General features: G+C 34.3%; 14 protein-coding genes, 1 non-coding gene and 2 pseudogenes across 18 annotated transcripts; 6 read left to right on the forward strand and 11 right to left on the reverse strand.

Moving 5' to 3' along the window:
- Nucleotides 1-1,805: 1,805 nt before the first annotated feature.
- On the reverse strand, nt 1,806-7,296 carry LOC145605283 (uncharacterized). 3 transcript variants are annotated; one of them, XR_014105027.1, is made up of 9 exons: nt 7,175-7,296; nt 6,926-7,065; nt 6,710-6,816; nt 6,080-6,145; nt 5,516-5,598; nt 4,534-4,580; nt 3,394-3,472; nt 3,142-3,311; nt 1,806-2,251 (listed from the first exon to the last, which is right to left on the reverse strand). XR_014105027.1 is itself a non-coding variant. In XM_081661329.1 (8 exons), exons 1-8 carry the CDS (start codon nt 7,235-7,237, stop codon nt 3,222-3,224), a joined length of 675 nt encoding a protein of 224 aa, XP_081517455.1. In that variant the 5' UTR covers nt 7,238-7,296; the 3' UTR covers nt 2,971-3,221. The 3 variants fall into 3 exon arrangements, 1 of the variants encoding a protein (XP_081517455.1); XR_014105026.1 differs by having other exon boundaries at nt 3,131-3,311; XM_081661329.1 differs by lacking the exon at nt 1,806-2,251 and having other exon boundaries at nt 2,971-3,311.
- Nucleotides 7,297-8,210: 914 nt separating this feature from the next.
- On the forward strand, nt 8,211-9,113 carry LOC145603903 (DNA damage-repair/toleration protein DRT102 pseudogene; annotated as a pseudogene).
- Nucleotides 9,114-22,771: 13,658 nt separating this feature from the next.
- Nucleotides 22,772-24,876, reverse strand: LOC145603904 (DNA sliding clamp PCNA-like). The gene is made up of 4 exons (XM_081659874.1): nt 24,453-24,876; nt 23,332-23,484; nt 23,145-23,215; nt 22,772-23,050 (listed from the first exon to the last, which is right to left on the reverse strand). Exons 1-4 carry the CDS (start codon nt 24,874-24,876, stop codon nt 22,772-22,774), a joined length of 927 nt encoding a protein of 308 aa, XP_081516000.1.
- Nucleotides 24,877-27,495: 2,619 nt separating this feature from the next.
- On the reverse strand, nt 27,496-29,860 carry LOC145603906 (uncharacterized). Its single transcript, XM_081659875.1, has 4 exons — nt 29,300-29,860; nt 28,059-28,217; nt 27,886-27,956; nt 27,496-27,774 (listed from the first exon to the last, which is right to left on the reverse strand). The coding sequence occupies exons 1-4, from the start codon at nt 29,817-29,819 to the stop codon at nt 27,496-27,498; spliced, it is 1,029 nt and encodes a 342-aa protein (XP_081516001.1). The 5' UTR covers nt 29,820-29,860.
- A 963-nt stretch (nt 29,861-30,823) lies between these two features.
- LOC145605846 (DNA damage-repair/toleration protein DRT102-like) lies at nt 30,824-32,031 on the forward strand. Its single transcript, XM_081661911.1, has one exon. The coding sequence runs from the start codon at nt 30,952-30,954 to the stop codon at nt 31,858-31,860; it is 909 nt and encodes a 302-aa protein (XP_081518037.1). The 5' UTR covers nt 30,824-30,951; the 3' UTR covers nt 31,861-32,031.
- A 116-nt stretch (nt 32,032-32,147) lies between these two features.
- LOC145605845 (zeta-carotene desaturase, chloroplastic/chromoplastic-like) lies at nt 32,148-39,746 on the reverse strand. Its single transcript, XM_081661910.1, has 14 exons — nt 39,412-39,746; nt 38,082-38,206; nt 37,503-37,637; nt 36,582-36,654; nt 35,851-35,924; nt 35,580-35,684; nt 35,115-35,359; nt 34,929-35,016; nt 34,317-34,359; nt 34,071-34,227; nt 33,549-33,677; nt 33,366-33,438; nt 32,658-32,822; nt 32,148-32,494 (listed from the first exon to the last, which is right to left on the reverse strand). Exons 1-14 carry the CDS (start codon nt 39,545-39,547, stop codon nt 32,333-32,335), a joined length of 1,710 nt encoding a protein of 569 aa, XP_081518036.1. The 5' UTR covers nt 39,548-39,746; the 3' UTR covers nt 32,148-32,332.
- A 10,070-nt stretch (nt 39,747-49,816) lies between these two features.
- Nucleotides 49,817-51,958, reverse strand: LOC145603907 (uncharacterized). Its single transcript, XM_081659876.1, has 3 exons — nt 51,599-51,958; nt 51,202-51,466; nt 49,817-49,992 (listed from the first exon to the last, which is right to left on the reverse strand). Exons 1-3 carry the CDS (start codon nt 51,956-51,958, stop codon nt 49,817-49,819), a joined length of 801 nt encoding a protein of 266 aa, XP_081516002.1.
- A 3,144-nt stretch (nt 51,959-55,102) lies between these two features.
- LOC145605165 (uncharacterized) lies at nt 55,103-61,158 on the forward strand. 2 transcript variants are annotated; one of them, XM_081661194.1, is made up of 4 exons: nt 55,103-55,352; nt 55,462-57,204; nt 57,731-59,827; nt 60,565-61,158. In XM_081661194.1, exon 2 carries the CDS (start codon nt 55,539-55,541, stop codon nt 56,436-56,438), a length of 900 nt encoding a protein of 299 aa, XP_081517320.1. In that variant the 5' UTR covers nt 55,103-55,352; nt 55,462-55,538; the 3' UTR covers nt 56,439-57,204; nt 57,731-59,827; nt 60,565-61,158. The 2 variants fall into 2 exon arrangements, with proteins under 2 accessions (XP_081517320.1, XP_081517321.1); XM_081661195.1 differs by having other exon boundaries at nt 57,731-57,897; nt 59,716-61,158.
- A 17,068-nt stretch (nt 61,159-78,226) lies between these two features.
- Nucleotides 78,227-85,297, reverse strand: LOC145604690 (zinc finger CCCH domain-containing protein 43-like). The gene is made up of 8 exons (XM_081660605.1): nt 84,961-85,297; nt 84,004-84,377; nt 83,846-83,920; nt 81,378-81,494; nt 80,926-81,237; nt 79,194-79,460; nt 78,843-79,082; nt 78,227-78,660 (listed from the first exon to the last, which is right to left on the reverse strand). The coding sequence occupies exons 2-8, from the start codon at nt 84,325-84,327 to the stop codon at nt 78,436-78,438; spliced, it is 1,560 nt and encodes a 519-aa protein (XP_081516731.1). The 5' UTR covers nt 84,328-84,377; nt 84,961-85,297; the 3' UTR covers nt 78,227-78,435.
- An 8,702-nt stretch (nt 85,298-93,999) lies between these two features.
- Nucleotides 94,000-96,646, reverse strand: LOC145603506 (putative amidase At4g34880). Its single transcript, XM_081659422.1, has 5 exons — nt 95,912-96,646; nt 95,284-95,498; nt 94,941-95,186; nt 94,630-94,822; nt 94,000-94,539 (listed from the first exon to the last, which is right to left on the reverse strand). Exons 1-5 carry the CDS (start codon nt 96,425-96,427, stop codon nt 94,189-94,191), a joined length of 1,521 nt encoding a protein of 506 aa, XP_081515548.1. The 5' UTR covers nt 96,428-96,646; the 3' UTR covers nt 94,000-94,188.
- Nucleotides 96,647-96,981: 335 nt separating this feature from the next.
- Nucleotides 96,982-99,338, reverse strand: LOC145603505 (putative amidase At4g34880). The gene is made up of 5 exons (XM_081659421.1): nt 98,727-99,338; nt 98,306-98,520; nt 97,946-98,191; nt 97,639-97,831; nt 96,982-97,524 (listed from the first exon to the last, which is right to left on the reverse strand). The coding sequence occupies exons 1-5, from the start codon at nt 99,246-99,248 to the stop codon at nt 97,174-97,176; spliced, it is 1,527 nt and encodes a 508-aa protein (XP_081515547.1). The 5' UTR covers nt 99,249-99,338; the 3' UTR covers nt 96,982-97,173.
- A 506-nt stretch (nt 99,339-99,844) lies between these two features.
- Nucleotides 99,845-106,597, reverse strand: LOC145603908 (putative amidase At4g34880). The gene is made up of 9 exons (XM_081659878.1): nt 106,366-106,597; nt 105,864-105,988; nt 105,443-105,701; nt 104,820-104,897; nt 101,374-101,843; nt 100,983-101,197; nt 100,645-100,890; nt 100,326-100,530; nt 99,845-100,195 (listed from the first exon to the last, which is right to left on the reverse strand). Exons 1-9 carry the CDS (start codon nt 106,595-106,597, stop codon nt 99,845-99,847), a joined length of 2,181 nt encoding a protein of 726 aa, XP_081516004.1.
- A 2,782-nt stretch (nt 106,598-109,379) lies between these two features.
- On the reverse strand, nt 109,380-111,725 carry LOC145603909 (GDSL esterase/lipase At1g29670-like). The gene is made up of 5 exons (XM_081659879.1): nt 111,452-111,725; nt 110,943-111,067; nt 110,257-110,493; nt 109,908-110,142; nt 109,380-109,594 (listed from the first exon to the last, which is right to left on the reverse strand). The coding sequence occupies exons 1-5, from the start codon at nt 111,723-111,725 to the stop codon at nt 109,380-109,382; spliced, it is 1,086 nt and encodes a 361-aa protein (XP_081516005.1).
- A 1,304-nt stretch (nt 111,726-113,029) lies between these two features.
- LOC145606128 (PRA1 family protein F3 pseudogene) lies at nt 113,030-114,014 on the forward strand (annotated as a pseudogene).
- Nucleotides 114,015-114,889: 875 nt separating this feature from the next.
- Nucleotides 114,890-114,970, forward strand: TRNAL-AAG (transfer RNA leucine (anticodon AAG)). Its single transcript has one exon. It is a non-coding gene; the product is annotated as a tRNA-Leu (tRNA).
- Nucleotides 114,971-116,471: 1,501 nt separating this feature from the next.
- LOC145605637 (putative prefoldin subunit 4) lies at nt 116,472-119,296 on the reverse strand. The gene is made up of 3 exons (XM_081661710.1): nt 119,180-119,296; nt 118,961-119,071; nt 116,472-116,811 (listed from the first exon to the last, which is right to left on the reverse strand). Exons 1-3 carry the CDS (start codon nt 119,186-119,188, stop codon nt 116,551-116,553), a joined length of 381 nt encoding a protein of 126 aa, XP_081517836.1. The 5' UTR covers nt 119,189-119,296; the 3' UTR covers nt 116,472-116,550.
- A 1,528-nt stretch (nt 119,297-120,824) lies between these two features.
- LOC145603910 (protein FAR1-RELATED SEQUENCE 8-like) lies at nt 120,825-123,796 on the forward strand. The gene is made up of 3 exons (XM_081659880.1): nt 120,825-121,897; nt 122,028-123,555; nt 123,644-123,796. Exons 1-3 carry the CDS (start codon nt 120,825-120,827, stop codon nt 123,794-123,796), a joined length of 2,754 nt encoding a protein of 917 aa, XP_081516006.1.
- Nucleotides 123,797-143,447: the final 19,651 nt, after the last annotated feature.

Genomic DNA, 143,447 nt, shown 5'->3' on the forward strand with positions numbered 1-143,447 from the left:
TAGCTAACTAGTTCCCCATTTAACACCACGTGAATTGATAATGTCAGTATGTCACTCGTACATAACAAATCTAACAACTTGGGTTTAGTTAGAAACTAATGGTTAGACTATGTTCGTTTCACCAAATCTAATGTACGTTATTTGCAAAATTCAAGTAGACAATAGAAAAATTGAATTATATTCAAATAAATCCAAAAAAATGTTCATATAAAAACAGGGGAAAATGGACCCACCGAATATAGAAAACACAAGAGCCACAAAATGATTAGTAGTTGAATGCTCCATAACAGAGGTGCAGCCGCGCATGGATGATGCAACCTTTTTCCTGCCTTGGATTCTCAAGCAACAACCATCAATTTTTATTCCCACCCAAAAATAAAAAATAAAAAATAAAAAATAAAAAAATAAAAATATATTAAAAAAATTCTATTTTTATACTCTCATATTCAAAGACTTTCTTTAATTTGTCCTTTTATTCTATTTAATTTTTATTAATTAAATATTGGGAGGGTGAGCTTGTAGTCTTTTTCAAATAGACAGTTGGATGAGGAAAAAGATCCAAATAGTAAAAGCTACAAACAGCCTTTTTTTTTTGTTTGCATAATAATCCGGATTTTATGGGACCATAAAGCAACTAATTATCTCACTAATGCTTGGTTGTTAGCCTATTATTACTAGGCTACTAAACAAGTTATAATGTTGCTTTCATGATAAATTTTCTACTCATTACTTGGACTTGGAAATTTTTGTTAGGAATGTCTAATCGGGTGATTTGGTGGGTATTGTTTCACATCGGATTCAATCATGGCCGTGATAGACATATGTTAAGTAGGTAATGGGACGAGTATGAGGATTAAAAAAAAAAAAAAAAAGTATTTCTTGGCCAAGGCCGTCCTAAAGATTATCCACTTGTTATTTTTGATCGTCAGGATCAAATCTTTACTCTCACATAAAATACCTTTGGTCCCATCACTTTTGTCTCTTATCAACTTCATTCAACTAAAGTTTATAATAACTCTTCCTCTTTTAGGAGGATCGTTTCTCCCTCGAAAGAAAGGGTTTTTCTTTTTCTTTAGGAGGATTTTCTCTTTCGATTGAAAGAAAAGGTTGGGCTTTTTTGTTTGATGGATTGCCGTAGAGTTGTTTCATGGGTATAGATTTGTGCGGAGTCGAAAAAGAGATTATTCTTTTGATTACAACCAGAATCAAGCGAAATAAACTCCCTCGTCGAAGAATGCTGTAAATCACAGCGATGTAGAAAAGGGTATAAAGAATGTACAATCTGCAATCGTAGCTTTGCTAAAAGGGTTTTTTATCTGATTCAATTGTCACATAAGTTTTTGATATAAATCTCTTTGTAGATGGCATATGACCTCTTATTTATGAATCAATCTTTGTTCCAAAAAATAAAAAAAAATAAAAAATAACAGAAATAAAATGTATAAGAGCTATCTTTTAGAAACAAAGGGAGTATAATTAAGAGCTATCTTTTAGAAACAAAGGAAGTATGATTGTGAGATTGTACTCGATTTTTATCCACCTGCCTAGAGATTTTTGTGATGTATTTGAGAGGATTAAAGTTGTGTGCTTGGATAATTTCAAACATCTTCTCTAAGCTAGTAAGCTGTGTGAATGGCATATTAATATTTTCTTTTTTTTTTTTCTCTTTTTACTTACCAAGTAGCACAGGGATTGCTTAGGCACAGTTTCACATCTCTTGCCACGCCATGCACAGTGACTCAGAAAGGTATTACAGTTGCTAACATAAAGCACATGACAGTCGAACACAAACAATACACTGCATCTGAACTTTCCAGCTTCCAGTAAAATTAATTTACATTATGATTCTATACATCAAACCAGTAGATCCATGGACAATATATGTGGTATAAATTTCTAACTGCCTACACATTTGGTACATCATCTGCAGCAACTGTATGAAACAAAAGGCACAAACCCACAAGTTTCCAACCATAACTTGGCCATCGCCTTATACACAAACTAGAGCCAGGATAGACAAATAATACAGAGCACTGACTTCAGACGGCGCCTTTTATACAGGTTTTACTACATGTGAAGCAAAACAAATGCAGCATCATTGATGCTTGTTCTATGGAAAAGTATATACTTAAGGAAGCTTCACACAGTGATAAATTTTCAAACAGTTTACTGGGGGAAGAGTTGCAAGCACAGCTTCATAGTTAATGTCGCCGTATGCAGTAGAAACATATCTGATAGTTGAGAATAGTCCCTGCAGTGGTGTTCGGTAAAGAGCTGATTAGGGTAAGTAGAGCAGATTTTAAATGTCAATCCACTATTTAAAAGTGCTCGGTAAAGTGTAAATTGGAATATAAGATTGAGATGAATCTACTCGTTTGAAACATGCTAATAAGAGGAGCATATGTAGGACAGACGATTAGACATGCTTTAAAATTAAACTATCCCTAATTGGACCTAAATGGTGTAACTGTATATGAGCTACTATTAATTTCAAATAAGCACTCAACAAATAGGATAAGTATAGGATAAAAAGGCTAGCTCAATTCTTGTGTATTGCTCTATCCATTTAGAATAAGAAATTAAGCAGCAAAAGGTTGTGTTGATCAAAACGCTCATCAAGTATGTCATAGAATTGTGAACTAGTACAGTACACTCAATTCATATATCACAATAGTGGCAATCTATAACAGTACGCTCATTAATGTTGTATTTTGAATTGAGTGATATTGACACAACATTAATATATCACAATAGTGGCAATCTATAACAAACTTAGCCAAGTCACAAGACTCACAACACACCAAGGTGCTTTGGCTACAGTGGATCCTGTTCGAACAAGCATTGACATATGTAATTCTGCCGTCTTTTTACAGTGGTTTGCCGCTACCCAAAAAGACCCTTCCCCAAAAACTTGCATACAATACACAATCTAACAACATGAATTCTCCATATGAATCCCTATGACCAAGCTTTTTTTTTTTTTTTTTTTTTTGTCACATCCTGTTTCAAATTTTGATGGTTTTGTAACATCCAGTAATGCACAGTAATTGTTATATCGTATAAAAATAGAGCAAAGCGCTATGTGAATGAATAATTAATCAAGCAGATTACCTAGAGTCTACAGACTCACCACATAAGTACCTGATAGGATATCTCCCAATTTGTAAGTTTATTACTACTTCATATTGCTTAAATATGGCTATCACTTGAGAATTATTTGCTCAATCCAAAGGTCTTCTGAAACCAGGAGTGAATATCTGCCCAACTGCTTCAAGTGCAGAAACATTCCATCTTTCCACATGTCTGGCAATCTGTTCAGTTAAAAGAAATATTTAAGTTATCCGAATACGTTGCTCCTGAGATGACGTAGTAAAAAAAGATCTATATACTCACTTTATATTCATCATTTAAATCATAGGTTGTACTTCCTTCAATGGCAATCAGAGGCCTCCATGGAAGCTTTAAGTAGGTCCTTCAGAAATACAAAGTGAAAGTTTTACGATAAGACTTTTTTTGTATTGATCACTATTATTAAAACAGTTAACATAACTTCCACAATAATAATAAGGAAACATAAACCCAATGGAAAATATAAGTACTCAAAACACAAAAACGTAAAATACATGAAACAACTATATGCTTCTGCAGAATTGATGCTAAAATCGTCATCAGATTATATTCATCCACCTATAGTATAAGATACATTAAATATACAAAAGCTTTAGACAAAAGAACAATCAGTTGACAGGCTACCTAGCGATTTTCATGGCTGATCAATTCACATAATTATTGCCAATCCACAAAAAATGAACAGCATATCTTTGAACAAAGTGACCAACAATAAGCTACATGAAGATCACTACTACCCTAATGCCTCTAACGAGTCTCCTGACCTTGGCAGGTACGGGAGATGAAATACAAGCACTTGCCCCTACAACAGAGAAGTAGTTTTCAATTAACCCAAATTAATGTAATGTCTGTCAGCTTCTATAAACTAAACAAGAAGTAAACAGCCTAATTAATAAGATATCTTCAAAGTTGAACTAATAGGTGAGCCTGTCCAGACTGAGAGATGAGAAAATGGGACTACGAACATGGATTACAACTTTACATGTATGATTTAGCACTCCACTAAAATCAATATTCAGATACTGCACTAACTCTTGATCTACCACAGCCTAAGTAAATTCCATAGATTGCCAAGCAACAGTCCATTAATCTATTTATGTTTGGAAACCTCTTATAGGACCATAAATGCATAGACCGAAGAACGAACTAGAGTAAATTACATAATGAACATACCAACAATTCTGATATCATTTACAGGACAAGCAAATATTGTTATGAGAGGAGAATGGCAAAAGAATAAGTCCCCAAGGAAATGTAGCATCTTGCATTGTTACATTGGTGGCATGTAATACATAGAAGAGTAATAAAAGCAGCAGGACAAGAAAGTGATCGGTAACTGTGACGCTAAGTCACAGACTCACAGTAACTAGGAAAATCATAAGCTTAAAAAAATGAACTAAGCACCTTAAGCTCCAATTTGCCAATACAAAATCTCTATCAGCATCAATGCCCTGTGTAGAAAGAGCTACCAGAATCATTATCAACTCAGCAATGGAGGATAGGATTATACTTGTAACATACATGTCACTATGTCAGTCAAAAACAGATGAATGAAACTCAAATAAAAGGAAAGAAATCAGGTCAATGCAATGATTTTCAATGTTACAATCACAAGGCTAATAGTTAAATATTGGGTACCGCTGAAACCCCAAGTTGGTGTAACAAATTTCCCAACAGGGCATATGAATCACATAAAAGGTGTTAGTAGTACTCACATTGAAGAAAGGAAATTAAAAAGGGAAAAATTAAACAATCTGATACCAAGGAGCAGAATCCTTTTACACCCTTCCCAATCCTAAAGCCCCCAAACCCATAGCCTCTATGTGGAGATTGAAATCAGCTACTGGTTGACTTTGCACATTATTAGAACAAGGCCTTCACGAGTTTTAATTCATGAGTGAAGATGGTTCAGATATTCCATCACAGGAACGAAATGACATGTGGTATAACATTAAACAAGTAGTGACTTATTGCTTTTATTAACTGGTGGCTACCAAACTATCTTATGAGCTGCAAAGCATCGGGGTATTTATATGTTTTTAAGTGTATTTATGAAATATATAATCCCTTGAAGAAAACCAACTGTATGAGATTCATTGTTGAAGGTGAGAGTAGCGTGACAAAGGAAATCAGTCAAAAGAATGAGCACTTGAAAATGAACCCAGCACCCTTTTAATTGGCATTTGACATGAGGCAGAAAGGCTTTAATGGAATGTCAATAGAAAAAAGTCTGTCTACAATTTGTAAAGATGGAGTGCCAGATTGGGGAAGGTCTTTTTTATTTACATGTAAAGACCAGTTTGCAAGAAGAGGTGCAACCAAAAAAGAGAAAACTACCAATGCCACAAAATTTACAACTTTAAAGAACAAAAAAGGAATTAAATACCTTCTCGATACTTTTGAGCACAATAGAGGGTTGCTCAAAAAAAGGTACGAGCAATTGCAAGTTCCGTGAATACAAATCTCTGCCTGCTTAACCGAAAACAAATAACCAGTTTATTCTAGTAACTTGAGGGTGCAATAGGCTCACATTAAAACATACATTAATCCCCTGACCCAGGAAAATAGAGGAAGAAAAGGAAATGTGTAAACAATCAACACCCAATTTACAATGCAAGCAATATACAATCTGATATGTTAATATAAGTTCATTCATCTATTCCATTTCCAAGTCTAGTTAACACAGCTGAACAAGGGTCTGAGAGATATAGGATATGTCTAAACCCCCTAACCTGTCCAACCCCCCAAGATAGAAACCTGCTAGAGGCATTAAGAATGAATCGAATTGAGACCCTTTCATCAAAACCTCCAACTACACATTTGGTTTATACAAGAAGGAAAATAAGTTATAAATAATTCATAGCAAAAGTCAAACACAACTGCAAGAAAAACATCAAGCATTCATTCATCTGTTAGCAGAGGCTGTAAAGACGTAAAGTCCATTATTTACCACTGAATTTAATGGTTGGATCCTCAAAAAGACAATCCTCGATATAAATTGAAGAGGTAAAAATCCCTGCATCCACCAAACAATATTATCAGCTCTCAAATAGTCAAGTGTGCTTGTCGGTGTGTGTCTTAAGAAATCATATCATAATTATCAATCAAAAGTCCAAGAACAACACCAAGCAATTGCAGGCAGCTGCATTCAAAAGGAGAATGAAATTATTAGCACACGAGTCATCAATATGAACAGATACAACAAGTTTCACTCATAAGCATATGAATGATCACACATACGACGATTACAGGAGATTCAAGGATAACTACGGGCCTCATCCTGAGCACGAACGATATCAAGATACGTACAATCTGCTCAACAATTATTGCACAATAATTTCTTCCTTGTAAACCAGCAGAATATTAACCATGCTTTCAAGAGTCAAATAACAATATAACATCATCCATAAGTCCATAACTACTAGCAAAACTTCTGTACCCCACATTCTGTTTACAAGAAACAGTTGACTTTATGTGTTCAATATAATTCAGCCAATACAAATAAAGAGTTTCAATGAATCAAAATCACAGAGAATGAGAGAAAGCACTATAAATGCACAAAAAGCAAGGGAAAATTCACCTGTAACAAAATATGCATTATCATAATCTGACTTGAGAATACCCATAACATCATCCACCCCAGAAATTAATAAATCCTCTTCCCCTTTAGCTACCACCACATCGGTTCTACAAACATAAAATGCTCAATTAACTTATCATTAGAAGAAGAAAAAAAATGCAAAACCCTTGATTCGCAAAGTCTATGAAATTATAAAAAAGGGGAAATTTGGGCAACCTGTTATTATTGAAGGAAGAGAAAAGCCTGAGAAATTCAGTGACTCCATTAACGGCAAATTTAAGGAACTGGGGTGTTTGTTTCTTTGAATTGCGGTCAGTTGATGGGTTTGAATTGCAGAAAATTCTGGTATTGGTGATCTGCAAAAATGGAAAATGAAAGAGCAATTGAAAATAAAAGGGAAAGATTAGAAATTTTAATTTGATAACAGAGGGTTTGATTTTGGATGAAAATATGAAATGAATTTACTTTGGACAGTCTGGAGGAGTAGGATGTTGGAATAACGCCGGTGGAGCAACAAATTCCCGCCATGTAATTTTATTGATTGGGTTAAATGGCTTCCCAACTTTCGATTATTTGTTTTGGCTAGATTTGGTCATTTATGTCCAATTACTTCTGGCTACACCCTCTACAAAACGAGGTTGGTTTTTTTTTTTTTTGAATGGTGACGTTTTTTTTTTTTTTTTTTTTGGGTGCACACGAGGGCTAGGCCCCGAGTTGAATGGTGACTTATAATTTTGATTAGTCGAACATGTTATAGATTAGATTATTTATTACGTCTTAACACACCTCTCATTAGAGATATCAAAGATATACTCCGTAGTTGGTAATTTTGGTATCAATGTTATTATCATATCTTGTTATCTTTAATTTAGTCACAGAGTCTTATATGTGGCTGGCCACACCGTGTGGCAGGGGTTACCTTATTAGTGTAATAGGGGTTACTTGATCAGTGTTAAAGGGGTTACTTTATCAGTGCTATAGGGTTACTCAGTTAGTGTTATAGGGGTTACTCAATTAGTATTACAGGGGTTACTTGGTCATTTTTATATGGGTTACTTTGTTATTTTATAAGTGGTCACACGGTGTGGCTAGCCACACACAAGACGGGCTGTAATTTAGTACATTATGTTGTGATATATCGTTATAAAATTGTTGATATTAGCTGTTGTAATCTTCAATATCATCTTTCATTATAGGCTAAGTGAATTGATCTTTGTATATTCTTGTGTTTGTTTATCGTATACATAATACATAAGCCTTATATTCTTATTACAATTAGTTTCATCAATCTCCATCTTTTAGTTACCTTGTATTATCACATACTTCTTGTGTGGATTATTTTCACTTACTTATGTAGATTAGTTAGAGTTTGAATCCTATCATATCACAAATTCCCCCTACCTTGTATTATAAAAGGAGGGTCACCATTTTCAATTTTCCATTGACCATCACTCTAGTCAACTTTAACTTTTAGAGACGAAAGGAGTATAACTAATTAACCATGACCGATCACCCCACCACCACCCAACCTCTCAAGTTCATTACGGGCTCTGACTCATACGGTTGCGCCCTCAAAGACGCTCTCGTCTCCCACCTCCGATCCCTCAACATCGAAGTCGAGGACCTCGGAGTGGGCCCATACTACACCATGGGTAAAAACATAGGCCAGCGAGTGGCCGCGGGAGGTGACACCACTCGCGGCCTTGTCGCTTGTGGAACAGGCGTAGGCGTCCAAATATTCGCCAACAAAGTCCCTGGAGTTTACGCCGCCACTTGTCTCACTACCGACGAGGCCAAGAACACCCGGTCCATCAACAATGCCAACGTCCTCGCCGTATCCGGCATGTCAACTCCACCCGAAACCGGCATCGAAATTCTTAACACCTTCATCAACACCCCCTTTAAGTCTCCCTGCCCTGCCTCCAACAACAAGGAATGGGACCCTGAAGTGGAAGACTTCCTTACCAAGTCTCTCCCAGAGATGGCTAACATCGGAAAATCGGAACCCGAGTTTGAAAGGGAGTGCGCCATTTGCAGCCTAGCAAAGAACAGAGAGTTTGTTCCTGTGGAGAAAATTTCTGGAGGGAAAATGAAGATAGTAAGGGAAAGTCCAACATCGGCTATTATTCGATTCGAGGCCGGGAGTGTAGCGCCTGCTCATCATCATAGCTTTGGGCATGACTTGTATGTTATAAAAGGGTGGAAAATAGTGTGGAATTTGAGTAAAAATGAGAAGTATGATCTGAGTGATGGAGATTATTTGTATACACCTGCTGGAGATGTTCATAGAGTTAAGTATTTGGAAGATACCGAGTTTTTTCTTAAGTGGGATGGTCCTTGGGATATTGTTTTGGATGAAGATCTTGAATCTGCTAAGGCTGCTATTGCTAATCAAGATTTCTGAAGGCAAAATTGAAGAAAATATTGACATTGCATTCCCATCTTCTGATTCTAATTTATATCATCTTATGGTTTTTGTTGATAAATAAAAATGTATGGTTGATGAAATTATTGTTAAGTGTCTATATTCTCGGTGTTTTTATGTGGCTGTCTTAACATTGTGTAAGTGATGGTGATTGTGCTACATACAATATAGTCTCTGTGTCTCTGAATGATTCAAATATCGATCCATGAACTTCGATCAATCAATTTAATTTCTGAAAATTCTTGAACATTATCTGTACATGTAAAATCTATGACATAAAATGATGTAACTATATCTACTGTAAGTACAATATGTATACTAGTATGCTAAGACATACCTAGCTAGCAGCAAATGTGCTAGATTCATCTGTAACAAGTAGAACTTATTTCCTGTTCAGGATTATAAACGTATATACCAAACAATTACAGGTTCTGAACTCGAAATATCACATTAGCCTGAAATCAAAGCTGAAAGGAGAGAAGCAAAAGCGTCATAGTCTGAAGTACTGATGTTGAATTTGACATAATCTGCTTTGCTGATAAATGCCAAGTCTCCTAGCTCCCGGAGGTTGAATCGCAGCATGATGTGTTTGGGTGGGTCAGTAACAAGGCATAGAAGAAGCCCTTTTGCTATGAATAATGCCTTCTTTAAAGACTCATGATGATGCATTTGGAACCAAGCACAATGCATCGTATCTGGTAACATTCCCCTAATTCCATTAGTCTGCAATCAAAAACCCCCAACAAATAAGTACTGAAATTCTTTTCTTGGCTTATGTAGTATAATTGGAATCGACTATTAGCTGCTTTAGTGTACCTCTTCGTACAACTTCCAAGTTGTCTCTCCAATATTGGCGATCATAGTCTTGTCCGATACATTCATTAAGACTGGTACATGTGAATAAAAGAAAGAAAGAAACAAGTTAAGAGATATATTTGGCATATACTTAACTACTGAGTACATACCGAAGTAGTGATGACAAAAGATAGAAGATAAGAAGCGAGCCCGGACCTAGTCTAGCAGTTGACACATATTCTTCAATCATCTCCCTGAAGTGATCACTTAGTATGACAGCCTCACAGGCGAAAGTAATGTTGGGAAATTTCTCGAAGCTACCATCCATTTCTAGTAATTCCACTGCAAACTCTCTAGGAGAAGCATTTCCTGAAATTAATCATCAAAAGTTTAACACTCCTAAATTTCCTTCTGTCATGAAATCATGCTACAGATGTTACATCTCGAATTTGCAGATAGAAAACCAAACATTATTTATAACAAGTACTTAAAAGTTAACATTTGTTTTGATACAGAACATGAGCAAATGTCACAAAAACCTTTTCATAATACACATTTGGAATTGAACAAAAATTTGTAGGGAATTAGGGAAACACCATTTCATAATACACATTTGGCAAATAAATGCCAATCTACCCCGATTAAAACTCATTAGAAGCACTTTAAAACCTTAAACTTGATGTTTGTTATTCAATCCCCAAAATATTAACAGGTAATTGCAAGATTAGTTTGGGAAATTTATCATACAAATAAGGTGAAATTTTCTGACTCAATACCATAAATGATTCATAAAACATTCCAATGTTGTCCAAATTGAAAACCCTAATACCAAACCTAAATTATTCCCAAATTAAAACCCTAAGTTCAAATTGAAAAGTGAAAATTATAACTGCTAATTATTGTATTAAATTAAACTTTTCAGAATTACCTTCACAGTAAAATAGTAAACAATGTAGTTTCCAGGTAATTTAAGAACCCTTTGTTTCTCATAATAATCAGACTTTAAATCAATGAACAATAACATTAATTTCATACATTTCCCACCAAAAAACATACATTAAAATGTTACAGAAATTATAATAAAAACAGGACAATCAAATTAACAAGAAATACTTACCAAACATGAAATTGAGTTGAGAAGAGCCAAGAAGATGAGAAACGGTGACAACATCATTATCAGAAGCATCAACAAGATTATCGAGAACATAATTCAAGTTAATCATCTTGTTGATCATAGCATTTTTGAACTCAAAGTTGATCAAACCAGAGGACATCAACCAAAGTTGTCCTGCAACCTCAATTTCCGTGTTCCGAACCGTGATCTCCAACCCAATCTCTTTAACTTCGATCAACCCCACACCAGTTGGATTAAAACTGGCATCGGTTAGAGATTTCAATGCCTGCTTCAGTTTAATTGCTGGGTTTACTTCGAAACGAAAACTCGAAAGTGGCGTTTCTTGGAAAGTGTCAATTTGATCATCTTCTGTAGGTTCTTGAATTGGGTTTTTGACAATTACATTCATGGCGGGAAGAGTGAAGACGGAGGAAAGAGATGAACAGAATTTCAAAGGTTTCTGATTTTTGTAATTACTGTAACTCTAGTTAAACTTTCTGGTTATGGTGATCTGCAAAAATGGGAAATTAAAGAGCAGAAATTGTTTTGATTATAAAAAATAATAAAGGGTTTGAATTAGGATGAAATGAAATTACTTTGGATAGTGTTGAGTATGTAGGATGTTGCAACAGATTCCCGCCATGTATTTGTACAGATTGTGTTTAAATGACTTCCCAACTTTTGATTACTACTAGAGGTCTAGAGTTGTGTTTCGACCTTTGACCCATTTTTTACTTTTCGTTGACTTTAGGGGTTCAAGCCAAATCCGCGGAGGACTTTAGAGTCAATAAAGCCTAATATTGAAAATTGCGATTTTAAAAACTAAAAAAAGGCCAACATGACCGCTTCCCAAGCATATTTGTCGACGTTGTCCAAATCTTTGATAAATTGGATGTATGAAGGCGAGCAATGTTGCCCTGATCCTTGCGGAACAATGAGACAAGATACAATCTATAGGCAAATAGCCTTGATTCTCGTCTCATCTTATCTGTTAGAATCGATGCAAATGGTTTTCAAGGTGTATAGTTTGAGGCAATTGGGTATTTAAAATTGTATCATAGCAATTCGTGTGTATATGAAGGCTATTAGCTTAATTGGTAAAGCAACCAATTTTAAAGCATATTTGACAAGAAGATATTTTGCATTTTTTATTAAAAAAAAAAAATAACAAAGGAAGACATTATCAGAGTATAGTTTGTTTCGTGATAAAACAATGTCTCAAGCAAAAAAGCAATAGAATGTTTTATGAAATATGTAAAACTATAAAGGATGGGTGAAAAAGAGAGTTAGGGTGAAGAAAAGGAATCAAATTTAAAATAGACTAATTAAAATTATGCAAAACAGTAAAAGATGATCGATTTAGTAGTCGAAGGAGAGGGAAAGCAATATGTTAAGCAAGTAGATGAGAGTGATGCAGGAGGCTGAGAACAATTTTAAGAGTATTTTATAATTTAACATATTTTAAGAATTGCACAAAAACAATCAGATACGATGAGTAGTCTGTCTCTCTGATAATAATGATTCAATATATCGACCATGAACTTCAATCAATTTAAATTCCGTAAATTCTTGAACATTATCTGTACATGTAAAATCATTTACATAAAATGATGTAGCTGCATCAAATGTACGTACAATATGTATACCAGTATGCTATGGACAGACCTAGCAGCAAATGTGCTACATTCATCTGTAACATTATATTTTGTAACAAGCACAAGCCATTTTCTGTTCAGGATTATAAACGTATATTCTAAACAATTTCAGGTTCTGAACTCAAAATATCACATTAGGGAACCGAAGCTATAACGCTAGATGTTAAAGTGTAATAGTCTGAATCAGTGGCGTTGAAAGCAATATATCCTGGTTTGCTGATAAATGCCAAGTCTCCTAGCTCTCGCAGGTTGAATCGCAGCATGATATGTTCAGGTGGGTCAGTAACAAGGCATAGAAGAAGCCCTGTTGCTATGAACAACGCCTTCTTTAAAGACTCAAGGTGATGCATTTGGAACCAAGCACAATGATGAGTATGTGGTGGCATTCCCCTAATTCCATTAACCTGCAATCAAAAGCCCCCAACAAAATAAGTACTGAAATTCCTTTCTTGGCTTATGTAGATATAATTGAGATCGACTATCAGCTGTTTGAGTGTACCTCTTCGTAGATGTTCCAAAGTGACGTTCCTATACAGACTGTCAAAATCTTTTCTGATATTTCCATTGAAACTGGTACATGCGAATAAAAGAAAGAAAGAAACAAGTGAAGAGATCCGGCATATACTTAAATACTGAGTACTGAAGTAGTGATGACAAAAGATAGAAGATGAGAAGCTAGATCGGACCTCTTTTAGTACTTGACTCATATACTTGAATCATCTCCCTGAAGTGCTCACGTAGTATGACAGCCTCACAGGCGAATGTAATGTTGGGAAATTTCTCGAAGCTAGCATCCATTTCGAGTAATTCCACAGCAAACTCTCTAGGAGAAGCATTTCCTGAAATAATCATCAAAAGTTTTAACACACTTAATTTCCTTCTGTTATGAAATCAGGCTGCAAATGTGAAATATCAAACTTGCAGATAGAATACAAGATTGCTATTTATAACAAGTACTTAACATTCGATTTCTCTGATGCAGAACATGAACAAATGTCAGGAAAACCTGTACGGCAAATGATTAACCAAACTCCGTTGAGCTAATGAAATACTCCGTATCAATATTCGCGTAATTCTGATTTTTTTTCATATTTCAATCACAAGTTTGATGTCAAACAACCTTGTATTACTTGGAGTCCATCACAAACTTCAATCGAAATTTAAGGAAAAATTGTAGGGAACACCTTTCATAACACACATTTGCAAATAAATGCCTTATACAAACTAGTTTTTTGGTCGCATTACCTTAGAAAAAAGGATTTTGTAAACATTTCTGTTTGTAGGCATCTCCAACAATTTACTCCAAATTAACTATTTTAAGTACTTTAAGAACCTTAAATTTATTCTTGTTTGTTAATTAATCCCCAAAAATACCCTAATTTGAAATTGGTGCGTAATTGCAAGATTAGTTTGGGGAAATTTTCTTACAACTAAGGTGAAATTTTCTAACTCGAAACCATAAATGATTCATAAAACACTACAATGTTGTTCATGTACACCCAAATTGAGAACCCTAATATCAAAGCTGTATAAATTATCCCCAAATCAAAATCCTAAGTTCAAATTGACATGAAAAGTGAAATGTTTTGTATTAATTACATGTAATTAGGTTTTAAACTAGGAAAATTAGATCTGCAAATAATTATTAAATTCTTCATTACCGAGAAAAGAAAAGAAAATTAAATATGTCAGAACAACATGTAGTGTGATTTTCACTGATAACTTCTACTCTTCACGATAAATTGTACAACCTTTTGTTTCTCATAATAATCAGACTTTAATTTAAAAAACAATAACATTAATTTCATACATTTCCCACCAAAATATATGCATTTAAATGTTACAGAAATTATATAAAAAAAATAAATAAATAAAATACAGGACAATCAAATCTACAAGAAATACTTACCAAACTTGAAATTGAGTTGAGAAGAGCCAAGAACATGAAAAAGGGTGACAGTATCATTATCAGAAGCATCAACAAGATTCTCGAGGATACACTTCAAGTTAATCATCTTGTTGATCATAGCATTTTTTAACTCAAAGTTGATCAAACCAGAGGACTTCAACCAAAGTTGTCCTGCAACCTCCATTTCCGTGTTCCGAACCGTGATCTCCAAACCAATCTCTTTAACTTCGATCAACCCCAACCCATTTGGATTAAAACTGGCATCGGTTAGAGATTCCAGTGCTTGCTTCAGTATAGTTGCTGGGTTCACTTCGAAACGAAAACTCGAAGTTGGCGGTTCTTGGAAAGTGTCAATTTGATCATCTTTTGTAGTTTCTTGAATTGGGGTTTCGGGTTCTTTAGAAGATTGAATTGGGTTTTCGACATTGGCTGTTTCGAGATCTTCAATGATGGCGGAGAGTGAATGCAGAGGACTTGAAGATCTTCGAGAGATTAAATGATCTTTTTTTTCTAAATTCATGGCGGGAAGAGTGAAGACAGAGGATAGAGATCAACAGAATTTCAAAGGTTTCTGATTTTAGTTGTTACTGTTACTTTAGTTAAATTTTCTGGTATATTGATGATTCTGCAACAATGGGAAATTAAAGATTTGAATTTTTTTTTTTTGAAAATTAGAAATTAGAAATGTTTTTTTGTATTTAATCAAGGGTTTGAATTCTAATGAATAGAAATTTGTAGATAGTCTTGAGTAGTATGATGTTTAGATAACATATTCCCGCCATGTACTTCTTAGATTGTGTTTAAATGACTTTCCAATTTTTTTTTTGAAAGTTGACTTTCCAACTTTTAATTACAACTAGAGTTGTGTTTTGACCTTTGACCCATTTTTAATTTTCGTTGACTTTAGGAGTTCAAGCCCAATTGACATTACACTTTAGAGTCAATGAAGCTCAATATGGGAATAATACCATAGAATAGATGGAGCCGAGCTAGAAAGACGAGTATTCAATAAGATTTCAAAAGAAAAAAGCAAGCAGTAGAAAATAATTTCGATGCCTAATCACCATCTTAAGTTTTTAATTAAGCAATTTGAGACAATAAAATAATCAAGGACATCGAATAAAAAGAAAATCAACATGACACTTTACATTTTCCTTAGGCTTTACAATTCTTAATTCTTTAGCATTCTAAGCTTACCAAGTTAGCAACCTAGATTAGTTTAACAATAGAGATAGCATTAGTACGATATTGATCATCAAATCTTGAAAGAATTTTGTCTGATTCGGGATAATTCAAAACTGATTTGTAATATGATAATATGGGTTGTTTTCGAGAGAATCTCATGTGGCAACACTCATTTTAATGATGTTTCGTGCACCTTATATTATAGGTCGTGTTGTTTGAGCTACTAGTCAAAGTTTGTGTTGTTGAGTGCAACTTGTTAATAGTTCATGCTATTGAGTCCAATTTAGCCTAATTATAATTGTATGACAATCATGTTCATTATAAATATACTAAATGTTCATTTATTTTTATAATTGACTTGTTTATTTTTTAATACTAAACTAAGGGCCTGTTCTCTTCAACTTATTTTCAGTTCAGTTCAGTTTAGCTCCAATAAGTTCAATTCACTTCAGTTTTAGTTCAGTTCAGTTCTTATTTTAATTTTCTTCTCTTCATAAAATATTCAGTTCAGTTCAGCTCCAATAATTTCAGTCCAGTTTAGTCAATCAGAACAGACCCTAAGTTTAACCCCGTGCAATGTACAGATGTCGAATAATTATTATAAGGAGTAATAATTATACAAAAAATAAATAAATAATTTGACAAAGTATAAAAACGCGTGAAATATATTAAAACACCGCAAACATATGATAAAAAAAAATATTTATATATGTAATAGTTATGTAGTGCAAGTTGATATTTTAGGAAGTTTACTTTAAAATTATATATATAAAAAAAAAAAGTCACAATCTAGATGTAAAACAATAATTTATTTTTAGAAAGTAATATTGGAGGGAATTTTTGTATAATATATTTTCAAGTGTCACCTTAGATTTGCTATTAGTAATATGTAATTGATGCTCATTTTTTAATGCGTTCAATAAATATTCAATTTTCATTTTTTTTTGGAAAAATTGACATGAATAATCACAACTTTGCTCGATTTACCCAAAATAATCTCAACTTTCAATTATTTTTTAATAAATCGAACTTTAATATGAATTTGATTTTAATTGTCCAATTGGTTATCAAATTAGTTATAACAAATCGCCTGACACGTGTCAGGACGTGATAGGTCAAAAAAATTACATAAAAAATATAATTAATTAAAAAAAAAACTCCAATCCACCAGCCTAGCCACCACCGCCCTAGCGCCTAATCCCCACCTCGGCTGCCGGCGCCTAGCCGACATAATCATCCGGCGGCCATTTCCCCCAGCCTCCTCCGGCGGAGACTACCTCACCATCCCTATCCCGACCCCTTCCCACGAACAAACAAACCCCCCCCCCCAAATTCCCCCACCAAACGTACCACCTTCGCTCCTCCCATTTTGTCACCCCGATCCACGCATAAACGCCCTACCTCCCCGAAACGCCTCCTCCAAACGACCCTATTCCCCAATTCGCCGGCCTCCAAAATCTCAACAGTTGAACCAGAAGCGGAAGAGAAGATGGGTAAGGTGGGTTCCGTCGGCAGGAAAGGAGGAAATGAGCCGGTAGGATGGGCGCCGGACAGTCAGGGTGTGGGCCAGGTAGCCACCGGAAACAGTCGGACGTGCCGCTGACTTGTGCGCGCTTCTCTTTTTCTTTTTTTTATTTAAAGAAATACCTTCACTAAGAATTAATACTCCCTCCATGTTTTTTTAAGTGTTACAGTTTGACTGGCACATAGCTTTAGGTAATTTAATTAACTTAAATAAAATAAGAGATAAGTAGAGTAGTTGAAGTATTAAAAAATTGTAAAAGAAAGATAGTAGGGTTAATAGTTTATTGAAAAGTAATGAATGTGAGAGGAAAGATATACTTCGTTATAGAAAAAGTTATAGTGGGTTTGGGTAGGGACCATGAGAGGAGAGAGATATAATATTCTAATGTACCTTTTTGCCATAAAAGGAAGTGTAACACTTATTTAAACATGGCCGGATTTGGTAAGTGTATCGCTTATTAAAACACGAAGGGAGTAACAAAAAAACATAAATAAAAACTAATATTTTTAAAGTTAATTAATTATAAAATTAAATCAATAATACAAATATAAATTATAATTAAATTTAATTTTGACCAATTAAGTGATGATTAGTGTATAAAAAAAAAATTTACCCGTTCTATAGGTTAGTGGTCATCTAGGAGGCTAGGACCATTGAAAGCAAATTCATATTAAAGTTCGGATTATTAAAAAATAATCAAAAGTTGGGATTATTTTGGGCAAATCGAGCAAAGTTGGGATTATTTTGGGCAAATCGAGCAAAGTTGGGATTATTCCTGTGAATTATTATTCCTTTTTTTGCCGAAATGTTCTAGAGTGTTTTCCAGCTATACTAGCTACAAGGGTGCAATAGAAGCTATTTGTCATATACTTAAGAGACTTTGAGTAATATGATAGGAAAATTTGATGATTTTGCAAATGAGGGGTGGTTAAATTAAATTGTCTCAAATAAAAATATTATAGGGGGTAATACTTACAATAAACTATTGTCAATTTGGTAATTACTTTCTCTCAAAAAAATATTATAGGGGGTAATACATACTTACAATGAACTATTGTCAATTTGGTAATTACTTTCTCTCAAAAAAAAAAAAAAAAAAAAAAAAAAGATTAATTACTTTAATCGACATGTAGAATATTTCACCAATAATACTACTGATGAACTCAAAAAGAATTGAGACATCAATAAGACAATGACAATTACAAAATAGTACAGTAGTACCTTTAATGTATACTTCTTCAGTTACACAATTTATATATGTGTGATATATTTTCCGTATTGATCTTATTAGGTGAATAATATATTTAGGATATTTATGTTAAGATATTATTTAGAGAATATATCTTTAGGGTTTATGATTATGGTAGTATATCTTTTAGGAATATTGTTTCCTATCTTATGTTCGTAGGTTTTGTATAAATACTCTACCTATTGATGAATAATAATGAAGCTAAGCTATTTTCTCATAATTAATTTGTCACTTTCATTACATTGTGTATGTGATGGTGTTTGTGTAATACGATGTAGCCTCCAATAATGATTCGAAATAAATATGGATACATGAACTTCAATCAACTTCAATTTTAAGCTTTTCTGAGTATTGAACATTATCTGTACAAGTAAAATCAATGAAATGATATAATTGTATCTGTACATATAATATGCTAAGTCAGACCTAGAAGCAAATATGCCACATTCATCAATCTGTAACATTATATTCTGTAACAAGAAGCCATTTTCTGCTTAGGATTATGAACTCGTAATATCACCCATAGCTTGGCTTGGCTTGGGGAGCAAAAAATCTACAACACTTTCTAGAGCAGCGCCATAGTCTGAATCAGTGGCGTTGAAAGCAATATATCCTGGTTTGCTGATAAATGCCAAGTCTCCTAGCTCTCGCAGGTTGAATCGCAGCATGATCTGCTCGGATGGCTCAGTAACAAGGCATAGAAGAAGCCCTTTTGCTATGAATGATGCCTTCTTTAAAGACTCGTGATGATGCATTTGGAACCAAGCACAATGCGTCGTGTTTGGAAACATTCCCCTTACTCCATTAACCTGCAATCAGCAACCCACAACAAATAAGTACTGAAATTCTGTTTTTTTTTTATACTCGTATATAGTTGGAATCAACTATTAGCTATTTGAGTGTACCTTTTCGTACAACTCCCACTTTACACCTTGTACTTGAATGCTCAAACTCTTGTCCAATACAGTCAGTATAACTGATACATATGAATACAAGAAAGAAAGAAAGAAACAAGCTAAATTAAGACATACATACATACATACTGAAGTAGTGATGACAAAAGATACAAGATGAGAAACTAGCTCGGACCTACTCTTTGTTCTTTGGATTTCTCATATGCTTCAATTATCTCCCTGAAGTGTTCACTTAGTATGACACCCTCACACGCGAAAGTAATGTTGGGAAATTTTTCGAAGCTACCATCCATTTCGAGTAAATGCACAGCAAACTCTCTCGGAGAAGCATTTCCTGAGATAAATCATCAAAAGTTTAACACACTTAATTTACTTATGTCATGAAATCAGGCTGCAAATGTGAAATATCAACTACCAATATCAACTTACAATGCTTCTCACAGCATCATTTTGGTTTGTTCATATTCCAATCAAGTGTTCGAATTTAGGCAACCTTGTATAACTATGAGTAATCACAACTTCAATGGAAATTTAAGGAAAAATTCTAGGAAACACCTTACATAATACACATTTGCAAATAAAGGTCTGTACAAACTAGTTTTTTTTTGGTTGCATTACCTTTGTAAAATGAATTTCGTCAAGATTTCTGTTTGTAGGCGCGTCCAACAATTTACTCCCAATAAAAACTCATTTTAAGTACTTTAAGAACCTTGCTTAAACTTGTTATTGTTTATGTGTTAATTACGTATAATTTTGGTTTAAACTAGGCAAATTAAATATGTCAGAACAACCTTCACAACAAATAACGTAATTTCCACAATATATTTTCACAATCAATTTAAGAGCCCTTTATTTCTCATAATAATCAGACTTTAAATCAATGAAAAATAACAATAATTTCATACATTTCCCACTAAATAACATACATTAAAATGTTACAGAAATTATAATAAAAACAGGACAATCAAATTAACAAGAAATACTTACCAAACATGAAATTGAGTTGAGAAGAGCCAAGAAAATGAAAAAGGGTGACAGTATCATTATCAGAAGCATCAACAAGATTCTCGAGGATACACTTCAAGTTAATCATCTTGTTGATCATAGCATTTTTTAACTCAAAGTTGATCAAACCAGAGGACTTCAACCAAAGTTGTCCTGCAACCTCCATTTCCGTGTTCCGAACCGTGATCTCCAAACCAATCTCTTTAACTTCGATCAACCCCAACCCATTTGGATTAAAACTGGCATCGGTTAGAGATTCCAGTGCTTGCTTCAGTATAGTTGCTGGGTTCACTTCGAAACGAAAACTCGAAGTTGGCGGTTCTTGGAAAGTGTCAATTTGATCATCTTTTGTAGTTTCTTGAATTGGGGTTTCGGGTTCTTTAGAAGATTGAATTGGGTTTTCGACATTGGCTGTTTCGAGATCTTCAATGATGGCGGAGAGTGAATGCAGAGGACTTGAAGATCTTCGAGAGATTAAATGATCTTTTTTTTCTAAATTCATGGCGGGAAGAGTGAAGACAGAGGATAGAGATCAACAGAATTTCAAAGGTTTCTGATTTTAGTTGTTACTGTTACTTTAGTTAAATTTTCTGGTATATTGATGATTCTGCAACAATGGGAAATTAAAGATTTGAATTTTTTTTTGAAAATTAGAAATTTATTGTTTTGTAGGTAATTAAGGGTTTGAACTTTGAATTAGGATGAATAGAAATTTGTGGATTAGTCTTGAGTACTGTAGTATGATGTTGAAATAACTATTTCCCGCCATATATTTCTACAGGTTGTGTTTAAATGACTTTGCAACTTTTGATTACAACTAGAGTTGTGTTTTGACATTTGACCCATTTTTAATTTCCGTTGACTTTAGGGGTTCAAGCCCAATTCACGTTAGACTTTAGAGTTAATGTAGCTCAATATGAAAATTTTGAAATAACATTAGTATGATACTGATCATCAAATTTTGAAAGAAATTCAAAACTAGTTTGTATTTTGTAATATAAAATAATGTGTATTCGTATTACATATAAAATGAACATGTGATATATAAAATTGAATTTTCATGCTCATTTTTATAATTGAATATTTGTATGACAATCATGTTCATTTTTAAATGTTCATTTTTTTATTACTAAATGTTCTATTTTTTTTTTTTTTTTTACATGTTCAATCTTTATTACTAAAAAAGGTTCATGTAGCCAATTAAGGCTTTGATTGATTGATTGATTGATTATATAATAATAATATTATTATTATTATTATTATTATTATTTTTAATATTATTATTATTATTATTATTATTATTATTATTCAATGCTCATTGTATAGGGCGTTGACGCATTGTCTATCTATTCTAGCTACCCTGGTGCAACATAGGCTAATTGTCATATAATTGTACGAGTAACTTGTTAGGCTTGAGCAATATTGTAGGACAAATTGATTATTTTTTGTTTGAATTTTACACTCATTTATAATTTGAAATACCAGCAATATCCTCACTTGTTATTTTTGGATTGTAGAATATCATTTATTCTAGTCCAAATTTTTTTTTTTTGGTTAAGACTAGTGATCAAAACTTAAATTTCTACATAAAATGGTTTTTTCACCTCATTATTTCCTTAATTCTATCTACCTACCTGGCTACCTACACTTTGTTTTCCAGAAATATCTCCTTCCTTTCTTCATCCTCTTCCTTTCCAGAATACATGTACATAGTTATAACAGAACAACGAACACATCTTTCAGAAAAGTGACCAGCACATCTTTTTTATGTGTCTAATGATCACTAAGATGGTAAGATGGGGGCGAATATTAAACTTTTGATCACTTCAACTTCGATTTTTTTTATGCAGATGATTCGAAATACCAATTCATAGACTTCAATAAATTAAATCAATGACATAAAACAACTAAAAACTGTATCTGATGTACAATATGCTAGTATATAAAATAGTCTCTGCCTCTCTGATAATGACTTAGAATTATCAGCCCATGAACTTCAATCAATTAATTTGTTTGAATTCTTGAACATTATACGTACATGTAAAATCAATGACATAAAATGATGTAACTGTATCTACTGTAAGTACAATATGTATGCCACCAGTATGCTAAGACAGACCTAGCAGCGAACGTGCTACATTCATCTGTAAGTACAATATGTATGTAAGCAGTATGCTAAGACAGACCTAGCTGCAAATGAGCTGCATTTATCTGTAACATTATATTCTGTAACAAGCAGAAGCTATTTTCTGTTCAGACAATTTCATCAGGTCTGAACTCGAAATATCAAAATAAGGGAGGAAACGAAGCAAAAAGGCTAGATGTTAAAGTGTGATAGTCTGAAGCATTGGCGTTGAAAGCAATATATCCTGCTTTGCTGATAAATGTCAAGTCTCCTAGCTCTCGGAGGTTGAATCGCAGCATGATATGTTCAGGTGGGTCAGTAACAAGGCATAGAACAAGCCCTGTTGCTACAAACGTTGCCTTCTTTAAAGACTCATGATGATGCATTCGGAACCAACCACAATGCATCATATTTGGTGGCATTCCCCTAATTCCATTAGCCTGCAATCGAAAACACCCAACAAATAAGTTCTGAAATTCATTTCTTGGCTTATGTAGATATAATTGGAATCGACTATTAGCTGTTTGAGTGTACCTCTTCGTACAACTCAAAACTTGACTCTCCAATACAGACTATCAAACTCACGTCCGATATATTCATTAAAACTGTTGCATGTGAATAAAAGAAAGAAACAAGTTAAGAAATCCTGCATATACTTAACTACTGAGTACATACTGAAGTAGTGATGACAAAAGATAGAAGATGAGAAGCTAGATCGGACCTACACCAGTAGTTGACACATATGCTTGAATTATCTCCCTGAAGCTATCACTTGCTATGACAGCCTCACAGGTGTAAGTAATGATGGGAAATTTTTCGAAGCTACCATCCATTTCGAGTAATTCCACAGCAAACTCTCTAGGAGAAGCATTTCCTGATATAAATCATCAAAAGTTTGACACACTTAATTTCCTTATGTCATGAAATCAGGCTGCAAATGTCAGATATCGAACTTGCTGATAGAAAACCAAATATTTATATATAGCAAGTACTTAAAAGTTAACATTTGATTTCTGATACAGAACATGAACAAATGTCACAAAAACCTGCACGGCAAATTATTATTGATTAACGACGGACAATCTCCAATACTCCATTGAGCTAATGAACTAAATATCAATTCCCGGTTACAACAATTTCACTGCATAATTCTGGTTTCTTCATATTTCAATCAAATTATTTGACATCAGGCAACCTTGTGTAAAATTGAATCAGTCACAAACTTCAATTGGAATTTTTGGAAATGTCGGAAAAAACCTTTCATAATATACATTTTGCAAATAAATGACAATCTACCCCAATTACAACTCATTTTAAGCACTTTAAAAGCTTAAACTTAATATTGTTAATTAATCCCTAAATGTTTTACAGGTAATTGCAAGATTAGTTTGGGAAATTTTTCATACAATCAGGTGAAATTTTCTAAATATAAATACAACCAAATTGAGAACCCTGATATCAGAGCCTGATAGAATTATTATCCCCAAATTAAAACCCTAACTTCAAATTAAAGAACTAGAAAGTTTTGCAGTAAATAACGTGTAACTAGGTTTAAACTAGACAAATTAAAACCACAAGTAATTATATTCTTCATTACAGAGAAATGAAAAGAAAATTAAATGTGTCAGAACAACCTTCATAACAAGAAATGTAAATTTTCCACTGATAATGTCATATATTTTCACAATCAATTTAAGAAACCCTTCTTTCTCAAAATAATCAGACTTTAAATCATTGAACAATAACATTAATTTCATACATTTCCCACCAAAAAACATGCATTAAATGTTACAGAAATTACAATAAAAAAACAGGGCAATCAAATTTACAAGAAATACTTACCAAACATGAAATTGAGTTGAGAAGAGCCATGATTATGGAAAACTGTGACAGTATCATCATCAGATGCATCAACAAGATTCTCGAGAATACACTTCAAGTTAATCATCTTATTGATCATAACATTTTTGAGCTCAAAGTTGATCAAACCAGAGGACTTCAACCAAAGAAGTCCTACAACCTCGATTTCCGTGTTCCGAACCGTGATATCCAAACCACTTCTTTTAACTTCGATCAACCCCAAACCATTTGGATTAAAACTGGCATCGGTTAGAGATTCCAACGCCCGTTTCAGTTTACTTGCTGGGTTTAGTTGGAAGCGAAAACTCGAGATCATTTGATCATTTTCTTCGGGTTCTTGAATTGGGGTTTCGGGTTCTTTAGAAGATTGAATTGGGTTTTGGAGATCAAATTTTTCTGTATTCATGGCGGGAAGAGTGAAGACAGATGAAAGAGATTAACAGAATTTCAAAGGTATTGATTTCAGTTGTTAATGTCACTCTAGTTGAATTTTCTGGTTTTTGTGATCTGCAAAAATGGGAAATTAAAGAGCAGAATTTTTTTTGAGAATAAGAAATAATTTGTGTTTTATAAAGGAATTGAATTAGGATGAAATGAAATTATAGCAACAAATTCCCGCCATGTATTTTTACAGACTCTGTTTAGATGACTTCCCAACTTTTGTTACTGTATTATTATTAGAGTAGTGTTACTTCTACAGATGTCAAAACTACACTTGACTCAACCTGATTCGAAACCAATTTGGAAAATAATCAATTCAAATTTCAACTCGTGTGGATGTAATATTTTAGTATGACTCAACTTTCAAAATTGACTCAAACTGACCCGACCTTATCAAACCCGATTTACATATCCAAATTGACAACTCTAGCTACTAGGGGTGAGCAAACCGGGTACCCGGTCAAAATTTTAGGACCCGGACTTGGAATTGGTTGGAACCGGGTCCTAAAATTCGGAACCGGAATTGGAATTGGTTTAACCGGGTCCTAAATTTTAGGAATTGGAATTGGAACCACCGGGTACCGGTTCCGGTTCCGGGTACCCACTTATGTATGTAATTGCCAAAATATAATACAAATTATAATTCTTATTTTAGTTAGTATCATTATTATTGTTTACTACTTATATTTACATATGCATTAAGCTATTTGTATTCATGTTAGGTATTAATAATACTTTTTTTTATTGTACAAATTAAATACATTTAACATATTTTTATTATTTAAAATTTATTTAGTTTAGGATATATTGGGTAACCGGGTACCCAACCGGTTCCGGGTCCAAAAAGATGAGAATTGGAATTGGTTATAACCGGGTCCTTAATTTATTACCCGGAATTGGAACCACCGGGTCCAATCTCGGTTTCGGACCCGCCGGTTCTTAACCGGTTCTCGTTCCAATTCCGGGTACCCGGAATTTTTGCTCACCCCTACTAGCTACATCCATTATAATTTTGGTTGACTTTAGGGGTTCAAATTCAATCCACTTTGGATTTTAGAATCAATGAAGCCCAATATTAGAATTGTGCAGCCCAAACTAGAGCGGGCCAAATATTTGGTTGAGGTAAGCCATTGCTGGCTAATGTCGCGCCCAGCAAATGAACATCTATTAGAAAAAATGAACATTTAATAGAAAACAAATGAACATTTGTTTCTAAACATTGTATTAAATAAAAATGAACATTTATAATATAAGAGTAAAATAAAGAGACTATGAAATTGAAAAAATACATTTAATATTATATAACTGAACATTTTAGTTGTAAATAACAATAAACGTATAATGTTATTGTTTATTCATCAACATTTTTTTTAAGTTTCAAGTTAAATACATTGATTTGTTCAATTTTCTTGAATGGATATTATGCAATAGAGCTATATGATTTAATACCGATTAAATAAATCAATAATATATTTTTTTAATAATGAACAAAATACTAATGTCTAACATTATTAATGCTAATGTTTATTGAACATCCTTTGTTATAAAACGAACATTTTATACAACTGATGAACAAGCACAAAAGTTGTACTTTGTATTAATTAAAAAGTAAAATGAACTTTTATTTTTATAAGAATGAACATCATACGGCATGAAAATGAACATTTATTTATATAAGAATGAACATCACACGGCATGAAAATGAATATTTATTTTATAAGAATGAATATCATAGTGCATGAAAATGAACATTTGATTATTGAAAAATACAAAATTATTGTAAAATAAGTTCAGTTAGAAAATGTTCATTTTTATTACACTAAATGTTCAATTTGGCGGTGATCTCAACTAGTGTTGGCTGAGTTCAACCTCAGCCATTAACTGTCCGTCTGTCGCTAGAGAGTGGAGAATAACTGCAATGCCTAACCACCAATCAAAAATTTTATATTACCTCCACTAATTGTTATTAACATCGTACTTTACATTTTTTTTAGCTTAGGCTTTATTATAGTTCTTAGTTTCTTCAGCATTCTAGGCTTGGCAACCTAGCTAGTTTAATTTAGCGGTAGCCATAGCATTAGTATTATAATGAACATCAATTTTTTAAAATTACTTTGTCCGACTTGAGATAATTCAAAAATGGCTTGTAATATAAATTGATGTAGTACATATAAAATAGAACATGTAATAACAAAAATGAATTAATAAAATTTAATTTCATGTACATAGTTGTAAGTCTTGTAACCGATTGACTGATTCGCAAGAATGAACAACACATCTTTCAGAAAAGTGACCAACAATAAGGTATTCATGATGGTGCTTGTGTTATCACATTATAGTGTCTAATGATCACTCAACTTCTTTTTTTTTATGCAGATGATTGAAATACCGATTCATAGACTTCAGTAAATAAAATTAATGCCATAAAATGACTAAAAAGTATAAACTATATCTGTACCTAGAATATGCTAGTATGCTATTGCTAAGTCAGACCTAATATGAATATGCTACATTCTTCTGTAACAAGAAGCTATGTTCTGCTTAGGATTACATGTATATACGAATGCCAAGCAATTTCAGCTTCTCAACTCGAAATATTTAGTGAGGCCGCAGCAGAAGCTAAAAGGTGAAGTCCAGGTGCATCATTGCCGTCAAAAATGATACATTCAGCTCTGCTGATGAATACCAAATCTCCTAGCTCTCGGAGGTTGAATCGCAGCATGATCTGCTCGGATGGGTCAGTAACAAGGCACAGAAGAAGCCCTGTTGCTATGAACGATGCCTTCTTTAAAGACTCAGGATGATGTAATCGTAACCAAGCCTCATGCACCATATTTGGTGGCATTCCCCTAATTCCATTTACCTGCAATCAGAATCCAACCCCCTAACAAATAAGTACTATAATTCTTTTCTTGGCTTCTGCAGACATAATTGGAATCAACGAACTTTTAGCTGTTTGACTGTTTGAGTGTACCTTTTCATACATCCGCCACTCTCTTTCTCCTACATAGAAGGTCAAAACCTTGTCCGATATCTCCAGTGAACCTGGTACATGTGAATAAAAAGAAACAAGTTAAGAGATACAGCTTGTACTTAACTACCGAAGTAGTGATGACAAAAGATAGAAGATGAGAAGCTAGCTCGGACCTATTCTAGGTTCTTTGACTTCCTGATATGCTTGAATTATCTCCCTGAAGTGATCACTTAGTATAACAGCCTCACAGGCGAAAGTAATGTTGGGAAATTTCTCGAAGCTACCATCCATTTCGAGTAAATCCACAGCAAACAGTCTAGGAGAGGCATTTCCTGGAATAAATCATCAAAAATGAGTTATACATATCTGAATTGAACTTGCTGATAGAAAAACTAAACATTTGATTACTGACTTAGGGAACGAAAAGCATGAACAAATGTCACGAAATCTGTACAACAAAGGATTAAACCAAACTCCGATGAGCTAATGAACTATCAATCTCAATTACCCCTTTCAGTATCCGCCTACAATAATGTTTTCGCAACACAAATCTGGTTTCTTCATACTGCTTATCATGTAGTATTAAAAGTTCAACTTCAGGCAACCTTGTATAAATTTAAAACTGTCACAAACTTCAATCGAAAATTTAAAGAAAATTTGTATGGAAATATCTTTCATTATAAATTTTGCAAATAAATGCCTTATATGAACTTTTTTTTTTTTTTTTGGGTTGCATTACCTTATAAAATGGATTTCTTCAACATTTTTTTTGTGGGCCCATGTCCAACGCTTTCAAACCTGATCTAATTACACCCAATTTACCCCAATTAAAACACAATGTAAGAACCCTAAATTCAATGTTTGTTAATTTATCCCCAAATTATACTCTGATTTGAATAATGCAAAATTAGTTATGCAGAAAATTTTCATACAAATTAGGTGAACTTTTTTTAATTGAAATCACAAATGATTCATAAATATTCCAATTTTGTTAACTTAGCCCCAAAATAAGAACCCTTAGATCAAGCTTGAATAATTATTCCCAAATTAAAACCCTAATTTCAAATTAAAGAGTAAGTGACTTTTTGCAGTAAATTACATGTAATAATTAGGGTTTAAACTAGGCATATTAAAACAGCAAATAATTATATTCTTCATTTAAACTAAAAGATCGTTTTTTTTTAAAGGTTAACTAAAGAATCGTTGATAAACATTCAGTTTCTGATACAGAAATTCAATAACGTAATTTCCACTGATAATCTATTTTCACAAACCCTTTTTTCTCCTAATAATCAGACTTCAAATCAATGAACAAAAACATTAATTTCATACAACACCCACCAATAAACTTGCATTAAAATCTTACAGAAATATAAATAAAAACAGGACATCCCAATTAACAAGAAATACATACCAAACATGAAATTGATATGAGAACTGCCATGAAGATAAAGAAGGGTGACAACATCATTATCAGAAGCATCAACAAGATTATCAAGAACACAATTCAAGTCAATCATCTTGTTGATCATAGCCTTTTTGAATTCAAAGTTGATCAAACCAGAGGACTTCAACCAAAGATGTCCTGTAACCCCGGTTTTCGTGTTTTGAACCGTGATCTCCAAACCATTCTCTTTAACTTCAATCAATCCCAAACCCTTTGGATTAAAATTGGCATCGGTTAGAGATTCTAATGCCTGCTTCAGTTTACTTGCTGGCCGAACACCGAAGCGAAAACTCGTAATTGGTGTTTCTTGATGAGATTGAGTTGGATCATCATGTATTGCAGGTTCTTGAATTGGGGTTGTGGGTTCTTTAGATGATTGAATTGGGTTTTCGACGTTGGCGGTTTCGAGATCATTGAGAGATTTAACGAGGGTGGAGAGGGAAAGGTTTTCGATTGGGGTTTGGTTGTTTTGTAGAGTTACAGTCATGGCGGGAAGAGTGAAGAGAGAGGAAAGAGATAAACAGATTTTCAAAGGTTTCTGATTTCTGTAATTACTGTCACTGTAGTTTTAGTTTTACAGAGTTTTTTAGGCTTTTTATAAGAGGTTCTTTAGCATAGAACAGCTGCAAGTGATTCGTAAATTAGAGTATGGATTTATAAGGGACACACATGATAGTTGAGTTGTAAAATTGAGGTATTAATCTTCATTAAATGATATGGATTATAAATTTATTGTAGAATAATTGTTTTATAGGGTAATGTTACGATTATGAATAAGTATTTAATAGCTTTCCTTATTTGGTCTGTATTAATTTAGGCTTGCATGATAAAATTACACACAAATAAGTGTAATTAATGTTATATTTCGTATTTAAGCCAAAGAGGAAGAAAAATAGCAAAACCACCCCATTTTCCTTGTTTGAAGAACATAGCATGAGATGAATTGGGCAAAAATATGTTCAAGCCTTTAAAAAAACTTAAGACAGAATGATAAGATAGAATGAAAATTAGGACAATTATGGTTAGTTAGGGTTTCACTTATTAAGAAGGCTTTCAAATTTAAATGACATCTAAAATTAGATAAGCATTCGATTACATTTTTTATCTTTGACAAATCATACAAAGATATAGCTCATCATCCTAAAAGTACTCTGTATTCGTCTTCCATATCTATATACTAATATACTTGATTTTCGTGAATAGTGATTGTGACATGAAAATTTTATGTAGCGCTTATTTAAGATGATCATGTATGGATACTTCTCCTAAAAACAGTTCCTTGGAATGTACTCACACAATCATACTCCTCTAATCTTTTAACTACTATGAACCATTAATTTCTCTAACCCATAGTAGGGGAAGTATTAACCATATATACTATACAATACTTCTTTCATATTTTAATTGCAACTACAGAAGCCCACGTGACTATGTTTAACTTAACATTAGAGGTGTCAAAAACTAATTTAATCGACCCAATCCGTTTCAAACCTAAAAAATAAAAAACGTCATTTCTAAATCAAAACTCCAACCCACACTCTCTTCCACAACTTTCCAGTTTTCCACTCTAATCTCACACTCTCACTCCATTGACTTCATCAATCTGTAACTTTCCCACCATGGCCGATCAACCCACCACCACCACCACCCAACCTCTCAAATTCATCACCGGCGCCGACCCCAACGGCTGCACCCTCAAAGACGCCCTCGTCTCCCACCTCCGCTCCCTCAACTACCAGGTCGAAGACCTCGGCGTCGGCCCTTACTACTCCATCGGCGAGCAAATCGGCCGGAAAGTCGCCGCCGGCGGAGACACCACCCGCGGCCTCGTCGCTTGCGGTACCGGCGTTGGTGTCCAGATCTTCGCCAACAAAATCCCCGGAGTTTACGCCGCCGCTTGTCTCACCGCCGACGAAGCCAAGAACACCCGCTCTATCAACAACGCCAATGTCCTTGCTGTATCCGGCATGTCAACTTCACCCGATACCGCCATCGAAATCGTTGACACCTTCATTAACACCCCTTTTAAGTCCCCCTGCCCTGCTTCCGGCAACAAGGAATGGGACCCTGAAGTGGAGGATTTCCTTAACAAGTCTGTCCCGGAGATGGCGAAGATTGGAAAATCGGAACCCGAATCGGAAGGGGTGTGTGCCATTTGCTGCTTGGCGAAGAACAGGGAGTTTGTGCCAGTGGAGATTATGCCTGGTGGGATGATGAAGATAGTGAGGGAGAGTCCGACAGCCGCGATTATTCGGTTTAAGGCCGGGAGTGTGGAGCCTGCTCATCATCATAGCTTCGGGCACGATTTGTTTGTGATGAAAGGGAAGAAGATTGTGTGGAATTTGAGTAAGAAGGAGAAGTATGATCTGAGTGATGGAGATTATTTGTATACACCTGCTGGAGATGTTCATAGAGTTAAGTATTTGGAAGATACCGAGTTTTTTCTCAAGTGGGATGGTCCTTGGGACATTGTTTTAGATGAAGATCTTGAGTCTGCTAAGGCTGCTATCGCGAAGGAGAATTCCTGATGTTCAAATTCGAAAGCAAATAATGTGCTACGAAGTATTACACATTGTGAGTTTGAAACATTGCATTTTCATGTGCCGTGGTGTTACTGATGTTGTGGTTCTGATTCTGTATGACCTGTGTATCATCTAATACTTTGTTGAATAAAAAAACCTGCTTGTTATATTGTTGTTCTGTGTTACATTCTCAATGTTTTATGTGTCGTAATAATGTTGTGCTTGTGAAAGTAACAAAATAGTATCTGATGATCTCCGGGATGGGGGATATCAATGCTCTGCACAATATAGGCTGATGATTTTAAAATGTAACAAGTGCTAATAGATTTACTTGAAGCAATATGGAGATTATATTACACATTTTGAGCATACATGTTCATCAAACAAATACGTTTACTTACAGTGAGGGACTACCGCCAGAATGTTACAATGCATGAAGGTGGTAAAAAATTAGGGAGCTAAGAACTATGTGCAATAATCATACAAGACTTAACTGAGAGGAGGAAGTTATAGTAGGTTCTAGAGATTCTATGGCAGGGAGTATCTCCCTTAATGCAAACAGATCTTCTCCAGCGTCACTTATGTAAGCAGCTGCCTGCCTGCCTGACAGAGTTGCGCCCTCCATACTATCAATATAATCCTGTAAAAAGGGCCAGTTCCGAAGTTAAGTATTCTATCATTTTAGGAATTTTTGAAACAGATGATTTCTATATTAAGCATTCTATCCTGTTAAAATTTTTGCAACAAGTAGAAAACAGTACTCATGCATTTATGCATTAAATCAGAAAATCAACATCAATTACCTGCTTTGTGTATGAACCGGCGAGGAAGAAGTTGTTAACAGGAGTCTTTTGATCAGGTCTAAAGGGATCTTTTCCAGGACCCTCGCGGTATAAAGACTGCCCAATTTTGACAACAGATGACCAAGTGACATCCAAGCCTCGGGAAGATGGAAATAATTTTATAACCTGGCGTGGCAAGCAAACAGAATACTCTCAGATCATATGTTTTTATGCATAACAAATATCAATCACTATGTATGCAAAAAGGTCAAGTCACTAGTCGCCAGCTTAAAATCTTCACTGATAGCCTCTGAAGAGAAATTACAGGCTTGTAGCTAAATAAAACAAAATTATGAACCGGATGTACAATAAATATTGTACATAAGTTGTGAAGTTACCCTAAAATGATTAAAAGTTATTACCTGATATCTTTATTGATAAAGATGCTATCTTTAAAAGATTTAGAATCAAATCCATAAAACTTATCCTTGTAAAAAACTTGTCGACTTATTTACATTGTAATTATACTTCGTATTAGGTTTAAAGCTAACCCTCGAAGCCGGTTAAAAGTTATCTAAAATTGGCTATAAGTTACCCTAAAACTATTCAATGTACATTAATGTTACACAAAAGTTACCCACAAGAATTTGCAAATGACAAAGATCATACAACTGATAGTACAGCTTATGACAAGGCAAAGATAACAGTATATTGCTGGAGTTTACTCACCTGCTCTGAAACTCTTTTTATAATCTCTTCATTTAATAACGGCATGTAAGGATCTCCTGGTGTAAGGACACACCTGCCCCCAAAACATAATTTGTGAGTATAAAGGTGCAGATCAGTTCATATTTCCACAGGCCACAGCTATTGATAGTGTATAGCATTATTTCAAAAGAGAAGTTTCCTTACTGGAGGAGTGACCCTTGCCCTGCAATATAGTAATCTTCTGGTGATGTCAAAGCCAGGTCTGCAAAACATGAAAAATCTGCATCCGGTGTGTACAGGAGATTGTCCAGTCCTGTTGCTTGCTTCAGTTGCCTGAAATGTCCATCATAGATAGAAATTTTGATAATGAAAGGAATCACCAATGTATCATAAAGTCACGACTTTATACGAAGTATTAAACAAGTTCAGTGTCCGAATTGGACGTTTATTTTTCTATTATATTCAAGGGGAGATTCTAGCATGACTGCATGAGATAGCTTTATTCTATTAGACGGAATACATTACTTCATTTTTAAATAATAGCCGCCCTTAATTCTCATATGTGTCACAAACAAGTCACATGTGATGGTTGTTGAGGTGAAGAAATTACATGTTTAGTCCAGAAAAGCTCTAGTACGATTTTATGAGATTCTGGTTTCATTTATATTCTTACTGTGATTTATAAAAATACCCCAAAAAAATTACCAGACCCAGTTAGACCATCACCTAGATTGTTGTAGATCCCGCAATTCTGTGACCCATCCATTGTATCTAAGTTGCACAGTGACAACAGGCACTCCAACAAGCTCATAGATATTGTTGAATAATTCCATATCTCTCCACTCTGCCGGCAACAATTTTTTTATTCCGGGAACGTCACAAGCTGCCATGCAAATACAGGATTTGCATCAAAGTCCAAGTCAAATCTCAAATGTAAAGCACAATGCACAGTAAAAGGGTGCATGGGATTACCTGCAACATACGCATCAGCCCTCACTGTCTTCTTATTTGTGGCCTGAGATTGATGAACATGACAAATACACCTAATATTAAACAAAGGTGCAAGCGACTCTTCAAAAAGAAACAGTAATAAACTACTAGACAAAGAACCGGTTGATTTTAAGGAGCAACATTTTAATGCTCCCCAACAGCTAACAACATATGATACAGAACACTTTCCTCAAAACCCCATTGGAGTTAAGAACTGGAAGCTCACCTGCAGTCTGAGACAGTGAGACCCACTATCCCATCCACACCTTTCCCTTTCTCTCTCCACCCTAATACCTTTCTCTTCCCCTCCCGACTCTCCAGGCCACAATTGAGGTCTTAATAATGACACATCTGGGTTCTAGCTAGCCTCAGTACATAGAGGATGATTGGTATATGGTGGTTAAGGAGCCAATATTATATGATCATGACAGTGACACATTTACTTGCTGAGAGGAAAGCATTAAATGCATGTTTCAGAGCACAAGACCGCACCTAATTGGATGCAGGAAAGCATAGTAACAGACCCAACCTACATGAGGATCCAAACCTGATGACATAAGCATTAGTTTTATGTGAGGAAAGCAGGAAACTAACCTTGGACATGGCCAGTCCAGTTACATATGTCTCTCCATTTGGGGATCGATCATAAAGAATTTTTCTGCATCCCCACCTTAAATGAAACCTGTCATGGTGGCGATGGGAATTCAAATATGTAGTTGTTAGCAAATTCATCAAAAGACCAGAAATCAACTAACAAAATGGAACTTCATGGATACGTACCTTCCTCCTTTCTCTTCAATATACTTTCTAATCGGTCCGCTCAGATAAACATCAGGAGAACCCTTGAGCATACGTAGCAATGAAGCCTCTGTCTTTGTGGCAAACAATGAGAATATAGTGAGCATACAACGCGCACTGATATTATCACAATCAATAAACCCTAGAGCATAGGCAACAGGATCCCACATTCTCTGAATGCTTGCACGTGTTCCACCTTTTGATAAAAACCATTCTGAGAAGCTTATCTGCATATTGGAATATAGATTATAGGATGTTTAGATATTAAAATAACAATCAAAAGAATTTGCAGTTGAGCAAAGGATAACAGACAAAAGAATTTGCTTAATGGAAAGGGACAACACCAAATAAGAGGAGAAAATATAACATCAAAATAATCTGGTATGAAAAGCTGATACGGGTGTTTGATGAAAAAATTTGCAGCAGAAGATAACACTAAATGCTTACAGAATCTAAATTTCGTATATCTTGCATTGCACCATCTGGATCCACAAGAGCACGTACAACTGGACTCAGTGCAAGAGCCAATGCATTTCTGGCTTTGTCATAAGTCTGTAAATATTTCAAGTGCATGATTAAGTCATCCTCAAAACTTAGAAAGGAATACAATCTGGGTGAATCGAAGTATTGACCCCAGCCCATAATGTTAACCATTAAGAGAACAAGGCTCTTGTAAAAAGTGAAATAGGAATAGAATTATCGTTATTGCAGTAGTTACCTGAAGCTGATTTGTTGCCAAAAATGCTCGTATTCCATGTATTGGAGCTCCAACAGGAAACCGGAAGTCAAGCTCTGTCAAATTAATCTAGTCAAACATCAAAACTTATATTGTGTTCACATCTTGCTGTATCATTCTACTATTATATCGAAAGAGACCTCGGCTCCATCTGAGCCATAGGAAAGAATCATGGTTGCAATCCAATGAAAGTTGCAGTATGTTGCAGAAGCAGCAATCTCAGGGAGTAATATGTCACATTTCACAGGCATCATTACATGAATAGACAAATTGGAAGATTTTTCCACAATGTCTTTAGAGCAAATACTACATATCTAAATACCATATATACATAAAGGTTTAGCTTTTCACAAGTACTCATAACGTGACCCAATAGACATTTGTATTATGGTTTCCCTTTAAATTCTTCATAAAATAAGTGGTTACTGATTAGTAAAACCATGTGTCTTAAACTTGAAACGTCTCACATAAGATTCCATGATCTCATCACCAAGATAGCTGACAGTTTGTTACCATAATGAACATTACAGTATCATTTAAAAGCATGTAACTGAACTAAATTCTGATTATCTACATGTTGAAAAAGCTATAGATAAAGGCCTCTACATAAAAGATCAGTCTTGATTTAATTTCATTAACCTGAGCAAAAATAATCTTAGAGATATGCTTAAAGAATCTAAAGGGACAGAAAATAAAGTATAAAGTACACATACCACCAATTTCACCTCCTTTGTTCACAAAGGTATGAGTATGATCCTTGACCAGAAGATTTTTTTCTGCGCCTACCTAGTAGGAAACAAAAAATGAAAAACACTAAGTCAATGCTAGCAAAAGCAGCAAAGTTATAGATAACCAATTACATTGATTTCTTAGGATTTAAAGGGTGCAATGCGAACCAATGTGCAAGGTTGTAGGTGAGGCGCACTTTATTTACATAATAAAAAAATTTTAACTTCGATTATTAGGTAGAAAATTATGAATTCTAAGAAAAAGGTGAAAGGGCCATGTGATCAATTGCTAGGGTTCTTCAAATATAATTGGGTAATATGGGATTTGGGGTTTCTCTCTCATCTAGTATTAAAGTAAATCTGATCGATGCAAAGTCATGTGGTATTTATTTTAAATATGATCTTACACATCGGCTATTGACACCTTGCAACATAAGGCGCAAGCGGCCTAGAAAAAAGTGTATAGGCATACCCCTTTTGTAGGTCTTTGCCCCTGGCAGAGCTAAGGTGCTAGCTCTTGCGACTGATTGAGCCTTGCACTTAGGCGCACCTTTAATACTAAGAATAGTTTTCACTTTCTGTTCGGGTTTCCGTCTCAGACATGATAAAATAGTGTCATAACGTAGCGATAACTAAATGAACCCAGCAAAGACCAAATTGTAGAAAGTTAATACTACCAAAGATAGATTTTCATCTAGAACTAAGTGTTCTTGAAGGAGAAAATTAGCCATAAATTGAGAAAGCATCTTATGTTTATTCTCATATAGAGGAATATTTATGATTTTCAAAGGAAAGAAATGTACGAACAGCTGACCAGCGATGCCAGCTCAGCAACAAGTACCCCGTAAAAAAGAATACGACAAAATCAAGTATGACTATATAATAACATCAAAACAAGATGTTCACCTTTTTCAGCAATCTGAACAGGTTGTTATAGCACCCAAAGAAGACATGCAGTCCCATTTCGATATGGTTTCCCTTTTTGTCAACAAATGAGCCCACCTTTCCACCTATAAAAGGCCTTGATTCATATATATCCACCTATAAAGAACAAATGTACATTAAATTTTATGAGAATTGTTGAAGAGTCCACAAAGATTTCTTCACTTCCTATAGAATCTTTTGATGATAACCCTTTAATCCTCATATAAAAGGTGCTGCTCAAGTTAATTAACTTTTCTTCTTACAAATACCCCCATATGTTCCTCATAATATAGAAGGATATGCTGATGAGAGGTATGAGTAGAAATATAAAAAGATCTTAGGTTCCCAATCATTAAATGTGACAAACTCCCAGTTATTAAATGATCTAAAGATCGCAATTATATAAAGGACAATGTTAAATGCAGACATAATGCATTAAACACCATATTCATTTAGGGGGTGAATCTTCAAACTTTTGCCCCCCAGAACTGGTTGGGAACTCTAGCATACAAGAAGAAATAAAAATAAAAAAAAAATAATTTGGTGCTGATTGCTGAATACCTCATGCCCTTGATCCAAAAGCTCAACTGCAGTGGACATGCCAGCAAGTCCTGATCCAATAATTGCCACCTTAAGCTTTGGGCCCTTGTAGCGTTCAGGTTCTGGGGGAAACAACCCCTTCGGAGCTGCCAATAAGATCATCCCAAGGTAGATTTAAATAACAATCAACTATACTTACTTCAAAAAAGAAAATAACTTTCAAACTAGCGAACTTTACACAGTTGGTGATGTTTTATTGGAGTAACATGGAGGAATAGATAGTCACATACATATACACAATAAGAATACTGAAAGGGGTATGACAGTGACATGTCTGAAGTATAGAGGTGAATATAGTTTGGAGTCTAAATATCGCTCACAATATTGTTATATGTGAAATCAGCATTCATCTCTACTTATCACTTATCAGTCTAAACCACAAACCAGAATTTCAAAAATTCTACATCTTCGAGCTCCATGACAATCAGGTTCATTGTAAAACTACAGCTAGAATGAACTTCCGCTCACATCTTTTACTTAATTCCATGTATATTTAAATTGAGAGCACTACTGATCTCATTAATGTGCTCAGAGCCTATACATCTAAAGATTGTTCAATTATTTCCAACTCAACTCAGAAAAAGCACGAAAACTTTTCTCCTTGCTACGATACACCTTAAACAGGAACCCAAATGAGTACACAAAGAAAAAAAAAGTGCTGCTACTCCCAGTTTAGGTTTGAGACACTATATTAGAACAGGATGACCTAACTCTAAAAAGCATATGAAATTCTTCATTAAATTAAGAAAGTCTCATGAATTGTCCATATCTCAATCACATAATCCTTAGATCATGTGTGTATGTGTGCTCGCGCATTACTAATTACTCGAGTATTTGAATTTGACATCTCTTGATAAACTTAGCAAAACATTAATTTCAAAATATAAATTATTTTTTTAAACAATACTCACAACAGCATAGCCGGATTCCACCATCTTTCAGCCTAAAATAATCTAGGAAGTAATGAAAATTCAGATACAAAAGGATAATTTCAGTTTTTTCCAAATGCATGCTAATTTCCCTGAATATATCAGCTCCAAAACATTATATAATATAGCATTCATTACATAAATCAAAACTAAACAAGGCAAATGAAATTCACTCGATCAACATCAAAATACGAAACTAAAAATCATTGAATAAATAGAATTTAATATATATCGATCATGCAGAAGGTTTAACCAATTAATTCAGACAGTTCAAACCAAATGATATACACAATTACTTAATCAATTCAAAAACAATTAAGCTCAATTATTCAAAAATTGAGATGAAAGTACGAAAATCAGACCATTAGTACTCATATCGGAGACATCGGAGTCCAAGGAGCAGCGAATGCGCCAACACCGGCGAAGATTGAGCTGAGGAACCGAATTCCGGCTTCGAATTCCGGCGGAAGTCGCCGGAAAACAGAGAGTAGACGCCATGAGAGAAGATAGAGGAGAGAGAAAGTAGTGTAGAATGGAGATTTGTTAGGCGGAGAACTGAGGCATGGAAGAGAGTGTTGGGTGTAAATGTGTAATGGGTTTGGTTATCTGTTGAGTGGGGAGGGGAAGTGGGAAGGAGGAATTACCGGAAATGGAAGTTTTGTCACGGCGTATCTAAAATCAATGCCATCACCTTATGTACTATGTATGTATTAAGAATTAACGAAATTGTATTTTGTACTACGTTTTATATGGTAATTGGTAAAGACACGCGATAAGGAGTTTCGAAAAAAAAAAAAAAAGTTAAGGGAAATTACTCAAATGAATCCGTGAGATTTGAAGGGAATCACAGAAATCTGAGGCGGAGAATGATGTCATTAGGCCACATTGTCGATAAATTTTAAAAGCTGAAACTAAACTAAATTGAATTAAATAAAATTAATGAGAGGAAACTCTGAGTAATTAAATTGATCCAATAATTACGAGCCAATCCACATTGATAAGGAAGAATATGCGATCCACAATCCACACCCTTGAATAATATAGCTAGGAGGATTCGGCATCATGAGTTGGGACCTTAACGTTACAAGATGAATTTCTCTCTAAATACACCAACTATAATTAAGAAGTTTATTATTGTTTCCACAAAAAATGATGGAGGACATACGTGGTGGGTATAAACACAACGTACGTATGGTGCGACGGTGCGAGTGGTGATCCCACTAACAACAAGGCCAATAACTCACTAACTTAAAGCTGATAAATTGGACTGCTCTTGTAATCACACGTTTCATTTCTTTATTTATCAATGCTGAGATCATTCTAAAACTTTTCCCACCTTTGTTTATTGGTTCTGATTTCTGACATACTTGGGCCTGAGCCCATCTTATTCCTTTAACCCAAACCTTAAAGGCCCAATGTTAAAAACTGTACAATAGGTCTAAGATGCATCCTTGTGCACCTAGTTTAGATGCAACATCAACCCACAAGCCCAATTTCAAACGTTCCCCATTAAAAAAGCCCCAAACCAAAATGAGCCCACCCAAAAACTGAACATATGTTTAAATTACAGCCCACTCAACCATCACTTTCAACGGCTATTATTTTTTTTTTAAAAAAAAAACGTCACTCTTAAATTTAAATTTCTGAAATTTATTATTCATTTCTTTGATTTTCTCCCTCTAACAATCAAACACAATTCACTCTCTCTTCAAAACAACCATGAATATTTGAGATGAAATGAAAAATCAAACAAGTTCTCCTTAAAAAAGGCAATTTAATGTAAATTTTACTTAATTTTGTTTGAATTTATATGTTTATCACTTAATTTTGTTGAATTTATATGTTTATCACTTAATTTTGTTTGGATATTGTTTTTTTTTTTTTTTTGAAACCTGTTTGGATATTGTTCGATACTCTATTGTTCGATATTCTTATGTTCATATTTTGAATACTTATGTTCACTTTTTGAAATACATATGTTCATATTTTTTATGTGTATGTTCACTTTCTTAGATGTTTATGTTCATATTTTGAATCCTTGTAATTTTTCTAAAATGCATATATTCACTTTCTAAATCCATATGTTCATATTTTTTTTTATGTATATGTTCACTTTCTAAAATGCTTAATTATGTTTATACGCATTAAAAAATGAACCAATGCATATGTCACATTTAATACTTATGATGCATATGTTTCAAGATCATATTATATTTTATTTCTTCAATTTTTATGTTCATAATTAAATGTCTTATATTCATAATAATATTTTATATGCTCATGAAGTAAATATTCATAGTAAATATTTGTTGTTCATGAAATATTCTCATTAAATCTGTTTATACATATGTTCTCTTTCTTAAATACACATGTTTATATTATTTATGCATATATTCACCTTTTAAATGCTTATATTCACTTAAAGGAAACAAATGCTTACATTCGTATTTTGAATTGTTATGTTTACTTTCTGAAATACAAATGTTCATATTTTTTATGTCTATATTCACTTTTTGAAAAGGTAATATTCACATTTAAGGGAACCTATGCATATGTTCATATTTTGCATGATTATGTTCATTGATAAAAAAAAATGTAGAAAATCAGATGAAATTAATTAGCTCATAAGAAATCGAAATTTATACATAATACATCAAATTGATCGAACATAACCAAAAATCAGATGAAATTGAATAACTGATCAATCAAAACTAATCGAAGCTAACCTAAAATCATACAAAACACAATTACAACTGAAACTAACAAAAAAAAATCTAATTACAAATCACAAAATCAAGCAACTAACCTACATTGACGATGCCTTCGTCGAGAACAACCAATTCCATATTTATCCAATCGAAACAGATGCAATCGCTACATAGAGGATAATTTTTCCAGAATAAACAGAGAAAAAAGAAATTAAAGAAGGAGAAAAAATATAGAATAATTTTTCCAAGAAAAAAAAAACAGAGAACAAACTATAGTAATGAAAATTTTTATGGAAAACTTTGATGAGAATTAGGAAATATAGGAGAAGAGAGAGAATTGGAAAAGAAGAAACCAAAATTTTTTAAAAAGGAAACTAAGAAACTGCGTTTCAAGTAGTTTCTCCTGCATTTTGAGCAGTGACACCTACTTCTAGGTGTATGAGGTTACACCTAAGAATATGTGAAAACTGTAGTCACTAAGGATTTTATGGACTGGTCCAATAAAACAACAACACATTTTTTTTAATGGAGGAGGATCCATAACCAACTACGAAGTATAACCGATGGGTTCAAGACATTGGATTTGTTTAGTTTATGAAGTCAGAAATAGTTCACAAGCTTCTGATGTTGTAACCTACAGATTTTTTGATGTACATGACATTCGATGCTTTGGATTATCACCTACTAAATATTAACTAGCTCAATAGTTGAAATGCACTAAATCATAATCTTTCCGATGCGTTCTACAAATGCATTTGTGGGTTATTAATTGTTGTACAAATTGTATACTCTAATTCTAAAGATATCTATGTACTCGTGTTAATATATGAGATATGTTAATTGTATCTATGGAGCCAAATACTTATAAAAGTTATTGGAAAAGGGTTTATACTTTAAAGGATTGTGGTGAAAACGTTCTCTGTAATTTTTTTTCTTTTCAATAAAACATGTAGATATCTTTAAAATTCAAGTATATAACCAATAAAACAATTAGCATCCATTAGATTAGCAGAAGTCCATTTTATCTCCAAAAGCCAAATATACCTCCAAAGTTACTTAACTTTTCCAAACACTACAAGTCTACAACCATTAAAACTTAAAAGTTACTTTCACAAACAATACTACTTTTCCAAACAAAAAAAAAAAAAGGTTACCTTTTGAGTTGTTGTTGTTGAACATGGTCATAATTATTGCAAAATTAAGCAAGAAGCATATTTCCCTTGGTATTATCTGTCTCAATTTTCTTTACCACAAGGAAAATGTCATAGCCAAAGCAATAAACCTTTATTTCTCAATTATTTATGATTTATATGTAAAAAAACAACCAAACTTAGAAATCCTTAAACCCCATTACATAGCTTCCGAATATAAAATTCAAGGATATTGCTTAAGACGCTAAGTTTAGGTCTAAAAACACTTAAACATTATCTAGACACTATTCGTAAACATTAGATATATCATATATGGTATGCAACATTGCAACTACGCAAGCAAGGACATCCATTCAAAGCAAGTCATCTTAGAACATAGTAGTAATTCATTACAATAATTGAAGTGTTGAACTATGTCTCCAAATACTCCATCTTAATCAAATTCTATTTTCTTCTAAGAATCTCAGCAGCCAATCAAACGTGAGTCTCAAACTATTTCGTACACTCCACTTGCTAGATTAGCCAATATATTTATAAACTACTTAAACAACAAGTAGTGTAATTTATGAGACCAAGGGACAAGATTTGAAGTTCATAATCTAGAAAAAGCGTGACAAATTCATCATCAATAATAGTAAATCGCCCTAACAAAGTTTGGCATGGGCCTAAAAAAGAAGGAATATTGGACCGACCCTATAATTCTATGATCTTGACCTTAACCCTATATGATAGCTTTTATGTTGGAAATTCTGATTATAAAGCTGAATAAGTTATTGACTTTTTTAGGTCCAACTTTTTGTCATAAAAAGATGACTGCAAGTTTATGAAGTTATGATAAGTATGAGTAAATAAAAATAACTAAGCAAGTTAGTAGAGTTGACCGAGGAACTCACGTTATGTTTTGTGACTCTGGTCATATATTCGAGCCTTATCAATTATATTTGCTTGAGATTAGGGATTTCCTTTACTCTCAAGTCTCAAGCATTGACTTGTGTAGTTAGACTAGCTTGACTTTTGAGAGGGTGCTGGTTCAATAAAGTATTTTATCTTACCAAAAAACAATATATATAAACTTCATTGTGATACTAGCTCGTATATAAATATCTAAAGGTTAAATGTAGATTTTAAACGTAGAGATATTAAAATACTTATATGAAATGTCGAATAACTTATTACCATCTCATATACGCTTTCTTATAGCTTATCCCCTTATGAATTACACTCATCTACCTTTTTACCTCATTTGATCATCTTTTTATATATTCTCTTTTTTTCTACACCCTTCATAATTCGGTTAATTTCTATGTATCTTTTAGAAACAAGAGTTTGTAGTTTGCGAGTTGAACTTTTTGAAAAATGGGAGAATATCTAAGAAATTATAGACAATCATGAAAGCTAAAACCTAATAACTAACAGGACAAAAAGTTCACTAATTAAAGCTGAAAAAATTATAAAATTTCCACTATGTCATCATGGTCGTATTGTCCATCTTTCATCATGTTTCTTTGCCGCGTGAATCCCTTGATAATTATGCTCCAATGTTGCAATTTGCTCTTTTTAGAGTTTAATCACCAAATCTTGTGAATTTTGATCAATTTCTAAAACCACTTTATAAGTATATGAGTTATCCATTAAACACTATTTTTTGGATTGGTTTCCATAACAAATATTGATAATTTAAGATCGATATTATAGTGGATGTTGATATTTAAAAGCTAGTTGACTGGATTGTATACTTCGTTTTGTATACTTCGTTTTGTTATAATCTTACACCATATTGATTTTGTATACAAATAGAAAAACATAATTATGTTATTAATTGTATAATTTGACTTAATATGTATTTGGTACTCGTTATTTTCGTAATACAGTACTTCATTTTTACTTTTTGAATAATTGAAATTACATATCAAATTACCTTAAACATACTCCGTTGTAAAAAAAGTTAATGGTAGTTGCTAGCACCGATATGGAGGTAAATATTTTAATTATATGTCACTTTACTCAGCTTGGTCCTTCAATTCGATCTAGTACTTCATGGTAACATCAATGCATGAAATTAAATGTTTGATTAATATTGTAACAATAAATTTGGCAATGCTACACTTTTTTGTACATTTAAGGTTAAATTGAATGAATCGAAGGACAATAATGTTGTGCTTCTCACTCCAAATTATACTTTTGTTTAATTCGATCTTCAATTCAATTTCTTCAGTGGGTTTTAATGATAGGTTTCTCATTGATGGGTGGACGATGAGTTGGATCTTCATCTACCTTGACTTTAACTAAACTTTTCATTGATATGTAATTATGAACATCAAGAGATCATATATAAGGGTTTGCGGGCTCTAGCTCATCAAAAGTACACTTGATGTTTTATTGAAAGTGAGCCTATATTATATATATATATATATATATATATATATATATATATATATATATATATATATATATATATATATATATATATATATATATATATATATATATATATATATATATATATATATATATATATATATATAATATTTTTATGAATCGGCTCATTATAATTTCCATCAGTAAGTTATAAGAGTAAGGCCCCATTCTTTAGAGCCGCTCTGCTCTGCTGAAATCTGATCTGCTTAAAAATAATACTTAATATTGAATTATTAAAATTATAATTAATATTTAATAATAAATAATAAATAATTAATATTAAATAATAATAAAAATTATAATTTAATAATATTAAGTAATTAATATTTAATATTTAATAATAATATTATTAAAAATTAATATTTAATAATAATAATAATAATAATAATAATTAATTTTCAATAATAAAATAGTAATAATAGTAGTAATTATAATCATGATAATGACAACAACAATAATACTTATAATTAATAATATTAATTCTAATAATTTCTTTTAAAAAAAATATTAATTCTAATAATAATAATAATAATTTATTTTTTAATAAAAATTAATATTTAAAGATAATAATAATTATTAATTTTTAATAATAATAATAAAAATAATATTTATTATTTTTTAATAATAATAAAAATAATAATTAAATAATATTTAATAATACTAATACTAATAATTATAATTCATAAAATAATAATAATAATAATTAGTATTTATAATAAAATTTAATTGTTATAATATAATGCGATAATATTAATAGTAGTAGTAGTAGTAGTAGTAGTAGTATAATAAAAAATGATAATAATAATAATAATAATAATAATAATAATAAAATCTGCTTTACTCTGCTCTGCCCAGAAGCTCAAAATTACAGGGCCTAACTAGTTATTGTTCCAAGCAAAACCTTGAATAGTTGCAAGTAATTTAAAACATAAATTAAAAGGTTCAAGTTACATAGATAATTAACACAAATCTACACTTATAGATAGAGATATAAAAAATCCGACTTGACCTAAAAAAAAATTCAAATTTAGATTTCGATTGGTATGGAGTTAATAATTGAGCATAACTCGAGTTTTAAATAAACCCAATTCATCCCGACCTGACCTGACATAACTCGATTTAAACGATCGAATTGACATCTCTACTTCACTACTTGTACCATGTTTCTCTTCCCATGTACACCCCAATACCCCATGTACCACACCACATGATAAATTGGGTAAAATTGCGATTGGTAATTTGGTATGGTTAATCCCATGGTTTGAGGTCGAATGTATAAATAGTTTCCAGGCTTAAAATAGCAGGCCAGGTAAGTGGGCCCAAAGCATGCATGGAATGGAAAGAGCAAATTAAAGCGTGAGAAATAATGCAAGATTGATCACGGTACGTAGACGACACATACTACCATCTCATTAATCTGACTCCATCTTCCTATCTTCTATTTGACCAAACTTCCCCTAAGGTCCCCTTTCATGGAAAGAGATACATAATTCATACATACATCATCATCATCATCCTTGTCATCACTATAAAATATAAATATATTATTATTAATATTATCATTATAGAAAATAATTATTATTTTTGAGAAATTATAAAGTTGAGATATATCACTATCACTTTTATTGATTATGTTTGTTTATAATTGTAAGAATTATGACAATTTTCAAATCCTTTGAGATTTGCTTGTGTGTTATGGTATGAGTTTTTTCCTTTTTGTTGTTCTATTGAATTTATTATTTTTTTTGGCAAATTAATAATTATTAGCCTTTGGATAGGACCATGTGGATGTGATTGTTGTTTTAATAACTTGATTTGTACAAAAGTTTGTATTTTCTTAAAGTTAAAGGTTATAGTACTTTGTTAAAGATTATTGTAGTGTAAATTAATTTTAAAGGAATTAAATATTTAAATTGATGAATGTTTTCGAGAGATTTTGTCTAAAATTATCAAATACTAATGACTTTGTAGTAGAATTACGTAGATTCACTTTTCTTCTATTGCTCTATCAATCTATCATAGTCGTCAATGTCGGTGTTGATGACATGCATGGTGGTTTGTTACTTCGTTATACTACGTATTATGGAGTAATATCAATTGTGGTGATATTTTGGGGAATACGGTGAAAAACACATTGTAATGAATGCTAATGTTTTTATTTTTTCTTTCTTTTTTTTTTTCTAATAATTCAGTACAATTCAAAATTTTAATTACGATCTTAATGCCCAATATATATGACACAAATCAATTTTTCTTCACTATTACTAAACATTCGAGAAAATACAAGTTTATAGATACACAAAAGTTAAGTGGCAATTTTAACAACTTATAAATAAATTAATAACTTTTTATTGAATGCAATGTTCACATTGATGTCATACCGACTGGATAAATTGTTCATTTATGCTCATATTTATTGGTTGTGTATCATGAGCTAGTACTTCAAAACATATACAAACTGTAATAAACTAGTTAGGTTAGAAATTATTCTTATGTTCGTCTCACTTTAAAATTCATGAAATTGTATGAGACATTAACCCCAAAAAGCCAAAAGCAACAAAAAAATGTACTTAGAGCCTGTTCATATTTACTGAATTGAGCTGAACTGAACTGAACTGATTGGAGCTGAACTGGACTGAACTGAACTAATTGGAACAGAATTGAATTGAACTGAATTTAGCTGAAATGAATATTCTATGAGAGAGGGAAATTAAGAGCTCAACTGAACTGAACTGAACTGATTTGAGCTGAACTCAACTGGACTGAACTGATTTGAGCTGAACTCAACTGCACTGAACTGATTTGAGCTGAACTCAACTTCACTGAACTGATTTGAGCTGAACTCAACTGAACTGAACTGAAATTAAGTAAATGTGAACAGATACTTAGGGCCTTTTCTCATGCGTTGAAATTCAGTTCAGTTCAGTTCAGTTCAGTTTAGCTCCTAATTTCTTCTCTTATAAAATATTCATTTCAGTTCAGTTCAACTCAATTCAGTTCACTTGAGTTCAATTAATAAGAACAGGCCCTTAAAATACTAATGGTATGCTTAATTTAATTTTCACATCCAAACCCAAATAACATGCAAAATAACCGAAAGCACTAATTCATTTTTATTTAAAAATAGAAAATTAACATGTATTGTATTTAAAAAATATATAAATCCAAAGAACGTAAATTTCAAACCAAAAATGTATATTTCAAAATCAAAGAATATACGTTGTTATTTTGATCAAGTGCATCATGACTCCATAAGCATTGTACAGTTAGATGCATCAAATAATTTGCTAGTAGTAGAATCTTAGCTTTTAGCTGTGAGTTAAACTTACTTAGGCGTAAACCCGTCAAAATTTATCCTCAAATTGTCAATGATGAGTAATAAGACTTTAAGATGGATTTGAATGAATTTTATCTCTACCCATTTATGGTAACTACTTAAGCATAAAATTGACTTAAAATTGAATAACCAACCAAAGCAAAAAAATAAGTGGGATGCAAAGCTTGCAAATGTGGAGGAATGAGGAGGAATAGATTAAAAATGGTAAACTTGGTAGGAGAAAGTGCATGGCATTTGCCAGATGAAGACAGACAATTACACGTGAAGACCACGTCTTAACGCCATAAAGCAAGCATTTTCATTAGCAAGCACCAGATCCTAATTTCATGATTATTGGTTATTGATTATATCCCCTCCATCCTCTCGTATTTTTTTAGTGGTCCCACTCGTCCACGCGCTACTTCCTACGTACAAATACAAGTATAGTTGCATTTGCTTGTAAAATAGGGTCAAGTTATTGACTTAGGGCTTGTTCTCATTGACTGAACTCAGCTTAACTGAACTGAACTCAGCTGGACTGAACTGAACTGAATTGAAATGAATATTTTATAAGAAAAGGAAACTAGGAGCTGAATTGAACTGAACTGAACTCAGCTAAACTGAACTGAACTGAATTGAAATGAATATTTTATAAGAAAAGGAAACTAGGAGCTGAATTGAACTGAACTGAACTCAGCTGAACTGAACTGAACTGAATTGAAATGAATATTTTATAAGAAAAGGAAATTAGGAGCTTGAACTGAACTGAACTCAGCTGAACTGAACTGAATTTCAACGTAAGAGAACAAACCCTTAATTAGGATGTCAATAGGGGCGGGGGTGGATGTTGGCTTTCCTAATTCTTATTCTCATCCCCGCCTAACATTCTCATCCCTATCCCCGTGACGGGTTCAAAATTCATCTCCATCCCCGACGCGGCGGCTACAATTTCAAAACTATCCCGCCCCACCCCCACTTGTATATCCATTTTCACTTAATTCCCACCCCAAGACTCGCATGATTCTCGACTTCTCGCCTCTCAAATACAACAACTAACACTATATAATACTTTGTATAGATTACAATAAAATAAAATCCATTATTGTTGATATTAGACATCTATATCTATATCTATACTTATATATTAAAAAGCGTTCCTAAAATCGTTTATATACTATGTCATTCCCCTCTCATAGCATTGTGCCACATCATCATTTAATGACACGTCATTACCAATCAACAAATCATTCAAATTATTATTAAAAACTTTTGATGGGTTTTGAACACTAGACCTCAAGAAAACAAGATCTACTTCCTTATACCATCTTAACCAATAACAATTGATGTCATCTATACATATAAATGTAATTATAAATGACATGCATCAGTTGAAAAGGAAATACGAAATATGCAGTTTGAAAAAAAAAGAGGAATAAAATCAACATTTCACAAACAATAGTGTTGAAAATTATCTTTTTATACTCTTTATCAATTAGTAACATTATTTTTAACATTTATGCATAACATACATAATCGATGATAATATATTTTATTTTGTCAAAAAAAATGATAATATATTTCATAAAAAAAATAATTTAATCAAAGTGGTAACCCGGTGCAACGCCCGGGCCACACACTAGTTTGTTTTTAAATGTAAGTATATTTCAATGTACTATGTTTATTACTTTATTTTTACATTATACTTTTACACCCCCCCCCCCCCAAAAAAAAAAAAAAAATCACAAAATTGACCACGAAAAATTTTAAAAGTTTTATTTTACCACCAAAAATATTTCAAAAAAAATGTTTTTTTTATCACATGCCGTTAAATTTAACTGTTTAAAAAAAAATCGAAAATTTTTGTGTGCAAAACATGTTGTTCATAGGTTTAGGGGGAATTTTGGCCTTAAGGGTACAACTTGAGGTCAAAATCGACTAAAAAAATGATCGAAAATGCCTCGTTTTGCGTGTTTCATGCAAATAATCGAGGTATTTTTAGATACGCAAAAGGAAGCATCTTCGATCTAATTTTATCAATTCTAACCTCAAATGGGACCCAAATGACCAAAATGCCCCCTTAAACCCCTAAGACCATGTGTTTGACACGAAAATAAAAAAAATTAAAAAATTCCGTTAGGATTTTGACGGCAAGTGGTAAAAAAAAACAATTTCAATTTATTTTTTGGTGGTAAAATAATACTTTAAAAAAATTTGGTAGTAAAAAACAGGCCCCAAAATATTGTCCAACATTAACCCTTATTAATAGTTGTTTTTTATTATATTTTTTTTAATCAGACTTATAATTTTTTTTTTTTTTGACAAATAGAACAAAGATTTAAATGTACAAAGAAAAGAAACAAACTAAAAAGACCAAAAAAAGGAAATGACGACGCCTCGCCCGAACTGCTAACTAGTGAGCAGGAGCAACCTAGAACCTAGGAACGTTCTGCAATTGGCAAGCCAGGAAATTATCTAAAATTTGCCGAATATCGTGAAGCAACCAGCAGCATTCTATATTATCAGAACCCGAACCACACAGACACGTAAATAAAGAAGAACAGTCAGTGTAGACGGAGATACGCAAAAAGCCCCCCGCCAATGCAGCCCGGATAGCCCAAAGACAAGCCTGCAATTCAGCCTGGAAGGCAGAGGAAGTCCGACACGCACAAGCGCCCCCACCTAAAACCATGTCTGAACTTAAGGCTCGAAGGATCCAACCAGCCCCAACTTTATTATCCGACTTATCCCAAGCCCCATCAAAAATTAAGCAGACCCCTAGGGACGACTGATCACTGCCTTTGAGCCAGCCGGAAGGAGAGAGCACCTGGCGAAGGGAAGGAGAAAGCTAGTGAGACGAAGACCAGGATGAGAAGGAGACTGCCTGTTTGCTACGCTGGAACCAGCCCTCAGCCAACACAGAGATGGAAGTTGGAGAATAAACAACATTACGAAATACCAGATTATTGCGAGTTAACCAAACTGCCCAAAGGGACGAGAGGAAAAAGAGGTGAGTATCTGAATTTCCAGTGCCGACTAAATCTGAAACCTGTCCTGTAAACCATTGAACAAATGGAGAATCAGGCCGGAAATGAGCAAAGTCTAGAGGGGCATCAAAGACAAACGAACCCGTGAAGGAACAATCACGAAGCAAGTGCGTCGGAGTTTCTGGTGACTGACGACAGAAGACACATAGTGGGGAAAGGGGAACTCCTCTAGTAGCAAGAGTATCAAATAAAGGAAGAGCACCATGAAGCAACTTCCAAATAAAGATTTTGAACTTCGGGGGAATCGGCAGCCCCAGAAACACTTCCACCATCCTGCTGATGCCAGTGTGCTAGGAATAGAGGCCAAAGAAAGAATCCTAAGTGCCGAAGAGTTATCAAAAAACCGATGAATCCTAGAAGGATCCCACGCATAGGTACGCGGATTATAAGTCTGTTTCTACCAGACTTATAAATTTATTATGAGTTGGATATCACATGGGCCAATGACTAGTTAAATTAGTACGTAAATAAATGAATAGATATATACTGCATATTTTACCTTGTATGTATTGCACTCGTTTTGATATACAGATCTTCAGTAAAAAATTAAAATACTCCCTCCGTTTTTAAATACTTGATCCACTTTTCTTTTGCGGTCGTTTTTATATACTTGATCCATTTCCTTATTTGAAAAACTTTTATAATATTTAATTCTTTTCTCTCAACTAGTGGACCCAATTTTATTGTTTTTAGATTCTCTCTCCTCTAATTTACCTTCCACTAACCCGATTACCTCTATATTTTTACTACTTTATCAAATTCCCTTAAAATTCCACGCATGAAGAAATGCAGCAAGTTTTTAAAAACGAAGTACTAGTATTAAAATTTGGAACAAAACATGCTAGTATTGACACAATATTACCCACTCCTCAGTCTTCACCCTTGCCAACTTTATCGTACAATGTTGTAATTGTAACAAATCATCCAAAATTGGTCAAAAGCATGATTTGGAAAATTTTCCAAATGCTATGAATTAATTGGACTTTACTACACTATTAGGCCTTTAGTCACTACTAATAATATAGTACGTGTACCTTACGTTTGATTGTCTTGATCTACTTTAATCTAACTTGAAGAAGAAGTATCATATTAGAAACATTAATTATTTGGCAACAATTATTTTTGCTAAAAAGCTAATTCAAATGAAACAATAATCTTTTTGATTTGAAGCCAAATTTGTACACCTTGTACAACAACTTTAGTCTTTAAGTATCCATATCGTACCCGGTACCCCATATCTTCGGCCTACCAAAACCATAATTTAATACGATATATTATACGGACGTTGTACTATATGTCTATATGTAATAAACTACAAAGTATTTAATTAATTTTGTAGTTGCTATTATATGGGATCTTATATGATGGGATGGCATATTAGATGACATATGATTTGCAATACAATACAAAATTCACCATGAAGCCATACACTCACGTTGTTCATTAATAATCTAGAGGTTTGTAAAATAATCAATGTTCTAGTACGAGGAACCTAATTATGACTTGAATATAGCCGTCGTCAACAAGATTTGAATCTCTAATGTCCGTGGATGATGTAAACGGGTAAACCATAAACATCGCTCAATCTCTTGGTTTTTGCCATACTTTGATGGTGGGGCTTGAATAAACATTTGTGTAAGGCCGCATTATATTGACAAACATATATAAAACATTATATTTAAAAAATAAATATGAAACTTTGGAAGAAAATTGCTAAAGATTTACTTATGTCTTTACAAAATCATGCTCTATCTTTGAACCAAAATTTATGGGCTATACTATTTTAAAAATCAAACCTTTGAAAATAGATCGATTAAACGTTAATAATATCAAATCCGAACATCTTATTTCAGGTTAAAGAACAATTTTATAAATTATTGTAGAATTGTAACATTCATCATGACTAATATAATAAGAAGTATTTTTTTTAATATACAGTATTAAAACTTTATGATACATTGCTAACAAGTACGTAAGCAACACATTACTAGCCCTATATTTTGTGCGCCATTTGTGTAATTGTGCTTGCTTTAGGCAAACAAAAGGCCAAAAGAGTTGAAGATAGGTAACTTCGATTGGTCAAGTAAATTTCCTCACCATTATTGATATTGCATGTCATTTATTCCAATCAAGAGTTTTGACTCAATTAGATTTACAATTAGTCTTTTCAAAGAGATAAACACACAAACACCACTGAGAGAAAAGATATATGGATTAATCCTTACTTACCCAAAAACAAAATGAAAGTATTTGACTAATTAAATTAATTGGAATTCTAACTTCTATGTTATTCACACAATCACCCTTCCCAAATCCATATTCGTTGCATTTTTATTTTTTAAAAATACCCGAATATATGAGATTATGAGATATAGTCAAGTAGCGTATTTAGATTTAACATGTTTAGATGTCGGTATACAAACACATAATAAATAAAATTGAATTAATTCAGGAAAATCACACAATCATACTTCAAAAGTGATAGGACAAAACATGCAAAACCAAAAATATCAAAATCTAAATTGGGGTATGATGACAAACCAAAAAATAAATAAAATAAATTTTTTTTTCCATAAATCTCTCTAAAAATTTATTTTTATCATTTTTTTTGAGAAATTATAAGTAAAAGGTAATTTTGATTAAATTTCTTATTAAAGTGAATCATATTGGCAAATTTTCAACTGGATTCTTGGCTCTATTACATGTGGTTGTGTCAAAAGAGAGGAGAGAGAATCTAGGTAAGAAATAGAATATCAAGCACACCTTGCATTTCTTCTTTCACTTTCTCTTTCTCTTTCACAACATTATTCATTAGCCAGCCTTTACAGCCATACCCAGCTAACTACTCTTTTCCCTACAATACTAGTATTCCACATTTTCAACTATCCTCTTATTATATTAATTCTATCCATAATCCCCTCCATTATTTTTCCTTAAGGCCCCATCCTTTTCTTTAATTACAATAGAAATAATTAAACCGACCACCTTAATCACGTTCCCAACCTTCCCTTTAATCAAAATCACTTCGATTGTTCATTCGTTTAGTACTTCAGGAAAACAAATAACACGATAAAAGAACACAGTTAAACCGTAATTGTATCATTAACCTACCCAACATTGTCCCAAACCCTTACAAACACTTCAAAGTGTTCAATTATTATATACACCGGGGTGGCATAATAATACGACAAATGAGCACAATAAAACCGTAGGTCTAGTATCGACTATCGAGTATCGACCTACCCTTTTTATCTTTAGTAAATAATTGTATCATGGGCATGTAAAACTTTCCTTTTGGGTGAGACTGTTTGCAGTCACAAGAGCTAAATTCGACAGTAGACTGCTGTCCTTTTTTAGTTTTTTTGTCTGCTTAAATTCTCAATTTTTAATTTTTTGATTTAATTTATTTTTTACAAATTACATTCTCTAAATTTGTCTCTAATCTTTGCTGGTCCCTTTCTTTTTCTCTCTCTTCATTTTCTCTTTCTCTCACTCACTCCATCTAAAGTCCAGATTTGTTTCAGTTTCCTGCAAAAAAAAAAAAAAAAACGTTTATTTTTGCTCTGAATTCATGATTTAATCGAGGTATTAATTCATTTGTTTGAAAGCGTTTCTGGGTTTTTCTGAATTTTGTTTTTCTGAGTGCCGTTTTCAAGATGAACTAAGGTACGTTTCTGAAGTACAGAATTCTTTGGTTTTGTATAATTGTATTCAATGTGTTTTTTAGTGATGAATTTAGTCGTAATTGGGTGTTTTTTGATGTGGGTTTTGATAGGCACATCAAGTGTTTGTGAAAAGGCTTAAAAGAGAGAATTTTGAATTTTGGGGTTTGGAGGGAGTTTTTCCATCAAAATGAGGGATTTCCCATCTTGTTTTGGGGAAAATGCTGTGCAAATTTCGGATTCTTCATCATCATCTGGTAATAAAACTGCTCAAAATCTGGTAACTTGTGTATATCAATGTCGATTTCGAGGGCGGTCATGTGTAATTACAGTTACATGGAGTAAGAATTTGATGGGGCAAGGTCTAAGTGTTGGAATTGATGATTCAAGCAATCAATGTTTGTGTAAGGTTGATGTTAAGCCATGGTTGTTTTCTAAGAGAAAAGGGTCTAAAAGTTTAGATGTTGAGTCTAGTAATATTGATATATATTGGGACCTTTCATCAGCAAAATTTGGATCTGGACCTGAGCCTTTAGAGGGTTTTTACTTGGCAATTGTGTGTGATAAGCAAATGATTCTTCTTCTTGGGGATATGAGGAAGGAAGCTTTTAAAAAGACTAATGCTACACAAGTTCCTAGTACTGCTGTTTTCATTGCTAAGAGGGAACATGTTTATGGGAAGAAGGTATTCTATGCAAAGGCTAAGTTTAGCGAAAACGGTCCTGTGCACGATCTCATGATTGAATGTGATACCTTTAGCACTAACGACCCGTGCTTGATTGTCCGTGTGGATACCAAAAATGTGATGCAGGTCAAGCGGCTTCGTTGGAAGTTCAGGGGTAATCACACTATCCTGATTGATGGCCTCCCTGTTGAAGTTTTCTGGGATGTGCATAATTGGCTTTTCAGTTCATCTCCTGGAAGTGCAGTTTTTATGTTCAGAACTAGTCTTTCGGCTGAGAAGATATGGGCTAGCCAACCTCTTTGTGATACTAGTGTATTGCATTGGTCAGCTTCGCAAAGAATTCGAGATTCTCAATCACAACAACTTGGTTTCTCTTTGATTTTGTATGCCTGGAAGCAAGAATAGTGAGATTTAAGGATTCTTTGTTGAGTGCTAAGTGCTAACAGAGATACATTAGGGAGTGTCCATTTACGTTTCTCTGTGATGGAACTACACCATAATTTTTATATAATTGGTTTTCCTTTGTCTTCCCATCCTTTTTGTGGAAAAGGAAGACTAATTAAATAGATCAAAGTGATTTTTGTTGCCTTTGTAAATTCTTCTGTCCAATATTCTCTTTTAGTTTTTACACAATATTCTATTGCTTTAGAGGATCAGATGAAGATTATTTCAATTGTATCTTAGCTGCATATTTGTATGAGTTGTATCTCTTGTTCTGTATTCCTCACATACAGAAAGCATGACACTTGTTTGTGATATTTCTAGTTAGCTTCTCCTTTTTTATGTTAATTTATCAAGTGAACATTTTGATTTTTGTGTGAGAGATAAACTCCTCCTTCTGCAGGTTCTTAGATAAGCTTTCAAGCGAGAAGAATCCAAGGTTGGGATATCCTTGATCTCATTTAGCAGAAACAAAAATTGCAGTTGTCTTCGCTCAAATGCCTTTTATTTTTAAAAAAAAAAAAAAAATTAATTTTACCTACTTTGTTTTCCTGCAGGGATGGGCACATTGTAATATTGGTGTGTCATATGTTGGGCTGTCCGGTGATGGTGGCATCCTATAGTTTGCAATTCGCATGACTTGTTGGTAGCTATTCTACTTGTACATGTACAATGCAGCTCCAGTCATGCTTTTCCTGACCATGGAAGATCGTAACTTATGGTGCATCAGGTAATTGGTATATCTCTGTGACTGGCTGACTGTAAATTAGAAGTTCTTAGAACCTGTCAAGAAAATCATGCTAGCTATAGATTCCACTGAGAAATCTGTTTCGTTGGCAACATTGAAATTATGCTTCATGTTTTCGATGGAGTTCAACTATTACTGTTTTAAGGTTGGTGAGTACCTTTGGCATTTGTCAAAGTACAAAATGGAAGTTAGTTATTATGTTTTAGTTATTTTGGAATATATAATATTAACTTCTATTCCTTTTATTTCAAACTGATTCTTACTATCACTTTAATGTTTTTCTGTTTCAGAATATATTCACGTCTTTTAACTAACTCCTTTTAATATGTGGTGTTTGTTGACACCAGAAGCTTTTTATAAGCATAAGCATATAGTATATTTACATGTATGTGGCATCATAACATGCCATTTGAGTAGTATTCGTGTTTAAAGCATCTCACTACGATTCAACAATGATGCCATAACATTAGCTTTGATTCTTATTGACTATAGTTGATGGTATTTGTAGACATTGATCTGAGGGCAGTGGGCCACACAATGAAGCGATTTTCTTAATTTAGTTGCAACCCTTCTGCCGCCCCTTTCCTAGTTCTACAAGTTTAGAGAGGAAACTGGTGGAGATCAGCACCAAGCCCCAGTGCGCATCAAAGCTGAAAAAATACTTGTTGTCACCTGGTATTTAGTACTGATTCTGGATACTAAATTTTTAATAGTTATTCTTTTGGCATTTGACTATTCTATGCTGTAGTTGACATTTTGCATTCAACCTTGTTTGCTTATATGGCTATTTCTTCGACGACTTTCCTGACACCAAGATAACCTCCTATCCACTTAGAGGGATTCTCCATCTTTTGGCTGTAGAGATTGATTAGGGAGTACCTTAAAGGATTGAATCTCTCATAGTGTGTTGATATTCATCCCTATCGAATTGTCAATACATTATGGGATTCTTTCGTTTACTCTCAAAATCTTATTATTACCTTCTGCAAAACACCCTTTGTGCTCATGAAGTGTTTAGTTGCATCTGTCAACTACAATTCCATATGGCCTGGCTATCCTGTGAAAATTAGGAGGCTAACATCCATCCGTTTTTGCTTCTTTGTTGAAGGTTCTTTTTTCGTGAAAATTCCTAGACAAAGAGAATCTTCCTCTCGTTCCCTTCTAATTGCCTATGACATGTCTACCTTAACACCCTTTGATCTCTGCTTTTGACAATTTCAAAATGTTCAATTACTACGTAGTGATCTTTAGGTTTTGAGGATTGCTAATAAGTAACTTAAGTAAACTGCTTGTCACTGTCTGCCCACCAGTAGGTTGGTACCACATGGTTTTTCTGGTATTACAATCCTGTATGCTTTTCTAGAGTGAATGGAGAAATCCCAACCTCATCTTTTAAAAAAAGAGAGGAGGCTGGGTTAGGCCTGTTTGCAGCCTTAAGTGTAGAGAACATTTAAGGAAAATTGTGCCCTTATTACTGACAAAAGTTAGTTTGTAAAATGGTCCAAAAAATTGCCATTGTTACCCTGCTTTTATGAGCCCCTCTATAAATGCCAAAATGTTAGTTTTACTTGAATTTATATGCTACAATATCAGGTGTAGTTAATCTTGTGACTCTCCTTAGACTAAAATACAATCCTTATATTGTTAAAAGAACTTAGTATATTTTCTACATAGTTGACTATTAAAATCTTATTTACAACTGCCGTGTAATTTTAGATTACCAGATAAATTTGGCAATTTGACCTCAGTTATTTAGTGTGTTTCAAATAGAGCTGATTTAGTGAGATTGAAGAAATTTCAAGACTCTCAAATCTTGGATTCATGACATTACTTCAACAATAGGAGGTTGTACCATGTACACTAAAATTAGCATCATCAAATTCTATAGAAAGACCTTTCTGATTAATATATCTTCTAAAGCTTGCATGCTGTTTTTGCAATCAGACTTTTGATACTATAGCAAAAGGCTTATATATTTTTTTGATACATTGGAACATGTAAATGACGTACACTTCTTGCTGTGGTTTCAGACTGACAATTTCATGATACTAATCATAGTGCATACTTAAAAGGTGGTTTAATGACTCTAATCATATATTTAGAAGTGGCTCTGTTTCAAGTGGTTTGAAGTCAAGTTTTGTAGAATTTGAGTGGTCAAATATCTAGTTTTTAATCTTCTTTTAGTATTGTAGAAGTGTTGATGAATACATGTTGAGGCATGTTAAAGGTTCTTGTTATTGAAGCCTTCGCAGATACTGTGCATTTGCCCAAGTTGCTTGAACTACATATGTTGCAGGGTTCTGCTTTCTTTATTGCTAAAATTTCAGGCTTGGTTGATGCTGTCATTACTTTGTACTGCTTGTCTGCTTATGGCTTACTGTAAATTTGTATGGAGCAGGATTTATGTAGTCTTCCATTAAACAGAATCCGATCTATGTTTAGTTCTTATGATTGTTCATCCATCTTTCACTCTGCTGCTTCGATGCTTTGTAGGACTAAAAGACTGCATACATCTTCATCCTCCTCAAATAAGTTGGAAGTTCAAATAAATGGATTAAAATCAACTGCGTCTAGTGTGCAGTACCCTGTCTGCTGTTGAGTAGAGGTAAGTTGGCGAATTGAAGGTGAAGATTTAAAGAACAAAAATCAGAAGCCTTTTTAAAATCGCAAACATAAAAGTTTGCAATTTTGCATATAAACTCCTTGGCTTAATGAGTAAATTGTTACTTTTATACTCTTGATTAGTTCTATAAATTCTATGTACTATGAGAGTCTGGATTGTTATTTTAATGTTAGCTTGTACCTATGCTAATCTTGTTAAACTTGAAATTTGGCATTGGAAAAGTGGAAAGCACTATATTTTCAGTTTTGAATACTTATTTTATTTTTTACAGGGAAATATTTTTATCTCAATCACTGTAATATATTGAAAGTAAAACTCTAATTATATACAGTACTTTTTTTTTTCAATACTTAAATTTGTTTTCAATTGAACATATTACACAATCCTTATGTGACGCTCTCTATGCTCTTGAAAATTCTGTTTTTTTAGTAGTTAGATTTTGATTCTATATGTGAGCTCGGATGGTTATTGGCTTTTTCGTAAGAAACCTTGTTATTCTTGGAAGTTTGCACTAGAACCACTGTATCTTGTACGAGACAATATTACAATTTTCACCCTTGTTTATTAGTGGTAACTTTTACAACTCTTGGCTGTAACTTCTAAAACATATTACAATAAATTAACGTGAGACAGTTTTACCCGAGACTAGCTCCGTAGCAACGATACCAAGGAGGTCACTATAGATTTATTACTGATCCTCTATGTTTCATGTGTGGCAGGAACGTGACGGTCAAAAGCTTAACAGCTCTTGGAAAGGGACCTTTGCCCTTGATGTATCCAACTACTGCCTTGAGTAATTGGCTGAGTGGGACTCTTGCTGTCTGGCTGAGCTGCTAACTCGACTAATTTTCCAACTCTATTGACCATACATTTCTTTGAGATGCCCTTTTCTTCAAGGACTGAGACATTGGTCAATATGACTCAACCATATAACTCTGTAGGAATATGTTTGTCCAAGAATATGGTTTTGCAAGAGAAGACAAAGCTTCAACTGCCATTTCTGGTATTATTATGTTGATTCGCCAGATTTCGGAACCTTTTACTGTCTGTTGTTGCTGTCTGTGTAATGCTTCCAGAATAGTGTACTTTACACTTCTTTTGGGTCATCAATCTCTGGGTATATAATACAGGCAGATTTTGGGTCTGGATCCTGATATACAGTATTACTTTTTACAAGCATTTGCTTCATGCAACTTATGTTACGAGTAATTAGATGTTGTATGTATCTTATTTATTTATATATTGTTTTTTATTGAGAAACATTTTATTTTGTAAAATACATACAAATATTTATTTCGGAGTATTTCATATTATACGAGACTAAGTAATTATTAGGATGATATCTTTAAATATGACCACGACGACTGCTAAGGATTGTTTCTATAATCTTTTTCTGTTTTTTGTTTCCCTTTGCCTCAGTCAGCCAACGAAGGTGATACATTATTCTTTTTTTTTTTTTTGAAACAAGTGATACATTATTCTTAAACAGATACATTCATGATTTTTCTTTCCCAAAAAAAAAAAAAAAGAAAAGAAAAAAATAACAACAACAAAAAAAAAAAAAAAAAAAAAGAAATAAGAAATAAGTGATGAGTTATAATATCCTAGGGTATATCTATTGTGAGAAACAACTTTTTATTAAATAGGCTTGTTTACATTTACTGAACTGAACTGATTGAATCAGAATTGAAGTGAATATTTTTTGAGAGAAGGAAATTAGGAGCTGAACTGAACTGAACTGATTGGAGCTGAATTGAACTGAACTGAACTAATCGAACTAATTGGAGCTAAACTGAACTGAAATTAAGCTGAAGTGAACATGCCCTAATATTGATTTATTTATTTCTTTCAAAAAAAAAAATATTGATTTATTTATGGAAATACCATGCTGATTGAGATTTTAATTTGATTTGTTTATAGACTTGTCACGATAAACGTTTTTCTGTTTAGGGTAATGATATATATAGCCCTTAGGGCTATGTATAAGCATGAAATATACTTCCTAAATTGGAAATAAGTTTGGAATTCATGACAAAATCACGCGTAAATCGGTGTGATTAATGTTAATTTATCCTTAATATTTCCTTTTTTAACTCCTTATACATATCCCTTAGAGTTATGTTTATCATTTTCCTTTTGTTTATCATAAACATGAATTGGGGCTTCTTCTATTGATTATTATGAAATAATCCTAATGGTTTACAACATCCCATATTAATACTTATGAATACCCTAAAGATATGATTCACTGAATCATGTCCTAAAGATATTGTTCACTAGCTAAATAATATCCTAATAATGTTCTTTTATTTTATTTTTTTTTGACTGGAATATCCTAATAATGTTGATGAAACTTGTATAGTTGTATATAAATTAGAAATCTTAAACTTGGCAACTTTTTGACATTAATCATCGATAATCTATCAGCTAAGTTCTTGTAGTCCATCAGTGCGAAAGGAACTGTTTTCAACAAAATTACAATAATTGTAAGAGATTAGTAATTTCGATAATCACACTTCTCTTATTAGAAAGAGATTTTTTCCTAATGTAAATAAAATGTTGTTAGTTGCCATCTTATTTCTATCACTTGTCAAATTGATGATAAGAATTATGTTACTCTGTATTATAATCTCAATTATCAATTTCATACATATGATAAACAACAATTAATGAAAAAAACGAACAATGGTAACTATATTGCTTCCATTATTATTGTTTTGGTCAAAAAACTGATCTTCAGGTTCGACCTGAGTCACGATACTTACAGCTAGATTGCAAAGACGAAATTGGCTAAGAGATGATAAAAAGAAAGCAAAAAGGGGATAAAAGGGGAGAAGACACACGAAATGGTGACGCAGAAAACCCCAAGAACAAGGGTAAAAACTGCGGGTGGCTATGAGTCCACCAATCCACTAGATGTTCAAGGTTTACAGGTTACAATTCTGATCAAGATTTAATTGTGTAGATAATAAAATGCGTACAATGTTTACTGGGTTTAGTTCTCTTGAATGTCTTGCCTTTTACTCGTAGTTCCCCTGCTTCTTATATGCCGTTCCTGCCTTTTGATTTCCCTTCAACGACCTCCTTAGGTTGTTCCTGGAATCTCGGGATTGTGGGTTGGAGTAGTTCCTCCTTTTTGTCCGTCTTCCCTGGTCAAAGGCTTCTTTCATTTGAACTGGTCTTCTCCAACGGCTAGCTTGTAGAATGTGGCTCCTACTTATCCGGGCAGAGACTTAGTCCAAAGATTCTGGGGAATATTCTTCAAGGCTGCTTCTAATTTATCTAGCTACCTGGTGTCAGCTTCGTAGCTATAGAGGACCTGTGCTTCGTTGTACCTGTAACCTGCAACCTGAATACCTGTAGAACATATGAATTTGTAGGTGAAAATTTTAGCATAACAGTTTGCCCCCAGCTTGTCTCTTAGATGTTCCAGTGACTTCTATGAGGCAAGCTCAAAAGAATTTGCAATTTTTCTAAAAAGATAAAAATTCGATTTATTATCTCGAGGATAATTCTCAATCTGTTTCAAAAGATAAAACCCTTCGAAAAGATAAATTCAAGCCGTTAGACTCATTAATGCATTATAAATAGATAAACAAGAATCTTCCAACCACTTTTATTCCTGCGATAAACTCAATCTCAGAAAATCTAGGGTTTTCACTTGCGAAAATTGGGGGGATTTAATCAACGGAAAGGCAGCACGATTTAAGCTCGGATTCTTCTGCAAGGGGGTCGAATTTCTTCCACTTCTTCTGTCCTGGTAAGTAATTGAGTTTCTCTTTCCTCAATTTTGTTGTTTTCACGATTTTTCTTGCGAAATTTGTTTTTTGGTTATGGTAAAAATTAAGCATGTTGCTAAGAAAAAATGCCATAGACATACGAATAGGAACTTGAGAGTGAACCAAAGTAAGATGGGGAAGGCTGATGAGGACAAAGCTAGCAAAATTACAGAGACTGAACTGTCAGAACTAAAAGTAGCAGCTGGGTTCCCTGAGTCTGCTGTGCTCATCGTGCCCGGAGAAGATGATAGGCCTCAGTTATGTCATGATGAAAACATTGTGTTCTATGAGTATCCCTTTAGGCATGGTTTTTCTTACCCTTTCTCTCACTTGGCTAAGCAAATTCTTGAGACATTTGACCTGAGTCCGGGGCAGCTTATGCCTGCGGTGTGGAATTTAATAGCTATTGTGAACGAGGCTACTGCTGAGTGGAAGACTAAAGTAACTGCTGCTGATTTTGTGAGATGTTATGAGTTGAGGAAGAAAGACCTGGATAGGGTCACCATATACAAAAGAGCTTCGTACAACCCCCCCCCCTTTCCTTGGATATGAAACCCAAGACAGGTCATGGAAATCGAGGTATTTCTTTGTGCTGAAAGATTCTCTAGGGGAATCTGGAAGGTGGATTAGGAGTGGCTGGCATAAAGGTAAACTTCTTATCCTAGGTGTAATGGGTTTTGGAGTGAAGTGTATTAACTAAGTGTTTTGAATTTGTGTTTTCTTTTCAGATCTGCGTTTGGATATCATTAAACCAGAGGACGGTTCAGAGTCTGTGGTGAGCTTACTGTACAAGGTTCCTCACTCTGCTCCTGAGAAAGTTGCTGAAACTCGTTCTGTTCCTGAGAGGGTTATTGAAACTCATTCAGCTGCTGCCACTAGTGTTACCATGACATCAGGTAAAGCTTATGCTTTTGTTGGCTGAGTTGATTGTGTAATTTATTGGGTGGTTTGCTAGAAATGCTCACTAGGTTTGTTTTTGGTAGGGAAAACTGGTATTATGTCTCGTGAAGAGTCACTTAACCGTGTGAAGAGAAAGAGGGGTAGTGGCTCTGTTGGAGGTTCTATTGATACCACTGTTCACCAGGCTGAAGATAGTCCCTCTAGGACCTTGTCTAACAGGGAGGCTCCTAAGACTCATCGCACTAGGTCTGCTACAGGTCCCTTTGAGACGGTGGTCATCCCAGACACTTATGATGTCAGTTTTCCTCCTGACTTCCTAGCTGAAGAGGGTTCTAATAATGGGATTTGGCCTGATGCTCAGAAACTCTTGTTTCCAGCAGCAGCCAAGCGTCTGGCTAACCTGGGAGGTTCTCTGGCTCTAGCTGATGGGGCTCAATTGGTTTTACAGGTCTGTTCTCTATTTGGATTGGGTTTTACATGTACTTTGCTGGGTTTTACGTTGACCTGGAATGTTGTGATTGTTGGCAGGGTTTCCAGAACATCCTGTACTCTAAGTACCACTTTGATAGCTTGGAGAGGAAGTTGCACGAATCTGACAAGGCTAGGAAGGAACTGCAGCTTAAAGCGGATGCAGCTCAAAAGAAGGTGGACACTGCTACTTCCCTGTTAGAGAGTAAACAGAAGCAGCTTGAAGAGGAGATGAAAAAGAACGAGGAGATTCTACAGGCTAAGGATCAGCAGCTGAAGGAGAAGGATAAAGAGGTGGGTGACCTGTACAAGAAGGTGGTCAATCTTGAGGATGATCTTAAAGACAGAGAAGCTGAGATCACTTTGAAGATTAAGGCTTATATGGCTAATGGTTTTCTGCTGAAGAAGTTTGAAGGTGATGCAGGTACTCAGAAGCTTCGCCAGCTGGTTGATGACTATCTCTCTGTTGGCTACCTCAAGGACCTGATATCCGAAGAGGCTGACCCTGGTGAACCTGAAGCTACTAAGTCTACTGCTGAGTCTTCTCCAGGTCACCCTGCAGAGTTTCCTCCTAAAGGGACCGAAGATGAGCACATGCCTGATGCTTAGTTCGCAGTGTTTTCATTTTCCTAAGTGTTTTCAACTTTTGTTATCAGAACAGTCTTTGGTTTTCTCAGACTTTTGTTTTACTTCGTTTGTGGAAACGGAGGTTTAACACTTTGAATAATTCAACACTTTGAACAATTTTTTGCCAATGACCTTTGAACATTGATGTCTTTTGGATAATGCTATGTTACCTTGGCTTTGCTTTGATTTCTTCGGCTTATGACGATGCTTGGTATTTCCTTTGACTTCGTGAATCTGTGTTATCTGGCGCTTGGGCCCGTTGTTGCTTTGCTCCTTGAAATTGTTCCTGCAATACAAGGGTTAGAGGTGGTCGTTGGCATAGCCAACGGCCCTCCAATGCTTAAGTCAGTACCAATTGAAGGAATTAATTAGATAGAGATAAGAGTTGTGAAGTTACTCTTGCTTTTCGTGCTTTTCTGCTAGTTCCCAGGTTCCTTACGGGTACCTGCTTGCGTTGTTTTGGTTTCTGCACATCAACAAGTTAGAGCTGACCATTGGTGTTGCCACCAATGGCCCTCCAATGCTTAAGTTAGTACTGAACACGCTGGAGCTAAAGAAATATATATACAAACTTTTTTTTTTTTTTTTTTTTTTTTTTTTTTTTTTTTGGGTGCTAGAAATGATAAAGTTTCAGGTGTGCTGCATTCCAGCTTCTAGGTACCAGCTTGCCGTCTTTGGTAGCTAACCTGTAGGCCCCTTTGCCGATGACTTCTATGATTTGGTATGGGCCTTCCCAGGTTGCCCCCAGCTTACCTGCGTTGACTTCTTGGGTATTTTGGAAGACTTTCCTTAAGACCCAATCACCTGTTCTGAACATTTTCGCTTTTACATTCTTGTTGAAGCTCCTGGCTACCATCTGCTGATAGGTAGCCATTCTTATGTATGCTAGGTCTCTTCGTTCCTCTACGGTATCTAGATCATGAGACAGCTCCTCGTTGTTGCGTTCAGGCGTCATCAGACCGTACCTAGCTGTTGGCGTAGTGATCTCTGTGGGTAATACGGCTTCACATCCGTAGACCAACGAAAAAGGTGTTTGACCTGTTGCGGTTCTAGGTGTGGTTCTGTTGGCCCAAAGGATTCTTGGTAGCTCTTCTGCCCACTTGCCCTTCTTATCTTTCAGTTTCTTCTTCAAGGATCCAATGATGACCTTCTTGCTAGATTCAGCTTGCCCGTTTGCTTGGGGATACCTGGGCGTTGAAGTGACTAACGTGATGTTCCATTTGTCACAGAAATTTCTGGTTGGGGCGCTTATGAACTGGGACCCATTGTCGCAGACTATTTCAGATGGAACTCCGAACCTGCAGATTATGTTAGTCCAGATAAAATTGATAACCTCTTTGTCCCTGACCTGTTGGAACGCACCTGCTTCAATCCACTTAGAAAAGTAATCTGTTAGAGCTAGCATATAGACCTTTTGGCCTGGTGCGACAGGTAGTTTACCTACTATATCCATACCCCACCTCATGAATGGCCAGGGTGTTAGAGTGGGATGCAAAGGCATAGAGGGTTTGTGAGTGATACCTGAATGTCGTTGACAACTGTCGCATTTACGCACGTACCTATGGGCATCTTCTCGTAGGCTTGGCCAATAGTATCCGTAGGCTAGTATCCTGTTAGATAAAGTTCGTCCAGCTGAATGGGCTCCACATTCCCCGTCGTGGAAATCTTTCAGGATCTGCTCATAGCTGTCTTCCTTTATGCAGCGCTGCAGGATATCTCTGGTAGACTTCTTGAACAAAACACCTTGTATGACCGTGTACCTGCTGGCTTTGAACCTTAGTGCTCTTGCTTCGGCTTTATTTTCAGGCAATATGTCGTGCTCCAGGTAGTCAAGTATGGGTTGCATCCAACTAGTTGGGTTGGTGATAGGTGCGACAAGGTTGGGTTCCTCTGGTTCAACCTTAATGGTTTGGCTCTGGGCAGGAGCGGATGTTTCCAGGTCGCCTGGTTCTGGTTTTACAGGTTCCGGGACGCTAGGTTTAGGTGATGGGTTGGCTGTGTCCACGGCAGGAGCTAACAGATGGATGAGAGGGATGGAGGAGAACCTGGATTTTCCCAAGGCCGATCCCAAATTGGCTAGGGCATCTGCTTGTGTATTTCTGTCCCTAGGTATTTGCTTTATGCTGAAAGTTGCGAATTTAGTTGCTAGGGATTTGGCAAAATCTAGGTACAGAACCATTTTGGAGTCTTTGGCTGTGAACTCGCCGTTCATCTGGCTTGCTACTAGGAGGGAATCGCAGAATACTTGTAGGTTGGTAGCACCTAGATCTCTCGCAAGATTCATACCTGCAATCAAAGCCTCATATTCTGCTTCATTGTTAGTAGCTTTAAAATTACAACAGATAGCTTGTACCATCATGTCCCCCTGTGGTGACTTCAGCACGACGCCAAGACCTGCACCTCGAAAGTTAGAGGAACCATCAACATAAACCGTCCATGTACCTGAGATTATGACTTGGTTAATTTGTTCAGACTCCAAGGCAGCCTGCTGTTCAATGTCGGGGCTGAAGTCGGCCACAAAGTCAGCAAGTGCTTGTGATTTTATGGCTGTCCTTGGTTAGTATGTGATACCAAATCCACTAAGCTCGATTGCCCATTTGCTCATTCGACCTGTTAACTCTGGTCTGCGCAAAACAGCCTTCACAGGATAATTAGTTTTCACCACAATGGGGTGAGTTTCGAAATAGTGGCGAAGCTTCCTGCTAGCTACAATCAGCGCTAATACCAGTTTTTCAAGGGAGGAGTATCTGGTTTCAGCGCTGAGGAGAGTTTTACTGACATAATAAACAGGTAGTTGCTGGCTTTCAGCTTCTCTTGCTAGAACAGCGCTCACTGCTTGGGTGCTGACAGCAAGGTAAAGCTGTAAAGACTCTCCATCAGCAGGTTTGGATGATAATGGCGGCGTCATTAAATAGTGTTTGAGGTCCTGTAGGGCCTTCTCGTGATCATCAGACCAAGTAAAACCTTTATTTTTTTTAAGGACATTATAGAACAAATGGCATTTGTCTGATGATCTCGAGATAAACCTATTTAATGCAGCTACTCTACCAGTTAGCTTTTGTACCTCTTTCAGGTTTCTTGGTGACTGAATATCAATTATAGCACGTACCTGGTCTGGGCTAGCTTCGATTCCACGTTGAGTAACTATGTAGCCCAAGAACTTACCTGCAGCTACTCCGAACGAGCATTTGGATGGGTTCAGCTTCATTTGGTACTCCCGGAGGATGTGGAAGGCGTCTTCTAGGTGGTTCACATGATCAGCTGCTTGTTTGGACTTGACCAGCATGTCGTCAATATAGACTTCCATAGTGTCCCCCAGCTGGTCTTTAAACATTTTGTTGACTAGGCGCTGATAGGTTGAACCTGCGTTCTTCAGACCGAAGGGCATCACTTTGTAACAGTATATTCCTTTATCTGTCATGAAAGCCGTCTTTTCCTGGTCCTCTGGGTGCATCAGTATCTGGTTGTAGCCGGAGTATGCATCCATAAATGTGAGGAGCTCGTGACCTGCTGTGGCATCTACCATCGAATCTATATGCGGGAGAGGGAACGGGTTTTTGGGGCATGCTTTGTTCAGATCTGTGAAGTCGATGCAGACTCTCCAGGTTCCGTTCTTCTTGCTGACCACAACCACATTAGCTAACCAATCTGGATATTTGACTTCCCTTATTTTCCCAGTATCTAGCAGCTTCTGGACTTCTTCATTAATAATTTGGTTACGCTCCGGGGCAAATTTTCTTCTTTTCTGCTTTACTGGTCTCGCACTGGGGTCCACATTTAACTTGTGCGTGATTACCTCAGGTTTGATTCCTTTCATATCTTGATGGGACCATGCGAAGCAATCTGAGTTCTTTCTGAGGCAGTTGATGATGGCGTCTTTTTGCTTTGCTGCCAATGCTGCACCGATCTTGACCACCTGCCCTGGCTTTGATTCATCCAGCACGACTTCATCTAATTGTAACTCATCAGGACGCTTGGGTGCTGGACTCTTCTGTAATTGCTAGATGGCGGGGCCATGGGGTTTCAGGGCGAGCTGGTAGCATTCTCACGCTTGTCTCCTATCTCCTTCGACTACGGCTACCCCCCATGGGCTTGGGAATTTGAGCAGCTGGTGATAGGTCGATGGGATAGCTTTCATTTTATGGATCCACGGGGTCCCCACTATAACGTTGTAAGCGGTTCTGCAGTCTATCACGTAGAATTTGTGCATCATATTGACCCCTTTGAGCAACGTCGGAAGCTGGATTTCTCCCAAGGAATTCATAGGTTCGCCATTGAACCCAACTAAGACCGTAGACCTCTTGATTATATCTGACTCTTTGAAACCAGCTTGATCTAAGGCGTCCTTGAAAATTATATTAGCCGAGCTTCCGTTATCAACCAGCACTCTCTTCATCTTGCAATGACCTACATGAAGGGAAATCACCAGGCAGTCGTGGTGCTCGGGCTCGTTGAACCTGCTTTCATCGAAGATGACTGCCATCTCGTCTAGCTTCTTTTCTGCGCTGGTTGGATAGGTTTGGGGGATGCTGGATGCTGAGGTGCCAACTCTGGAGACGCGCTTTGCACTAGAATAAGTCAGGCCGCTGATGCTAGATCCTCCTGATATTGCTTGAATCACGACACCTGGTGTTGGCGAAGCTGGAGGTCCTGACTGGGCTTCACGCTTGATTTCAGGTCCCTTGCCTTTTTTCCCGAGAAGATCCTTTAGGTATCCTTTCTTTAGTAGCCAGGCTACCTCCCTTTTGAGGCTGTTACACTCGTCAGTCCTATGCCCATGGTCTCCGTGGTACTCACACCACTTGGACTTGTCTTTCTGATGCTCAGGCTTGTCATTCTTTCTAGGCCATCTAACGGGTGGTCCGATGTCCTTGAGGGCGTTTACTATCCCTACTACGTCGGTGGTGAAGCCGTACGAGCTGATATCTGGGTGATACTCTAATGCTGGCTTGCTGGAACCTTCTCCTGCTCCAGGTTCGGATATATGATTGACGTTGCTGCGTCTTGGCTGCCAGTTACTTTGCCGGGTTCCGGGGTTCTGATTATTGAAGGACTGGTTCCCCGAATACCCTGATGGTCTTCTCTCGACCCAGTTTCGAGCATGCTCATCCTCTTCCACGCGGACTTCAGCCATTGCTCTGGTTCTAACCTCTTCGAAGGAAGAACACGGGTACCTCGTCAGCTCATAATACAACCTGGATCTGTAATTGAGACCCTTTCGAAAAGCTTCTATGGCGGTTGAGTGGTCACAATTTTTGATACTGACCATTTCCCGATTGAATCTGTCCCAATACTGCCGGGTCGTCTCGTTCTGCTTTTGAACAATCCGATACAGGTCGCTGCTCTGCTTATCTAGCTCCCGGCTGGTGGCGAATTGCTGATAGAATTTGTTAACCAAACTGGAGAAACTGGTGATGGAACCTGGCTTCAGGTTAATGAGCCACTGGAGCGCAGGTCCTGATAGGGTAGCGCCAAAGGATTTGCACATGGTAGGTTCAATTAATTCCCACGGTATGGACAACTGCCACATCTTCTGCTTGTATTGAGCCACATGATCTTGAGGGTCAGTGGTCCCATCATACATCTTCGAAAAAGAAGGGATGCTTAATTTTGCGGGGATCCGCACTTTTGCTATTTCCTCCACGAAGGGGGATTCAGCGAAACCGTCGCGAGATTCGTAGGCTACAGGTTTGGGAGCACCTGGTAACCGGGTCAGGAGCTTCATCATCTTTCGATTTTGAGCCTTGATAACAGCAACTTCCCTTGCCATAGGGTTGGGATCCTCATTACATAACTCTTCACTGTTACGAGATACTCTTCTCTCGCCTTCTTCTTCAGATTCATCAGAGGATACCAGGGTAAATTGGGGTATATCATCGACCATTACCCTTTTCTTTTTATTGCTCCTGACAGATTCTAGCTCCTTGGACAGCTTCTCTAAGGAGGCTTCAGATTCAGCTTTTAGCCTTGCCAAGGTGGCTTGAGATTCTTCTTCTAGCTTCCGGCTCCGCTCAATGGAGGCTTTCAGCTCTTCGCGCAACTGCTCAATCAGCGCGTTTGCATTTGGATCTGGATCTTCTCCCATGACGAAGGATGGGCCAATTTATCTAACTGTATCCCCACAGACGGCGCCAAACTGTTTTGGTCAAAAAACTGATCTTCAGGTTCGACCTGAGTCACGATACTTACAGCTAGATTGCAAAGACGAAATTGGCTAAGAGATGATAAAAAGAAAGCAAAAAGGGGATAAAAGGGGAGACGACACACGAAATGGTGACGCAGAAAACCCCAAGAACAAGGGTAAAAACTGCGGGTGGCTATGAGTCCACCAATCCACTAGATGTTCAAGGTTTACAGGTTACAATTCTGATCAAGATTTAATTGTGTAGATAATAAATTGCGTACAATGTTTACTGGGTTTAGTTCTCTTGAATGTCTTGCCTTTTACTCGTAGTTCCCCTGCTTCTTATATGCCGTTCCTGCCTTTTGATTTCCCTTCAACGACCTCCTTAGGTTGTTCCTGGAATCTCGGGATTGTGGGTTGGAGTAGTTCCTCCTTTTTCTCCGTCTTCCCTGGTCAAAGGCTTCTTTCATTTGAACTGGTCTTCTCCAACGGCTAGCTTGTAGAATGTGGCTCCTACTTATCCGGGCAGAGACTTAGTCCAAAGATTCTGGGGAATATTCTTCAAGGCTGCTTCTAATTTATCTAGCTACCTGGTGTCAGCTTCGTAGCTATAGAGGACCTGTGCTTCGCTGTACCTGTAACCTGCAACCTGAATACCTGTAGAACATATGAATTTGTAGGTGAAAATTTTAGCATAACAATTATCATTAGTATTGAACCCTTTTTTTTTAGTTTGTTTTTTGTTTTTTTGTTTTTTAAAACCGACATTAGTATTGAACCTAGTCTTCTTTTTTTTTTTTGTTTTTTTTTTTTTTTTTTTTTGAAACCTTAATGCTTTAGTTATAATTTTTTATTTTTTATTTTTTATAATTTAATTAGACTTTAAGTCTTTTTTTTTTTTTGAAGGAATTAGACTTTAAGTCTTAACAAGCTGAAACTAGCCTATTTCCGGAGAACATTAAAAAGAAAATTAAAACAAAATTGATAACTAAAAAGAGATAATGGATAAAATAATACACCAATTAAAAAAATCAAACAAGCTCAATTGAAGATTTTATTTCAGTACCCAAAATTAGGGCAACAAATTTAACAAATGAAAGAAAACAAGTACAGAACAAATTAATAACCTAACTCCTCGTAAAACAATTCAATCACACAAAACTAAAAAAAAAATAATCCAAATCATAAACTAATTATCAATCAATAAAGTGATCTTTGATTCAACAACAGACTCATCTTCATCCATGTCCTCATCTTCCGTCACATAATCATTCGAACCCACGGATTCAACAGCAACACTCGATTCGACACGGTCGTCCTTAACCTTGTCCACCTCATTATCATGATCATCATCATCATACTCTACATCCATATCCTCCTCGCCAAGCTCTTTAACATTATCGTTATCGTTATCGTTGTCGTTGACGGCAACAACATGACGATTGTCTTCAGCAGTAGTGTAATAAGACTTGTAACATGGTTGTTGTTGTTTCGAAGAAGTCAACACAACTTCCTTGACAATTCGGCCTAATATACGTTGGCGTCTACTAGGAGGTCGAGGACGATCAGGTTGAATAACGGGGGTTGTGTAAGAAAAAGCCTTTTCTTGTTCATTAGGAAGAATCACTCTAACAGCGTCGTATTCGTCGTGGTACTTTTGACAAAGGAATCGAAGCTCTTCTACGCTTAAGTCGTAGTCGTCGCCTCCGGTAGCGTGGTTGATGCAGTTGTGCTCGCCTTCTAGGACTACGTAATGAGCCATTATTGTTTAATTTTGGTTTGAAAGGAAGTGTAGTTAGCTAGGGTTTAGGATGAACAAATGTAATTAATTAGGTAGGGTTTAATTTGAGATGAACAATGATGAATAATGAGTTTAAGTGGGTTTAAATAGAACATTAGAATTGAACTTAGAATACTTGGCAATCAAGGTTTTATGGTCGGTTTTGGTAAGTTTTTTTTTTATGAAATTTGGGTTTTGGTAAGTTTTTTTTAGTGTGGAATCTGGTTTTGTTTTGGATTTTAATCATAATTTCCTTATTTCTTACAAACATATCTTCTTCGGATTTTATTTGGGACGCGTTAATCAATTTTCTTACCACCGTATCTTTGATTTGTTGTTTTCAATTTTTTTTTTTCTTTTCATATAGTAGTATATAATTTGTGTTTTACCCTTTATTTTTGTATGATTTTTTTTTTTTTTTATTCTTAGGTTTTCTCCCATTCTACTATTATACGAGTATCCTTGTTCAATTAGATCGTCACATAAATTATTGATGCATAAATTATATGGATTCTCTAAGTGAGAATTATTAATTAAATCAAGCACGGATACGTTTAAAATATATAGTGAACAATTCAACAATTTTCATAATAACATTTATTACTCTATTATATATATTTGTATAGATTGTATATATCGGATATTAATCTTATTACTAATGTATAGCCCGGGTGTTGCCCCGGGTTGCTACTTTTTTAGTTATGCAACTCATAATTTTTTACAAGACATTTAATAGTTTGTATGTGTTTTCAATACTTTAGTAGTATAACATGAATTTGTGTGCAAGAATATAACATAAGTGACAATTACTTAGATGGTTAAAAAATGACTTTTCTTCTAAGAGGTTGAGTGTTCGAATGAGGAGTCTAGACGTTTTTAGGAACGCCTTTTAGTATAGATTAGTATATGTGTACATTTATAACAATTTTCATATATTTAAGAAAGTAATACTGTATTAAATTTCATAGCAATAGCTTCCCTAAATATACATAATTAAACAAATGACTACATTATTTAAAGAGCTAAGGTTATTAGTTGGAGGGAATATTGTCTATTTCATTTTGTACAATACGTCTTCAAGATATTGACCATCCGATCAATATCATTGATTATGTATTAACAAAACTATAAAATTTGATATCATAAATATCATTGAGATGAATAATTTAGCAATATATCATGATTGTGAAGAATTTTCAGTCAGCTTTTTAAAGCTTTAAAAATAAAAATGAGCACTAATTAATCAATTGACCTACTCGATTAGGTTCTTATACATTTTCAATAATAAACATATAGAGAAAAAAGTATTTTATAAGCTCGTCTCGACTAATATGTTAGTCTAACAAAATTCAGTAACGATAATAATTCTAACTACTTTACATTTTAATTAACTATTTTTTGTTGAAACTAAATTACTAAAACGATTTACATACTAGTGCATGTAATTTTGTAATTGTTTTTTTTTTCTTTTGTTTGGAATTATGTATTGCATTCAACGTCTGTTCACATTTACTGAATTGAGCTGAACTGAATTGATTGGAACTGAACTAAACTGAGGTGAAATGAATATTTTATGAGAAAAGGAAATTAAGAGCTGAACCGAAGTGAACTGATTGGAGCTGAACTAAACCGAACAAATTAAACTAAACTGATTGGAGCTGAACTGAACTAAACTAAAATGAACTGAAATTAAGTATATGAGAACATGCCCTTAGATTGAGGTGTCAATTCGGGTACGTTGTTATTGATTGGTGGTACTCAAGACTTAATCAAATCCGTGTTTTGAAAAGGAGTAGACGTCCTTGAGAAAAGCTTTGATATCATATTATTTGCACTTGTTTCTTTCTCACAAAATAAAATAATAATAATATCATGTACAATAACATCTTAATTCATTAATCACATTACTGTCATTTAAAACTACCAATGTACCAAACGAGTAGCCAAAATTAATACACTATATTTAGTCAATGTAAATATGTAATTTCTTTTTTGACGTGATTCATATCAAACTATATAGTATACATGCACTAATTATTAAATATGAACATTATACGGCTTGTTGATTAACAAAGTTAATTTTTTAGTTGATGACTTATGTTATCCCTTTATGTACCACCCCAAATTCCAAACGGCTCTTTGTCAATTCTAAGAAATTATCAAACGGCCAATTAAAATTAAGAAAATGTCAATAACTAAAATACAATTATTTTTGGGTTTGACAACTACGCAAATTACAACGTGCAATCCACATCTTATGTACGTGTTATATTTTTCTCTTCATACTTCAACTTGTTCTTCCTGTTTTTCGTTGTCATATTTCTTCTGTCTTCTTAGCTTTCCAACTCTTTAAAAAACTTCCTTCTTTAATTTAATTTGTTTCACATAATTTTTAGAGCTTCTACGATCATCTTTCATGCCTTCGGTAAGATTCTCATTTTTCTCTATAAACCATATATTAGTATTGTTTTGTACTCGTTTGTTTTTTGTACTATAGAATTTGGTTTTTCAGTTTTTGTGTTTGTAAATATCTATGAGAAAATCTTTGATGTCCATGCATGCTTGTCTAAACTTTTAATGATCCGCGATGTTAAGGTTCTTCCATTAAACGTTCTCTCTTACCTATATAGCGTCATAAATTATTGTTATGTCTACGAGTGTTGCTATACCTTTATTATAAAGGCGGCCTTTAATGGCCCTTGTTGTTGTTTGTTTTTGTTGTATGAGGTCCTCCCAGCAAGGAAACAACTATTTATTTCTTCTATCTAATGTGTAAACGAACTTTGTAACATTAAAGATTACATATAAGTATTAACATTTAAGGTATTTTAAATGTTAGATTTTATTTTACTTTTACTTTGATCAACATGTTTAACACACGTGTGCTGTCTTAACTTATCTAGAGAAGCGTATTTATTTGTACCTTTATATCTCATATCTCATTGTCCCGTCTGTCCATTAAATCTATCTCTTAGGGCAAACATTTTAGCTGTGGGTGTATGAAGTTAACCTAGATATTTACACTTTCATGTATTTTATGGCAAATTTAACAAGAGAAGCATGAGAAATCAGACAATTCAAGTTACTTTCTGCTTGAAACATATATTAATCTTAAAACTCAAAGTACGAAATTAAGTATACTATCTAGTTAGAATCAATTTGGCAACTATTAAAAGCCTACTTGTAAGCTGATTTAAGAGCCTACCGGAATCGATCAGTTGTGCTAATTGTGACTATGTGGTTTTTGGTAATGAGATGGCTTGGAATGAGCTTATATAGGGATCGATCATGCTGATTCGGTCATTCTCCTTCAATTGTTGTCACATGACTTGTGAGTCGTGATTATACACACTATGAAGAACTTAATAGCATCTTGGCAATAGTTTATGCCCAACAAGAACACTCTTTATTTACAAAACTATGCTTAGCCAAATGACATTAATTTATAATGCATTACTTTTTAGGAAGGCTTTTCAATAACTCTCTTGTTCATTTAGAACAATTTTTAGCTATAATTCTAATATCTTGCTGTATAAAATCTGCTGTAGAAAGCAAGCAATAATACAGGAAACCGATCCTTGCCAAAATTTGGAGAATGGGACGTGAACAATCCTCAATCAGCTGAAGGTTTTACAGTGATCTTTAACACAGCCAGAGATCAAAAGAAAAATGATAAGACTAGTGCTGGCGCTTCGGGCACTAATCAGAGCCCCAATCAGAACAACCAAGGCAAGCAAAAGCAAAAGCAGCAACACAATCAGAATAATCAACAACATTCTTCGGTAAGACTTATACCATCATAATATACTTGATTCAAATAATTAAGTTCATTTAGTTGATTATTCAGGATGCTCGAAAATAATATTGATTTTATTGTTTGGTTTAATTGTAGGTGAAGCATAAATGGTTAAGTTGCATATTTGGTAAATAATGTTGGACTGATGGTGCATTGCTTTTGCTTCCACACTGTAGTAGAAGGTGGCTGTTAATGTGAGATTTATACTTGTTTTGCTAAGATTTAAGCAACTGTACGACCGAAATGTTGTGAAGTAATGAAGCTTTTTAAACAATCTTCTACTCTTAGAATTTATATGGTTTTTGAGAATTTTGTGGGAAATCAACGATACACTTTTGTTACATGAATTCATTTTCCTATGGTAGTAAAAGGATCAAGGTACGAGTTCGACCCAACGGGCCAGTGGAGTTAGCTGAATGGGAGGGTGGGAGACGGTGTTGGGTTGATACCCAGGAGGCCAGAAGAATGACCGATTGTTTTTACTACAGTGTTAGAAGTGTAGAACACAACACTTCCTCAGTCCATAACTAACTTGAAATTAATGGTAATGATTTATGATGAAACTGCGACAAATCATGTACTTTATATAGTATATTCATCATCGGGTAGGAATAAGCTTATTTTTGAAAGAAGTGATTATAATTTAGGATGACATGAAAACACCGAAGAACAAACTTATACAGTTAAGACTTAAAAGCACCGGGAGCCAATCTCCACACAAATCAAGATCATAAGACAGCCAGATTTCTTTCTAATCTACCTATTGATTTTCACTTTGCATCCCATAATCAACTACGGGTATTTAATATTGACCAGTAAAACTTGTAATGACTACAAATGACGAAGGTGAATTGAGTAAATTGAAGTATTCTCACCTCTATTCTCTGATTCAGCAAATCAAAGCATGTAACATCGATTAACAGTTATCTGTATAGATGGGATTAGTATATAAATTGTTTGCTGATAGGGGTATGCATTAAGCAACCACAAAAAGTTATCAAATTCCTCAAGTTAAGTATGTAGGTGCAACTTTGCAAAATCTGAAGACGGCATCCTTTCTTGACAATGATGCCAGCAATGTTGCCAAAAAAACAAAGTTTTGCTCATTGGAGAACATCACATTACCCAGCCATCACCCCAATCTGACTCGACATTGTCACCAGCTGGTGATTCCAAATTAGTAGCAACTTCAGGGTTGGGTGAGCTGTGATCTTGATCAGCAACTGGAGGAACTGGAGCAACTGAAATTGCTGGCGAGCTGTTATCGGGATGATGAAACAGACAATTTCGACCATATTTGCATGTACCTTGCAGCTCATAGTTCCGGCAAACTTTGCTACCCTGATGATTGCATAAGTTAAAGCAATTGTGAGCAATATAACACATACATGTCAAGTGGAAAAAAATGAACTAATGAAGGAGATTTGATAACATTATTGATACAATCATACTTGACTACTATGGAAAGATGTCTGCACAAAAATCATATTTTAAGAAATAATCATTAAAGTTAGGGTACATACAGGTCTTAGAGGAAGGCCTGACTCATTGAGAGCACATGGAGATGATGTAGACATTCGGTCCCTTGGATGGTGGTATCTACAAGCAGATTTAAATTTACAATTGCCAGTTTTCATGAAGAATTCACACTCTGGCTGTCCAGGCCGTTCTGGGTACTGTCCATTCTGCATTTGCTGCTGCTGATGAGATGTTCCGTTTTTCCTTGGATTGCCAGGACTTAAATTAGAAAGCTCAGGGGTTTTCTACAAAAACCAATAACAATTTAAGCAAACTAAACACAATGATATAATATCAAAGTGAAGGAAGTTACAGTAGCCAGTTCTAGTTGTATAGAAGGAAACAGTAAGACATACAGATTTAGAGTAGAGGCCTTTTGAGGGAAGCAGCGGCAGACGTAGCTTAGAGTCCTGACTTACTGGATGATTATACCTGCAAGCAGCTCTGTATTTGCAGTCTCCAGTTTTCATGAAAAAATCACAATCAGGTTGCCCTGGTCGTAAAGGAAACTCTTCCGACTGTAGTAAGTGTTCATAATGTGTTGTAGGATCTGCTTTCTTCGAGAGGTTGTTTACAATTTGATGCGGAAGAGGAGTCTTTTTTGCTGACAGAGAAAGGTTGACCTGGGCCAGAAAGAAGTAGAAGAAAATCAATGAAAAGCTACCTGTCCTAACAAGAGAGTATTTGCCACTAATTCACTCTTCAGACAATAAAAAGTAATTGCATTGAAATGCAACCAGGATAATTAAGAACTTAACACAAATAAGACAAAGGAAACACAGTAATCTTGTGCTTAAAACAATTTTCTAGAATAATTTGATCCTCAGTAGCTTAATTACTGTAGCTGTATGCTATCCAGCAATCATTGCAGTTTTGTATTAACTACCAAAGCAGAGGGTGTCCTCGCAAGAAATTGAGTACCATACAATAATAATGCTTTTTACGTTGAAAGCAAGTATGGAAGCTAAATGACAAAAACTCAAATCATTTATAACCCTAAAAAGAAAAACAAGGGGAAAAAAAAAAAGGATGCACATAAAAATGATACGGAAGAAACCATAACCTGGAGGGACAAGACTCAAAAGTTAAAACCCCCATACTCAACATTCCCTTGTGATGGAGGAATGTGGCTATGTGGGGTTGACCTTAAGATGATTGGGCCTTAGCCCATCAAAATGTGGGGTTAAACGGGCTTTCATAAGTTCATTACAATTAATTTGGCTCTGAGAGAGGTAGGATGTGTGTGGCCATCATTACCTATCTCCAATGACTCCAAAGAAAGCACATATGTGGTAAAAAGCTGCACTTTCTCAGAAGATCTTAAAAATAAATGGTAAAAGTTTCGCTTTCAACGAAAACCGCTGTAGGCAGGATAAGAAGTAATAATTTATGCAGACTTACCTAATGTGATGATAAAGTAACAATTTCCGATTTAACCTTAACTTGATACATAATAAGTTAAAAACTACCTATTATTTCATGTTAGTAAGAAAAGGAGAAGAAAATCATATAAGCCACGTTAATCAAGTCCATTGTATTTCAGAAGTCAAACAATTGAAAATAATACTCCATAACAATGAACATTGGCTTCAACCATTTTTATTGTTTCACAATAAAAAAGAACAATTAGTCCAAAATATTTTATAGTCAAAAAATGTGAATATCTAAACTCATCAAAAAAGACAAAGAATAAGCCTCCAAGTAATTTTAAATAAAAAAATAATGGTGCAAAGATTTATATTCTGTTTTTTTTTTTTCCAAAAAAACAAAAAGAGAAAGAGATGCGAGCAGCCAAGCACTCCATATATGCATCCTTTTAGAAGTACAGGGACTAGCTAACAGGTGAGAAGAAGACTGTAGTCAGGCAAATTTGAGTATAGATTTCACCTCTCAGCAGTTTGCAAAATTATTTTGTAAGCAAAGTTTTAAGATTACGTATAAAACACGTAAAACATGTTGGTACAAATGGGAAATACTTGGAGTACATTAAGAACAAAGAGATCTACCACACTTTCAAAGAGAAGTTAAAGATAGTTTTCAAAATACTCATATGCCTAAAATACATGAGAAAGGTCAAGAAGATTGCACCTGATCTTGGTTCCAACGAGCATTCTGAGGCAATGCTTGGTGATAAGAGCTCATTCCAGCATAAGGCAAACCATTCATTGAGCTTAGGCCATTTGCCAAGTCTGGGATACCCCGTGCTACCCCAGAAGTTTGCAATGGATCACCAACATACATTCCTGAAAAATTGTTGCTACCTCTTGCATATACACCATTACCCAAGGAGTTTCTGGCCTCAGATTCTTTCGAAGCAATAGGATCAGGATGATGGAATCGGCAATTAGCTCCATAGCCACAGGAGCCAGTACGCAAGTAGAAGGTGCACTCTTGCTCCGACTAAGGTAAATTATAAGGGAAAAAAAAAGGCCAATAATTTCTCAGTTTGAGAGGTTTAGTTAGAAGTTTCTGAGCAGTATAAATTGTTTAACACAAGAGGCAAACTTGGAATCCAAAAAGAAACAAGAATATAGTCTTACCGGTCTAATTGGTAAACCTAGAAAATTAAGCTCTGGACCTTCGTTCTCAACTTTCTGTGCAGAGTGATTATATCTGCAAGCATCTCCGTACTTGCATCCTCCTGGTGTCCGGAAATACTATATGCATATAAAAAAAAATATATATTTAATAATAATAACAAAATAAAAGATATCAGTGAAACAAAATCTAAAGAACAATGCATCAAAGGCAGCATAACATAGCTTTATTACATCAAATGCTCAGAATATTGCTAATTAAAGGGGCGTGTGATTACAAAATCACAACCTCAACAGATAAGATCAAGACTGACATTCACAAAGGGATACCTATGCTTGCATTAGAGGGAAAAACAAATAGCCTTGTCTTCAGAGTGATGTGATTGTTAAGAAAACAATTACAACAGGTGATTTATTTATGCACTATATTGAAAAACTAGACATAAAGAAAATAAAAACTACGATAACAATTGCTATAGGTTTGTGCATTTCTGCAGTAAAGGATAAAATAGATTCCGTATCCACAAAAGGAACATAATTTCTCTAATTAATACGGAGTAATAACAAACTCAAACCAAATCTAGTCTAAGGTGCTTTAGTTTTGTGCATTTCGCATTAAAGAACAAAATAGTTTCCTTATCCACAAAAGGAACATATATCCCCTAATTAATACGGAGTATTAACAAACTCAAACCACATCTAGTCTAAGGTGCTGTAGGTCTAGTTGTACATTTTACATCAATGGACTATACTCAAATAACATTTCTCAAATTTGTATCTCGTTTGCTTACCCAAGCAGTCAGCCAGTCACCAGTTCAAGATTTAGATGCAATATCACCAATAATGATGATACTTTTACAATTGCTTTATTGAGCATGCAATTTCTAGTGCAAGCATGTTAAATAATGGATAAATACTCAAACTAGTATAACTATATAAAGCCAGAAATTTAAATCCAAATAATTAGATTATCCAATGGAAACTAGCAATTTGAATAGTTGATAGGTTAAACCTAAATTTTTTTAGAGAGGATTACTCTGTTGCACAAGAGCCAGTTAGTCTGGAACAGTCTAAAACTCTGGACTTAAAGCGTAAAGATATCGTAAATTGACTGCATCTTATTAACTACATTATTACTTATTCTAAAAATAAAAATTCTTACACAGTCACACATTCTTCTTCAATGAAATTTATGCAAAAAAATTCCACTAAATCCTTTCTGTAATGTGCTTCATAAAAGAATTTAAATGATATATATGTATCTTAAAAATATAGTTTTACAAAACAAAGACACTCTAACCATGATGTATATATTTTTTTCACAGAAAAGGTATACACCAAAAGCATACTTCCTCTGCTTTTCTAATATTGCAACAAAGGGGAGACACATAATTTAAGATGAGAGAGATACAGATAAACAAAGATAGGGGCCATGTGATGAGAAGTGAGATAAAGGGAAAGCATTTGCAAATATAATAATGTTACAATAATTGTACAACTTCTTAAAATGGTAATTATTGCAATATTAGGGGAGTCGAAGAAGTATTAAACTTGCAAAGTAGTGGCCAGAACAAAGTGTCCAATGTCCATATCCGTGTCTAAGTTTCAAGGACCTAGCACAAGTTGTTGAGATTATATGGATAGTTAGTAAAGTAATTTATTTTATACCTCTTTTCTATTTCCTTATGTACCCTATTAGGATTAGATTTGAGAAGAGCGTAAATCTAACATGGGTTTAAATGCTCCGAAAAGAATTAATACAAAATAGGAACATTAGAGAGGATAAAGAAAGAATACATGAGTAAAGAAGCATATAGTTCCTTAAATCGCACTTTTGAAGGCACATGTAATATAAGTAAAGAAAATGAATACAAAAGGTCATTATAATGCAGAATGACAAGCCAAATCCAAGAGCTCAAACCTTCGATGAATAGAATTGACCTGTATCATAGTGCTAAACAACATAGCTTTTGTCTTAAAACTTCACTATAATTTGCCTCAGAAACGTCTCCCCTAAACAAACACATACACACAAGCTCATACACAAAACCATATATTCCTCGAAAATACCAGCTTGCCAATGATATTAACATTACTAACAATCTTAGCTTACTCCCCAAAAAAACATTTCCCAAAAACAGACATTTAGAGCTTTGCTTTCAGACAAATTTCCTAAAAACAATATTTTAAGCAAACTGCAGGCCCACAACTTAACTCCAGAAAATACTAACTTAGTTAGAGTAGTTGCCCTGGCAATGCAACTATTATAACAAAACAATTGATACAGTTCAATGCAAAAAAAATACATTCAAGCATACTTAAACAAATCATGAACAACATTTCCGGTATCAAGAACACATGGTAAGGGGTCAAGGTCAAAGTCAAATTAAACATCTTTTTTATTCGAAACGAAATCTACGGGATAATAAAATACTAAGCATTCATAAAATAATGTATATAAAAAGCACAACCTTGCAATCAATCTTCCCAGGATCAACAAATGTTCCATTGTTCTCCTCAATTCCTTTCTCCTGGTCCAGAGCAACCTAAAAACAACAAAACAACACAAATCAACATCATAAAAACCAATAACCGAAACCCGAAACAAAAAACCCCAAATCTAATATACCTTAAAACCCTTCTCGGGAGGGTGATTAAATCTACAATTTTGTCCAAATTTGCAAGTACCCGTCTTGAGATAAAAGGTGCAATCAGCAGCATAAGACCTTAAAGGGTATAAATGTAATTTCCCCTCTTCTTCATCTTGTTCATTTTCTCCTCCTTCAATCTTGACATCAACCTCATTACCTTGCAAAACTACACTCTCAAACTGCTGTGCAAGAAGTTCTTCCTCAGTAACTTGTTCATCCCAGTGGGTCCCAGTTGGTGAAATCCCTAATTTAATTTCATTCTGGATTTCAATAGATGAACTCATTTCTTCACAGGTTCCCATAACTTTCTCTCTCCTCTATTTTTTTAACAGAAGAAACCCCAACAACAACACTGAAAATCAATGAGCAAGAAAAACAGTACCTAGTTATATAATAAAATTATAATATAAAGTGGGGATATATAGTACCACATTAATAGCTACTGTTAGGTGTGAAAATAAATGAGAAAAAAAAAAAGCAATTTTATTTCATCAGTGGAGATTCTCACAAGTGCCGCCTTTTCTCTATTTTTTTTTTTTCATTTCTACTTTATTTTTTCATCACCAAAAGTACAATCAAAACCCACCAATTTTTTTTATTAAAATTATTGAAATTTTTTTTAAAAAAAATCACTAAATTGCAATACATTACAGAAAAAACCTCCTTAGCTAATTTTTTATTGATCAAAAAACCCAAAATTAGGGTAAAAAAAAATTGTAGCAAAAAATTTGCAGATGAAATAAAATCCAATTTCAGAATCATTCAAATTATACTCATTACTGATTTATATTTTGATAAAAAAAAAAAAATCGAAACTTTAAAAAATTGCAGAAACGTTAATGTTTAATCCCTAAAAAATTCAATTTTTTTTCAATCATCGCTAAAAAAAAATAAATAAACGTAAGCGATTAAATTGGAATTCTGGAATTTGATACCTGATTATGAAATTAAGCTTCAGCGAGTGAAATTGGAGATGGTAAACCACATTGTGAGAAACGTCACAATTCCCAAAAAAATCGGCGGAAAAATTAGGACAAAAGAAGGGAGAATTTTAGGGTTAGATTGGAAGAAGAAAAAAACGAAAACCCTAAAAAATTGGGGAAGAAATGAAATGAAATTGACGAAAGCAGAAAAGAGAATCTCTAAAATACGGCGAGAAATTGTGAGGAGAGAGAATCTGATTGGGTAGCAAGCTCCACCATCATCCCCCACTCTTTTTAGTGTACTCAACACTGAATTGTTTTTTTTTTTTTTTTTTTTTTTTTTTTTTTTTGATGAAATTAAATAAGAAAATATTTGTTTTTTTTTTTGAAGTGTTTATTAATTAATTTACTGTAGTTGCGTCATCAATTTTATGGGCCGAGAAAGGGAGAAGTTAAATTCTGCAGTGGTGGTGGACCCTATTTTCACTATTTTCTTAAAAGCCCATGTCATTTTCCACTTTTTTATCAGCAATTTTCCATTTTTTGTGAGCAATTTTGCGCAAACTAATTCTCTTATATAAATTGATTTTAAAATCCCTCAAAAAAAAAAAAATTAAAAAAATTACTTCTTTCGTTTTTTAATATTTGCTCCACTTTTTATTTACGGCTGTTTTTAAATACTAGCTCAATTCCCTTATTTAGAAAACTTTAACAGCATTAGTAATTCATTTCTCTCGACTAGTGGACCCAATATAAATTATACTTCCTCTGTTTCTATTTATTTGACGCGTTTGATTTAAGCACATATATTAAGAAAGGAGAGAGTGAGAGAGAATGAAAAAAGCAAGAGGGGAAGCTTGTAAATGCTAGGTAAAAAAGTTACCCCAAAAGGAAACGTGTCAACTAAAAAAAATTCCTAAAAAGGAATACGTGTCAAATAAAAAGAAACGGAGGTAGTATATTTTTCTTATCATAAAAAATAAATAAATAAAAAACATAAATTATATTTTACTCGTATTAATTTCATATTATCTCATCTACTTTTTCTTTTTACAATTTTTTAATCTTCCACCAATCCAACTAAATCTTCAAATTTAATTATTTTTTCTTTAATTTCTCCTAAAACTCCATGCGTGGAGAAATGGAGCAAATATTTAAAAACGTAGGGAGTATTTTTCACAATCTTGTCCACTTCCACGTAAGCTCGAATTCAAGATTCGATATTTGCTAGTATAAAACCGCTAGTAATGTTAGTGGTTATATATATACTTAAGGCTAAAGGGTTAATCAATAAGGAAGAAATTAAAGTTGAATGTGGCAATGAAAAGGCTCGGTGAGGAATGAGGATGAAAGGAGGACTTTTCATTTATACACTAGTGTGTAGCCCGGACGTTGCACCGGGTTGCTACTTTAATTATTCCTTGTGATTATATGTATTTGATATTAATAAAGTTTTTATTATTATTATTATTAGATCTTGTGATAATCAATTTTATACATCTATTTTCTTGTTCATAACATAGTTGATAATTGGTTTAGATGGTTAAATAACCATCCTTAATATAAGAGGTTGGGTGTATAGATATGAGAATAATGTATCCTAAAAATAAAAGAAACATTACAAGAAGAATAATTGTCAACAACAAATATAAAGCTACAAATATAAAATTAAAACCATCCAGCAATGTATATTAATCCAAAAGTATTGATCGATTTAGAAATGAAAGTTACCGTATATCATATCCACAGTCCTTTATTCTCTATAATCTAAAAAGGCCTAAATGAAATATATTTGGTGTCGAGATTTAGCAAAATAAAAAGGGGATGACATATTAATTCAAAATTTAAATGAGAAAAAAAAAATTTTAAAACACAAAAACAAATTGAATTAGGATTTTTGAGAGTAAGGGATAGCTCAAGTGGTTAGAGCTTCCCTCCCGATCCCAAGATATCTCTTGGGATCGCGATCAACTCTCACCCCCGCCCTTGTGGCTCTCTAAAAAAAAATTAGGATTTTTAAAGAGTTTGTCAACTAAATTAGATTTTTTGGGCTGCTTGCCGCCAGAGTTTATTGTTTTTACCAAATTGTCGCATATGGTTAGCTTTTTTTGGCCAAATTGTCGCCGGAATAAGTTTTTTTTACCAAATTGTCGCTAGGAGTCTTTTTTATTTACCAATTTAGTCAATTGACCGAAGAAAATAAGGCCTAAAATAGTTACACTAATTGCATAACTAACACATGTCATGCTTTCTACAATATTTTCACAAACCACCCTACTAATAATTATATATGATTTGTAGGAATCATTTGATTTCCATGTATTAGTAAGCAATCCTATATCTAAGTATAATTTAGTAAAAAACGAACCTAGCCACAACCATTATTAAGAGAGGGTCCACTTTCAAGAGAACTGTTTGTCAATCCATCTCAAAATCATGTGTCAACACAAAGAGTGTCCCTTTAAGCTAAGTAGCTAACCTTTTAAAGTCTTCAATTCTCTCAACTTTTATCAGGATTACTTACATTTGTTGTATGGGAAAATTACACTTCCTTATTTACGCTCAGTTTTTAAAGATCTGTTGACATGTCTTCGATTTAATTTCAAATTTGAACAAACAAAACAAGTTGTACATATTCAATCATCAGGTTTAATTTGTTGGGGAGACAAATTTAATGTCAGCAAGCAATGACTACCTATTATATCAGCATGATTTCCTTCTGTATATGCTTCTATAACTTTTTATTATACTATCTTTATTCTTTTATGTTCTACTTGGTTACTATTGAATGTATTTGATAGAGAATATCCATAGAATATTCTCATCTTAGGTTTAGGATATATTTTGTATAAGATTATCTTTGATATCTGTACATATCTTATAGTTACCTAATATGATTAGGTTTCTCATTGTAACCCTATAAATATTGATCAATGGAAATCACTCTAATTAAGGAGTTTATATTATCTGACATGGTATCACAGCTTAGGTGAGATCTTGGGATCATATATAAAAATTTTCACCCTGCCGGTGGGTTGGAAAATTAAACCCACCGGCGGGATATACACAAATTTTTTATGCTTCCGCAAACACACACATAAATTTTTTTTTTTTTCCTTTTCTCAAAGTTTTTTTTTTTAGAATCTTTATGTAACTTTGCGCCTCCCACCGACAGTAGCAACCGCGAAAGCCGCCTCCATCATTGGTGGCAATCGCATACACTACCGCCTCCCACTACTGGCAGTAACCACATCTGCCAACCTTCTCCATGTGCCGCATTCTATTTCCACCTCCTCATGACCAACAATGATTCTTACATTGCCCCATTGGTTTTTCTACACATAATCACATAGATTTTGTTTTGGTGGTGGTATAGCAAAATAAGGTCAACTACTTTTGCACATCTCTTTTGCTATCAAGTTGGCTCCTCTTATTGTTGCAGCACTTGGAATCTTTGTGGAGTATTGTTTCTTGCTACCTGGGTTTCTCTTTTGAGATAAATTTCAAGCGGTGAAATTTAATCTTTTCTTGCGCTATTTTATTTGTTTTTATTCAACTGTGATTTCACGTAGTAGTGTAGTGTCTTCTTCCAGATGATGGTTTGATCCCTTAGCTTCTTCTTCTCTGGATCTGCAACTTAGCCCAAGTCTGTGTGCGGCTCTTCTCCTTCTCCTCCGGCCAAGCAGTGCTTATCTCTACTCTATGTAGGTCGTGGCTGTTGCTTCTCATCGTCATCACATGCACATGTCTACTACTTCTCTTTTGATCATGGGTTACCATACTATCCTTACCGCTCGATGCGTGATTCAGATCCAGTCTGAGCATCCGATTTTCTCCTGCTCTGACTGCGGGGGTGTGATAGAGAATATCCATAGAATATTCTCATCTTAGGTTTAGGATATATTTTGTATAAGATTATCTTTGATATCTGTACATATCTTATAGTTACCTAATATGATTAGGTTTCTCATTGTAACCCTATAAATATTGATCAATGGAAATCACTCTAATTAAGGAGTTTATATTATCTGACAGTATTGATCCACATTTTATGAAGATATTGAAAAATGTGAGTGTGTATAAGATAAAGATAGAAAGAGAATATAAAAAAGTAAGAGAGAAAATAAGACGGAAAGAGTAATTATATGGGGTTAAAAGGATAATATGGTAAAAAAAATATAAAAAAGGGTTTTGTCTCTTCCCCATTGTTGTTGCAAGGGATCAAACACACGGTCCTCCCTATCAAGTGCAGTCTCAATCATAAATACACCAACATCCAATTAATGGATAAATGTATAATTATTGTATTTATAAGCTTGTTAAACTAAACAAGTAGTAAAATCTAAAATTATAGAAGCATATATGGAAGGAAATCACACTAATATAAGTCATAATTACCTAATTACTGTATAATATTGTTACTTCTACAAATAATAGTGCTCAATTCATGTGCCAACATGATGATCTACCATATAAGCATGATTCCTTTTGATATAATGACATATGTTTCAATTAATCTTGCCACAATTTATTGGCTTGTTTTGATAATTGTTATTACTACAAATAATGGTAAAATCAATGTTAATGCACTGATACATTCCTAAATTTGTTGGGGAAAAAAAAAAATTTCAGAAACCTCAAAGAAAAAGTAATCAACCTATTCAAATACAATGTTGAAAAGTGCATTAGTTCTAATGATATTGTTCTCGATTGTGAAAGATGAATCATTTGTTACGGGTTGGAGTGTGTTTCCAGCTGAATATACGGTGGAAATTGAGAATGGAATAAGTTCTAATCTTAATGTCCATTGTACAAAATATGGTGCAGAAACCAAAGATCTTGGGGTTTCTCCAATTATTCCAAAAACTAAATATAGTTGGACTTTTAAGTCCGCTTATTTTGTATTTGTACACTATGAATGTAACTTGAATTGGCCTTTTCATGGTGAAGTACAATTTACAGCATTTGCGGATAGCATCAAATTTGTGGATGGAGAATGTGGTGGTCGTCATTGTACCTGGAATGCTACTCGTGATGGAATTTACTTGTTCAATATTAAGGATAATGTTTATAAGTTCGTCGGACCATGGGTTTGACGAATTTAGTACAAAACTATGTAAAACATATGGTTTGTATATGTTTATAAAATCTAGAATAAAAGTTGTGGCATTTTAATGTCGTAATTCAATTCAAACATCATTATTTTTTTTTAGACATAGTCAAAACTCAAAATAGTGCAAGTGCAAGGAATCTGTTCTGAGTGTGAATTTAGTGTTTAGCTTATTTTAAATTCGTTTTAAATGTGTTTTGACTTTTGATCACATATCTTCTATATCAACCATATAGGTCTCTTAGTAAATTAATACTCCCTCCGTCCCAAAAAGAACGACCCATTTGGGTTGATTACGCGGGTATTAAGGAAGTTAAGTAAAAAGAAGTAAAAGTATATTAGAAAGATAAATTTACATGGGGTTTGTAAAAAAATAGAGAGAGAAAGTAATAAAATAACATGGAAAATCAAATTTTTATATGGGGAAGCTAATTTTGCACAAATATTATAGCAAATTGGTGGGTGTTTTAATGCAAATGGGTCATTCTTTTTGGGACAAAGTTTTGGCCAAATGAGTCGTTCTTTTTGAGACGGAGGGAGTAGTAATTTTTTTTTTTTTAAAGGGGCAAAATTAATAGTAATTTTTTTAAAAAAAATAACGAAAGCTTGGTTTTTTGTTAAGAAAATGAGAACAGGGCCACCTATGTAAATTGGGTTAAGATTTATGTATGGTTATTAATACTAGTTCTGCTTCAAATTATTTGCAACAATAAGATATTTTTTACTCACACTTTATGTCAAATCGTTGCAAATAATTTGAAATAAATATAGTTTTAAACAACCTAATAATTTGGGCCTATTGGTGTTATAAAAGCCTGAAATGAGGTTAGAAATGGATACGAATTATTTGGGCTTACTTTCAAAGTTCTATTGTCATACAAAGTATTCAATTGTTTTTAATGATATATTTTTTATATTTTTTTATGTTCCATCCAGTTCACTCTTTGGGCTAATTCGGATTCAGGGATCAATTTTGGGTGGTTAGATTCCAGTTCCCTCTCAATTGTTGCTACCAGGGATTGAACACAAAGGTCCTCCCTACCAAATGTAGTCCCAATCACCACTACACCAACGTCCAACTGGTGTTTTAATGATGTATGACTTGATATCTAGATAATGCAATCATGAAATTCATAATTGTCTATGATTATGTATTTCATGGTTTGGTATGAGTTGGGGATTAAGTTGTAATAACTAATAAAAAAAAACATAACCGCCTTTACTTATCTTTTTTACATCGTCGCCCTCCTTCATGTTCATTAAAGGTATAAATGTCATTTTTTTGAGAAAAGGTATAAATGTCATTTAAATACTCATCTAATGATCATATTCCCATCCCATATACCACCCCTTTAGTATTATTTTGGATGAATAACTACCCTTTTATTTCCATCCCTATCCTTATCCCTTTTCTTTTATCCATATCTCTTCTCCACTATCCTTCTAAACAAACAAGTTAGTTGTTACGTAGTATATTACATTACTGCCTTCTATATATATATATATATAATATATATATATGCTTCTAAAATACAGCTTCTATTTAAGACCTTGTTTAGAACATACACTACTGCATATAATATCAGTGCTCAATAAATGTGTAATCATGATACCTACTACATTAACATGTTTGCTTTCCCTATATGTTTCTCAAAATTTAGCTTTTATTTATGGGCTTGTTTAGATTAGTGTTGCTATTAGAAATAGTGCAATGAAATAATACAATTCCTAAAATTTGTCCCAAAAAAATAATTTAAGTAATATGAGTTTATTTCAAGAAATTATTAAAAAACACTAACTTTTATATATGGTTACTCGGTTAGTGATATATGGTTTGCTCTATTACGGGTTACTTAGTTAGTAATATAGAGGTATCATGCCAGTGTTGTAGGGGTGACTTCGTTAATTAAGGTTACCGAATATTTTGTAAGCATAGGGAATACTCTTTCATTATAATAGGGGTTACCCTATCAGTGTAATAAGAGTCTGTCAGTGTAATAAGAGTTACTCGTTTTATTTCAAGCGGCCACACAATGTAGCCAGCCGCATAGAAAACGCGTTGATTAAAAATTAATTCAATTTTATTTTTATTTTTTTTATTTTTAACAAAGAAAAGCCAAAGTTTAGATTATCAAAAGCGATTAGCCTAAACATGAAATTATTTAAATCAATTTTTCCAAAAGAAAAGAAAATATTTTGAAACAAGGTGATACAAAAGGTCACCTAAGGGGTCGTATGGTTCATTAGGGAAGTGCAAATTCCCATGAAATTTCAATTTGTGGGAAATAAATTCCATCATCAAAATCACGCACGGGAATTCAACAAATTTGTTTGATTAAGAATGGAGGAAGTAAATTCCCATGGGAATTTCAACTTACCAAGGGGGGTTAGGTAAGTGAATTCCCATGTTTTGTGGAAAGTCAAAATTCCATGAACTTTCATTGCCTTCATTTTTACTTTTTTGTGTTATCCAAACAAGAGGTGAAAATGAAATTCATGGGAATTTTGACTTCCTACAAATTATTTAGCAACCAAACAAGGCCTAAGGGCCTGTTCTCATTGACTGAACTCAGCTGAACTAAATTGAACTGAACTCAGCTAAACTGAACTGAACTGAAATAAATATTTTATAAGAGAAGGAAATTAGGAACTGAACTGAACTGCACTGAACTGAACTGAATTGAGCTGAACTGAACTGAACTGAACTCAGCTAAACTGAACTGAATTTCAACGTAAGAGAACAGACCCTAAGTTTAACCTTAACAACCCAATTATTGGCCATGTCTGGTAAATGGCTTTTTGGTGGTTTTTTTTGGCTTTTTTATGTGGTCAAACAGCCAAAAAATGTGTTTGGTAATTAGATTTTTAGCTAGTGAAAAAGCTAGCTTTTAAGCCAAAATGAAATAGCTGCTTTGAGTAGCTTTTTTTTATTGGCCCACAAATTATTAATAAACCACCAACAACCAACAATTAATTACCAAACACTTTTATAAACAACCAATTTCAAAAGCCATTATAAACAATCCAACATACCAGCTGGTCAAACAAACCAAGTAAACCAGCCAACAGCTAACCGCCAACAGCCACTTGCCAAACAAGGCAATTGTCAAAACACTCAAAACAAATGCCCAAACTGAAGAGAACTCGACCCTGACACAATAATCTGTATCTCAAAATTCACAATGCACTTCAATCGATGGTATTTTAAGTCAATGTCAGTATAAATATACTTTGTAGCTCGTATATTAGATGTTTAGTTTAATCCGGGTTTATAAAGTTTGATCAACTTTGCGGATTGTTATAGAATTCAGTTGCTTAATTCAATTGCCAGTGTTAAAAGGTGTTATTTTTTTTTTTATTTCGATTAATTAGTTTCATTGTATAGTGTGACATGAATTCTTTTATTTTAATTTAGAATTGGTGCTATGATTTTTATTTATGATATATCAGTTCTTAATCTACTTGAGTAATTACTTTTAGGGTTAGGAGATATTCCGTAATTGTGATGGGAAAAGTTATGATTGTTTGATAGTCCATTTTATAATTATGAACTAGTTAAATTATGTTATAGACTGGTCATCTTTAGTGTAATTTTAGTTTGATTGCTAGAATTTTAACCTGTGATCCGTAATTGTCCTTGTTAAACTTCTTGACCGAGGCAAGACTTCTAATATACTCTTTTCCCCATGCTTTTAAAGAGATATGGAGTATGTATGTACTACTCGTAATCATATAATTGACTTGCATTTACCTGTTTTTTATGTAGTGAACTTTGGGGATAAGAATAAGAAAAGATGGAAAATGAGGCTGCGTTTAGGTTGATCCCGAGTTAAGCTAGGTATGTCCAACTAATTTTAATTTGCACAAAGATGTTTGAGGTGATAGATGAGTTTGATGAATGTAGTAACTTTCATTAAGTTTTTGGATTAAATCAAACAACATTTCTCAGTTTGTAATCATCAACCATAACTTTCCATGAATAATTTTGAGGAATATGATCTACAAGTTCATACAAAGTCGATGTTTCTTTTACGTAGTAGACAGAATTGTTTGAACATTACCAAATTCGACACCATTATATGACATTATTACTACAGAAGTCAATTTTAAACATACGATTTTAGGACTAATCACAAAGAAGGAGGCTTCCTAATTTTTGTAGCTTGCTCAAAGGCATAAGATATCTCGATTAGTTTAGGTTCTGTACCCTTTAGGCCTCCGAAGCATATACCAAATGGCACGCCATTGTCACCATATCCAGCAGGAACACTAATTCCTGGATACCCTCCAATGGCAAGAACAGTTGACAACGACGAGTTTGGTGCTATGATTGCATCTAACTTGTTTTCTACCATGATCTTCTCAAACCCTTCTTTTGACCATTCTTCTAATGTTGCCAACAATTTCTTCTCTTCAGGTCCGATCCCATTTGTTGCTTCAGCAGAAATAAGTATTTGTTGGCCATATTCTTCAATCATTTCCTGCAAATTCAGCCAATTAAAGGTCATTTTACTTAGTATCATAGGTAGAAAGTATGTCTAAAATACTAGCAGCTAACTAGTAATCATAACCTCTTGGGCATTTTTGTTGTTAAATTCTATAACTTCAGCCAAAGATCGTACTGGAGTCTTCACCAGCTGTTCTAAGTAAGAATTCAGAGCTAATTTGAACTCAAATTCCATCACCATTCGCTCATTGTTCGATGACATGATTGCATCAATGTTGGGTATTTCCAAATTATCAACTAGTATTGCCCCCTTTTCCCTATAGTTATCTCAACACAAATAAGCATGATCAATGAGTATTAGTTAATGTTGTGCAATAATGTAACACTAGTCAATCAAGCAAAGAATTGGCTCTGCCTTTTTGCAGTTTTGCTTACCTTAAAGTATGGAAGTGCTGCTTAAAAGTTGTGGCCTGTTTAGAAGACCATTCAATATGATCAAAGAAAGGATTTCTTACAATTCCTAACCTTTTCCCTTCTAGACCGTCGAGCTTTAGGAACTGAACATACCCATCTGGTGGTATGTATCTACTTGCATTCATTGTCGCTTCAGAATCATAAGGATCATAGCCTACAATGGAATCCAGAACATATGTTGCATCTGCTACAGTCCTACAGATTGGGCTGTTCATAGTTCAATTACACTTGGATAATATAAAATGTCAGTACAAATTAAAAACTTCATATTAGAAAGGAATAAGAAAATCAGGAATGATTTTACCCAACAGTGTCTTGTGTAGGAGTGATTGGTATAACCCCACCACGGCTAGTGAGACCGAGAGTTGGCTTGATGCCCACGACTGAATTGGTCCTAGAAGGATTAAGGATGGATCCATTTGTCTCGGTTCCTAGAGTAACGGCCACCAAGTTTGCAGCTACTGCTATAGCCGATCCACTACTTGAGCCACTAGGATTTGCTGATAGATTGTAAGGGTTCTGCAAATTAAGATAGGGTATGTTCTGTTTCTTAATAATATTGCAAAATTTGTGCTATACAAATACAACTTATAAATACATTGTTTCTTATCAAATGGGATTCTTCTATCAGTGGTTTGTACTTTTAGCTCTACCTATACATACTGAAACATAAAACATACTTGTTCAATTTCAAGAGCTGAGGTTGATCTCAGAGATCGATAAAATTTTGCTTATTTCAACAGCCACAACCTCCTAAAGCTACCACTTTATTCAACTTAATTATGCACTGCCACAATTAATCATTGTTATGTATTATAAGTCTTTGTTATACCACACAAATCACAAATAAACCCATTTTTTATTCCAAAGATAGTCAATGAGTTTATGTTTTATGATATACCGGTGGATTATATTACGGGACAAGAAATTACCTGGCCTTGGCCGCCTCTAGCACACCACCCACTCGGCGCACCAAAAGACCTAAAATGAGCCCACTCGCTTAGGCTAGCCTTTCCAAGTATGATAGCACCAGCCTGCCTTAGCTTCTCCACAACCCCAGCATCCCTAGGAACAACTGAACCTAACAATGCAAATGATCCTGCAGTTGTATTCATCCTATCTTTTGTAGAAATATTGTCCTTTATCAATATTGGTATCCCATCTAGCCTTGGAGATTCAACTGATCCTGACTCCTTCGCTTTCGCCCTCCGTTTATCAGCCTCCTCTGCCTGCTCCAGAGCATCCGGGTTGACCTCTAGGACTGCTCTGAGAACTGGGTTGAGTTTTTCAATCTGATGTAGGTAGAACTGTACTAGTGCTTTTGAGGTAAGCTTGTTTTGGTGGAAAGCTGTTTGGAGATCTTTTATTGTAGCTTCTTTAATTGGGAATTTTGGTTGGAGATGATCATTATTGTCTAATATGGAATTAGACGAGCCTATGTCTGTCATGGATAGTATTAGCTTAAGATGAAGATCTGAAGACTTTAGAGTAGATGTTGAATTGAGAAAAGAGATTAATGAGCTAGTCAACTTTGATTCAAAGTTTAATAATAAGAAATTCTTTGAGGATAGATAGATACTAATAGAAGAATGTGACTTGAAAGTTCATTATTATACTTGGACTTTGGTCTGGTTACTCTGGTAAGATAACTCTTTTTTTTTTTTTTTTTTTTTTTTTTTTTTTTTTTTTTTTTTTTTTTTGGAATCAGTAAATTTGGTGCTAGCTGCTAGGAGTACAATTTTAGTTATTGATTGTTATTCCCTCAATCCCTCTTATGCACAATTGTACATAGCCACATAAAATAAAATAAATATAAAAATCTATTCCGAAGAGTATTTTAATAAAAAACTGAGTGTTAATTCTTGGTTATGAGTAGTTGAGACAATGTGACAATTGAAAACCACACTTGTAAGAGTGGTTTCATGTTTCTTAAATAGAGCAATTAACATCATATAAGTCGAATAATTAAGAAGTCATTGTACCAATTTGAACAGAACCTTGGTCCTTATCAATTTCTATTGCTTCATAACACGCATTGCCCCTGAATAGTGAGTGTTACAGTTATATTATCACAGGGATTAACATGAAACTTCTTTATAAAATTACATATAAACTTACTACCATTATCACAACTTATTTACTGTGTACAAATAACCAAGTTGTGACTCAAGAAGGTTAGAGAAAAAACATATATTTAAAGTTTAGGAGGCTTTCTAATCTTTGTAGCTTGCTCAAAACCATAGGCTATCTCAATGAGCTTAGGTTCCGAACCCCTTAAGCCTCCAAAGCATATAGCAAATGGCACACCATCTTGATCATATCCAGCAGGAACACTAATTCCTGGGTATCCTCCAATAGCAAGAACAGTTGAAAACAAAGCATCAGGTGTAACAATTGTATCTAACTTGTGTTCTACCATAACCTTCTCAAACCCGTCTTTTGACCATTTTGCTAACGTTGCCAGGGCTTTCTTCACTTTGGGTGTAATTCCGTTTGTTGCTTCAGAATCAAGGAATGTATCTTGACCATATTCTTTGATCTTTTCCTACACATTTACCAAATTATATGTTGGTCATTCTTTGATCAGTTCAGATAAATGATTTTTTGGTAAGGCGTGACTAAAGTACTGTAGAGTAGTAGGCTAGTAGCTAATCCTCACCTTTTGGGCATGTTTGTTGTTGAATTCTATTACCTCAGCCAAAGATCGAACTGGAGACTTGATCAGATGCTTTAAGTAGGAATTCAGAGCTAATTTGAACTCAGATGACATCACCATAACCATATTGTTTGATGTCATAATTGCTCTAATGTTGGGTAATTCCAGATTATCGACTAATATTGCTCCTTGTTTTCTTTAATCAACTCGACAATGAATAATAGAAAAGCAGGACAAAAGTGTATTAATTGATGTTATGCTACTTTACATGAGTCTGTCAAACAAATAGCAGTTTCAGTTTCTTGCTTACCTTAGAGTATGAAAATGCTGCTTATAGGTTGTGTTTAGTATAGGAAACTCTTTGATAAGATCAAAAAAGGGATTCCTCACAATTCCTAACCTCTTCCCTTTTAGACCATCAAGCCTTAGAAACTGAGCATAGCCACCTTGGGGTATGTATTTTCTTGCATTCTTTGTCGCTTCAGAATCATAAGGATCATACCCTACAATGGATTCCAGAACATAAGCTGCATCTGCTACAGTCCTACAGATGGGCCTGTTCACAGTTCAATTTCACAAGCTTAACATAAAAAAGTCTACTTGAAAACTTAAATTTTGTTCTAAAAATTGAGAATTTTAGAAAAAAAAAAAGGACTCATGTGGCTATTACCCTACAGTGTCTTGTGTAGGAGTGATTGGTATAACTCCTCCACGGCTAGTGAGACCGAGGGTGGGTTTGATTCCCACGACTGAATTTTTGCTGGAAGGACAAATGATGGAACCATCTGTTTCGGTCCCAAGGCTAACTGCTGCCAAGTTTGCTGCTACTGCTATGGCTGATCCACTACTGGAGCCACACGGATCTTCTGAGAGATTGTAAGGGTTCTGCAGAAAAAAATCTGCTCTTTCATTCTTTAATAGTACAACACATATAGTCATAGTCATTCATCACATATGTCATATGCTTTTGTTTTATCTTTGTATTTATATAGTCTTCTGAAGATCTTGATGTATTCTACATGTGCATAAAATTCACAAAGAAACTGAGATATAGAAGCTGCATATCACTAGTTAAAAAGAAAGGTACTTGCCTGGCCTTGGCCGCCTCTAGCACACCAGCCACTCGGCGCACTACTAGACCTATAATTAGCCCACTCACTCAAGCTAGCCTTCCCAAGAATAATAGCACCAGCCTGCCTTAGCCTTTTGACAACTCCAGCATCTCTAGGAACAACCGAGCCCAACAATGCATATGATCCTGCAGTTGTATTCAGCTTATCTTTTGTAGCAATATTGTCTTTTAACAGTATTGGTATCCCATCTAGCCCTGACTGACACTTCTTTGATTTTGTTCTCCGTTTGTCAGCCTCATCGGCCTGCTTTAGAGCATCCGGGTTCACCTCTATGACCGCTCTGAGGATTGGATTGAGCTTTTGGATTTGGCGCAGATAGAACTGGACTAATCTTTTTGAGGTAAGTTTGTTTTGGAGGAAAGCGGTTTGCAGATCTTTTATTGTAGCCTCTTTGATTGGAAAGTTTGTTTTGAGAGAGGCGGCTGATGTTACGCTGAGAATAATTAGCAGGAAATAAATTAGTGAATATGAAGTTGGCATAGCTAGTTTAACTAAGATTGCTAGCTTAGTACTAGTATAAATCTGCTCTAAGATGAGTATGATGAGAAGTAGATATATCAGTGATTGAGTTGATTTACTATTGGCAGGGAATTTTAGTACATGGATCTGAAAGTGACTTTAGTGTTCTGCTTTAGACAAAGTTGTGGACATTATTTAGTGGGGTTTATTGTATTGGGGTCTACTTTTTAATTTTATTTTTTATGTAACATGGAAAGGCTTTGAGCTTTTTTTTTCATTAAGGAAGGGAAGAGCAGAGAGTAGAATTTGAAATTCGGATAAACGAGTCATGTTCATTGTTTGAATGACTTTAGTTTATCTTTCGATTGGTTACCTTATCAGTCAAGAAGCATTAGAGAAATAGACTCGAGTGGAATGCAATGCATCCTTACTGTTTCCTTGAGACTTTTCAGAGTAGCCGCTTTTGCTGAAGAAGTTACACATTTTAGTACTTGTTTGGCTGACATGAAAATAACACCAAAAACGGAAGTTTGTTGGGAAAACACATTTGAATTAAGCTTTAGTATGGAAACCAATCAAGTGTACAAACACATTAATAAAGACAAATTTAGGACTCATCAAAGTGTAGGAGGCTTTCTAATATGTGTAGCTTGTTCAAAACCATAGGCTATCTCAATAAGCTTAGGTTCTGTACCCTTTATACCTCCAAAGCATATACCAAATGGCACACCGTCTTTATCATATCCTGCAGGCACGCTAATTCCTGGGTATCCTCCAATGGCAAGAACAGTTGAAAACGACGAACCGGGTGTTATAATTGCGTCTAACTGGTGTTCTGCCATAACCTTCTCAAACCCGTTTTTCGACCATTCTGCTAATGTTGCCAAGGCTTTCTCCTCTTTGGGTCCAAACCCATTTGTTGTTTCAGCAAAAAGAAATACTTCTTGACCATATTCTTTGATCATTTCCTACAAAGATAATCATTTAATGATGGTCATTTTACTTTGTATTATAAGTCAGGTGCAACAACAGCAGACAAAGATCAGTACTATTATGTGCAATAGTACAGGACTACAAGTATTGGTAGCTAATTGTCACCTTTTCAGCATTTTCGTTGTTGAATGCTATTACATCGGCCAAAGATCGAACTCGAGACTTGATTAGTTGTTTTAAGTAGGAATTTATTGACGATTTGAACTCAGCTAGCATCACTATAAGCTCATTATTATGTGACAGGTCTTGTGATAGAATAGCTTCAATGTTGGGTATTTCCAAATCATCAACTAATACTGCTCCTCGTTTTCTTTAATCATCTCATCCACAAATAAGAAAAACAGGATATGTGTTTGTTAGTAGATGTTGTAGTATATTAGTAAATCAAACAAATACGGAGTAGTAGATTTTGTTTCTTGCTTACCTTAGAGTAAGAAAATGTTGTTTATAGGCTGTGTTTTGTGTAGGAAACTCTTTGATAAGATTGAAAAAGGGATTTCTTACAATGCCTAACCTCTTCCCTTTTAGACCATCAAGCTTTAGAAACTGAGCATAGCCGCCTGGTGGTATGTATTTTCTAGCATTCATTGTCGCGTCGTAGTCATAAGGATCATAGCCTACAATGGATTCCAAAATATAAGCTGCATCTGCCACAGTCCTGCAGATAGGCCTGTTCATTTATCATGTTAATATTTGACAATGTTATTCCAAAGTTCAGATAGTGAGAGATGTTAAGGAGAAGATGATGGTAAGGTTATATACCCAACTGTATCTTGTGTAGGACTAATTGGGATAACGCCACCACGACCAGTGAGACCGAGAGTGGGTTTGATGCCCACGACTGAATTCGTGCTGGAAGGACATAGGATGGAGCCATCTGTCTCGGTCCCAATAGTAGCTGCAGCCAAGTTTGCTGCTACTGCTATTGCTGGTCCACTACTTGAGCCACAAGGATTTGCTGAGAGATTGTAAGGGTTCTGCAGATAAATTTTTTTGCTCATTCTACAATTTGACCTTAACTTCATGTGTCCATGACCTCAAAATGCACAAGAATAGATATCACATAAATAGATACTTGATTATGTCACCAGAGTATATAATAGTAAACCATATAATAAGGAAGCAAAAATGAACTACGACGAAAAGAACTTGCCTGGCCTTGGCCGGTTCTAGCACACCACGCACTAGGCGCAGCTAAGGACCTAAAAAGGCACCATTCACTCATGCTAGCCTTCCCAAGAATGATAGCGCCGGCCTTCCTTAGCCTCTTGACAACTCCAGCATCTCTAGGAACAACTGAACCCAACAATGCATATGATCCTGCAGTAGTATTCAGCTTATCTTTGGTACCAATATTGTCCTTGAGCAATATTGGTATTCCATCAAGTCCCGGACCCTTGACCAAGTGACAATTTCTCACTTTTGCTCTTCTCCTATCGGCCTCCTCGGCCTGTTTTATAGCATCCGGGTTCACCTCAATGACTGCTCGAAGAATCGGGTTAAGTTTTTGGATTTGTTGCAAGTAGAAGTGTACTAGCTCTTTTGAGGTAAGTTTGTTTTGTTGGAAGGCAGTTTGGAGATCTTTTATAGTAGCTTCTTTGATTGAGAAATGTGGGTTTAAAGAGGTGGCATAATTAATAGTGTGTAGAATTAGTAACAAGTGAATTAATGGGAAAAAAGTTGGCATAATTAAGATTAATTGGTTGTATGAATTTGCTTAATGATGATTATGAATGTAAAATGAAAACCCGAGCTCAAGGCAGGAGATCAGAGTCAAATAGTTTGGTTGTTGGAATTCTGTTGTGCCGTTGACTTTCAGAGTTTGTATTTCAAATTTTCAAGCTGGCTTGTTAGATCTAATTATATTGGCATATTAATAAAGCCTTGTCAAGTTCTCATTGTTTTAGAATCTTGTTGTTTAATGTATTAATTAGATTATTTTGATGTAATATGGTCTAATATTCTGTGATTCAATCTAGATGTGTTCAAGAGTCTTTCATGAAAGGTTGTGTCCAAGGCATCAAGTATCAAGCTTTATGTGGATTATGGTTTATGGATAGGAAGATTATCATGCATCAAAATGTATAGGCTATGAGTGAAGTCCCAAAGTAAAATCTGAGTATAAAAATCTTTTTATTTTTAATTATAAGAAATATAGTGTATGTTAGACTTTTATCTTAAAAAATTATGTTATACGAAGTATTGATTTTATAAATAAATAGCATTAGGTCAGTTTGTTTCACCGTAAGGTCCCGTTCACTTCACCTTAGTTTGTTTGGTTTACTGTTATTATTTTACTGAAATTAAAATACATACTACACACTGTTGTGATTGTCTTCGTTGTATCTCTTAGTAATTTCGTGATCCGGTGTGTATATAAGGGTCAAAATATTACTATGGAAAATTGATTTCATTCAGGTTTCGAAGTGTTCATTGGTCCAATTTCGTGTTATTTTTGTGATCCAGTAAACTAATTTTCCAACATTTGGTTTGGATTGGATTTCGATTTTTATCCGACAAATGGATACAGGATACCCCTACAAAAAAGAGGATCTTGCATAATTAAAAGGGAGGGGGTGGTCAGCGGCTAAGAGGCAGAGTACAATAATAATAAATTAATACGGTTATACGGAGTAATACAAAAAAGTTGATACAAGTACAAAAATTAAAATTTGGAGATGCAATTTTTTGGCAGCAAATTTTCAGGTGTAATTTGAAGTTTGGGTACTTTGCGGTTTGCGTTACTCCCTTAAAACTCAAAGCGCGCCTTCCCATTTTCACACCTGAGCTGCGCCGCTCATTTACAAATTACAAAGTCAATTACTCTGCTAATCCCAAATTTTGGGAATCTTATGCACCTTAAACTATTAATTCCCTTTAAAATATTGTTCATTTTTCATAATTTTAAAATCTCCCTCTTCTTTACTTCTGCAGTACTAGTACAATTCCTTAATTAATATTCCAAATTTTAAATACATCTAAATCTTGAAATTTAACCATTGGATTCTCACATTCTTTCTCCCTCCAAACTCAAATCTCAAACTTAATTTGAATAAAAATACACCCCAAAAAATAAGTTTCATATTTTCCCTCCTTTTTCTCCTATATTACTCATTTTCTTCAACTCATTTTTCATTCACTCAACACCCCTAAAATCTCTCCCAATCAAAACTTGTATTGCTTGTCACATTATCATCCTGCCCGGCTCGAAAAGCCGGCCTACGAGGTTTCGTTGCCTCGGTCTCCATCATCCTCCCTCCATTCCTCAGAGAAGTCCAATGGTAAGCTTAAAGCAGGATAACAAGGAGAACATCCCACCTTTCACTTCATCAAAGCAAGGCACAAACACAGTTTTTCAATTTCAAAGCAAGTGCCTCAAATGCCGCAGAATAACTGCTAGAAGGCCTCTTCAAGATATCACCCATCTCTTCAAATCACCAGCTTATTCAAGATCTATTCCTCTGTTTATTCCCCTGCCTATCTATACTTTTACCCCCGAATCGAATATCAAAAAGAGGAAAGCCATTCATGTTGAGGGTTATTTTAGTCATGGAGCCATTTCTAAGTCTCTTAGGATGAATTATAGATGAATCTTGATTTTTGGTTTATTTTTTGGGTAATAATGTAATATTGGTATAAAAAATAATACAAAATTAGTCAGTCAATAAAAAAAAAAAACAAGTCTATTAATGCCAATAGTATCCAAAAAATTGATCAAAGCTGCTGTATTTCCATTACATTATGCAAATGTGTCATTACAAATTTCAATTGTTTGTTAACTCACAAATGGGAGATTGTTTGTGCAATTTAAAACCTTTGAATCGCGTCATGGGACTAATTGGATTATCCAATTGTGCCATGGCTCTTATTTTTCTTCACGACTCACCTAAATGGATAAATTTGAAGAAAAAAAATTTGAAGTTATTTGAGAAGCATGTGCACCGTGCACAAGTCTTGTTAACAATGACAAGCGCAACCACATCATATATTAGCTCTTTGAACTCCGTAATTGTTTGTTTTGTATTCGTAGTTGAATGCACCGGTCTTAGTGGGAGTGGAGAGCTGCTAAAGCGCTAATGTCCATAGGATAAGTGTCTGTAGACATTTTGGCTTTGTAGGCTCTTGAAGCCAAAATCTTGTTAGCAGCCTCGGTAGGATGTTCTTGATCCCAATATGCTCGTGCTTTTCTATCTTTACATGGTGGACTAAATGGGATACATTCTGCTGCCACTCCACAACACGGTTGATTTGTATTTTTCAACCCTACTCTAACTGCAAACAAAATCATATATTAGTTAGGCGTTGTTCTGTTCAACTTTCCAAATTATGTTTGTACATACATTGTGATAAGTTCAAGTAAACCAGAACATAGCCTTAGGCCCTTAGGCTTAGGCATCAGTTAGGCAGCTAGCAAGTGGCGAAATGTAGCATACACCTTTGATGTGCATACTAATTGTTTATGTTTCGCCCTTTATCAGTAGCCTAACTATTACGTTGGTTAAGCATTTAGTTAGAGTGCTAGACTCATGCTTTTGTATCAATTTTACTAAAGATGATGTACATAGTTAAGAGCAAATTCTAAAAGTGTTGCGAAATTATCTATAAAGAAGAAAATGAGTGAAATGAAATGTGGAATTACCAAGATTTTCAAGGTTATTTGGGGAGATGATATCCATACTGTTTATGAACACAAATTTGACTCCTGGATGTTTGCTGTTATAATTATAAACTAGCGATTTCAACTTGTGATTATAATTCTTCAGGACACCATTGATGAATCCTGAGCAAGTTTGAGCTAAATTTAGGATTGGAAGACAACCAAGTGGTGAAAGCCCAAATAATATGATCTTCCTTGCTCCCAACCTAATTATAGTCTTCAAGAGGTCATCCCATAAAAAGAAAAAAGATAGTTAGTAACATCATATGCCAAAATTAAAATTAGGTAAAAATGTAACGCCTTTAAAAAAAAAAAAAAAAAAAAACTTATGAAAATTTGATCAAAATTTGTATTAATACTCAATAGAAATACACAATAGCTTGTGAGATATCGTTAAATTCATTTCAAAATGAGATTTTCAAACAAAATATTTAAAATATCAATAAAAAAAGTGTATTGAGAACCATGTAAGATAAACAAAAACGTATCTTTGTTTGAAATTTGTTGTCAGTGTTATTTCATTGTCAATGTAACAATATAATTCGTACAGAAAAAGTTTAAGTACGTAAAGAGGCAAGGCTTACATTGATTTGACCGGTTAATTCTTTAATGAGTTCATCAGCATAGGCACCGGGAATCATGTGTGTGGCCATAACAGATGGTCGCATAAAATAGTTAAACATCCAGTCGTTGCTCCCAACATATATGGAGTATAGACATTTGTTGAGGTGAATAGCAGCATTCTTAGACCCTAGTTTATCTGTAATCTTTGATACTACTTTTTTGTGATTATTCACCTGTTTATTCATACAAACTCGATCCCCCTATTATATTCATAATGTCATCAGTTAATTATATACAAGTAAATAATACTCTTATTAAAAGTTAATCTATGATAAACATGAATTATAGTACGTAAAATCAAACAATTACGAACAATATACTTAAAGGTTAAGTAATGGTTTGTCATTTTATTCGAAACTTACCACTTGAAAACCCGTTTCATCGAGAATTCCTGATGAACCAGATGCATAATTCACACCATCCATGATTTCATCCTCTGGTATACTTGCAAAGGGTTTGATATAGTGCGGTAAACCAAGATGATCACCTGTACACATAAATTTCATTACAATAACAAGTAAGGTTCATAATAAGGATCAAATGTATTAATTTAGTACCATTAAACATTAGTTTTATTTTGTTCAAAACATGTACTTTGAACTTTGTTAATGTAACTTAATTATATTCTCCATAATATTTTATGAATTTTGTGATGAGTGTATCCGTTAGATAATGTAGTCTTACATGTATGTATGTATGTACTATGTAACAATTAACTAGTGATGGTTTCAAGTCATTGTTTTATAAACTAGTATATGATTGTTTTAAAAACTTATATATTGATAAGTTTATGATTTAATATGATACTTTGATCCAGCTAAATTTGAAATAATATATAAAAGAACATAACGATTTAAAACGAACCAATAAGATCAACGGTAGTCCTTCCATTAGTAAATCTTCCGGTAGCGCCATCGGGAAAATCCACTCCATAGGGTGGAAAATTGCACTTGGCTGTTGTTAAAAGGTTATTGTTATTGCCACTATCTGATAATGAGTCTCCAAATATGAAGAAACAAGGCACTTTGGGTGCCCCATCAACCCAATTTAGTTGCAAGCTAACAACTAATATTGATAACAATGCTACTAAACTCATTGAACCTTTTTTTAATTAAGAGAGATTTTTTTTTTTTTTTTTTTTTTTTTTTTTTTAATTTTCTTCTGTTGAGATCAAGTAAGAGCTAGAGATTTGTGTTAAAGTTTAATTTAATTTTAATTGTGATTAGTGAAGCTTTTATAGAGGGAATGAATACAAGTAATTAACAAATATAGTAATATACTAATTATTGCAACAATTGTGCAAATAGAGTGAATTTTGGCTCATATTTCTATTTTTGTTCAAGTTTAGATTATTTGCTTCACTAAAATTATGAGGAAGTAGTGGATTATCACAAAGCACGGTAAGTGTTACAAATGCATCATAACTCTACTTGTTTTATTAGATTCAATATTGACCATCAAGTGTTAAAGTACCATTTTGGCATTTATACTTTGCTTGACCAAGTCCATATCCATAAATTTAATGTTGTTCTATTGATTTTCTAAAATTTAATTTATTATTCTTTGGGTCAATCTATCTACTTATTTGACGTGACAACTATTCAAATAAATTTCCTTAACAATATGCATTTGTGCTAATACATGGAATTATCTATGCTACATTTTTAGTAAATAAGTTCGTGTTACATGTTACTCTCCTCTTTTGCAAAGGCTATATTTTCATATTAGCCATAAATTTTTTTTACAAAAATGACAATTGAATGTATTGAACACGTGATCCCACATTACATTATTGTTTAATGTTTATAATTAAAGACAATAAATAAATTTTCATAATTATACGGAGTATCTTTTTGCAATACTTACACCATTAGTTAGACCTATAATACTTTTATAACACTGACAAGAAGCTATTATAGACATTTCTTACTATACCACAATTCCTTGTAACAATAATACTTTTTCATTTCAAATCTAATAATATTGTCCGAGACACTCGCTAGTTAGATAATATCAATCCATAAAAAAAAAATTCAAAACTATAATATAATTTATTATTTTAAATTTTCAGAAGATGTTCAAACGACCTCGCAACATCGTATACATGGTAATATATGATCATCAAAGTTTCAATTTTTTTTTTTTTTTTTTTGAAAGGATCAAAGTTTCAATCTTATCTTCATAAAATTAATCAAAACCATTTTAGTGAAGCGAAGAGAGTAGAACCGACATTACGCAATGAGACAATATAATTATTAGAGGCTTAGAGCACATAAATCATCATGTGTGATGTACAATGTACGTATAAGTGTATAACCTAATGTACAAAGATTGATACTCCTTAATTATAACGTAGATACTACTTACTAGTAATCTCTTACAAGCCTGCCAAATTTTGAAGAGGCCAAAAAAAAAAAAAAAAAAAAAAAAAGAAAGAAAAAAAAAAAAAGGAACAAAAAATTTTAAATTTGAGGCACCCAATTTTTTTATTCAACTTTGGTAAACATTACCCGCCATAACACCACCTACCCTCAAAGCGCGCCTAAAATCCCACATCTTAGCTGCGCGCCGCTCATGCATTACTTCACAAAACTCAAACCCCGGGAATTTCAAATTCTTCCTCTTCCCACTTTCTTACATTTTTGCACTGACTCTCCTAAATTATTTTCATAAACTTTCAAATCTTGAATTTTCAACAAAATGTCCAAAAAAAAAAAAAAAAAAAAGAATCTTCTTCTCTTATATATCTCATTTCTACAATGTCATATCTCCACTCACTCAATTCTCTCTCAACCATTATCAATCAGCTTCTTTAAATTAGTCCATTCTTTCGACAAATCGGTTTCGAGGTTGTCTACAAACCAATTTACCTCTCTAACCTCTCTTCTTCATCTTTGTTTTTAAGAGAAGTTAAATGGAGGGGTTAAAGCAAGATAACAAGGAGAACATCCCACCTTTCACATCTTCAAAGAAAGTTAATAACCCGGTTGTTAGATTTCACAGTAAAAGCATCAAATGCCGCAAGATTTCTACTAGAAAGCCTCTTCAAGATATTACCAATCTCTTCCATTTGTCAACTACCCATTCAAGTTCGCTTGATTTTAGATCGAGTTTTCTGTTTTCTTCCCTGTCTACCTCTGCTTTCGCCCCCGGATCGAATACAAGAAAGAGGAAGGTTGCTCAAGTTGATGGTTGTTTGAAGAATGGCGCCATTTCTAAGTCTCTTAGGATGAATTTTAGATGACTTACATTTTCTGGATTTTCATTTTTTCTTACAATTTTTGGTTGGTTCATATGAAATATTATGTTACAGTATGTTAGAAATTATACACTAGTATAAGAATTCCAATAATTTACAGATTCACATTTGGAAATTAAACTTAATTTACAAAATAAAATGTTGTTGATTTTACCAATTTTAATGATAATGTATAATTGTTCATCATTAGTACATTACATTACTTGTCTAGTAAATATTGCAAGTTTGCAACATGTACTGATGTACCTCCAATGACAACTGTAAATAAATTGATATTGGAAAATAGGTACCATGACAAATTTAGAAAAATTATTGCACAAGTACGTTTTTTCTTAGGAATAAATCATAAGAATGGGTTATATGAGAGTACGAAATAATATAAATGACCAAATGTTGCAACACTTGTACTTTGTAAAACTATTGATTAGTAAATTGCTGAGGCAAAGGCATATCTAAAAGTTTTATTTATATCTGTCAATCTAAATCTACCAATAGTAGTCTAAAAAGGCCAAATTCGATGAACAAATGTTAAAATGGAAAGCAAATCAATGCCATATAAATATCTCTAATCTCTATGGATGTTTTGATCCTATAATTATTGCCTTTGAAGTACATGAACTTAGAGCTCAGCTAGGGTGCTTATGTCCATAGGATAAGCATCGGTCGAATTCAGGGCTTTGAAGGCTCGTCCGGCTAGAACTATGTTAGCCGCCTCGGAGGGATGGGCTTGGTCCCAATATGCACGGTCCCCTCTATCACTACATGGAATACTAAGCGGATCACATAACAAGTTTTCCAATATCCCACAACAAGGTACATTTGTTATCTTCAAACCTGCAAGATTTTCAACCACAAATCATTATAACTCTATAAGGAATTACTTCATATGAAATAATGTTGTGTTTCCTTTCTAAAATGATCATTCTCTAAAGTAGAGTTCAATTCAAATTTACTAAATTTAGAAAGTGACATTATTTAGAGACATTATAAAAAAAATGTAGCTTATTGATTAATCTTTTAGCTGTTTTTTACATATTTAGTTGGTTTTTTTAGTACACATTACTCGATATTTAATGTAAACAGAGTGTTTAATTTGTGGGTTATTGTGAGAATAAGCATGATATGAGTACACGAACAAGAAATGTACCTAGGCCTTGAAGATTATCTGGGGAGACGATTTCCATAGTGTTGATCAAAATAAATTTGGCATCGGTATGATTCTTGTTGAATGTATCGACTAGTGATCTTAGCTTGGTATTGTACATTTCTAGGATATCATTGATGAATTTTGAACATGTTCCTTGTGGATTTAAAAGAGGAAGACATCCAAGTGGTCCAACTCCAAATAATATGACCTTCCTTGCTCCTAGATCATAAAGAGTCTACAAGAGTCATCCGAAAACAATCAAATTATATTAGAATTTACAAGAACAATGATCGAATATATTAGGAATACAATGAAGATTGGAGATAGTTTTTTCGGTTAGCATACATACGTTTAATTGGCCGGATAATTGAGTGATGAGGTTATCTGCATAAGCTTGGGGAGGGGATTGGACTACCGGAGGTGCTCTCAAGAAATAGTTGAACATCCAGTCGTTGCTCCCGACATTGACGGAGTAGAGGCATTGGTTGAGATGAGTAGCAGAGTTGTTTTGGCCTAACTTTGATTGAATTCTTGACACTATTTGTTTGTGGTTGCGCAGTTGCTGATCCAAACCAATGCGCTCTCCCTACAAAATATAGGCAAAGTTACATTCTTAACATGATCTTCTTTGTTATGAAAAAACAAATGTAAAGTTGTATGTCCTATGTTGTATACCCTTTGTTACTTTGTCATTATCCCATTGGCACTTTTGCCGGCCTTATTATTTCAATGAAAAAGCTGTTATTTTCTCACATGGGCATGTTTTTTCATATTTATCGGTGGATATTCATGGTCAAAGTTTTAGCTGTTTAACAGCTATTTCTAAAAAAAAAAAAAAGTGGTGCATAGTTGTTTATCTAAGTGATTAATGTTTAAACATTGCATGCATGAATTCATAATAGCCATTTTCATTGTTGATTAATTCCCTACATGAAAGTTAATACATTTTTTTTTCTTTTTCTATTAATATTAAAACATGAATAACCAATAATTTTGTAAATTAGCCAATGTTTTTATTAAAGATATTATTTTTACCACTTGAAAGCCAGTTTCAGGGAGGATTCCAGATGAACCAGATGCATAGTTTACACCATCAACTATTTCTTGCTCTTTAACAATTGGAAAGGCTTTGATGTAACTCTTTAAACCTAGATGATCACCTGTGTCAATAATTGCCAAAAAACGATGATAAATTAAATTCTATTTGAAATAAATAAATTTTCAGCCTATAAGAAAAAAAATCAGTTAATAAATAATACAGTAAATTCGAGTAATAAAAGAGATAATCAATAATTACATTAAGCAAAAACAGTAATACTAGTAACAAAAAACATGCATTTGGTTAGACCGATAGAAAGAGAGATTTAGCCAGAATTGGGCCCAACCCAAATCATAACCAGATTTCGCCCATTTGATAAATATCCTGAGTTTATATACTTCATATTTCGTATATAATATAAATAGTATTCGTAACATGATTTTTCATTAAAGTGAAGGTGATTTTTTTTAGAAGAGAAAATAAGGTGAATAGGAAAAAGTATTACCAATAATATCAACGGTAGTTCTGCCGTTAGTAAATCTTCCGGTGGGGCCATCAGGGAAGTCAATTCCATAGGGTTGGAAATTGGCCTTGGCTAATGTTACAAGGTTATTGTTATTACCACTATCCGATAAAGAGTCTCCAAATATAAAGAAACAAGGTACTTGGGGTACATGGGTTGAGGGTGAGGGTGAGGGTGAGGCCAATGGGAGTTCTCCATTAACCCAATTTTGATGCAAGCTTGCTACAAATATTGCTATTATCACTTCTAATCCCATTAGATTAATTCTTTTTGAGGTTTGAAGCTTGTATAGATAAGAAGATATGCAACAAATAAAGGTGTATGAGGAATTATATTATCTATCTATAAGCCAAATTGATGCATAGTGAATGGAAGCAGATTCCTATTTATAATCCTAATGACAACGAACATTAATGTGTTTTATAGCAAGTAATTAGTAATTTAGAGTTTCATCACCTTAAATAGCTTTGTTTGAAGTTTCACTTGAGTTAAATCCCTTGCATTTGCTAATATTGACCGTGCTTAATTACTGATTAAGTATTGTGTTTACTGCAATGGATTTATTACTCCACTATATAACTTTCATTTGCTTTATATCAAGTATTTATGTATTTCTTCAAAGTATACACATTGCTAAATATCATAGTAATGGAAATAAAGAAAAATACTAGATAATTAGTGAAAGTTGTTCTAATTTTTTAATCAACCCTTTTTCTTGCATTTGTTAACTTTTGAGTTTTGACTATGACCTACAAAAAATGTTTCACTTAATCTATGTCTAAATAAGTGTTTGAATTAAATTAGAAAGTAGGAGTAACATTAACATAATTATGGTCAAATTGTGCATGTCAACTCGGGCTGTTCTAATTTAGACATGGGTTAGCTTAAATGGGGTTCGGGGTAAGTTCAACCAAGTACCACGAGTTAATTTAGAGTTGATCATATATGACTAAGCTTGCTAATTCAGCCTAAAAATTGCCTGGATCTAGACATAATTTTTAGGCCCAAAATCTAGTCTCAGGCCAGCCTAACCAAATTTTGATACGTAGTATTATTTTTTTAGAATAATTTTGGCCATCTCGAAAAGCTTGCTATATAAAATAGAATTGAATTAGTACTCCATATCTTTCAAAAAAAAAAAAAAAAAAAAAAAAAGAGAATTGAAATAGAATAATAACGATTCGGTCAAATTCAAGTTAACTTTGGTTAAATCCTAAACATTGCTAATCTCACATTTCGTTAGATCATCGATTGGAATTTTAGTTACGTTAAATCATCAGCTGAACGCATGTCCAATTCGATTCAAATTGGTCTCTAATTTCCTGAGATCGGTCAGATCGAGTTCAAAATCTCAAATTCAAGAGCCAACCCAATTCCTCTTATACACTTGGATCAAATTCTAATTAGTTTCACTCTTGACAACTCATTTTGCACATCATCAAGACACCAATTCATCCATATCACCCAACAAAGCCACAAAAATAGCAAGTCCATGCCCTCACAATAAGCCCATCCATAAACAACAACAACAACAACAACAACCTTCCCTCTTTCCACCCTTCTCTTCTCCCAACTCTCCTCATTTCTCTCTCCCCCAAAATGTCAACCAAACCCTTACCCACCTCCACCACCCCAAACTACGGCACAATCCCCACCACAACAACCACCACCACCTCCACCACCACCACCTCAATCGACTCCTTCATCACCCACCACACCCAAACCCTAATCTCCCACCGCCGTCCATGGCGCGAACTCCTCTCTCTCTCCTCCCTCTCCCTCCCCACCTCCTACTCCTCCGCCATGTCCCGCCTCCGCCGCAACCTCAACTACTTCCGCTTCAATTACTCCCTCATCATCCTCATCTTCCTCTTCCTCAGCCTTCTCTGGCACCCCATCTCCATGATCGTCTTCCTAGCTGTTTTCGTCCTCTGGGTCTTCCTCTATCTCTCACGAGACGATCCAATTGTTGTTTTTCATCGTTCGATTGATGATCGGTTTGTTCTTCTGGGTCTCACCATTGTTACTATTCTCGCATTGGTTTTCACGAATGTTGGATTGAATGTGTTGGTTTCGCTTGTTATTGGGTTTTTTGTTGTTGGATTACATGCTGTGTTTCGGAGTGTTGATGATTTGTTTCTCGAAGAAGATGATGTTGTTGATGGTAATGGTGGGTTCACTGGGTTTGTTCCTGGTTTTGAAGGTCAGCCATTGAGACCTACTTACGCCAGAGTTTGATTTTTTTTTTTTTTGGGAAATTGTAAATTTGATACGTGTTAAGGATGTTAATGAGCCGAGACGAGCCGAACTCGAGCTTGGATTGCTCAGGTCGGGTCGTGTTTTAACACTTTCATTCAAACTCGAGCCGAGTCTCGCTAGGATCATTTTGGTTTGTGTTTGAGTTTGATTTTTTTTTTTTTTTTTAAAAAAAAAAAAATAAAATTGTAGTGTGATTATGGTTGAAAATGGGAAGTTTTTCTCTATGAAGTTGTACATTGGAATTTGTCAGCAATTAAATGGTAAAAACTAAAAAAATTTGGTTTAATTTTGGCTATGTTGTTGACATTGCATTGTTATATGTTGATGTTGATTGCATAAAAAAATATCTTGATGTTGAAGTATGGCAATTAATTTAATTTAATAATATAATCCTAAATTAGGTGTTAGTTTTTTTTTTTATTTAGATAAGAGCCATCATTATCATTGAGGTTGCAAAATGTGCTGCTTCAATGATAATGAAATAATTGATGTTAAAAGTAGCTAACTTTCCCTACTAAAGTCTTTTGAGGCTGTGCACTAATTTGTGTAATTTGATGTGGAATTACCGAATTAGTTGTTACATTATCTTAACCTCTCACAAATCTGGACATAGCATGAGTAGTAATCGACTCCTCATCTCTCGAAGTAATACGTTATTATACTACTATAGGGAATTTGATAACTTTTATCGAAACAGTACATGCTAATAGTTCCAAACAAAGGGAGTATAATGTGACCATCGTAATGCAAGCTCTTGTTCAGAATTTCATAGAGTTTCAAAAATCATAAATCTCAACAATGCAATCAAAAGAAACACATCATTATTCACAGAAATGGTTTACGAGTTTGAATGATAATTTGACATGAAATGTTAGGAAACTGAAATAATGAGTTGATAATTAATTGAAAACATAAAGTACAAGACAATGAGCGAAAAAACAAGGAGCTAAAAGTTTGCAAGAACAAAGCAAATCAACAAAGGGAAAACATAGCAGGTCCTACTCATGGTATAATGGAAATTAAGATAGACATGAGAAGACCACGATAAAAAAAATCACAGTTTCACAGATTCAAAACAAAGTCTCAAGAGTCTAGAAATGTTAAAAACTACTCTGAAATTTAAATGTTAAAAGCTATAATTTGGTAATGAATAACACACAAGTTGAGATGGCCGAGTTGGTCTAAGGCGCCAGATTAAGGTTCTGGTCCGAAAGGGCGTGGGTTCAAATCCCACTCTCAACATAATTTTACTTTTTTTTTTCTTTCCTTCAAATCGAATGCTGATTTGCTAAACATTGCCCTAAAATGTTTTCAATACTTTGAAGTTTTGGAGGAAATTACACACTTTGCAAGACCTCATAAAATGTAAATTAAAGCTTCAAATTCGGGTTGGAAAAATACTCGCACTACGTAGTACTTTGTATTTGTTACGGAGTAGAACTATGTCTTCAACCTACTGTAACTTGCTCTTTATACGGATTACAGATTACTTAACTCTCCTAATTGTCACCACTCATGTCCCACACCTAGGAAGGCAGCAAGCAACGCCACTTGGGCACTAGGCAACAATTCGGGCCAAGGGAGTTGCCCATGGGTGCTAGGAAGCACCTCTCCCCTAAAGAGCTTTATATGGTACCTTCCTTAATTCCCTAGTGAACACCCAAGTGACAGTAACACAATAATGGGTCATTTGGGAGACCAAACGGAATCCAAATGAGCCCAAACTTGGTGGTCCTCCCTAGTGAACACCCAAGTGACAGTAACACAATAATGGGTCATTTGGGAGACCAAACGGAATCCAAATGAGCCCAAACTTGGTGGTCCACCGTTTTTGGACCCAAGGAACACAATGGTGCAGCCGGAATTTCGAAGAAAGGTCCGGAACATTCCAGAACGTGCTACAAGGCCCGGGATGCGTCCGGAAGCTTCTAGAAAGTTCTAGGTTGTTCTAGGGTGTTCTTGTACATACCTGTAATATCTAGAGTATGGTAGAATACTCCGGAAACTTGTACATATGAGTAGGAACTCAGAATTGTGTAGAAGTCTCTAGAGAACTAAGGTTCTAGGACCCTCCATTTAAGGAGGTTAGAACGTTCTAGATTAGAACACTCTAGGCCTAAGGGAGCACTATAAATAGGGTGCCTCCCCCTCATTTGTACATCATCCACACACTTTGCAATTTCTCTCAAGCAATATAAAGCACTCTTAAAGCAATCTTTCTAAGCTTCTTGCTTGCTCACTTACTAGCCATTTTCTAGCTTACACACTTAACTTCAATCGTAATACTTAGCCTAGCTAAGATACTTTGGGGTATCCTTGACTAGAGTTACAGGGGTGATTCTAGTAGGACGCGTGCTAGGGACTTGGGGAAAATAGTAAGCACGTGACATAATGCTGTAAAATGCACCAACCATGCTTCAAATATTTTATGCTGAAATTACATTTAATTTGAGCAAAATTTTAAACTGTTTTGTTCCGTATCTGTTAGTTACATCTGATTGTCCAACCCGATTTCTCTGACTTCTCAATTTATGTTCATTTTTGCTACACAAATCAAGAGTTGATCACGAAAAAATAAAAACAAATGTTGTAAATGAGAACATTAGAAAAACTTCATAGCAAACACCACCTAGTGAAAACTGAAAAGCAGCCGAATCCACAAATCCTGTAAATTAAGCCTATACTCTGAAATTGCTGGAAGAATGCAGCAAATGTCGCAAAAAAAAAAAAGGTATAGCTTTCACAAATAACTACCCTTGTACAAATTACAGCGATTACTTGGACTCTGAATTCTAAGAGGGGAGAAAAAGGTCAACAATCTCTTACTCTTCCTCTAGATTGATGGAGTCCCCGAACTTGCCATACAGGATCTTCTTTAAGTCAGCCATTTGTGCGGTTATAGATTCCTTCTCTTCTTCAAGTTTCTCCAAATTTTTTTCAGTCAATTCTTTCATCTCTTCTAGCCTAGTTTCTACTTCTTCCTTTGGGACATGAGCAAATACCTCTCCTATTTGAAAGCGTACTATCTCCTCATCAGTCAAGATCAGCTCGTTGCTTGCATCTTCCAAATTCTCACATTTATCCTGAGAGGAAGTCAGATAGCAAATTTATTAAGCAGAGGAACCTAACATGTGTAATCACGATAGAGAATATAAATCACATTCAACTAGGAAATAAAATCGGAGAGATAATATGCAATGAAGTATGAGCTGATCAAAGAACCAAACACTGTCCACATTAAAGTTAAATTGGGGCTTCCCCTTTGAATTTCAATAAAGCTTTCAGCCGGAACACTGGTCAGCCTTCACAAACTTTGAGATGATTCATACACTTCAGAAGTTGGTAGCTGATCACATAATGTTTAACAAAATCTGAGAAATAATATGTGTGAATGCCAAAACCTTCGACACTAGGCACAAATCGTCCGGAAATGAAATTTTATCCCCTCTGATTTTTCAATGTGGAAAAGAACTCAAAGACTTCTACACCAGGCATTAATTGTCTGGCATTGGATTTTATCCCCCCCTCCCTCCCTCTCACCCACCCGAAGGCCACACAAAATCAAAGACACGTTAACTCACCTGGTCACTTAAAAGTCACAACAATTCCCCAGAAATAAAAAATAGTCACATGGAAGTTTATAATTACCCAGAAAAACATTTCCAAATCAATAGAAAATAATTTCAACGTTATAGCAAATTACATTAGATACTCTAAACAATTTAGATGTCATTAAAAACAAGAACATTGGCATAGAGGTTTAGAGTTGGGTTGTTGTAAGAAGCAAGGGAGAACAAAAGGAAAGGTACATTCAGCTTTGCAACAATCATTATATTAGGAATTGGAGCAGAAAATTGGCATCCCTCGTCAACCCATAAATAACAATAACATTGGTTGTACAGATTTATAGTAGTGCTGTTGTAATTTTATATCATTTCTGTTCTTGGCAGTACAACTAGCAGCAAGGGAGAACAAAAGAAAAGATAAATTTAAGTTTGCTACGATCATTATATTAGAGATTGAAGCAGGAGATTGGCATCCCTCATCAACCCATCCCCTGCCCCCCTCCCTCAACACACCAAAGGATCCAAACATTGAAAAGAAAGAAAGAAAACAATAAATGTCTACTACAGCTTAAATAAACTTCTGCAGTCCATTAATTTATATAGCATCGTTATCAATTTGTTATCATAAATATCTTTACACCAGCTAGCCAGCTTACACAGTAAACACATCTGAAGCAGAACCGCTTAACAAACACTCACAGTTCAACAGGTAAAAATCAAAATTACATAGAAGCTGCCTCCAAAAGTGACAAGGGCCACTTCGCATAATACAGATGGCTCAATTTTCAATTACCTCACAGGCTCACATACAAGCTCCCCTTAAAAAGACTAGACAAATAAAAAACAACATCATTCTAAATGGTTGTCAGTTATTTCTAATAGTGAGTTACATACCCCAAAATGACAGTATATCTCACCTATCATGTTATATGTGCAATACAAAATGTCTAATTGTTCATCCATCAAACTATATGATCAATGCAAACTATCCTCTTGCAGTAATGTAGTATTAGAAGCAAATTCAGTAAATAGCAATGCTATTATCATAAGAATCTTCAAAGTCAAATAGCAAGCGGATTATACTTCAATATTACGATTAACTACGATACAACCTGTCACAAATTATCGGTTTCAATAACTACTTTAAAAAAACATAGCTCCAAATCACCATCCTATGGACATGGCATCAGAAAACATACAAAGTAGACAAATTTTCGCTTTCGCCCTCAGCATCCTTCAGCCCATAAAACTCGTCCTAGTCTTATTCTAATACTGAAACAGGATGACAAGCTAAATTAACAAAGTTGACACAGTTCCAACAGTACTCTCTTTTAATCAGCCACTGCATCTACAACCTGCAGGTGTAATTACACCACCCAAAGAAAAAAATTCCTAATTTTACTAACCCTATTAGCAATTTCCAAGTTTCCTTGCTTCAATTAATCCACAAAACCTAAAAATTATACTACCAAAAAATTCAAACAATCAATAATTATTTCAGCCTTTATAAACCTTAAACACATTAATGAAATCAAATAACTAATACCCAGATCAAACATATCCCCAAATTCAAAACCCAAATAAAAAATTTACACAAATATTAGAATCATAAAAAAATAAAAATAAATAAGGGGATGTGAGGCAAATTGAAAGGAGAGAGAAACACCTTGAGGAATTTAATCTCATCAATAAGCTCATGAAATCGATTATTGAGTTTACTAAACTTATTGATATTCTGCTGATCTTCCCAAGTAACTTGGGTCTCTGATCCTGTACCCTGAAATGCAAAATTTCCAGCAAAATTCAGACACACAAAAATCACCCAAAAAAACATAAACCAAAAAATAAAGTAGAAATAAGAATATAATTTAAAGGGAAGATTTACCTGCTGCATATTTTGATGAAAAAGATGAGAGAATATTTGAAAATTTTTGAATGGTAAAGTTTTAGTAAGACGGAGACGATTGCAAATTTGCACTAGAAGATTTGATTGTTGAAGGACTAATCGTTCAAGTATAAACCCGGATTGAATATAGTGAACTCCGTCTGTATCGGGTGGGCTTCCCAGTTCCCACTTACCATTTTTTGTAGTGGGCTGTCCGGCAAACTCTTAGCCCAGCACGGTGCTGGGCCAAGCACACATTATATGGATTAAATAATGTGATGTGGGTCCTGCCTGTGGTATTGGACTGGTATTTTATACGGATTACCTGTATTTTGATACATGTACAAAAATACGCGGGATAATTTTAGCCCCGTTGACAAACAGTGTCCCGTTGTTGGCCGTTATTATGGGAATATCAACTCACCTGAATTTCTTGCCCAATTTCTCCGATTTCAGCTCCAATTTCAACTCAGCTCCTTCTCCCTTCATCATCTCTCCTCTCATCCTCTCTCCTCTTTCGTCCTCTTACATACTCAGCTATGCCTTCAAATGACTATTCATCTAGAAATTCTTAATTGGGTCGCAAATGTAGATTGTCAATGTGGATTTCTTTTCTGTAATTGGACGAGGAATTGGGCGAATTTAGGGTTTATTTGTGATTTTGTTTGTGAACTTCGGAAGTTGTTTGCGAATTTTGGGTGTTGGAATTGCTGAATCGAAGCCTTCTTCCTTCACATTGTAAGTGTGTTTCAACTGCATTTCTATGTTTGATGTCGAATTAATTGGCTGAAGCAATTGAATTTCTGTATAGTTAATGGCTGCTAATGTGTTTGAACTGAGTAAATTTGAAAATTTGGTTTAGCTGTAGATTTAGCTAATGCACTATATGTGATGAATGCAAAATTGTATCATCTGGTGGCTGTGTTGAATCATATGATTTATGCATGTTTGTGATTTGTATGTTGATGATGATTGAGAAAGCCATTTTTGCCTTTCAAAGGCAACTTTATACACAATTATACAAAGTATGGTTAGGCCTAACTTCTTAAAATTAAGGGGAAGATTATCATTTATGAGCATATTTAAGTGTTAAACAATTGAATTTTGTGTTTCAACTTTAAAAAAAAAATACTATATAACCTTGGAATCTTGGATATCTACTTGTCTTTCTTTGTGCATTGGATATTGAGCATGTTTCTGGTGACTTAAGAAGGCTAATTGAGAATGGAGGTTTTAACTATTCCCAAAGAAAACACTTGACATTATTTAACTATTTGCAAAATGTGATTTTTTCCCCACTATAAAGCAAATGGAGTACACACATGGTTTATGCAAAAAGAGTTGATATAAAATGTCATTATGTGCTACCTCCCATAAAACATTTTGAAATTATAGGCATATAAAACTTAAATGATGGGGCATAGCCTCCCACTGCCACTCCACAAATTTGCCTTAGTGTTTGCTTCAGCTTCATTACATTCTACAGAGATTATGTCCCAAATCCACATAAGTGAATACTGCCATGTATCCGAGTATCCCTTTCAGATGCAGTATATTCTGTTTTTTGAATTTAAAACATTGTTGTAAACTAATTGGCATAATTTGTGGCTTATACTTGTTTGAATATATTTGTAAATAGGCGTAAATGACAGTTGGTAGTGGTGAGTGTTTTGATTATCAAATGGAGGAGATGGTGGAGTATGATGAATTAATGGATGACATAGTGGAGTATGATCGACAAGTGAATGAGACTATTGTAGAGGGGAATGGTGACAGTGGAGGTTGTTATACTCCAGATGTGAAGGAGCAGAACATGGATGTTCAGAACATGGTGAACATGGACTGTGTTAGGGTGGATCCCCCTGAGGTGGGGATGATTTTTAATTCATGGCAAGAAGCTGACGTTTATTATAACGCATATGGGAAGCAAGAAGGATTTGGGGTAGTTCTTGCTCAAAGTGCTTATAAGTTGGTAGACGGAGTAAAGGTAAAACGTGCCACAACCTGGAAATGTGACTGTGCTGGTAAACCAGATTCTCGAAGGAGGGTTGGAGGAAAGAGAGTATCAAGGGAGTTAGAAGGTGAACCTGTGGCAACCAAAAAGTCGAAAAAATGCGGTTGTGGTGCAAAGGTTTATGCAGGGCTGTTGGAGAATGGAAGATGGGAGTTGAAGAATGTTGTTTTGCAGCATACTAACCATAATCCCACCCCATCTAAGGCTATGTTTGTGCCAAAGTACAGGTTGGATGAGTTGGAGAAAGTGCCATATGTTAAGCGTAGGCTTCAATTTGGTGATGATGTTGGTATTAACACTTCAACAATGCATAATATGATTGCTGCCGAGAGGAATGGCTTAGAAAATGTGCCATTCACTAAGAGGGACTTGCACAATTTGAGGGCTAGGGAGAAGAAATTGAAATTCAAAGATGGGGATGCCAATGCAATGATGAGTTATTTTAAAATGATGCAAAACAACAACAAGAATTTTTATCACATGCAGCGGTTGGATCCGAATGGGGTATTGCAGGATGTTTTATGGGTAGACCCTAGGAGCCGGGCTGCATATGATGATTTTGGTGACGTCGTGTGTTTCGATACGACCTTCCTGACAAATAAATATAATTTACCGTTTGCCAATTTTGTTGGTGTTAACCATCATGGGCAAACGGTATTGCTTGGTTGTGCACTAATATCGCGGGAAACGACTGATACCTTCAAGTGAGTTATAACTTCGTGATTAATTTAGCTTTGCAAATATGTGTCCTGCTGTTGTAGTCTTTATAAGTATTGCTGTTGTTATGCTGTTTATATATGCTACTTATGTGTAATGTTTTATTTGATATGTTAGGTGGGTGTTTTCAACTTGGTTAGATGCAGTTGGGGGAACTCCTCCCATGGCTATTCTGACAGATCAAGACCCAGCCATGCGAAAAGCATTGAAAGCTGTTATGCCGCAAACTAGGCACAGATGGTGTCTTTGGCATATCACTGACAAATTTGGTTGTAAGTTGGGGAAGTGTAAAGGGTATTCAGAGTTCAAAGAGGTCCTAAAAAATATCATTTATGATAGTTTGAGTATGGAAGAATTTGATTTGAGGTGGAAGGAGTTTATAGCCACCTACAACTTGGAGAGTAACATGTGGCTTGCTGTTCTGTATTCAGAGCGGGAGATGTGGATACCAGCTGCCATGAAGCACATGTTTTGGGCTGGAATGAAGACCACCCAAAGGTCAGAAAGTATTCACAATTTTTTTGATGAATTCTTTGACCGAAATACCGGACTGCGTGACTTTGCTGAGAAATATGTGAGGGCCATGGAGCATCAAAGGGAAGCAGAGAGGTTGGCAGATGGTAATTCGGCTTTGTATCTTCGGGGACTAATAACAGACTTCAAGATTGAAGAGACGTACAGGAATGTGTACACAGATGCTAAATTCATGGAGGTGCAACGAGAGTGTAAGAGAATGATGTATTGCAATTCCACTAGCTTGCAACATCTTGGGGATGGCTGCTATGAGCACCTAATTAAAGACAGAATATACGTCTGGAATGAATTTGAAAAAAAAGAGAAGCCTGTGGCCAAGTGGCGAGTTTACCGGGTTTTGTACAATGCAATAAGTGAGGAAGTCGAATGTGAATGCAAGATGTTCGAATGCAATGGAATTCTTTGTAGGCATTGCATCAATGCTCTAGAAATACAGCAATTGCCTAATGTCCCACAGAAATATATCTTGGATAGGTGGCGTAAAGATATATACCGCAAGCATACTAGAGTCAAAGTTGCGTACCATGACATATCTAAGAATGCGGATGTACTCCGATTTGACAAGATGAACTTTGTATTTGAGGCCATTTCATATCTTGCAAGTGAGAAGGATGAAGCTTTTGCCATGGTCATTGCAGGCTTACGAGACTTAGAGCTGAAGATTAAGGAGATTGTGAAACCTGCACTCCCCTTGAGCAGTGTCGGAGAAGCAAGGACAGATTACACTCCCCAGAGCAGAAAAATGCCAATTGGAGGACCCACTGTTTTCGCCACCCCGTCTTCTGTTGGTAAGAGCGTCATAGGGGGTTATGTTGGTGCGGGAACTGATGTCCTTGATCTAACGGGGGAGGATGAATCAGAGCCAGGTGGTGTTGGAGATGGCATTAAGGATCCACCTTCAAATAGGGGTCCTGGTTGTGTTAGATCTTCTAGGTTTATGACCACTTTTGAAGAAGTGTGTAGACAAAAGGAGGCCAGGAGGAAATACTATGAAGAAAAGCAACGCCGAAAAGATAGAGCTAAGAAAAGGGATCAACTTGGAAGTGTACAGTTCACTGAAGAAGCTGTTGCAAGACAGATAGACTTTGATCACAGCTTGGGACAACAACAGGTATGAGTGCTTGAGTGTTGAATCACTTCAACAGTTCTGTTTTGCATGCTTATGGCCTTTATACTTTTTTTTTTTTTTTTATTTTTAGTTCAGTGAAGACACGGTTGGCAATCTATTGCACGAACAATTTAGTGGAGAAATTGGAGTACCGGGTACGGCTAATGGTGAGTGCCAACAAGATCTGGATGCTATGTATGCGGATGATGAGCTCATCCAGCGTAATGGGATTCAATGGGGATGACTATCCTAGTAAGATGTAATCTGTTCATTTCCTTTGCTGTTGTAGTATTTCAATACTTACATACTGTTGTATTATTATTCGGAGTTTGGATTTGCTGTTGGTGTATTGCAGTATGATTAGGATTTTTACGTTAACATATGATCTATTTTTAACATTGATTTGTCTCTCAGTGTAAGGTCTATTATATAATCTGGTTAAATCTATATTTTAATATAATTTTCGGGAACTTTATTGATGATTAATATAACATTGTTGGTTTTAGTTGAAATCTTAAACTTGATCAGCTTAGTAGGATTTGTTAAATTTAGAAACTAAAAGGGTCTACCTTTGAAAGTTCTAGTTGTCCTGTTTTCATTATTTGTTTTGATTGTCCGGTTTCCATGTATTTGTATGGAGAGTTTTAGAAATGGTCGGGCTGTGAATCTGATGTATGTTATCTCGATTATCTGGAATTTATTGTCAGTAACATAGTGCAAGTAAGTCTAAAATAGTCAGTAATGATAACTAACACTTTCACAACTAATTATTGGAAATAGGTGGTATCTATCTTCTCCTCTTTGTTTCTTCTGTATTGTTAAAAAATTATGAAAATGATAGTCCTCCAATCCTCTGTGTTTGGGATGATTAGAGTTAATCTCATTGAATGGATGTGAGGAATGACAAAGTAACTATGCCCAGGGGACCATATAGGCTAGTCCACCTACTAGATTTGTTCTATATGCCATCATATGTACACTGTCTCTGCTTCTTTGGTTTTGCACTGATTTTATTTTGGTACTGTTCTAGTTTTTGCAACAGTTGAATGTAAAATTAGTTTTCTGTACATATACTAATGACAGGTTTACACTAGTCCTATTTTTAAATTATTTCTATAAAATGTGGGCTATTCTTTAATATATAGCAGACTTGGCCTTCCATCTCAGTTAACAATGTGACTGTGGTTAAACCATTAAAAATTAGTCTTCACTGAAATGTTATGGTTCATCCTGTTAATAGCCACAAAACAAGGTTACATATTTAACTTAGTGATATGTTATGGTTACACATTAACCACTTTACCTATATGAATTTGCCATGTGACTTTCATCTGGGCTTTTGTGTTTGGTTGTATAGTAATTATCAATTTTGAAGCCATTCCTATGTATGAAGGCCATGAATTTTTAACAATCTTAAATTGGTCCTGTGTAAAAGATTTAGATTTGGGCTTGGACATATGCTTTACATTGTAATGTTGAATCATTTTGGCATTAATTTGGTTCATATGAAGGCCGCAATTAATAAGTTTATATGAGGCCCAAGTTACCTAATTACAAGACTATACTTCACATCTACTTAGCCGTAATTTAGACCCAAGGAAGAAATATACATTAGTTAATGATTAACTAAGATATTTAGTATGTGTATTTATTTAGATGGGAAAGGAAGGAAATAATAATTTAGTATATTTAGTATGTATGAAGCACATTGTTCGAAGTTTTTATACATTTCACTTGGGCCTCATATAAATACATGGGCCTCATATAAATACTTGGTGATATTTTAGGCCCACACAACAATTTCTAACTATTTATTTGACCACAATTCAGACTATTTACGACTCTTTACGAGACCCAAACTTATTCATATAATTTCATGCATATTTATTCATAAATTACTCATACTTAAGACTCGTAAAGACTCTATACATGCATATTTTTAGTCATATTTTGTTTAGCATTTAAGGGAAATTACTACAATGCACACAACATAAACGTCCACAAAATACGTCCACAAATTAAACATCTTAATTGTTCACCAACACACACAAGGCAGAAATTAAAATATTACAACCCAATCGAATAATTGTTCATAATACGAAATTAGGCATTGTTCATACGAAATTTAACATGACACGAAATTAAACATGACGACATAAGCCCAAGAGCTCTACTCGGCCTTCTCATTCCTTCAAGCCGATGCTTCAGCTCCATCACCTTCATCCTTCACCTGTAGTATACACATAAGGGTTGGTATTAGAATTTGTGAATGTAATTGCACCTAAAATAAAAATTAATTAACTTAATGACATGAAATGAAATGGCTCACTTACCTTAACCGAACCCACAGCAAGCAACTCACAACTTCCCCCACAATTGAACATTGTCTCACAGTCCACCAAATTTGCATCCCACAGCACAACTATACCCGATGCAAGCCCTCCACCTGGGAGACATGCCTCTTCAAAATTGCATTTCATGAATTTTTTGAAGAGACGTTTCCAATTCTTCATGGTTGCTCGTGTCTCAAGGAGTATAATTACTCCGGGTTCGTGTTTCTCAACCAATGCTTTGAAATTTAGGATGAAAGATGGTCTAGACACATCCCTAACATTCCATACAACTATTGGAGTACCTATGGGCAGGGAGGGGGAATCTTTTTCAATTGTTGGGGTAAGCCTCGAACCGTAAAATCTAGACGCAGGGGCCTCATGAACAAGGTGGTTAGTGACAATAGCAAAGTCAACAGTCGTAAACATTCCATGGACATGGTAAATAACTAGTGCATCACTACCAAATCCTATTTTCAACTCAGTAGGATTCGGTTTCTTTAGGCGATAAATCGGACATTTCAAGTTCACAACAGGTAAAGGGTCAACAATCTGCTTTAGTATGGGTGGAACAACCTTAGACACAGTATCCATTTCAGAATAATCAAAAGACTGAAGCTTTGAATTAAAAGTTGAGGGATCTGAGATAATACCATACATATCATAGTAGTTGGGAAGGTGAGCCGGACGCATGGTTCCATCCTCCTTGATCATCTGGAGGCCATGATAACAATCAGGCCACGGTTTCAAAGGATCCCTTATCAAAGCCCTTACGTCGTCATCATCGAGATAATGGATATCGTACGGCTCCTTCTTAACAATTCCATAGAGAACATTGTTGAAATCCATCTCACTCTTTCTCGTGGTGTTCGGTTCTAGGAAAACAATCTCAGACTGAGCATCAAAGGGAGTGCATCCCATAGGGTATTTGGGTTTGGACAGAGAGTAACGAGAAGCCATAAGGATGTAGTGTTTGGTGTGAATTTGATGCTAATGTTTGGTATTCTGTACTTCATTACCAAAAAACTGAAGCCCAATATTTATAGTGGAGGAGGTGAATGAGGAATATTAAGTAAAATATATTAAAATAATTTATGAGGTACGTGTGAATAACTTTGAGAATATTTAATCATCATACTAATACTATATCATATTATCCAAATCAATTATATAGTCATTTGATAAAATTAACTGTGTCACAAATAAAATGAATTTTGTCACAAATAAACACTGTATTATATCACCCAATTCAATTATATTGTCATTTATCATAAGTAATTGTGTCAAGATAAGCCTTTTGTCAGAATTGAACATAACTGAAATGATTATTATTAAAATGAACTGATTTGAAATTAGGTAAGTGTGAACTTGCCCTACGCTCAACTATATTCCGAAAAATTAGTTGTTAAATTTATACTTTACTTAGAGTTATTTGTACCTAAATTTAACAAACTTGTGATTTTCAACATTTGACGGTTTTAAATTGACCTATTCACCTTTCATAACATATTTTTCCCAAAACATAAGCTTGTCTTTTATTTGCAACCTCATTAAATTAACTAAAGTTGTGAAAAGTTTTGGACCACTGGGATGAAGAATCTGCCCCCACTTGGTAATTGGTATTATACCAAATAAAGTAGAGTGTGGACCTCTTATTGTTTTGTTCATAGAAATAAGGTTATTATGCTTAAAACATATAATGATCATGATATATTCGCTTCTGATGCAACATGAGATGCGATGATAGATGATAGGAACCTGCGTTGATTACTCAGTATATAAGTACTTAAGTACTCACTGGCATAACCTCTTCTCTGCAAGTTCTTAGCAACCCAACACTTCTTGGCCTTTCTCTTAAAATATAGCGTAAACTTTAATGACAGAGAGATCTCGACCTGGCCTATTACCTTTTCATGGCTAGAGCAGCACCTTTTATCGGGGACTAACTCTGAGGGTAAGCTATAACAATTATGATGATGTCAATAATATAACAATAGAGATGTCAATAATGGATGTCATTAATATGAAAAGTCAAACTTAGCAAACAGAGTTCAAAAACGTACTTACTTTTGACAATATTAGATTCACAAAATGACATAATAACTATATCGTTTAATAATATATATTTGAATAACTTAATTGTATTTTAGTACCGTTGTACACATTAATAGTATCTATGTACACATTAACAGTATCTACGTACACATTAACAGTATCCTTGTACACATTAACAGTATCTATGTACACGTACATGTATTACACATATAGTGTCTCTGTACTTGTTTTATAACACACATATTACATTTATCCATGTACATGTATGACACAAATACATTTTGTACTATCCATTTATTGGACCCTGCGTTGAGGAATCAGTATATAAGTACTCACTGGCATAACTTCTTTTCTGCAAGTGCCTAGCAACTAACCCACTAACCCAACACTTCTTGGCCTTTCTCTTATAATATAGCGTAAACTTTAAAGACAGAGAGATCTCGACTGGCTAGAGCAGCACCAACAAATCCTCTAATTGTCGGCCTAGTTATCGGGGACGTTTTGGATCCCTTCAATATGACTAACTACGAGGGTACGTTATAACATTAGAGATAATGGATGTCATTAATATGTAAAGTCAAACTTCACAAACAGAGTTCAAATATTTACTTAATTTTGACAATATATTAACACAAAATGACATAATAATTATATCTGCCTATGTACTTGTTTTATTACACACATAATACATTTATCTATGTACATGTATGACACAAATATAGTTTGCCCTATCCGTTTGTTGAACTTATTTATTGTCTTAAAATATTATTATCAACAAAGTTTATTTTAGGTTACTGAACTGAATATTTTATAATAATTTCCGCTGCGTAGTACCTTTAAATCCCTACAGAAGTAAATAATAATAGCGACATAATGAACTATTGATGATGAGTTTGTATGTAATTACCAAGCAAAAACTAAGTATGGGTGTAGTAGGGGGCAGTTAGCTAGGAAGTAAGAAATTCATGTTGTCATGCATTGATGATGAGTTTGTATGTAATTAGCTATCAAAAATAAGTTGGGTGTAGTAGGTGGCAGTTAGCTAGGAAGTAAGAAATTCATGTTGTGATGCATGGATGAAGTATGAAGTAACTCCCATTGCGTCACGTTACTCATGCAGTGCAAGCTGGAGGAGTTGGAGGAGTTGGAGGAGTTGGAGGAGTTCATCATCCGCGTGTAAAAATTAACTTAAATTGTTAATTACATGCATGAACATGCAATTTTAACCATCAAGTCAGATGTCCTATTTTCATACGTAATCGATGTTCTTTAAATGGTTGAATCATGACAAATATAATTGAGATTATCATATAAGCACAAATAATTTGTTTCACTTTTTTAGGCCTCTAAAATAAGCACAAATAATTTGTTTCATTTTTTTAGGCCTACAAAATAAGCATGAACTTTTTGATTTTTAAGATCCGGTGAATAATTTTTAATTTTGACATATAAGTTTTCCTATGTGAGGTGACAAATCGATAATTACTAATTTGTTACTTGTTATTTGTAATTTTATTTTAGTAATTATTGTTTTATTTTCATTACTCTCATCCATCATCACATGAATTTATTTGCTTAAACTTCTAACATATTTGTGACTAATATTGTTGCATAGAGGCATTGACAATATTAAGCATATCTCGATTAAATCGCTTACTGTAATTGTCAATCAAGGTTTGCATCTCAATTGAGTGACTTGTCATGTCAATGAACATGTCAAGTCAGTTACATTACCATTAACCGACAATTATGACCAACCCTATTGATAACTTGTTGAATATCATTTGTGTAGTTGGTACCATGCTGTTGAATGACAAAAAAAGATTCGAAATTGATGCTTTTTATTGTTTGAGGTGACTATTCACTGATATAAGTTATGATTTTAAATAATGCAGATATTTTTGATGTCATCTAGTACAAAATTACTGTCAATTCAAATCTATTGTTTTACAATTTAATTATATAGCAATATTTTTGGTTATGTAATTGGTTATCCAATTAATAATTGCAACTAGGGGTGCTAATTGGGCATTGCGAGTCCGAAGTATGAATACCTCGGCTCGTGGTTGTGTAAATTTGTTCGAAATCGAATCGAATTCAAACCGTTAAGAGTCGGGCTTTGACCAATCCATGCTTTGACTAAGCGTTGATCTAGCCGAACTCGAATTGGTTTACTGTTTATTATTAATTAAATTAAATTTTTTTAATTTTACAACATTTCTGTAATATCTATTGTTCAATATATATATTGACAATAATGACAATAGTACACCAAAAAAATTTGTAATAACTATTCTTAAATATATTTATATTTAGGTACTTGATTTCTTTATATGAAAAAAATAATCGATTAAATTCAAGAACTTTTCGAGTCGAACTTCGCATTACTCAACTTCGCATTACTCACCTTCGCAATACTAGTGAAAAATTGTAATTGTACGGTTAAGTTACATTTAGTTAAAAAATTTCAAATTTTTGGCTCAAAAAATTCTAAATTTGCGCCAAAAACTAGTGAAATTTTAGGATGAAATTGAATAGTGGAAATTAACCTTTAAATTCAGATAAAAGTTGAGCACATGGTAAAAGGTACACGAATCTTTTTCTGGTACACGAATCTTTTTCTAACCGAAAATCGAGGATGTACTTGCTGTTCAGCAATAATAAAATACGAAAATGACAATAAAAAAATATAATATGACTTACAACAAAGAATCCTTGAAACTAAACCCACCTAGTCATCTCATATGTTTGAAACGATTTATCACTGACTTCACTTAAATGTTTACACAAGCATGGGGTGGACTTATTGAAATTAATTTTACGGGGCCAAATGATGGGGACCAAATAAGTACAGTTATTTTCAAATAAGTTCAGTTACTCTCATGACTTAGTTCTGATTGATCCTCTACAATAGGTTCGAAAAAGGGCAACAACAACGTTACTTATATTTAAAAAAATCTTAGTACTAAAATTAGTTAAGAATAGTTAAGATTATTTCGGATTAGTTCCGATTTTAAGTTGATCAAACCGTGTGTAGTTCGCTGTGGCTAACTATAATAGTTCCTTTTAATACGTTAGGTTGGAATAGGAAACAAGTGTAAGTGTCGTTCAAAATCTTGTTCAACGTGTTGATTGATCTGTAAGTAACTGTTCAGTAATTTATTTGATTATTTAAGTACATGTTGCATAATTTCAGAAATCGTTAAATAATTTACATTATCACTTACTTAAAATTGATAGGTTAACAAATTTAATCTGGTTAAATCTTTAATTAAATACAATAATTTCCTCTAATAGAAAATATTCCCTCTAATTGTACAATTCATTTTAGATTGACCGTCATTTACCAAAAAACGACTGTCACCCTATACACTTGTATGTCATTATATTAATGTTACTAGACTACCTTTACACCGAATTACTACTTCCCGCCTTTGACCCAAATATTTCCCGTCTAACCAAATATTTTCGAGAACTTTAATTGCTAAGCCAAATTCACTTAATTGCCATTTCCTAAGCCAAATTCACTTAATTGCCATTTCCATCTCTTCAAACAATTGTTGTTCCCATGCATACCCCATTTTTCCCGCCTTTGACCCAAATATTCCCGTCTAACCAAATATTTTCGAGAACTTTAATTGCTAAGCCAAATTCACTTAATTGCCATTTCCATCTATTCAAACAATTGTTGTTCCCATGCATACCCCATTTTTCGCACCGAAATCTCATTTACATTGTAAATTTAAAGTGTCCAACGTAAAAATATACATTTAACATTTAAATCATAATGTAAGAAAAATTACACTATTATTATAGCATATTACATACACTTTGGTTATTAACTGTATTTACTACTATATGACAATTTCGTCTTTTTTATTTAAGAAACTAATTCTTTGACCCCAATTAGACTCTTTACAAGAACCATAATAACACAATTAGACTCTTTACATACATATCGATTCATTATTTGTCATCTTTCCTAATTTAACGATATATTATACTATTTAAAATAATTAATAAACACATAATTAGTTTTTAACATAACATAAAATAAGCACATAATTACTATTTAACATAACATAAAATAAGCATAGTTTAAAATAAACATAATTACGTCCACAAATTTAAAATTCAAATAGTTCAACAACTAGCCGATTAAAATATAACCAACCGAACATAATCTCCTAATTAAAAATATTGTTCATACGACCTACATTATTAACATGGCGGCATAATCAGAATTACAAAGCTTAGGTACTCGTAGCCCGAGCTCTACTCTGCCTCCTCATCCCTTCCAGCCGCTCCATTCCAAGCACTCGAAGGCCCACCTTCATCCTTCACCTGTAGCACACACATAAGCGTTGGTATTACAATTCAGGAATGTTTATTTGGACTAATAATTGTTCGCTAATTAAATTGAAATGGCTCACACTAACCTTCACCGAACCCACAGCAAGCAACCCACAATCTTCACCAATATTGAACATTGTCTCACAGTTCACCAAATTTGCATCCCACAGAACAACGATACCCGACGCTAGCCCTCCTCCTGGGAGACACGCCTCTTCAAAATTGCAATTCATGAATTTTTTGAAGAGACGTGTCCAATTCTTCATGGGTGCTCGTGTCTCAAGGAGTATTATAACTCCGGGTTCGTGTTTCTCGACCAATGCATGAAAATTTGGCATGAAAGACGGTCTAGCCACATCCCTAACATTCCATACGACTATTGGAGTTCCTATGGGGAGGGAGGGACAATCTTTTTCAATTGTTGGTGTTAACCGCGTTCCGTAAAATCTAGAAGCAGGAGCCTCTTGAACAAGGTGGTTAGCGACAATGGCAAAGTCAACAGTGGTAAACATTCCATGGACATGGTATACAACTAGTGCATCACTACCAAATCCTATTTTTAACTCAGTGGGATTCGGTTTTCTTAGGCGAAAAATAGGACATTGCAAATTCACAACAGGTAAAGGGTCAACAATCGTTTTCCATATGGGTGGAACAACCTTAGACACAGTGTCCATTTCAGAATAATCAAAAGACTGGAGCTTTGAATTAAAAGTTAAGGGATCTGAGATAATACCATACATATCATAGTAGTTTGGAAGGTGTGCCGGACGAATGGTTCCATCCTCCTTGATCATCTGGAGGCCATGATAACAATCAGGCCATGGTTTCAACGGATCCCTTATCAAAGCCCTAACGTCGTCGTCATCCAGATAATGAATATCGTACGGCTCCTTCTTAACAATTCCGTACAGGACATTGTTGAAATCCATCTCGCTCCTTCTTGTGGTGTTGGGTGCGAGATAGTAAATCTCAGATTGAGCATCAAGGGGAGTGCATCCCATAGGGTATTTGGGTTTGGAGATGGAGTAGCGAGAAGCCATTGCTTTGGGAAGTTGGTGTTTGTGTGATTTTGGATTTTTGTTTGCTTTTTGTTTGCTTTCTGTCTGTAACATTTGAATAAAAAGTGAAGACATTATTTTGTTTACAGTATTGCAATTAAATATTACAGATATAGTTAAAAAAATATTAAACAATTCAACCGTGTGTGATTTCTCTGTTGGACTGGACTTTAATAAGCACGTGGGAAAAAAATTTAATTCAGAATTATTACTACTAAACGAATAAAGTGTGTTTATTTAATATATCCAACCACAAAATATATTTCCCGAATGACAACATAAAAACAAACATTTACAGTATAAAAACTGCAGATGACCATCTAATTACGAACCAAGTAAAGTGCATATATTTAAAATATCCATGATTCACAATTTTGAATGAAATGACAAAATAAATACAATATATACCATTATAAAAACTACAAATGACAACCTATTTACATAAATCTATTACAACTGATGTCTTAGCATAACGCATTACACATTATATATTATCATCATTTAAATTTATATTGCCATTTAATAAGATAATTGTATTCAATTTATATTGTCCTTTAATATAATTATTGTATTCAATTGAGTTGAGTTTAAGATGCGAGTTGAGTTCGAGTTTGGGTTAGCTCGACTCGACTCGTTAACATATCGAGTCTAGCATTATCGAGTCGATTGTATACTAATCCTTGATCAAGTATAGGGTTGACTAATATTTTATCGAGTCGAGTTTAGACATAGCTTTGACCGAGTCGAGCGTTGAGTTAGTTGGACCGAGTTGCGTAGATCTCGAGTTGCTTGAAATTGGATCCATCTCTATATGCTTTTTAATTTTTCATGGTTTTACAAATATGAAGTTGTCAATTTTTACAAATATGAAGTTACAAATAATCTCGAGTTAGGTATGGTTAGTTATGACTCAATTTTTACCGAGTTAGCTCATGAGTTGTCATGTCTCATTTTGAAAGCTATAAGCGACTAATACATATCTTAATTTATTTCATTCAATAATTGAAATAAAATTGGATTATTAGTTGATAAAGAATAAATTATGTTTAACACCTAATATATAACCTATTTAATTAAACATACTCCACTTGTAAAAGCATATCCAATTCTAATTAAAAATAATTATTTTATCAATATAGTCAATCCTATGTTACAACTGTCACTTAAACCGAATTAATCATACGTTACGTATTATACCTATTAGTGACAATAATATTTACAAATATGACAAAAAGTTGTGATAATTTAACAATATAATTATTACAAATGACAAACATGATTTATTTAAACATATTATTGTTGAACTTATTTATCAACTAAATTAAATTATGTTGTCAATTTTAGTTATATAATGGTCAACCAAAATATGGTGAAACCGTGAATTCCGTGGCCATGTGAATATGTCGAAATCCGTGTGCATGTGAATAATGTGTACTAATCTTGTTAGCAAGTTAGCATTAAAATAATGTGTTTTCTTAATTAAATGTCATAATTTTATTTTCTTCCTTGTTCTGATGTGAAGTGTGGTAAATTAAGTAAGTTAAAGTACAATTCTTGAGAAGAACTAAGGTATGTACTTAATGTTAATATACTTAATGTTAATATGACACTCTTATAGCTAATGCGAGTATAAGAATTCCATATTTATGACTAAACTAATACTTTACTTTAAGATGAGTGTCTATTAAAAATATTTTGGGCTGATTACATTAAAAAACATACTTGTTATATCAATTGTTATTACGTCCTTGCAATTTGTGCAATAAAGGCCATCTGAAGAAATTTAGATAAATGTTACAATACATGATGATGATGTTGTTGTCATTTGTATATATTAAATTGTCTATCAAACAATTTTGTGACTTGTCATGTCAATGAATAAAGTAAATCATATTTTGTAACCGAGAATCTTGACCAAGTTGTACTGATCACTTGTTGAATCTAATTTCATTGGTTTCTGTTCAAACATTGAAAATGGATTCCTTTGGGATGCTTTTCAGTTGGTGAAGTGACAACTCACTGATCACTTGTTCGAAATTGTTATTTTTTTATTACTATTAAGTCTTCTAATTAAGAAATGCTGTCATTTGTGAATGAATTAAAGATATTAGATCACCACAATATATAGTGGAGTGCAGCATATTGTACGGTCTTAAATAGTACTTAAATATAACGCCCAAGTACAGGTTTAACCCAATGTATGTGATTCCCACCCAAATAACACTTAATTTGATATTTCATTATTTCAAATTAAAAATCTTAAAAATCAGTACTTAGTTGCAAATACACATATAAAGCAAGACGTTTGCTTCGACTAAGCTTCAAGACAGCGCCTTCACCTATTTGCACATCTATCTCATTGATCAATTTATCCACTCCTTTTCTAATAAAACACTTAACAATTCTATTTTCAGATTTTTGTATCTTCAATTTGCCTTCATATTCATGATCATAAATACGCAACAAAATATTGGTTGATTCTCCAAGATCTTGAAAATGCTCACGAGCAAAATCAACGGGAACATTCTACAACCAAAAAGACAAACAAAAAAAAAACACAACAAAATCAAAACAAATAAATATCAATATATAATCACAACAACTATTAGTGAATAATATGTTATAAAACAAAAACAAAATATAAACTTTATAAAAAAAACATACAATAATTCCTTGTGAATGATAAGATTCTGAAAACACAAATTGAAAAGTATGCCCTTTTAATCTAGCTTCCATACTATTTGCCCAACTATTTGCTTCAATCATCCATTCCGACCGCCCTTTAATCAAAGGTTTACGACCACGCTTATTACCATGACTACTACCTATTTTTTCCATATTTTTATAAATATAAAAACTACTTTAAATAAAACAGCAATACTTATAGACAACAAAAATCAAAAATGGAAAACATAACTTACACTAAAGTCAAACAAAAATTTAATACTACGAAATTCAACATTAAAATTTGAATTCAATATGAAAAAAAACAATTCCCTACAACAATTGACTTGCAAGTTACAACTACAATTCCCAAATTAATATTTCAGTCAAATATAGAGGAAAACCAAAAAGTTTAATGCTACCACTAATATTTATATAAGAATCTCATTCATTCTCATTAATATAATACACTAATATTTATATAAGAATCTTACTTAGACTAAGGATATATTCCCACTATAAGAACTTATGTGTACACACTATACTCATGGTCACATAGACTAAGTATATATTTCCACTTAAAGTTACTACTCTCCATTTTGCAATTTAAGCTAAATGGAAATATAATATTATGTAAAACATTTTCTTCAAATTCTAATATTGAAAATAAATTTAAGCAATTTCTTCAAATTCAAAAACTTCAAATCAATACATGTCTAACTATCGTTTTGATATCATGTAAGTTACTCAATTCATCCACATTGATAATTAAACGATACACTTAATCAACAAACATATAATACACTCAATGTATGAATAAGTAAACAATATATTTAATCAACAACGACAAATTTGTAAACAACTTCATAAAACAATTATTTCATGCTAATACCGGTCATGTAATACTAAGGGTGTAGTTGTTGGATTGAATCGGTCATGTTTGCAAACCAATATTAAAATGACAACAGAAGAATATAAAAGGACTATTATAATAGCTTATGTTGAAAATTAAAAAAAAAACAAAGCCGATTTTGAAGTGATTTATCACTGACGTCTAGGCATGGGTTGGAATGACAACAACAATCTAATAAAAAACCAAAATAATCTAATTCATGACATTCTTATACAAATTAAATTATTTATGATACATATTTATGATACACATAGTTCTTTTTTTAGGTGCATAATGTGAATATTAAAAAACTTATACATTGCTTCCTGCTCCTGCTACTGCTACATTAGGAAGCCTTTCAGTACCATCCGCATTAAAAATTCTAATGAAAATGGAATAATGATCATGGTAAACATCAAGTTTGTCTCCAGGTACTATGTTGTTCGTGGCAACTAAGTTTTCCCATTCACGATCAATCAATATACCACCACAACCTGTATCTTCTGGTACGCTTATGACTCTGACTTCCCAAAATCTATCTTGCCTGCCCTTATTCCCAGTATAGACTCGTACAAAATTGGGAAATTTAAGAAGAAAAAACTTCCAATCTGCAGGAAGTGCCTGAAACAAAAAAACACAATATCACTGTACAATTATAAATGCACAAAAACGAATATATTAATGTATGACTTAATGTAATATACTTACCATCAAATGCACAGAAACGAATATATTAATGAATATATTAATGTATGACTTAATGTAATATACTTACCATCGATTGGCGATCAATTGGTTTGACCACAATTGTACACTTTACCTTATCCGCGTAGAAATCAGCCATTATCTTCAATGTTGTTTAGAGGAAGAAATAATAAGTTTTTGATTTAATTGAATCCTATAGTGGTTTCTATAATATAAATCCTTTTATAGAAAACACAATAGTGGTTTCTTTGATATTTTCTTTTTATAGCCAACAATTGATTTAGTACAACCTTTAAATAGGAAAGTTGTGTGTACAAAAACAGAAAATTGATGTTTTTAATTTATGTTTTTTTTTTAAAAAAATCCAAATTGAATAAGTCCAAATTTGAGGAGTAATTAATGATGAAATTCCAATTGAAGACGACTTATAAAAATTCCAATTCAGATGAATACAAATGTGTCATGACTTAATATTTCTTCCGTGTTTTTCTACGTGATACATTTTTCATTTCCGGGTGTATATTTTAAAGTCATACATTTCCTTTTCTGGCAAAACAAAACCATAAAATGACAATTTTAATTACTCTCATGGTCTGCACCCAAACCCACACCTCAGTTTATTGTTTTTTTGTTATATCTATGATCTCTGATCTCACATTCAGTTCTTTTCAATTTCTTATTAACCCCACTATATTTCTTTTACAATTGTTTAATAGTCCACTATCCCACTAACCTATTATTTTATTTCACTCAAAAAAATTGCAAGATTACTTTGTGCCTAGTTAATATGTATCGCAAAAAAAACACGGAGGGTGTACAATTATGTGTGATTTTATTAACCCCACTATATTTCTTTTACAATTGTTTAATAGTCCACTATCCCACTAACCTATTATTCTCTCACGAAAGTGTTTAATATGACAGTAAAATAAGCATAAAGGACATTTTATAGGGAATCTTTTGAAACTATAATAAGTTGACGAAAGTGTTAAATATGACAGTAAAATAAGCATCAAAGACATTTTACAGGGAATCTTTTCAATCTATACACTCCTTTGTAACACGTTTTTGATTTGAGTTGTCACTAGTCATTTATGGATTTTTTAAACGGTTAATTTTTGTCTATAAAATGGGGAACGTAAATCAACCAAGTGCAATCAATTACAAGTCATTATCCTGTTCATAATCTAGTTTGCCCAAAGACTTCCAATATGGCTGATGTAAGTACATTTTCTAACCACTAATACTTAATATATTTGTGATGGATTTTTTTTGCTAATGATTATAAAATGAACCAACTAACATCATTGTGCTCTTATCTTTTACTAATTATTAAGGTGTACGAGAGCTTGCCAAATTTCAGCATCTTGTGTGATGAAGACAATGACCGAGTGGTAATTACAATCCTATTGACATATATTATTATCATATTTAGTAATGCACTTTATTATTGATTTTTTAATTTGTAATATTATTGACGTGACGATGCAGAGGATTCCGTCTATTTTTAGAGGACTAATGTATGACATTAGTGGTAATGCTCGTGTGTATAGAGGCCTAGACACTTCGCAACATTGGGATGTGTTTGTAACTGAAGTGGAAGAAAATGACAATATGGTAACGTACATTGAAAATGGATGGAATGCATTTGTAACTGACAATGATATCCACTTGGATGATGAATTAGTCATTCACTATGGTTTTTCTGGTAAGTTTTATTGCCGTGTTATAAGGGGTGGAGTGGATATCACAGTCGCTGAGGAGAACATTAACAATGAGAATGACAACGGAGATAATGACAACGGAGATAACGTTGTTGTTCTTGATGGTAATTATTTAACTGAAATGGAGACTCGTAAACAACGAACCAAGCAAAGACTTGGGCGGATGATACATCAATCTAGGAAGGTTAGCTTTGGTGTAACATTAACATCTACCTACATTCAGCAAGGCATATTGGTAAATATTTGTCTTTTGTTATCTTTGTACATTTTTGTTTGCAAATATTAGGTAAATTTAATCATTGTACGCTTATTGCAATTTTTTTTTCTCAAAGAATGTGCCGGTTAAATTTGCACGAGAAAATTTTGTCGGCCTAGCTGAAACCAACCGGGTTTCATTGACTTACAAAAGTAAGCGTTGGGACGCCGAGCTGCAAATTGTGAAAGGAGATACAAGAGGGGAGCTGAAGATCGTGCTAGCCACTATCAAAAGAATTCGTCCTATGATGAGGCAAATGAAATTAAAACCATGGCATGGAATTTTTTGCACCTATGATCTCAACACCCCCGACTTGTTCGAAGTTCAATTTGTTAAGGATGCTTGATGTGTTATTATAACTTTAAATTATTATGTCATTTTCAAAATTTATTGTGTCAGTTATATAAGTCTGAATGTCGTTATTTGGGTATGTCTCCAGAAACCTAATTGAGTATGTTCTCAATCAGCGTAATTGTGTCGACCCAATTCTAGTAGGATATCAAATTTGGGTCAATAATTGACTTATTATTGTTATTTCGGAGTGTATTTTGTCATCAATAAACATGTTTCCTATTAATCCCAGTGTTGATGTGAATGTTATGCTCATCTCCTCGTATTCACAATTTTTAGTATTAAAATTAACTTCACTCTCAAGTAAATCTAAAGTATGAAAATATTTAACTCGGGTAATGTAAATTTTCCCGTTCGTTCAGTTATTGCAACAAGTATGTATGTAATGCAGAAGAAAATTGTTGTCATTTATGGAATTTTGTATGTCATATCTGAAAATGTTGTTGGCGGGAGTAGTTGGCGGGAGTAAAATGAGAGGAAATTTTCAGCATTAATTTGAATCAATTCGTATTTTTACACTTATATTGTGTTGGCGCTCAAATTTGAATTCCTTTCCCCCTGTATTGCAATAAGTATGTATGTCATTTAGAAGAAAATAGTTGTCACTTCTGGAATTTTGTATTTCATATGGGAAAATGTTGTTGGCGGGAGTAGATGGCGGTAGTAAAGTCAGAGGAAATTTTCAGCATTAATTTGAATCAATTCCTACTTTTTATTTAATTTTGTTAGCGCTGAAATTTGAATTCCATTCCCACTGTTTCAGTTGACTATTCCTTGCGTATATAGTGTTTGCTTTTCTAGTTGTAAGTTGCAAAAACCACAATCAATCGCAATGGCCAACCCACTCAACGAATGCACTTATCATTTTTCCACCCCACCTTGTTCTTCAAAGCCCATTGCCGAAATCGATGTATCCGTACTTTGTGATAGCATCAAAGATTTAGCACCAGCGCATCTACAAGCTGATTTGGGAGTCCGTACATTAAGGGCTAGGAACAGAATGAGAATGTTCAGCCATCAACTAGCCACGATATCGAGGGCAGGTAACAATGTCGCAGATATCCAATTTCATCCGGAATACCCATTTCTTAAACCATATACTATAAGAAATCCCCTTAAATTTCGGAAAGAGGCGTATTGCATGTTGTATTATATGCTTGATCTATATAATGTTTGCTTTTCATTTCAATTATCTACGCTGCAGAACTATGTTTACAAATGTACATACTACGAGCACACTTTTAGGCACACGTCGGCGTTCATGAATATGTTCATGGGACTGGATGAGTGGGAGGTGGTTTTAAATGAGCTGCAGCGGGAACATGGTGATGATGCGTGGGCTTTGGTATCACTCAGAAGGGAGTTCTCGACCCTTCACTTAGAAGATTCAAAAGATTTAAACCAAGGGACAGGAGAGGACGAGAAAAGAAAGCCGAAGGGGATTATTAAATGGCTAGAATTCGGTGATGTTGATTTTATGCATTTGTTCAGTGTTGATGAGGTGAAATATAAGCAATTCGTGGTAATGATGTGCAACTTGAACGGGGTTGATGCAACAGTGGCATGTGGAATAGTGAGCAACCTCCCGTTTCATAGTAGCCAAGCCCCCTCTGCCTACATTGAGAACATCGAAGATGCATACGAAAACTATGGCTGTAAGCTTGATTCCCGTGTCCGGGGTAGTTCCGACTCGGGTCGTGAATCAGATGAGTACCACAATTCTGAAACAGATGATGAATGGTAGATGGTGGATGGGGAACATGATATGGGGAACAACTTCTACAACAATCAAATCATACAAAGTCACAGTATGCTATAGATATTAAAAGCATGTGTGTAAGAGAGTATTATTAAAAGCATTTGTGTAAGAGACTATTATTATGAGTAATATAATCTTCTATAGTAAATGTTTTAGATGGTAGATTACAAGACGAAATTAATATTGAAATTGCGTATTTTTTAATCCGTTTTATAAAATTAAATTATACCGTAAGATATGAGTTAATAAAATACACCCTATGTGTCTCGAATTGTAGTTGTTGAATTTTAGCCAATTATATTGGTTTGGACGGTATTAAGTCGATTCGTATTTGTGTATGTACTCATTTTAATATAAAGTTACTGATTCGACAAGACTTGTAACCATACAATTGTAAATAAAAAACCATTGTACATGTCTCTGCAATAAATATACTACCTAAACATTAGTACAATGCATTTATATTATTAAAAAGAACTACAACAACTCCAATTTAACACTTACCCAATTAATAGTAATATAATATAAATAGAAAGATCATAATATCTTGCCAAACCGTGCTCCCAAATCCTATTAATAGTTAGCATTAGATGATCCCACAATATCTACACTTATAGTGCTCCTTACAAATATTCCGTAAACCCACAACTTATAGTGCTCCAAAATTTCTCCCATTCCTTCACGTACGTAGTGCTCCCTCCATCCTCCATGGACGATCCCGTTGATGATCCCGTTGATGATCCATCCGAAGACGAGTCGGAGGAGTCACTCGATCTCACAGACGAGCTAGACGATTGCGTAGTTATAACTGGGAAGCCACTTTCCACCAAAATTAGTTTGTTAGTGAAAGGAGGGGATGTTGATGACAATGGAATGCCAGTTGAGATGAGTGTTGACAGCCGTCTAAATTCGGTTTTCATTGAGTACGCATCTAGGGTGGGGCTTCGTCCTAAGGATTTGAGATTATGGTGGAGGGGTCAACTGCTAGCACCGGAAGACACTCCATTTCAAGTAGGAATGTACATGTCTGAGGTCATTCTTGCTTATGACAAGGTACTCGTAAATTTGTGTGAGTTGTAGTTTCGTTTATTTTAAGTAATTTTATAAAAACAAGATGACAGATTGTATCTTGAATTGTGATCTGGTTTTGTATATGTATAACCTTGTGCTGTTTTATAGATTTAGTGTTGTTGAGTTGCCTTGACCTTGAAATTAACAAAACTTATTATTGAATGTTCATTTATCCATTTATTTTCTGGAAAACATAGGGGGTATATGTTTATGGCAGATTGTTACATTCATAGTGATTGTAACTTATAGATAAGTAACAATTACTAAATATTTTTCTAGTTTATAATCATATTCAGAAATTTAGATACCTTACCAATAATTTGAGTTGGTATAATTATGTTAGCAACAAGTTTTAGTAGTAGTCTAGTCCACACATGACAGAATGTCTTTGTAAAACCTTACATGGGTTAAATCCTTTGTCATTTGGCAGGATGGGCAAGGAGTTGCACTTGACCCACCATCACAGGAACCAACATGCGACAAAATCGTGATCACGATTTGCACTGTCGCTTCCGGACGTGAAACAATCCGATTCAAAATAAAGAAAACATCTAGTGTGAAGGAGCTGTACATGAAATGGGGACTATATCACAACGTCGATGAGCAGCGTGTCCGACTATGGGTACATGGGGAGGACTTAAATGATGAAAAGAACTTGGAAGAGGAGAAGGTCA

Source organism: Chenopodium album, chromosome 22, assembly GCF_948465745.1.
Source record: "Chenopodium album chromosome 22, dcCheAlbu1.1, whole genome shotgun sequence".
NCBI lineage: Eukaryota > Viridiplantae > Streptophyta > Magnoliopsida > Caryophyllales > Amaranthaceae > Chenopodium > Chenopodium album.

Coding starts and splice junctions, on each gene's coding strand:
- LOC145605283 (XM_081661329.1), bottom strand. CDS start 7,237: ATGGCGGGAATTTGTTGCTCCACCGGCGTTATTCCAACATCCTACTCC. Junction 6,817..6,925: donor TCTTCCTTCAATAATAACAG/GTTGCCCAAATT, acceptor TTATGTTTGTAG/AACCGATGTGGTGGTAGCTA. Junction 4,581..5,515: donor TGCTCAAAAGTATCGAGAAG/GTATTTAATTCC, acceptor CTTTCTACACAG/GGCATTGATGCTGATAGAGA.
- LOC145603904 (XM_081659874.1), bottom strand. CDS start 24,876: ATGAATACAGAAAAATTTGATCTCCAAAACCCAATTCAATCTTCTAAA. Junction 23,485..24,452: donor TCAACTCAATTTCATGTTTG/GTAAGTATTTCT, acceptor GATTTATATCAG/GAAATGCTTCTCCTAGAGAG. Junction 23,051..23,144: donor GTTTTGAGTTGTACGAAGAG/GTACACTCAAAC, acceptor TTTCGATTGCAG/GCTAATGGAATTAGGGGAAT.
- LOC145603906 (XM_081659875.1), bottom strand. CDS start 29,819: ATGACTGTAACTCTACAAAACAACCAAACCCCAATCGAAAACCTTTCC. Junction 28,218..29,299: donor TCATATCAATTTCATGTTTG/GTATGTATTTCT, acceptor GATTTATTCCAG/GAAATGCCTCTCCTAGACTG. Junction 27,775..27,885: donor AGTGGCGGATGTATGAAAAG/GTACACTCAAAC, acceptor TTCTGATTGCAG/GTAAATGGAATTAGGGGAAT.
- LOC145605846 (XM_081661911.1), top strand. CDS start 30,952: ATGGCCGATCAACCCACCACCACCACCACCCAACCTCTCAAATTCATC.
- LOC145605845 (XM_081661910.1), bottom strand. CDS start 39,547: ATGGCGTCTACTCTCTGTTTTCCGGCGACTTCCGCCGGAATTCGAAGC. Junction 36,655..37,502: donor TGTTCAGATTGCTGAAAAAG/GTGAACATCTTG, acceptor GTTTCCTACTAG/GTAGGCGCAGAAAAAAATCT. Junction 35,685..35,850: donor TGGCAACAAATCAGCTTCAG/GTAACTACTGCA, acceptor AAATATTTACAG/ACTTATGACAAAGCCAGAAA.
- LOC145603907 (XM_081659876.1), bottom strand. CDS start 51,958: ATGGTGGAAGTGTTTCTGGGGCTGCCGATTCCCCCGAAGTTCAAAATC. Junction 51,467..51,598: donor GGTTAACTCGCAATAATCTG/GTATTTCGTAAT, acceptor TCCCTTCGCCAG/GTGCTCTCTCCTTCCGGCTG. Junction 49,993..51,201: donor TATCTCCGTCTACACTGACT/GTTCTTCTTTAT, acceptor TTATATGTATAG/ATGACATCAATTGTTATTGG.
- LOC145605165 (XM_081661194.1), top strand. CDS start 55,539: ATGAGGGATTTCCCATCTTGTTTTGGGGAAAATGCTGTGCAAATTTCG.
- LOC145604690 (XM_081660605.1), bottom strand. CDS start 84,327: ATGGGAACCTGTGAAGAAATGAGTTCATCTATTGAAATCCAGAATGAA. Junction 81,238..81,377: donor TAGGTTTACCAATTAGACCG/GTAAGACTATAT, acceptor AATTTACCTTAG/TCGGAGCAAGAGTGCACCTT. Junction 79,083..79,193: donor AAGGCCTCTACTCTAAATCT/GTATGTCTTACT, acceptor TGGTTTTTGTAG/AAAACCCCTGAGCTTTCTAA.
- LOC145603506 (XM_081659422.1), bottom strand. CDS start 96,427: ATGACAGACATAGGCTCGTCTAATTCCATATTAGACAATAATGATCAT. Junction 95,499..95,911: donor CTAGAGGCGGCCAAGGCCAG/GTAATTTCTTGT, acceptor CTTAATTTGCAG/AACCCTTACAATCTATCAGC. Junction 94,823..94,940: donor CAGCACTTCCATACTTTAAG/GTAAGCAAAACT, acceptor AGATAACTATAG/GGAAAAGGGGGCAATACTAG.
- LOC145603505 (XM_081659421.1), bottom strand. CDS start 99,248: ATGCCAACTTCATATTCACTAATTTATTTCCTGCTAATTATTCTCAGC. Junction 98,192..98,305: donor CCTACACAAGACACTGTAGG/GTAATAGCCACA, acceptor AACTGTGAACAG/GCCCATCTGTAGGACTGTAG. Junction 97,832..97,945: donor CAGCATTTTCATACTCTAAG/GTAAGCAAGAAA, acceptor AGTTGATTAAAG/AAAACAAGGAGCAATATTAG.
- LOC145603908 (XM_081659878.1), bottom strand. CDS start 106,597: ATGAGTTTAGTAGCATTGTTATCAATATTAGTTGTTAGCTTGCAACTA. Junction 105,989..106,365: donor GACTACCGTTGATCTTATTG/GTTCGTTTTAAA, acceptor TTATGTGTACAG/GTGATCATCTTGGTTTACCG. Junction 101,198..101,373: donor CTAGAACCGGCCAAGGCCAG/GCAAGTTCTTTT, acceptor ATTTATCTGCAG/AACCCTTACAATCTCTCAGC.
- LOC145603909 (XM_081659879.1), bottom strand. CDS start 111,725: ATGGGATTAGAAGTGATAATAGCAATATTTGTAGCAAGCTTGCATCAA. Junction 111,068..111,451: donor AACTACCGTTGATATTATTG/GTAATACTTTTT, acceptor TTATTGACACAG/GTGATCATCTAGGTTTAAAG. Junction 109,595..109,907: donor AGATAATCTTCAAGGCCTAG/GTACATTTCTTG, acceptor AAAATCTTGCAG/GTTTGAAGATAACAAATGTA.
- LOC145605637 (XM_081661710.1), bottom strand. Junction 116,812..118,960: donor ATGAGATTAAATTCCTCAAG/GTGTTTCTCTCT, acceptor ACTTCCTCTCAG/GATAAATGTGAGAATTTGGA.
- LOC145603910 (XM_081659880.1), top strand. CDS start 120,825: ATGACAGTTGGTAGTGGTGAGTGTTTTGATTATCAAATGGAGGAGATG. Junction 121,898..122,027: donor GAAACGACTGATACCTTCAA/GTGAGTTATAAC, acceptor TTGATATGTTAG/GTGGGTGTTTTCAACTTGGT. Junction 123,556..123,643: donor ACAGCTTGGGACAACAACAG/GTATGAGTGCTT, acceptor TTTTATTTTTAG/TTCAGTGAAGACACGGTTGG.